This window comes from Seriola dumerili, unplaced genomic scaffold (assembly GCF_002260705.1).
Source record: "Seriola dumerili isolate Sdu_G_001 unplaced genomic scaffold, Sdu_1.0 BDQW01000122.1, whole genome shotgun sequence".
Taxonomy (NCBI): Eukaryota; Metazoa; Chordata; class Actinopteri; order Carangiformes; family Carangidae; genus Seriola; species Seriola dumerili.
In genome coordinates, this window is record NW_019174377.1 from 411,136 (window position 1) to 555,314 (window position 144,179).

The 144,179-nt window shown below is 40.9% G+C and overlaps 3 protein-coding genes across 7 annotated transcripts in view; all 3 read right to left on the reverse strand.

Moving 5' to 3' along the window:
- Positions 1–28,212: 28,212 nt before the first annotated feature.
- pid1 (phosphotyrosine interaction domain containing 1) lies at positions 28,213–57,417 on the reverse strand. 2 transcript variants are annotated; one of them, XM_022748557.1, is made up of 3 exons: positions 57,314–57,417; positions 45,468–45,614; positions 28,213–30,562 (listed from the first exon to the last, which is right to left on the reverse strand). In XM_022748557.1, the coding sequence occupies exons 1-3, from the start codon at positions 57,341–57,343 to the stop codon at positions 30,068–30,070; spliced, it is 672 nt and encodes a 223-aa protein (XP_022604278.1). In that variant the 5' UTR covers positions 57,344–57,417; the 3' UTR covers positions 28,213–30,067. The 2 variants fall into 2 exon arrangements, with proteins under 2 accessions (XP_022604278.1, XP_022604279.1); XM_022748558.1 differs by lacking the exons at positions 45,468–45,614; positions 57,314–57,417 and adding an exon at positions 44,452–44,549.
- A 2,458-nt stretch (positions 57,418–59,875) lies between these two features.
- Positions 59,876–113,748, reverse strand: dner (delta/notch like EGF repeat containing). The gene is made up of 13 exons (XM_022748456.1): positions 113,176–113,748; positions 83,888–84,232; positions 83,691–83,788; positions 78,619–78,782; positions 75,705–75,853; positions 74,664–74,817; positions 73,784–73,897; positions 68,400–68,633; positions 62,851–62,973; positions 62,530–62,643; positions 62,051–62,182; positions 61,645–61,891; positions 59,876–61,141 (listed from the first exon to the last, which is right to left on the reverse strand). Exons 1-13 carry the CDS (start codon positions 113,518–113,520, stop codon positions 61,030–61,032), a joined length of 2,331 nt encoding a protein of 776 aa, XP_022604177.1. The 5' UTR covers positions 113,521–113,748; the 3' UTR covers positions 59,876–61,029.
- Positions 113,749–118,723: 4,975 nt separating this feature from the next.
- trip12 (thyroid hormone receptor interactor 12) overlaps positions 118,724–144,179 on the reverse strand; it is a 26,861-nt gene continuing 1,405 nt past the window's right edge. Inside the window, exons 2-42 of one of the 4 annotated variants that reach the window (XM_022748567.1) lie at positions 142,187–142,333; positions 141,630–141,755; positions 140,627–141,414; positions 137,173–137,278; positions 135,502–135,638; positions 135,172–135,255; positions 134,973–135,068; positions 134,731–134,882; positions 134,460–134,495; positions 134,261–134,356; positions 134,070–134,162; positions 133,793–133,954; positions 132,660–132,728; positions 132,381–132,546; positions 131,844–131,961; positions 131,117–131,273; positions 130,803–130,956; positions 130,216–130,444; positions 129,994–130,112; positions 129,223–129,430; positions 127,060–127,160; positions 126,788–126,962; positions 126,477–126,618; positions 126,029–126,220; positions 125,645–125,796; positions 125,397–125,554; positions 125,163–125,236; positions 124,838–125,037; positions 124,258–124,385; positions 122,893–123,044; positions 122,453–122,595; positions 122,141–122,297; positions 121,853–121,951; positions 121,651–121,765; positions 121,286–121,440; positions 120,774–120,980; positions 120,359–120,523; positions 120,144–120,257; positions 119,939–120,033; positions 119,464–119,567; positions 118,724–119,316 (exon numbers count right to left, since the gene is read on the reverse strand). In XM_022748567.1, the coding sequence (XP_022604288.1) occupies positions 119,120–119,316; positions 119,464–119,567; positions 119,939–120,033; positions 120,144–120,257; positions 120,359–120,523; positions 120,774–120,980; positions 121,286–121,440; positions 121,651–121,765; positions 121,853–121,951; positions 122,141–122,297; positions 122,453–122,595; positions 122,893–123,044; positions 124,258–124,385; positions 124,838–125,037; positions 125,163–125,236; positions 125,397–125,554; positions 125,645–125,796; positions 126,029–126,220; positions 126,477–126,618; positions 126,788–126,962; positions 127,060–127,160; positions 129,223–129,430; positions 129,994–130,112; positions 130,216–130,444; positions 130,803–130,956; positions 131,117–131,273; positions 131,844–131,961; positions 132,381–132,546; positions 132,660–132,728; positions 133,793–133,954; positions 134,070–134,162; positions 134,261–134,356; positions 134,460–134,495; positions 134,731–134,882; positions 134,973–135,068; positions 135,172–135,255; positions 135,502–135,638; positions 137,173–137,278; positions 140,627–141,414; positions 141,630–141,755; positions 142,187–142,284 (6,219 nt within the window). In that variant the 5' untranslated portion in view covers positions 142,285–142,333 and the 3' untranslated portion in view covers positions 118,724–119,119. Of the gene's footprint in view, positions 119,317–119,463; positions 119,568–119,938; positions 120,034–120,143; positions 120,258–120,358; positions 120,524–120,773; positions 120,981–121,285; positions 121,441–121,650; positions 121,766–121,852; positions 121,952–122,140; positions 122,298–122,452; positions 122,596–122,892; positions 123,045–124,257; positions 124,386–124,837; positions 125,038–125,162; positions 125,237–125,396; positions 125,555–125,644; positions 125,797–126,028; positions 126,221–126,476; positions 126,619–126,787; positions 126,963–127,059; positions 127,161–129,222; positions 129,431–129,993; positions 130,113–130,215; positions 130,445–130,802; positions 130,957–131,116; positions 131,274–131,843; positions 131,962–132,380; positions 132,547–132,659; positions 132,729–133,792; positions 133,955–134,069; positions 134,163–134,260; positions 134,357–134,459; positions 134,496–134,730; positions 134,883–134,972; positions 135,069–135,171; positions 135,256–135,501; positions 135,639–137,172; positions 137,279–140,626; positions 141,415–141,629; positions 141,756–142,186; positions 142,334–144,179 lie in introns of those variants that run through there. The other 3 variants (XM_022748568.1, XM_022748569.1, XM_022748570.1) reach the window with 3 other exon arrangements.

Sequence of the window (144,179 nt, forward strand, 5' to 3'; positions counted from 1 at the left end):
GGGTGCTAGGCAGCAAATGTTCACTGGAGAGTTAGACTCCCAACAGGGGTTAAATTGGGATTTGTTATGTGCTTTTATTATGGTGGCTCCAAGTGTTCTCATTGCTCGTTAGCATTACAGAATCATTATGTTTTACATGTACAATTAAGTCATTTACTTGGTAAATCATGAAATACCCCAAGTCAGTAGCTGTATGGCCCACATGACATCACACTAATTTAAGGGACAAATACATGCCCACACTTGATCACATATACTGATCACATCCCTCTGTGCTACGCAGAGTGGGTGGTGAGTGCTCATGTCATTTCAAGATAAATGCTCATAAACGTATGAATCCATATTTGTGTTCAAAGTAAGTAATACTCCCTTGGCCCCAATAGACAAGTTGAGTTTACTTTGTTATTGCAAATATGTCAAGGCCTGCTTCTGCCTAATGACATTTTGGTTTGTGCCTATGTGGTGGAACTTAACCCCAGATAACCCCGGTCCAATTTAACTCTGCATGTTTATTCTGAGGACTCAAATGGATTTGTGCCAACTAGCAAATGTCAGACAGAAGTACTGACTTTATGGAATATATACCAAGAACATGGTTGGATGGTAGATTAGGCCACCATGAGGTAAAACACATGTTATGGTAATGAAGCCAAATGAATGGGAACGAAGCTGATTTAATGTTTCACTAACAATCAATCTGCTGACGACAGTCCATCAGTATCAGCCACTAAGGACGTCAACCTACAGGACTGTAAACAATAGTTTATCACACACACACACACACACACACACACAATGTTTAAGTAGATTAAGTAGATTAGTGGGCCGTATGATGAGCTCTTAACAGGACTAGTCCTTGACACAGAGGCCAGTGCAGCAGGACAACAAGCCCAAACTCTACTAATGCCTTTAGGGATGGTGATAACTTAAAGGGAACAGAGGTATGCTTCTGACTGGAAGGTTACCTGGCTGTAAAAACCCAGGGGAACGTGAACCAGTGCTGCCTTCTATGCTCTCAAGAGCCTTTAATCTGTCCTTGAATAAGGTCTTTGAGCTCCAAATGCTTCAGCAGCATTGGACAGCAAACTGCAGCAACACTGCTGTATGAATATATTAAACAATGCAGAAAAAGATGCATAAACATTTAAAATAAACAGAATCAACAGGTCAAAATATGAACTGTTTTCAAAAACCAAAAACAAAATTGCATTAATTGTTTTCCTTTTGCATATTCTGTTTGTCTGTTTTCCCTCTGTGGGTGGACATGTAGACCTGAAGTGTCAATCATATTTACAAAGAGAGTAAAGCCAGGAACTATTTAAACCCTTTCAACCAGGTCTGTTGACTAATGGCAAATTCATATCAACAGCAAAATACTGCAGGAGCATTTGCAGAGAGGAGCCTTTGCAGTGAGTGAAGGCGGGTTAAACACATACACAAATACCCAGAGGCTACCCACTACTATCACATATGTCTGGCCTATGTGCAGCTGGGTTTTCTGGGCATCAGAGAACTTCAGCTGCTGCCTAAAAGCCTGCCTTAATTTACTACATCTACAAATGTTTTTTGTAGATTGCACCAGAATAGGAGTCAGCAACTGGTATTGCTAACTGTCATTACAGGGTCAATCAAACAGAATGTGCTCTGCAATTTCAAACTCACCAAAAGTACAAAAATGCAGAATTTAAAATAGTCTTTTCATTCTGTATGTGCTGCTTGGAGTCTCTTCCCTAACATAAAATTATGCAGATAACAATCCTTCATATAGATAGTATTCTCTCACACACACAGACACACACACACACACACACACACAGACACACACACACACACACACACACAGAAGTAACAAGATAAATGTAGTTTATCTTGCCATTTAAAAAGGAACTACAGCATCCACCAGTCAAGCATGAATGCATGTTTGGGCCTAAAGTGTAAACACTGCACTTTGTCTATGTATTGAAGAAAACCAAAAGTACTGAAAACCGTCACTTCTTATGTATAGGCTACATACAAAAATTCCTCCTTCCATGGCTGAGTCAGACGATGCGCAGGGAGACTTCCAGCTGGCTTCCTTGCCGTGGAGGAGACATAAACAACCTGTTCTCCGTGTCTCAGTTCAGAGGCTAAATTCCCCCTGCATCCTCTAAAATACACAGATGTGGAGAGACTAATTGGGCGTAAATGCACCTTGTACATCTATGATGCACTTATGCCTTGTTTGACCAAAGGGACTGCTCTCTGCACTTCTTGGTTGACAATTAAACCATTTCCTGGGCCACTGGTTTGCTGCAGTGACTGTCACTATGACCAGTTCAGTCTAAGGTGTATTTAGGAGGCCTTCAAAAACTCCAACAATTGTTGACCCATTATGCCGCATTCAGAATATATACAAAACAAAATAGTTCCAGACCCTATGAAGGCACAGATAACAAATGATGGTGGATTTTTGTACAGTGTTCTGCAGGTTTAAAGTCCTCGCCTGCCAAGCTGAAGATGATTTAATCTCTAAACTCCAAAGATGTCAAATGTTGACAAGGACCTCAAATTTTGTCTACAAAAATACTCAGCAACTACTGAGATAATAAGTTAACTACCTTGGCTAATGTTTGGACATCAAATCTGTGTTTGGCTGCACAATTCTGCTTAAAGGGATTGCTTTCAATTTTGTTAAAGATTATCCTTAAAGGAACTGACACCTTCACAGTGGGGACAAGACATCTGAGAGGTAGTGTGCAGTTTCTATCTAAGATCAAACAAAACCCAGGTGAATCTGGATGGATTATTAACTGAATTCTCTATACTCACAGTGATGACTTCAGACAACAGATCATCTTTCTGAAATCTGGCCTTGCCTTTAACAGCAGAGTTGTTCAGTCAGAAACCATCTTTTTCCGAAAAAAAATATTGCTAAGGGCGTCCTTATCTGGCAATCCAAATACGAGCGTTTCAACACAAAGAACGTGTTGTTCTGTTTTCATTTTATTCAACCTTTATCTAACCAGACAGGACAATTAAGATTTTTTTGATATGTAATTGATCCATTCACAACAGAGCTATTCAAGTTCAAAGATGGGCTCTTTATCTTCTTTTTTCCTATACAATAAACATGACTTTTGTCAATCTGGGAAGAGGAAACTGTTGAAAACAGCCATACTCCAACCAAAACACTCCCTGACCCCATCATCTGCTGCAGCCCTCGCCTGCAGTTATTTTCTGTTGAGAAAACCTATCAGACATTTGTCTTCCTTTGCCAGGAGGGATAAAACACACATACACCCGGGAAGAAAAGTTAAGGGGGTGGCCATGGGGGAAATGAGGTGAGGAGAGACTGAGGGAGAAAGACAATTGAATAGAGTCCAACCAATTTATCGGTCAGCAGATTTTATCGGCCAATATTGGCCTATCACAGATATATCGGTATCGGCGCATATATTCTCCGATATGTGCTGATATGATTACTTTTATTTAGAAGCTATAATGCAGTGGAAATGCTCGGGTCAAGTCAAGTTATATAGGCAGCATTTTATGTATATTTGATCCTTTGTTTTCATTCTAGTTATACACACACACACACACACACACACACACACACACGTTAACTCGTGAGGCATTAGTTCAGTGATGTTGGGATCTGGGAACTAGGTTGAGGTTCATTCGTTTGTCATTTTCATACCTATCTTATTTCGGCACTACACCTACAGATTATTCGACTGTCTAGTTTAACACTAAGTATAGGCAGGTAGGTCTTTATTTCGTTCGTTTCAGCTGTTTTCGGCTGTAGTGAGTTAGTGGGGATCGGCTGGGTTAGGAAGAGTGGTTTGTTTTGTTGGGTTCATGATTTGGCACCAGCCGCAGCCCTTTCCCTTTGTTCGTCGCCCTAATTTGATTCATTTTCTGTTGATTATTTGGTATTCAAATTCTAAGTAATTTTGTCGAAGAGTTCCTCCATTCCTGATATTTTGTGTTTGTAACCTGTGTTTTTTGGTCACTAATCAATAAAAAGGCAGAACTAGCCTGACCACATCGGCAATATGTTGCTTCCCTTGTTCCTAGACATCTGCAGGTTGTAACAACGATTAACATTTGTGCTACATTTGGATTGAGGCCCGACTTGTGTCTCAGGCTCTCGCTGGAAAACAGAGTTTTCTATTGCAGTTGACCCCCACTGGTCGGCAACATGTTCCCCGCCATTGGCTTTGATATCCCTCCACTTCTTTGTAATTTATAGAATGTTTCGGCTCTCTAAACCAGTGGTTCTTAAAGTGCGGTCTGGGGACCCCCAGGCGTCCTTGAGGAGGTTCCTGAGAGTACCCAGCAAAAATAGTGAACGATCATTTTCACTTTAATTCACATCCACAAGTAACAATGACAGCATGTATGACTGTTTAGGTCATGGGTTTCAAACATCTAGAGGCAAAACTCTTATCAGATGGGCAACCACATGTCAAAATCTTATCAGATAGGGGTCCATGGTCTGGGGTCTTTGATGTGAAAAAGTTTGAGAACCACTGCTTTAAACTATCAGTGTGCACTGGCTGCTGTGACAGCATGTTTTCTGTTACCATTCAGGCCAGAACTATGACTGCCTAGTGACCAATATGGTCTTAATGTCCACAACAAATGGCTCCACCTCCAATTTACATTCAGCATCAGCAACTAGGAAATGAAAGCAGCATGTTACAGGTGAAGCTAATTGGATAGATAAATGGGATGGTGACTAGAGAATGGCTCCTGTGTGGGTAAGTGAGAAGAGTGGTATACCTTCAGACTTAATTGTCAGGATGAAGTGAAACAGAAAGGAGGTAATTCTCAACTTTAAAACTGTCAGGATAATTTAGGAGGGCATAGTGACAGGGGGAAACATATATGGATATATGGATGAGCATATGGATGAGTAGGAATGGTTTTTAAAACTGGGACTGTTTAGCATATCTTCTTCCCTTTTTAAAAAAAAAAAAAAAAAAAAAAAAGGAAAATGTTTGTTTATTTTGCCTTTTCTCCCCACATCCAAGCAACCAGTAGGAGTCACTAGTGCAGCAACAAGGACATGAACCCACATCAGCTTGCACTCTGCCAATTGTGTTGATGGAGCACCAAGCCAAGCCTGAAGCACTGCAGCCAAAGACTGCAACTGGATCTCTGCCGTGGTGGGCGGGTGCTTTTTTCCTCCTGCACCATCCAAGCGCCCCTTGTTTTATATGTTTTGGTGCATGGAAACTCTCATGCACACTCTACCTGGACTCTCGCGCCAATGTAAAAGGTCTGATAAATTGCTTCTTAACTGATTCGCAGTTAGGTTAGATGAGTCATGATATGTGGAAAATTTGGGATTTTTACTTAGACGTGCCAGTTTTTGCAAAACGGCATTCACAGGATGTGGCCTCACTGAGAAAGATACAGGCACAGAAAGAAACACCACCAAAGAAGAGAGACAAAGAGCAAGAAGACAGGGGGAAAAACAAAAGAGGCAAAAGTGAGTTACTCACAGCATCTCTGAAACCGGTGGTGACAGAAAGGTAAACAGACCAGCAGAAAGTCTATCAAAGGAATCGGGGAGAAAGAGTAAGTAACAAAGAGAAAGGTCATGCTCATAATTGGGGCCATTCATCACGGGACAGTTTTAGGAGTAGGTGTTATGTGCCATCCATCCATTGAGCCACTGGCTCTCTGAGTGGCTGTTGATAAGACTGTCTGGAGACAGGCCAGCCAGCTAACAGCTTCTGTCCATTTACTGTTGCATAAAGCCTCAAAAAGCTGCTCATACATTCTCACAGTGAGGACAGTTTTAGCATGGGCATTGTTAGGCCCCACTTACACTTGTCATTTCAAGTGTCTTGTATCCCGATAAAAGTTAAAAAAAAAAAATAAAAGTTGTAGTTTTAGTTTTAAGACATTTATGCTTAGCCACATATGTGCATCTCTGTTGAGCAGATCAGAAATCTGACTGTATTTGGTATGCAGGGTTATTATAAACTGATCATTTTCTATACTGTTACATACCACAGAAGTATTTGAAATGTGTAAGTTTGAGTAAAACAGAGACAGAATTATTAGGTGTAATGCTGCCAAAGCTGTCAATAATTCCCTGGAAAGCTGAGATTTGATTAGGTATAGTACATTCTTTTAATATCGGTAAAGCCAACAAATTGAGCCTGCAGCAGAAGGCTGGTGTAACTACAGCCAAAAAAAAGGGGGAGAAAAAAACAAAAAAAAAAAAAAACAAAAACAATTTAGGCCTATAATTAGAAAAGTGTGATCTGTCTTTCCCTTCCTTTGTAGAACCTGAAGGAACCTGAGATCAGTAGGGGGAGGAGCCACTGCTGTGTCCTGGAGGTGGTACAGGTTAATAGATGATGCTCTAAAATCAAAACGCTACATCAATCCTCCATCATCCCTGTTCAACTCTGATATATGGACAATGCAGTGAACTCTCCTCCACCGCAGCCTCATACAGGAAAATGGCAGCCTCTGAAGAACACAAGCCAAAAGGCGAAACGAGGCAGAGTATTGCTTTGGGGAGAGAAAAAGTGGATGAGAAGTGGAGGAAAAAAAAACTGGAAAGAGAAAAAGGGAAAGAGCAGGAGGCATTAGACAGAAGAAGGAAAGAGTGGAGAAAGAGGTGAAAAAAAGGGAGAGACTACAGACTGAGGAGCAGAGAGATGGGAGAGTGGGTACAAGGAAAGAGAAGCACAAAGAGACTGCAGCTAGAGAGAACAGATTTTGAAATGTTACCAGCCATTTTTTTCTGTAACAGAAATTTATATGTAGCAGTCATCTTTTGGAAGTTTTTTTTCCTATTGTACTTTAGTGACATAACAAATTAAGACAATACTTACTCAAGTGTTTGCAGCTGCACAATTTACTTTGGATGTGAGCTACTTAAATGTCACATATAATAACAGTATTTTGACAACATATTAGTATGAATAGAAGGATACAATTTTTCACAGTGTTTACTAAAAATAACACAAAGTCATGCAAACATGATTATCCTGTCTGAATAAAAGTACATAACCTTCTGAAAATATATCAAAAAGTGCAGACAAACAAAATCCTCTGTGGATAATCATTCACACGATAAGAAAAAAGCAAAAACATGAATGCCGGCTGAGCATACGGTGGTGTTTGACCTTGGCGATGGCCCTGAGTGAGTTCATGCATGTCTAGTTGAGGCTTCAACAGTGCAGTGTTGTGTCACACCCTTGAGGAAAGTGATGCTACATGGTAATGGGAGGGCTGTGGAGGTCATATTAGAAAACAATCCACGATAGATGAATATACAGAGTGTAGCCTTACATGTTATTCATGTAACTTCATCCACCCAAAAAACCCAAATATGTGTAATATTTGGGATGTTTTTACAGCTAATTTCTGGATGCCAGTTCGGTGTACTGTAACCATTCTGAGTTGTCCTTGGAGCTCGTAGGGTTCCTCTTAACCCTGCTGTCAATGCCAGAGGCCTTTTTACAGCAATCCCACACTGGTCTCAGTAGAGCCAACCCAATAAAGTTTTATAACATGAGCGCAGACAAACCACTGGTGTGCACGGAAGAGAGGACAGGACTGGTCCTGCTGTTTCTGTCCTTTTAGTTCCTTTTTATATTGAAATATTGAGTGGTATTGCTAAAAGTGACAAACCACAAGTAAAATGAATTCTGTCTGAATGGCAATCACAATATAATGCCTAACCCTAAGCATTAAATAAGTATTTTCGCTCTATACAGGCTGCCCAGACCTGGCAACACTTAACGCTACTTCTCCTCAGAAACCACACCAATACAAGTTAACACATTATTTATGTCCTGCAGTAGAAACTACAGCAGAAGTGTCCAGACAAATTCTTGAAGTGTGAAATGAGGAGTTTGGAAAGACAGAAAATCATTCCTTACACCTCTTACAGAGCATTTAAAGCAAACACAATATTGACAACATTTTCATCCTCCCCACAAAATTGGTAGATTCTTTATAAAATTGTAAACACAGTCAAACCCCCAAAGCAAAACTGTGACAGTTTTCTTCCTCTACATTTCAACTCTGCTGTACATCAAGTAAGTGCTTTGTAACTTGGTATTCAGGGGTTAAGTCCTTGTCAGAGCTCCTGACCTCGAATCCTCGGGTAAGAAATCTAACACACTGTAACTCAACTGGCTGCCTCTAATATAATAGAGTTGTGCTAGCTTGGACATGGCCTGGATTAACAAAATTCATTTCAGATACTAGAGAACCAAGGCAATTTGAGGTACTAAGCACAGACAACAGCAATAGCTGTTCACTTGTAAATTCAAGACAAAGCCAAATGTTATGCAATACTGTGTATGGGATGTCCTGTATATGCAGGAAAATATGCAGCAATGACATCAGGAACACATCGAGACCACAAAAATGTAAGCAGATGCAAGCAAAGACAGCCATGTGATAAACATTACAGCAACATCCAAATTCCTCTACAGACTAACTTAAATGTCAGCTTAATAAAAACAAAATCCCAGCATCACCACACACAGTCAATCATCAGACATCCAGCTGATAGAGTAAGCTGGCTAAGAGACCAAATGCAGGCTGTTGATATCAAGACTGTGGATCTCCTCACAATGCAAGCAGGATTTCATCACAAATCCAGCGCCAAGAGACTCTACGACAGCCAGGGGAAAAAAAAGGAGGATTGGAGCTTAGTGAGTGGGAAGGCTGCAGTCCTGAATGAAACATAAAGCATACATTGGTTAAATGGCTTGCTACTAATGCTATCTCCAACAAGGATGGTCTCTTGAGACCAAAATCTCTTGAGAAAGAGTTCTGGCAAAAATGGCAGCGCAATTATGTATCATGAACCAACACAGAGCTAACATCAAGGAAGAATTATGAAAGGAGAAAAGCATAAACAGCATTAAAACACATTTTCAGGGGAAAGGATGAAAACACCATTTCTTAACAAAAGCTAAAGCTAAGTATGTGTCACAGTGCAAAACTACCTGAAAAATATGATGTATTCAATATCATCCAAAAAATCCATTTTGACTGTAGCTGAGTAACATACACAACGAATAAGCCTTTCCTACTGAAGCCCTTTTATGGCAAGCTGTGAAAGAGTGAAGGAGAAAAATTACCCTCTAATCAAATCAGAACAAGGCCAGGACTCTTGGGTCTCTGCACCACCTAGACAGCATACACCACAACAAATCCACTAAGCTCTTTCAACTGTATCTATTTGATGTACATTAGAGGAGTTGTTGTGCATTAACATATACAGCCTATGGACAAATAAACTGCATGTAATTGGTTGTGTTCTTGTTTTTTTGTTTTTTTTTTAATATTGCTTATAAGAAGTAAAGGTAAATGAGAGAAGGGTTTCCAAGTGTGACAAACTCAACAATTCCTTTTATTTGTGAGTGAAAATATTTGAAAATTTCAGGTGGAATTTTGCATTTCTCTGTTGATAAAACACTGTTTCTGAAGTTTACTTTGTGCAGTGCACAGTTATAGCAACAAAGGAATAATCTTGATTCCACACTGAGGAACACCTTTTTGTTGCCTCAATTCATGCCCCAATATGCATGTTTGTTTCTGTCCCTTTCTTTTATCTAAAGCAATACAAGGCAAGCTATCTAAAAATGCATCTGGCTTGAAAGCCTGAACTACAAAGTGATGCAACTTAAAAAGAGTTTCCCTTCCCGCCTACTTGATGCTGTGGATTTGTCTTGTTTACCAAAAGTAAATTCTAGTGGATCTTTGTAGAAAGTGAATAGGCCTTTTTAGAAAGAAAGGCAATGATAGCAAGGGTAATTATTTATTTTTGCACAGAAAAAGCTGTCTACTTATTTCTAGAATTAACTTCAGCAAACAAAAACAACAATGACTTTATCCTAGAAACAGACCTAGTTGCTTATGACTTTGTATGTTGCCTAAAATGCATATGCTCTTTTGAAATTTCTAGCAACCTACAAAAGCAAAAACATATGCTCTAGAGATGCAACATTGTTGTTTGGGTGATAAAGTGGTGGAGGACACAAATCAACTTGTGTCAGCAAGAGCATTTTGTCAGCACTCAATAGCAATAATTTCAACAGCAAATAATCTTACTGTACATGTGAAGAGGATGACCTCTGCTAGGAGACCACACTGTACAAAGCAGTCAGCAGAATTTGTTCATAAACAAAATGTATCAGTTTCAAACATCTATTAGTAAAAGACATTGGTGTGTGTGCATGTTTGGAATATGTGTCTTTCACTTAGCTGTGCATTTCAGTGAACCAACTCATAGACTTATTATATGAATCTAGAATATGTGCAGAGATTTAATTTGGTGCCTTGGCTCTGACCTCACCAGCAAGCACCAAGCACAGCATGGTGGAGTTTGGGGAATGGCAGTAATTAACTTCCCTCTTCAAAATCACATTAGATACAGAGTGCGATGCCAACCATTTTGTAGAATATGCTATTGTCAGGGCCAGGCCCCTGCCACCATGTGGCCATTTCCAGATGCAGCACCTCCAACCATCGTGGGGAATATATTGTCTATAGTCAACTGAGATGAGAAATAAAACACAATACAATACAGCTGATCCACAGCAGCAGATTCAGACTCACTTTAGCTATTAAGCATATTAAAATCCCAAAAATTCTGGCTTGGAGCAGACAATCAAAATGTTATAAGGCAGATGACCATCAGCACAGGCTGTGATTTTAAGGTAAGGATCAACGCAGTGTAACTTTACAACATAAAAATAGAGCTCAGCAATTTGATATATAGGTACATAAAGTAAGCCTTCACAAAAACCCATTGATTTTGAATTAAATATTTCTCTACTGCTTGGCCATACATGAAATCTGTGGGGAAAATGGGAATATGACTATATGTCCTATGGGTGGCCAAAGCAATGTTGAGTCAGTTTTATAGGAGCAGACATCCTGACATGTCACAGCAAGAAAATGAATAGCACAAGTGTATTTAATTAACATTAATGTACTTCATAGGAAACCTAATGGCAATGAGGCATCGTTTGTAAAAATGAATCCCACCTGTGCTTTTCCTACTATAAGTCAAAATATCTGCTTGGTCTGTTATGTGAATGGGCTGAGTGTAGGACAATACTCATGCTTTATTACCCACTAGAGACCTGCTTGCAATGAGTAAATAAAATAGTGGAACAACCTAAAACCAATAAAACTCATAATACTAAGCATGAAAGTAGCTACATTATTGCACATGCCATCTATAAGTGCAAGAGTGCAAGACAGAAAAGAGCCAAGCACAACAATTAGCAGCCACGTACAACAGCTTGGCTTAATGTATAGCTGCTGGACTATCTTAAACACAGCACACAAACATGATTTAACAGAGCTAAGATACTCACTGACTATATGCATGTTAGCACAAGCAGCAGATACTCACTTTGTTGAAATGCAGCGGTGGTTCCCGGCATCTCACAGGTGAGTAAATCCTTTGGGAAACAGAAAACTCCAGCTTCCGGTTTGAAGAGCCCGATTAAAGCCCACAAAAAGAGGAGCAGGGGAGTCGCATGAAAACAAAATTATTTCCACCACACAGCCACCTGACGCTACACAATGTTGGGAGCAGGAGAGCTAGTTCATGAGATGCTGGGTGGGGAAACAGCAGGTAAGACACAAGGCAGCGCAGGTTTACTGAGAGTTTAAATAGCCCGCCCACTGTAAAGGGAGCGCTTGATATGTCATCTGTCGCCCCAGTCCTTAGCTCCATTTAGTGACAAAATTACTCACTATAAATGTCACCATTACAATTATTAGCAGAGTATTTAACATGAAATTTTAAATATTAAATGTAGATGTATTTGTTTTTGTCTCAGTGCTAACATATTTTTAACTGTGCTTCAAGACTGAGTTGGACTGAGACTGGGTTAGACACAATCAACTCAGTTTATAGGGTCTGCTTTACCTATAAAGGAACAAAAATCATAGCAGGCAAGATTAATCTTAGCAGAGTGATGGTAATACATCTTCCCACTAAAAGTTAATCTATAGCTGTTATACCTAAAGGAAATGTAGCCTTGAAAGACTTTGTCACGTTAAGCTTTTCTGTACATTCTCACCACAAATCTCAGTACTTTTTCTGAATCCTCACTGGCAGCATGAGTTTCCAGACTTTTCTTATGTATGTGGAGTTTGACAAAATGCAGAAAGACTGGGTACCTGGGGCTGTAAACTCGGAAACAGTAATCAGTTATGAATGGTGGTAGTGAGAGTCAACAGGAGAGGGGGGATGGTGATGGAGGGGTGGCGAGCAAGCTCGTTAAGAGATGAGTAATATGCCCTCAAGGATTGCTGGACTTCATTAACCCTTCAGCTGAGGTCTCTCCTCTTTTGCTCTCTCTCCACTCAGTTTTCTGTCTTTCTCCTGCTGGCTCTACACCTCTGTGTGCCTCTCTAGCTCTCAGCCTCTTTCTCTCTAACCATGTGGATGACTGGCCTGTCAGACGGCTAACTGCACCACTCAGCTGGAAAATGAATGGCTTTTCATGTGGTGTGTTCGCTATAGTCAGTGAGGCGCGTTGGCTCTTTCAACATCCCCAACAGAAAGAATCCTATAGGCACTGGAAAGTCCACCTATGTCTTTGTTGTATGGTAGAATATAAGTTTAGACCCTGACACATAGCCTTTCAATGGAGTAGGGGTAGTGTCAGGCTCAACAGTGTCTATATTTTTCTGTCCAAAGGTAATCAGAATATTAATTTATATCTTACCTTATGTAACAAATGATCTACCGTATTTGTTTTAGTTTCAGTAAATTATAAAACACAAAAACACAAATTCCTCAAAGGCACAGCAAACTGAGGCAAAGATGTGACGGCACGGGTTGCAAATGTTCAGCTTGAGTGAAAACTTGTGCATATCCCAGGGCTTTGTGAATCTGCTTCACAAATGCACGTAGACGAAGAGGAAAAAGGAGACAGACTAGAGGGTAATAACTGGAGTTTCTGGTGAGTCAGTCAGAGGTTGAGCTCAACAGAACCACACAGGAAAGATCCCACAGCCGAGGTCGGTGCGTCTGTTGCTAGCTAGCTTACAGCTAATATACACTAGCTGTTTGGGGTTAATAACCCGTGCAAATGATGCACTTTGCTTCCTGTTTGAACTGCATTTAAGAAAATCAAATTATTGAATCAGTACATCAGATTTACATCAATGAGTAGGGTGAGTTAATCTCCTTTTGTGCAGGATGAGAAGCGTCCAGCACAAACCTCAGACTTCATCACTTTCTCAGAGACCTGCTGCTCTCAGTGTATTGTTTTTAGTCACATCAGCAGCTCCAGTGGATATCTAGTGGATATATTACCATGGCAATTGGTACAGACATTCATGGTCATGGTCACTTCAAGATGAATAGTAATAACTGTGGGGACAGCTTAACTTTCCATGTAGTTTATCACGAAATACCTCGGGTAAAGTAAAGAATAAAGTTAGCAGGTAGATTAAACACCTGCCAAATATGACAGAGGTAAGTAAGTTGCAGAGACAAATCAGCTATATGCGTTTGTGTGTGCTTGATGTAACAATGACACAGACACACCTTAATATTGCTTCGGTGACATCATCATAAATGGCACCATATCATCTGATCTGACCTGTATTTCTTGGGCCAACTGTGTATTTCGTGTACTTCCAAATAGATGGTGTGCATTAAATCATCCGACTAGTCTCCTCACAGGAACACCTCTACATTTATTAAATTTTATGATGAATACTAACCTTATGCTCTTACGTAAAGTAGCTTTATGCTCTTGGCTCTTTCAGTATGTCTCCTCCTTATCACTAAGCCTACCAATCTTTTCATTATAAGCTGGCAGCTGTGCATGATTTCTCTCTGGTCTATCATAGAGGATGACTGAATGACCCTTGACACCAAGACACTGAAGACTGGAGGCAAATCAGGCACTTTAGAGTATGATGTTCGCAATATAGTATGCCCATGCTCAGATGTATGCATTTTGAATTTGTGTGTGTGTGTGTGTGTGTGAGAGAGAGAGAGAGAGAGAGAGAGAGAGAGAGAGAAGGATACAGAGATAGAGGGAAAGAGAGAGAGGATATGAGTGATTTTTGGAGCTCATGTTTTTCTCTGCAGACATGCTTCACATCCCATCAGTTCTTCCATTTCTTACTCTTATCAGCACCTCATAGGGCATAAAATATAAGCCAGGCTTCTAGTACAGTAGGTTTGGTAGCAAGTCTTTTGCACAACACCACAAAGCATGAGAAGTAAACAGGGGGATGTTTTTCTTTTCCACGGATCCAAAGTGCATGTGAAGTCAGTGACAGCCTGAGGACACTGTGAATAAAATACTTACCTTTTCATTTACATTTTTAGCTGCACATTTGAGTCCAATCATCAATTTGCTCTTATTTAAAAGTTGCAATTAATACCAAATTAATGTTTTGGTATTAAACAGATGTACAATTATGATTTCTGATACTGCCTACAGCATGACGAGAACATCCATAGACATCTTCCTAATGTTGCATGCTGTACTTCCACTCAGCAATTGTAGTATTCTGTTAAAATTTTACTCTGCTTTTTGTTTAATTTCCTTGTTAAGAAATATAATAGATCACAGATTATATCTTTATGCCAATGTGGTCAGATTTAATCGTGTGGCATCTTCACCTTTACTGAAGAATTTCTCACTTAAGATCACCAGTAAGGTCACATGGCCAAGTGATGTGTTAAGACGAGTCCTGCTATAGATAATATATACTATATATAAATATTTGGGGCTCTAAGGGCATATACACATGTATGGTTCTCTCTAAATTTAACAGAGAGCCTGGATCAGTACACTGGCTTTTAGAAGCGATCATAATCACAAGACAAGTGTGTCATCAAAAATACATTTGCAATTCAGCTGGAAAGCAGCCTGCCCTTCTTGTAACATATTAAAAAACCTATCATCTGGGTGTTATATCATTACCTCGTTCCCAGCACCACATCCTGATTCAAATTTTCAACATATTAATGTGATTTTTTGGATGGTATATGAGATTGACTTTGAGTGGAGTGGTGTTTCCTGTTCTGTAGTTCACAGATTCACTGCTGAAAACAACAGCTTACTGAAGGAGTTCCAGCACAACCGGTGTGGAGCCATTCCCAGATGAGTAATAAAAAAGATCCTACTCAAAAGGGCCCCACTTTCCTCTTTAGCAAACAGACCTCTTCTGCAGACACTAAATCATTTCAGGTAACCACCTGAAATCCATCAGTCACACTAGCTGAGTGTGAGTTAGGCAATGAATAAAATGCCTCCGGTGAAGATCAGAGATGTTGTAACATTAACAATTTTTCAAAGCCAGTATGCATATGTTTTTTAATTAAATTGTTAGTACATTCATCTGTGTGATACAGTGATGTAAAACACTCAAACTATCATTTCACTGTGGCTGGAAAACGTTGAACTCTGTTAATGAAAAAGATTAATTTGTCATGGCTTGTTGGGTTGAAACTGTCCTGTTTGTCAGCGCTAACACAGTCAGCTCCAAACTGAGCCAGTGCACTAGAAGAGACTCATTTCAAACTGAATCTGTATTTTCATGCACCTGAATCAACCAAAAACCCCGTAGTGGCACACATGGTGGATCTCCTATCCTGGATGCAGAAATGTATAGATTTATAAATAAACCTCTGTAAACCTTTATTATTGACCTGAATCACTTTGACACATCAACCTGACATCTGGACATGCTGTTTTCTAATACAATCTTTTTTCTCTGTCTTGCTGTCATCCTGTGTTGTCCCATCCACTGAGGACATGGACACCAGTAGAGTTTCTCAGACCCAGGCAGCCAAACGGACACTCCCCTTTCCTTCACCAATGCTGCCACCGTTTGAACACAGGCCAACCGCCTGCTTTGGCCTCTGAACTCCCCGTCCTTGTTGTTTGCTCCCGCAAGGCCTGTAATGAACACAGAGGGTAGGCAAGGAAATGTCAGACCACTGATGTAATCACAGGGAAAGGTCAGGAGGAAGGAGGAGGGAGGCAAGGAATCCAATATTATTAAGTGTAGTGAGACTGAGGAGTGGAGATTGGCTGTCAACCAATGTAAAACTAAGGAGGGAATCACACAGATATTCTACCTAAAGGTTACATGATTATATTTGGCTGGCGCTGCCTGTCCACATTTCAACCTGTGGAACATTTACATACACCATATCTTTGCATTGCATTGCATGTATCACTAATGTTTGGAATAGAATATATATTTATTCAGATTAGTTTCATTTGTGCAAGTCCATCTGATGGTAAAGTGAGTTTTCAGACGGACCCTAACACTGGATTAGCTTCCCCTGAAGCTGTTGAAACCCTTCATTACCACCAGAGGTGAAGAAGGTTTCCATGTTTGATGGGAGATTTGTCTTTGCCTGTATACCCTAAATTATCCACGAAGACATATTATTATTCATGAGAAAAGTCCATTTGGTTCAAGTGCTACCTCTATATTTTCCTGTCATTGTCTACTCCCCTGAAGCAGTTTCCATGCCTTATTTATTCATGTGTTGAAGCGAGCTGTGACACCTGGAGACGAGTCCAAGGACAATGGCTCGTTAAATAGTCGTATGTAATGTCAAGGGGACCGAATGCAACTCTTCAAGGACTCCTGCAGTTTTAGGGCAATAGTCTAACAACACAGTCTGTTGATCCATGGCAGAGGTGTAAGAGGTGTGAAATTGTGTATCTGAAGATACATGTGTTAGTAGTTATATGTGGACCTAACACAGTGTCCTGACCTCGTTTCAGGTATTTTTTGCTCTCACAGTGGGTGAAGGAACAGCAGCTACTGTTACTGTCCAACAAGAGGAGAACACTTTAAACCTCTGTGTTCAGCTTGTTGTTGCCGTGTAGACACAGCAACAGCATGGAGCTTTAGTGTAGGACATACTGTATGTTTCTAATTCTTAATTTGAATGTTATAGGCTGGGATTTGAATGTCAAATGTAATTTCTGACAAATGTAGATAATGAGATTGAGATTCCAGTATCACACACCAGACATAGACCACGACAACCAAACACAACAACCCCACACACACACACACACACACACACACACACACACACACACACACACACACACACACACACTCACCCCTGCCTCTCCAAGAACTGAGCTGTGGTGGGATGTGACATGTTGAGAGGCAAGACAAGATAACCCAGAGGGAGGCGGTCCACGAGCTACTTAGACACATGCAAGCAGAAATACACACACACACACACACACATACACACACACACACACACACAGACGTCCTTGAATAAAGGATAAAGACAACTGACAAGGTGTCTGGTTACAGACCAAGAGAATGTCCTTTCTGCTGACAGTTAATGGAAACAGTCTTACAAACTCTCCCACCCCCTTTAAACTGACTTTTACTTAAAAAAAAAAAAAAAAGAAAAACTCTCCTCCTTTGGGACTTATTCTTTAAAACATTCAGAGGCCTTTGGAAGTTCAAATTCACAAGCAATTAAATACTAGGACTATTTTTTACTTACAACATGGTATTTAGTGGTGCAAGGACTCATGCAAGCTCCTGGGCTCAACTGACCCCCTGAAAACCTTCCTTAGCAAACACTGATGACTGAGACTATTTCAGAAAAATTAAGGTTGGAGCAAATATAGAGTTGGTAGGCTTGCGATGAGCCACGAGTGTTGAGGTTGATTAAGTGATCCAGGGCTCCTTGGCTGGAGGCTGATGATGCTCAAGTATGGAAAGATTGACCAAAGAAATTTGGAGGTGTGCATGTGGACATGAAGAGAATACGAGTGGAAGTCGAATTGAGCATTGCGGGTTAACTAACTCAAGGACTAAAGTCTGAGAATTTGAGGTTAAATTTGCAGCACACTTATTTAAGTTCGTGTTATGAATTCAATTTTATAAAACATTTATTTTAATAGAGTAAAAATGGTAATTAGCCTACTGTACAGGGAAACAGCTTCAGAAAACACATCCCATGCAATTTTAAGGCTCCTTTGGGCGAAATACAGACTGCGCTAATGAAGAGAGTAAATCAATACACTGACCAGTAACAAATTAATGAAATTAATCAGTGTCATCACATTAATCTTATATGAGTGTTATATAGTACAAAATCATATAATTCAACACCATTAAAAGGATATATAGTTTAATGTGTAGTGCAAACAGTACAGTGTATAGCAGAGAGTACATCATTGTATCTGTGATATTAGTAAGAATAGGATTTAGATTTGCAGAGTTAAAAGGTATTTTACAAATGGATTTTGCTGTGTCTGTATACCAAAACCAATTGACTGAACCTTTCAAACCTTATCTCTCATTTCAAGGATCGGGCATTTGATTTTATCATTCAAAAATCTCATTATAGTAGATGAACTGAAACCAGCAGAGCAATGTAAAAAAAACAAAAACAAATAAAAGTCCCAGCGAAGCATTAGCAGTAAAATGTAGTTAAGTATTAAAGTAAAAGTACTGGTTTGGTCCCTCTTACTGATATATTATTATATATGACATCCTTAGATGATTAATACTTTAGCATCCATGTGTGAGTAGCATGTTACTGCAGCTGCTGGAGGTGGAGCTAGTTTGAACTACTACATGGACACTAGATCTGAGGGGTTGTGAGACGATTAATGGGAGAGGAGAACAGAAAAAAGAATATTCTGATACACAGGTTTAACTGTTTTCATCACTGATAGACTCGAGACCTTGTCCAAGCTAGTAGTGTCTCTCTGTCACTGGTAAATGTTCTTGAAAACTAAGTGCAGTTTGTAGTATAAAAATTACAGTTTGCTGCCAGAGAAGTGTCAGAGATCTTCACACTGAAGAGGTTAGTATTTGCTTTCAGGATTTTTATACAGCAGAGGTCTACGACACAGACCAACATCTGACTCACTAAACCATCATGAATGAGGTTGATTCTCTCTGTAATTCAACGTTAAATAGTTAAATTCTGTAATCGCTTCAGAGTAGGAGTATGAGTAGGTTGAAGGAGATAAATCAGACTGCAGATGATGCTTCTCACAGTGAGTATACACTTCTGTCTCATGTTTCACTGGTTCAAACCTGCAGCTCTGACTAAATACGCTCAGGTTGTCAAAACAGAGGGAAGGGTGTTTTATTTACTGAAGGTGGACAGCTATTGTTTCTTTGATGGGAGACATCCCTGGACATGGACATGTCTGAGTATACCAAAGCTGCCTGAACTGTGAGCTGCATCCTTCTGAGCCAGATGGATTGCAGTGATGTGAGCCTCAGTTCAGCTCCCAGGGTTTTCTGAGGATGCAGCTCTTCAGTTTTCACACAGCATCTCTCTGTGAGGCAATACTGTGCTTTGTATCATTGAAACTGTCATTGTTTACTGATGGGTGGAGCTTTAACCTGAGGAACTGGTACAGGAAAGACTGAACATGATATTTCAGGCTGCAGACCTGTTCTGTTGTGTGTGTTCATTAAGAGTTTTGCAGAGACCAGACAACTTAATTTCCTTAATTCAGAAGGTATTGCAGAAAAACAGGTTTATAAAAGCCCTCTCTGGTATAACATGCTAATATTCAAACCAGACAAAACAGGACTTACAGATGGGTGTCTAATGAATGTGCATTAGAGAGTGAAGAATTTCCTCCTTTGTCTGTTTTTTATTTTTCTTTCTTTGTTGAACTGCAAAGGACCTCACTGAAAATACCAGTTAGCATGAGACAGAAACATGACTGATACAGGGATCTCATGTTAGCATAGTTCCAGCTGTGAAATTAATGCTCACATGCACATGAGAATAAAATATCTTGTGTTAAAAGAAGAATTAAACTAAACTAAGAGGTGGATTATTAGCAACATCCAGATGTTTTGTTGCTATAGCCTACTATGACCAGTGGCTAACGTTTCATTACATACATTTCAGCAAACTACGGTATTTCAAAATTGACTTTGTGGCCCTACTGCTACTCCTATACTTTGTTTTAGCATTTTGCATTGTCCCATAATTGTAAGTTGCAGCCGCAGCAGCTGTTGTTCAGCAAAGCTTTCATAAGTGAATTTTAAGTAAAATATCTCAATGCTTTTCCCATCACTGTATATTATACAAAAACTGATTCAGTGCTTTCAGTGAAGTGTAACATACTGTAAGGTTTCACATTCATACCAAATCACATACTGCAAACCATCTTTAGTGTGTAACACTATAGTAGGCTTGATGTTATGTAACTTGCAATAACAGACAAGGCCTGACATCAGATAGTATCGTTCATTGAGAATGACAGGAGTGAGGGTCCTGAGGTTGTAAATCCAGGCTGCTCCTTATTTCACTAGCACTGAGTCTGAGTCTCCCCCCTCATCTAGAAAGAGTGACCTGTGACCTTTTCATTCCCCATGTAGCAAAGTGGAGAGATAGGGTGATTATCTTCCATAAAGTTTGCAGACTGACGATGGGTAACATTATTACATCTGACAGCACTTCGCTGCTCAGCCCCATGTTCTGACAGCAGACATCCTGTACCTGATTACAGAGGAGTCAGTACACATTTTGTTGCACTCCGGTTCACTCTGGACCAGATTGCTGTAAAATGAATGGCCGTGATGTTCCCACACAGGACCCTGTATGACCTGTGATGCCCACGAGAGCATGTCCGCTGCATTCAGGGTTGTCTTGAGTACACACTTGGAAACAAACTCACCGATCACTGCTTTCACTGCCAGTGGACCTTCCAGAAGATAATGAACAAGTCAAACAATCATCAGTCACAGTGAATGAGACCAGTAAAGAGTTTAGCTGGTCTGCTCAGTCACACAGAGCCTGCATCAATGTCACTTACTACGGTCACCATCATCTTGACAGCATCTTGTCACCTTGTTGCTTCTGAGACTTCTGAGTCAAAACCTATCTATCCACCACGGTCCTAATTGAAAACGACTTGATAGATCGTGTTGCTCAGATAGTAAGATTTCAACGGCACTGCCAACAGCAACATGAAGACGAAACCCTGAGTCCTGTCTTTGCAATCAAATGTATTGGAAATATGTTATTTTCTCAAGTGTCCAGTTAATGAGAAAAAAAGTTTACCACCACTAACCTATCCATATGCAGTCACTGATCAGAGCAAGGCTTTAAGTGTTACAATTTGGTATTAAATTCAGTTTGGACCCCAGGGCTGATTCAGATACAGACACAAATGGATGGACGTACTAAAAATGATTTATTGGCATAAGCCAAACTCAGAAAATGCAAAGGGAGAGTTTTAGTGGGGAGTGCAGGAGGGAAAGAGATACAGGTGGAGGCTGGTGGCGCCCGGAGTTGGAAAGCCGGCGCATGCAGGTGAATATTTGGCGTGGAGATGGCAGGTGGGTATAGTGGCAGGTAACGGCAGTGGATCTTCAGCAGGAGCAGGCACAGCACTGGCTCTGGCAGTAACTGAAGTGAGGAGAAACAACAAGACAAGTGATCAAATAAGGTTTCTTTCACTAGAGCAACCGGTGGCCTGGAGATTCACGACATCGAGTGCAGAACAATCGGGCAACGAGTGAGTGAAGAGCCGGGGTTCTTATACAGAGCTTGATGAGTGATGAGTAACAGGTGAGCCAGGTAGTCAGTGCTGTGCCACGCCCCTGCTGAGAAGCACACACATACACTCACACAAGACAGACAGGGAAAACAAACACAGGAAACACTGGGGAAATCTAGCAGTCACAGAGGGACTGTGACATTAAGACCACAGCCAGGTGCCGGCCAGGTGAAAGCACTATACACTCACTGAACACTTTATCAGGCACACCATACTAACACTGGGTAGAGCCTCCCTTTGCTCTCAAAACAGCCCCACTTCATCGTGGCATTGATTCCACAAGACATTGGAAACATTCCTTTGAGATTCTGCTCCATGTGACATAACATCCTTTCTGCAGAGCTGTCAGCTGCACATTCATGCTGCCAATCTCCCGTTCTACCACATCCCAAAGGTGTTCTACTGGATTCAGATGTGGTGACTGGGGAGGCCACTGAAGTACACTGAACTGTCATGTTCATGAAACCAGTTTGAGGCGACTTTTGCTCTGTGACTTGGTGCATTATCATGCTGGTAGTAGCCTTTAGAAAAGGGTAAATTGTGGCCATAAAGTCGAGCTCATGGTCAGCAACAATTCTCCGATCGGCTGTTGCATCCAAACGATGATTGATTGGTGTTAAGGTGCCAAAAGCGCTAAGAAAACCTCCCCCACATCATCACATCACCAGCAGCAGCCTGGACTGCTCACACAAGGCAAGTCACCGTCTTCTGTCATAGATACAAGGTTTCTTTTTCATCGGTTTATCAGAAAAGCAGAATCATGAACTTGTTCAGATTCACTGGTATCTGCTATTGTACTGAACAGTAATATCACAGCAACATTTCCTTTGAGAATCAGGATGAAAGAATTATTATTTTTTTGGCATGCAGCAACTAAAACAAATGTTGACTCCTTAAAACATTCTGTTTCATAATAACGACAGATTTGTAAAAATGCATAATCCAACATTCACAGCAACCAAAACAATTGGCAGCCTATACAGTACCAGAGTGCCAGTAATTTGTAATTTGCTTTTTCTTCTTGTCTGATTAGGATAATCAAACAGTTGTTCAGTTTTGTTCCAAAATTCTTCAAGCAAAATTTAGTTTACTTCTATCAGATATTAATTTGGTTTCAAAATGTCTGTATTTCATATTTAGCTGTAGGTTCGTTATTATTGTGAAAGCAGCAGACATTAGAAAGACATCATCTCAGGCACAAAACTCAAAGCATCAGTTATGTGACAGTATAAGACAACCTGGTTTCCAGTTGATTCAAGAATAATTTCTCACTGTGACATCGGGTCTTTGTTTTATTTAAGATATTCCAAAGGAAGAAATACTCAGCTACTCTAGGGGATACTTTGCTTCAGTTTGACTGAATGTCAACAAATAAAAGCTGATTTTTTTCCCCCTCTTATTTCAACTCATATACTATACAGAAAAATGATAAAGCCAACAACATTATCTCATTGTCAATATGGTTGGCTCTGCTCTAAGCCTTCTATTCTTTGAAATAGGAGTGCTTAATATCTACTGTATGCATTAAAGATGTCGATTCTATCACTGATGACAAACATGAAATCCATTTCCCATCTTGGATTAAGGTTATGAATCCCTCTCTCTCTCTCTCTCTCTCACACACACACACACACACACACACACACACACACACACACACACACACACACACACACACTCAGATGAACTGATAGCATGGTGCTGTGAGATCTGTCCTGTGTTCAGAGATATTTTAAAGATGTGCTATAAGCTCCTTCTCCCTCCTCCCCAACATCCCGCAGAGCTTCTGGGCTTCAGGATCAAACCAGCTGAGCCACACAGGTAGGCCGCTGCTTCAGAGGGCGAAGCTAAATGTCATTGCTGAAAAACTCTTTCTTCAGTTCAGGGGTGGCCACAGAGGCCCATTTCACTGCTTAGACATGAATCTGTTTTTTTTTACTTGACAATATGGCCTAAAAAACTGAAGTTTATTCACCTTGTTATAGGTAATTGACAGTGTTTACTCTCAAGCTCAGATCTGGCTGTATGCTGAATTGTGGGTTAAAACCAGATCATGTGTGGTATTCTGATCTGCTACCATGATATGCGTTGAATGCTCAGTGATCTTTGTGCTCCTCTCAAAGGCGCTGACATGTGTGAAGGGAAGCAAATGTGAAGGGGCATCCATCCAGAAATCATGACATTTTCGATAAAGCAACCCTGTAGTGACTGAGAAGAGACTGAAACATTTCAAATATCTTCTTGGCACCTCCTATCATTTAGAACAATTCAAAGGGATGCTCTTCAAACAGGCTGACTTTGTCTTAACATTTTTTACTAATGTCATTTTAAAATTCCCCAATTTGAGGAATCACAAAGAGGTCACACTGTACTGAGGGATGAGGGGGAAAAAGAGAAATGCTTCTGTTTTAGTCTAATTTCCCATTCTGTAGTTGAATTAAAGACCAGGTCACTGACTATATCTAATTCAGCAGTTCATACTTTTACAAACGCTGCTATCTGAAAAGGGTGTAATATTCGGCTCTTGTGCCGTTCCATTACTGCCATACCCTCTTCTTCAAACAGTGTGCAAGCCAGTCCATCTGTTTTCTAATTGCTGAGCTATGATGACACCAAGTGGACAAAGTAGGTAACATCAGCTGTGTGTCATCGGGTCTTGAGTTCTGTTTTTAGACCTTCTTCACACAGTCACAAAGGGAAAAAGTGCATTTTTTTCATTTTTTGTCATCCATCTATTCATGTCTGCAATGTAATTCACAACCAATGAGACGTTTTGGCCAGTTGTTTATTTTTCTGAGCTGTTTTTCTGGCCCAGTCTGCAGGATGTGACAGAGCTGGATTAAACAGCTCTTCCCTCAACATCTGGGTGCAAGATGCCCAACCAGATGAGACGTGTCTTCATTCCTGTCACCTAGTCATCCAATTTATTTTTTCTGCACATGCATTCCTTTCCACTTTCTACTACAATCCTCTACATTCTTCTCACTGCTTCTTTTCCAATGCTTCTGTCCTCCTTTGGCAGCAGCCTGTCCAAATTTGCTTTTATCTACATGCAGAATGCGGTCCTACAATGAAGCAGATAAAGTCAAATAAAGTATCTGCTGCTCACCATTACACAGGAGTGGCATGAACAGCATATAATCTAATCATTATTAAAAGGGGATATTTTTTAAATGTAAAATAAATGTAATTTACTTTCACAGAAATCCAATTAGTTTATTTTTTCAGCAATGTTAGTTGTTTTAAACACCGACAGCTGTTTAAATAACATCAAAACAGTGCACAGTAGGACTTTAAAGACCAAGCCACTGACATTCTTCCGGGATCTGTTTTAGTTTGTTGTTCTCTCAGACCTTTATCCCTTGTTCCTGACAAACCAGCTCCTCCTGGATCACAGTCCAGACATTTCCTGTCCCCCGGGGATTCAGGGCCGCATCTCATCTGTATGTGACTGTAGGTGTATTACAATAGTGATGTGCACTCAATCCTCAGGGATTAGGTTAACAGATGAATGAGAGAGTCTGGAGTCTGGAGTCCCCTCCCCTTCATTCCTGTCTACATTTCATTACGACAGGAATCTTAAATCATATGAAAGCTTCAGGGACCAGTCCAACAGGAGGGGATGAGAGGGGATCTGGACATGATCAGAGGAAATGCTTTGTATGTCAGAAAAAATGAATGTAACTGAGGCTGTCCTTGTCATCACTCATCCTCAGGTCTGGAAGATACATTACCCCCAGTACTTTAGATGTTAAACTAGTTCTCTTTTCCATCATGGTAACACTTCATATTTATGGATCCGTAATAATTTCCCAATACTTTCCTCAGAACTTTCCTGGAAAAATATTACAGAGAAAGCAGAGACAGACGCAAATATGAAATTTCTGTACAAGCAAACATCTATATCAACATTCAACATCTATAATGTTTTCAATTATCAAAAATAATGAATGAACAGTTTCTCGGATTTGCTGTTTCAAGGAAATTCCTAATTTCCTCATAACTAGTACAATACTACTAAGTCCTTTCCAGCAAATTATTGGGAAATTATTACAAAATAATGGTCCCATAAAACAAAGCGTTGCCCATATTATTTCTCAATTTTCTTAGAAATATGCTTTTGTCATGTTTTTTGTCAAGCTCAGTTTATAATGCATTTAATACAGTGGTATAAAGTTATCAAGAGTTTAACATGGTGATGACAGAGTACTCATGCCAGAGTAATTTTGCGCACAAAATTGAATGTAATGCCAGAACTGAATTAGCAGTGGTTATAATATGTATCTGTAACAATCACCACTAATAGAAAACTTATGCTTACTCTCTCTGAATGTTTGAAACCTAAACTATTGTTTCACCACACTGAACCATGTGGAACTATTTGCATCTTTTGCAATGTTAAGTGTTCTTTATCAGTCAAGCCAGGGGCAGAAAGAATGTGTACAGTTCCTGGTCCATTTCACACATATGTTGCACACACATGTTTACAGTACTCCACCACAGTCTCTCCAAGAGTCCTGGGCCCCTTGCTTGGGGAGCAGCAGCCCAGAGAAAAAAAAAGAGAGAAAGGCAGAGATAGTGAGCGAATACGAGGAGTCTGATCAGCAGCCAGTATTGGCACTAGCTGCTCCCCTCCCCAGCCGGACCTCAAGCATGTGGGCCCTTGGCGGGTGGATAGACAGGCGGTTCTGGGACTTCGAGGAGGAAGAGCGGCCAGCTGGAGCGGTAACAGAGTGGTATTGTGAGCTGACTGACTGACTGACTGACGCCTCAGTGAAGCAGAGATGCAGGCTGCCCGGGTGGCCTCTTTCTGGGCCCCACAGGGCCCCTCAGTGCTGATGCACTGCTGGAAGTGGGTCAGACAGACACAAGAGCACAGTGGAGAGCAATTGGAGAGTGTATGCTCAGTAGAGATCCAAGACAAAGAGGCATCTAAACAGTGAAGCTTGTGTGATCGTGGTTGACGAGAACAGAGAAAGGTTGCATCTGTTTAATGTAAACCGTTGCTTAAATTATAAACAAAAATGCCACTTTCTCTTTCAGGAGCAGTAGTTTCTGTAGAAAATGAATCAGAATGCACGAATTCAGGCTCTGTTACCTTTTATTTTTGAATCCTAGATGAGCAGCAGCAAAGGACAGCAAAACAATGTGTTTCGCACCTGCCATACACAAAGCAATGATTATCATCATGAGGATTTGGACTGTTTATGACAGGATGTAAAGGCCTCTTTGAAACAAAATGTTCAAAGCACAAGCTGTAGCCCGTCTTGCCAGAGGGAGGCAGTGTTCTCATTCAACGCACATTAACATTCTTCACAGCATCCATTTTGCCTCCAATTCTCTGCAGCTCTTAAGCTGCAAAATGATCGCCAGCCATAGAAGCAGAGAGCAGCAAGTTATCTTGTTATTGATGTGGGCACGTTGAAGAGAAAGGGGTTTGCCACATTCTGGCAGACAAGAGGCCGGAGCACAACACAATGAAAAAAAAGAGAAAGATCTGAGGAAGTCAGAGGAATGTGAGGAATGGTAAAAACCTCCTTCAGAGGATGGACAAAGCTGTGGCTGTGTCACACTTTAACCTGAAACATGCTTGGAAATGCCATAAAGTTATTTTTATGAGTGTTTCAGGGCATTGTGGCCACACACAGCAGAAGAGTGATTGTAGTAGAAGTGTTAAAATCCTCAAACCTGCTCACAATGCAGCATGAATGATGTTTCAAATACGTCAACCCCTCCTACACTTGGCAATTATGATCCCATGAAAAAAAGAGAATGAATAGCTTTTGTGTCAGATTGTGGCTTTAAGTCACATCCAAACATTTCTTAAAGCACACACGACATGTCAAAGCAGATTTTACACAGAGAATAGTTTCAGGAAAATCACATTCCAGAGTGCAGCAACATGTGTGTATCGAGGATAAACTGACTGCGTGGTTACACTTTACATCTGTCCTGGCGCCCTGTCGGAGCATCATCTGGTTACTTATTTTGCTTGCTCTGAAACTGAACATGCTTTGTATTTGTCCTCCCACACACAGCCGCAGCAGGGAATCCAGTAAGTTAAAATCAAGCAGAGCTTAAAGAATAAAAACTTCTTTCAGTCAGGAACTAATGACAGCGGGAAATGAATGAATGAATGAATGAATGAATGAATGAATGAATGAATGAATGAATGAATGAATGAAGGATGCAACATGAGATGTGGATTTGAGACAAAACAGACCACACCATCACACGCTTGGTGTTGGTAAATACTTTATATGCAATTGTTTCTTGATCTTTGCAAACACTGTATAGAAAACACTTATGTAACATTTTTTCGAACATTTAAAGCGCGTCTGAGCTTTCAGACAGACATGACACAGTAATCTACAGCTTTATAAACCCCCCCCCCCCCATCCTGTCCATACACACCCCTCACCACACTTCTCACCACATACAATCCCTTCCAAACACACACACACACACACACACACACACACACACACACACACACACACACACACACACACACACACACACACACACACACACACACACACACACACACACACACACTTACACACACATGCTCACACAGCCACGGCTATCAGGCTCTCCACTTATTATTCACAGTAGGCTTTATAACATAACACTGTTTCTGTATCATATGATGTTCTCAACTTTTTTTTTTTATTATTTAAAATAGCTATCAACATTTATGCTGTAATATTTGGAAAGTGATACATTTGTATTTACATAAGCTTATTGAGCGAGATTCAAATACAATGTGTGTGTACATATGTATAGTCGTATGTAGGTGCGTATATGTGAGAGTGTGTGCTGATCAGAGCCATCTGATCATTCTGTTTGAGTCACTGACCAAAGACCTTTTCCACTGACAGCGTCCAATCTGTTCAACACAGTCTAGTTAGAAAAGAAGAAAGTAACGTGGAGCTCTGGTGAGTTTTTTTACCCACAATGATGCCTCAGTCGCTCGGTGAGGCAATGCAGGGCAGCAGAGCTAACTCGTCACCGGCTCGCTCCCGTACAGCTGTCTGTGAGAGCATGAGGGGATTATCGGAGACTGAAGTGACTAGAGATGGTGTGAGATGCTCACAGCACGTCGGACTCATCGTACATTCAGCAGAGGCCAGGAGGTGCCAGTCGTTTTCTTGGACGGCTGTGATTTAAGGGTCCTACAACCTCAGTGACTGGCACATTCAGACTCTCATACTCATGCTTTCATTTCATACGAGATTAAAGTAAGAAAACGTGGCAAATGGTCACAGTACCATGTCTGATTTTAAAACACCTCCCTTAAGCATCAAAAATGGATGCTTCCGGGGCGATGAGAAGTATTCCCTCCCTCTAATCTTCCTTTTCTCTTTCACACACAGAGATGCAAGCACTCACGTGTACATTCATATATACAAAGTACAGAAGTAAGCAATTACACCTACACACACACACACACACAGGCACACACACACACACACACACACACACACACACACACACACACACACACACACACACACACTCTGGGACCTAGGTGAGAGACCAAACTAATGTGAGAGGAAAGTGAGGCACATAATCTGACAGGCAAAATCCAGCCTGAATTTTGGTATACTCAAAACAGAAGTCAGATGTGGATGATTAAGGTGTCTGAGACAGGCCCAGGCTTTCAGCCTAGAGAGAATTTCTAAAATGTAACATCATTTAGCACCTTTATTCTCCCAGGTGCCTTTAACATACTCAGGATCTTTAAGTACCTATTAAACAGAGACAGAGGTAGAAGCTCTAGCTCCATCGTCCACATGAGTAACAGCCATGCCGGCAAAGAATTTTGGGGTTGGACTAAGGTACTGTAGTGATGATATGAGTAGTGCTTAAAGGCTGGGCTTTTCTTTCACATCCTCATTTGCTATTATCAAGGTCGAAGGCATTGTAACAGAGATCCACATAATTAAACATTTAAAGAATTTATGTGCTCCAACAGTCTCATAAACTCTGGGCTGGAATCCAAAATAGGTCACAGGCCTATTTCTGCTGGGTCCCTACATGGCAAGAGTAGCAATAGATTTTCATAAGCTGGGGTCAGAAGAACAGGGACTAAACTTTGTTGTTTCTTAGATGAAAAAGCTTAAGAACCACAAACAGTGTTTCTGCTCGGTGCAGGAGTAACAGTGGTTGAAAATGGAAATGTTGAGTCAATCTCTTGAGGGTGTTTACAGAGGTGCTTAAAAGGCCCGTGTGGGTCTTTCAGGGCCATTTACTCAAAGTGGCAGCACTTTGCTATCCCTGTATATAAGTGTAGGTCTTTTCCATCTACCATCCCTTTACAGTATTTAAAAGTTACTTCATTATCCTGGGTGTGTTGGTTCACAGGGTCAGTTAATTTTGTTCCAAATTGATAACAGAAAAGAGAGATTGTAGGGGAGAATGAGAGAAAGCAGGTAATCTGTCCATCCTTCCAGCCATCCCTCGCTTTGTTAGGATGGGGATCAGGAGCTTAGGTGAGTGTCAGTTCAACCGTCATCTGGGGTTGAGTCTTCAGGGGTGGATGAGTCCTCTGCAAAGTCGTCCGATGAGCCACTCTTGTGGATGCGGCCGTCGCTGCGCATGCTGTGGAAAGTCTTGCGGAATGCCTCCATCATCGAGTGTGCCAGCTTCTTGGCTTCCAGCTTGCTCTCACACTCCACTGCGTGGCAGTCCATCTGGAAGGACAGGTCATCATTGATCTCCCTGTAGATCCAGGCAAATACGTTGGGTCTGATGCTATGGTCAGCTGTGCAGTAGGCGATCCGCGCCACCTGGTAGGTGTCCATGGTTACTGAGGCCTCGCCGTGCTCGTCCAGGTGGTGAAGGCGCACCTGGAAGGGCCGAATCTCTAGCAGAGAGTTGCCTGGAGGGTAGGTGCCCTGCTGCTGGGCACGACGTTCCACTAGACCTACCACTGCTGACTCTGTGCAACCAGACAGGAACTGGGTCCCAGAGATAGTCACCTTACCCAGGTAGGTCACCTGCAGGAAAGGAGACGCACACATATACTATTAGACTCATCTTCTCCACTGCTTGATGTGTAACAATTGTAAATATGCAGTTGGATAAAATACATCACAGCAGTTTGAAAAGCAGTTTTTCACCAGATGTGCAGAAGCTGCAAATAGAAAAACAACAGGGGTGCCATATATATATATATATACACACACATATACATATATATATATATATACACACACACACATATATATGATGTATCTGTTTAAAAATAGTACAAACAATAAATGCAATAATAAGACACAAGTACAATAACATGCTGTGAAAAAGTAGGTAGAAAACACAAAATGGAGAACATGAAGAGATAAAACCAAATGAAACATATTCACCCAGGCTTTCTTGGACAAGAGAGTATTAAGAAGTGATTTTAAAGATGTTACAGACGTAGCCTGTGTAATCTCAACAGGCAAAGTATTCCAAACTCTGGGGGCTTTAACTGCTAACCCCTGGTCAACTTCTGGCACTAGGCTAGACCTGGGAATAACCAGTAGACCCTATTGATCTAAGGGATGCACAGGCATGTAAGGGGTCAGCAAATCAATGACATATTTTGGTACAAGACCATTTAATGGCTTAGAAGTCAGGAGTAAAATTTAATGAATCAATGTAGAATCTATCAGAGTCAATGCAAGTTGTCCAGGACAGGGATGATACATTTAAATTTCTTGGTGCCAGTAAATATTCAGAGCTGCAGCATTCTGCACCTATTGGACCTGTTTGAGGGAAAGCTGACTGATACCACTATAAAGTACCGATTTATCATCATGAAATATGATGTCATTAAGACAGACAAGAAGATGGCTTGACTGCTAGACTTGTTGGATAGCAGTGGAATGAATAACTGCATGTCATCTGCATAGCAATGGAAGGAGACATCATGGTTTTGTATGATGATGGGAAGTAAATAAATTGAAAACAACAGTGGGACAAGAATAGACCCCTGGGGAACGCCACATTTAGGTAAAAATGTTAGGAGTGTGTTTAGTGATATTTAAGTGTACAGAAGGGACCAAAAGTCAGAGATCACTTTCCCAATGGGAAAAAGCGTTCACCCATTAACCTTGGACAGTTCTACAAAGAACTGATGTCTGCATGGTCAAGTTTAAAATCAGGATACCACAGGTCCCTTGTTTTCAGAGACCAACCTACTAATTAACTGTTCAGGAGTGGATGTTCAGTGTCAACTCATAAGATGGGGCAAAAACATTAACTGTGAAAAACAAGTGGACTGCATCCATTTCCATTTCATATCACCTCAGGCAGTTTTTAATATTAAAAACATTACTACATGACAAGTACTGGGAGCTAATCACTGTGGAGCAAATTAAAAAATAATGTTTGACTGAACTAATAAATTTGATGTTCAGTGTACATCTTTAGGCCAATTAACCTCAAAAACTGGGGTGCTTAAGTCGCTGTATAGAGAAAGATGTTTTAAGAATCAACAATGGTGATGAGAGGCTTTTCTAATTCACTGTGGTAACTTTGCTGACATGCTGAAGGCTGTGTATGTGTGTTATTTCCCAAAGAGAAGCTGTGGTTGCAACAAGGACCATAGAATACCATAGTAATGACACTGCATACCAGGAGCGCGATAGACTGAGGAGATGGAGAGGGATAAGGGGAGAGAGAGAGCTAAGAAGTGAACAAAGCTGGAGTTTTCTATGGGAATGTGGCCAATTCGAGAGCGTTCCAGGAATAATGGCTGACTTGTGCGCTTTCTCTACATGGTGTGCTTTATGGCTTTATAAAAATACACAGAGGAGGAGCCTGCTACGAGTCAAACACTCAAAGAGTTTTCACTCCTGTCTGTGTTTATACTGAGGCAGGGGAATACGCTACACTCTCAAGAGTTCATTACAGCTGGCTTACATACAGCACACATTTGACACACGGCTGCAGATAACATGAGTCAAATGATAAGTGTGAATATTAAAGAAAAGATGTGTATCATATAACAGTCTGCAACATTTACAGAAGATGTGGCCTACATTCATGGCTCAATGCACATCTGCCAAATATCAAGCCCGTCTGTGGTCTCGATAACACAATTCCCTTAAGAAATTTAAGTGAACTATTATCTGTAATTCTTTTCATTTCTTATGTTTTATTATGCTTATAACAGGAAAAAAGCCCACCCAGCACATCAACAGATACCAATGCATAAAGCATGACTGACTGACATAAAGCACCAGAAAGTGATACACAGCAGAGGCCTGGGTCCTGTTTTATTCATCACATGATGTGACTGTTTCTCTTCTTTCACAAATTTTGATTAGTGTGCAACCGTCAAGTCTACCCGCCCTCATTCTCTGCTATGATTTTGACTGAATAAGATCTTTGAGAGTAAGCATGTAGAACAGTCAACCAGTCGCCAGTCTCTCAGTTAGACAGACAATTAGTCTTATGTAGGACAGGTGTAGCATTTACCATAAAGGTACAAAAAGGAAACTAGAATTACGCCATGTGGTTGTATGCCTCTGCCAACCACTCCAGTTGCAGTTTACATGCATGTTTGTGTCTTTTTTTTGGCAAAATGGAACTCACTACTATATCACTATATAGATATGTATGATTCCACAGGATACCTGAAGCTCAATATGAGCAAAACCAATGAGCTTGTGAGAGGAAGTGAAGTCAAATCAATAACAAACTGAACTGGACTCACAACACTGACACCTTCAAAAGGAAGGGACGGATCAAGGCATTCCTGAGATACTGAGGCTGAAAACGTGTTTTGTGAGGTCACAGTGACCTTAACCTTTGACCACCAAAATCTAATCAGTTCATCCTTGAGTCCAAGCGAACATTTGTGCCAAATTTGAGAAAATTACCTGAAAGCCTTACTGAGGTATTGCATTCGCAAGAATGGGACAGACAGACCACCCGAAAACATAATGCCTCCAGACATGGCTGTTGTGAGGCATAAACACCCTTAATTATACACAAACACATATATGAAAGGATTGAAAGAATCTTTAAAAAGAAAAAGAAGGAAATGAAACAACAACTGCAATGCCAACATCAGAGATATGTCTCCACTCTGGGCAGACATTTCCTCTGACAGAATGCAGTGGTAAAATCAATTCTCAAAATTTTGTAAACTCAACCAACGGTAACAAAATATTTCGTGTGAAAATCAGTTGAATGAACATATGTAGCTTATTTTCCCCAACCGATGTCAAAACCACAACAAGAGTGATTTGTGGTGAACATTATCCACATATACACAAACAAGAGGATCCTACCACTCGGCTGGATTGGCCCCCGAAATACCCTGATTGCAGCGCAACACAACATTGATTTCACAGTTTCCTATAGGCAACCATAAGAGATCCAGGCAGTGAAAGCAGCTGCCTCCTCATGCATGGTTTTCATTAGCAGTGACCACAGGGTGGGACATGCAGCCTTTGCACTGGATCCATCATTCAGCTGACTACCACAGGTCTGCAGGGGCAGCCTGGAGGCTGGGCTGGGCGGTTTGCTAGTCAACCACACTGACACCCTCTTGCAGCCAAAAGGCGGTCAGTCACTCAGCCGGCCAACAAATCCAAAGACTGAGCCAAGATACATCAACCATCCAGTGTGCTGTTTGTATGTCAAACAGCAATAAAGAGTCATTATGGGCTGCTTTTCTCTGATGCTCCTATTTTGATATTGAGTTACTTGTTTAAACTGTGATCATTTCCACTGATTGCTTGCTTCCTAGCTGAATGAAGGCTGACTGCTTTGCCAGGTTTGATTGTCTTACAGAAACTGGGAGTAGGCCAGTGTTTACGCTCAATCTATACATCTCTGCTTTACTGTCTCTGTTCTGTGGAAGTAGGAAGTGATGTAGGTAATGTGCCTGGATAAATAATTTTTCTCAAGTAACTTGTACCAGGCATGCAGAGATGAATACAAATGAAATACACTAGTATAAGAGTGTGTTTGTGTGTGTGTGTGTTTGTGTGTGTGTGTGTGTGTGTGTGTGTGTGTGTGTGTGTGTGTGTGTGTGTGTGTGTGTGCGTGCGTGTGCGTGCGTGTGTGTGTATGGTTGAGAGAAAAGTAAGTGAGTGTGTGTGTATGTGTGAGGTGAGGAGGTCACTAGACAGAGCAAACATTAAACTTTGTGTTTTTGAATCCAAACATGCAGCAGCTGAAGAGGAAATTGTTACACTGCTTGAGCAGAAAGATGAGGGATAGATAGAAATGGAGAAAAAATACAGCTTATAAGGCCGTGTTCATAAAAAACAAATACACCACTAAAGCATTGGATACGCCTGATTTCTTTTTGGTTTTGCAGTGCATGAATCACCTATTTCACCCGTACAGACTTTTCCTTCAGGCCTAAGACGACACTGAGCCCATTTACACCTGGTATTAAAATGTGGTCTGTCGGTAAATTTAGCATCGTTAGAAGGATAGTTGAGTGTTTGTACATTCATGTGCACTAAATGTGAAACTCAATGTGGAGTTTATTAAGTTTGCCTTCCAATAAATAGTGATGGGTAGACAAAATTTTTTTTATTATTGGGTTAGAACTGAAACTACAATTACCACATTTATGCCTCCACCAACTGCATTGAATAACAGCCAGAAATGTTTTTGCAGAACATCATGATGTCACATTGAAGTTGACCTTTGACCTTTTGGGTATAAAATGTAGACACTTCATCATTTTATCCTTTTAGATTTTTTTTTTTTTTTTTTTTAAATTGTGTTATAATTAGCTTTTGAATTAGTGAGTTATGGCCAACAATATGTTTTGTGAGGTCACCGTGTACTTGACCTTTGACCACCAAAATCTAATCAGTTCATTCTTAAGTCCAAGTGACTGTACCAAATTTAAAGAAATTGCTTTGAATCAGACGTACAGACAGACAACCCGAAAACATAATGCTTCCAGCTGTGGATGTCGCTGGCGCAGAGGCGTAACAAAACATCATCACAGCCCCAGATGTAGAGTACATGGTCTGAGTCTTGTTTTGGTTTGTGGACAAACATTAATGAAAATTATGCTTTTGCATGCTGAAAGAAGCCAGGGAGAGATGTGAAAAATTAAGAACACAAATTTTTATCTAACACCTGACACCAGCTGAATTCCTGCATTAAATATGAGGCCTCAAAGCAACATCATATGGTGGTTCTGTGCACAATCTGTGTCTGGAAGCAAAGACCTGAGACAAGTTAGTTGGTGTCTTTTAACAGCTACAGTGTGTTTGTGAGCATCTTTGTGAGTGTGTGTGAACACACAAGGACGGTTTCCAAAGGTACAAATCATGGGTTATGACTGGAACAATGAAGAGACACACTGACTCAAATGATCATAAAATTCTGCAGACGGAGAAGAGACTGACTCACTGACAGCTCAGAAACAAGCTGCTTTCAAGAACTCCAAGCCAGGATGTAAACGCCTGCGTGAGGACTCTGTTAGTGTTTGTGCAGAGCATGAAGCAAATCATTCTAGCTCTATTTTTCTACCCATCAAGCTCGGGACAAAATTGATACGTCAATCTGTGCATCCAGGACAGAACACATCTGCTGTCCTGTGCTCTGGCGGCCTGCTCACCAGTCGTCTCAGTGCTGGCGAAGTCAGGCAGGCAGCTTAAATCATTCCAGAGATCTACTGAGTCCTCCCCTTTGTTTCAACTTTCCATGTGTTTCTCCTCATTCTACTCCACTCTGAAACTCTGTTGTCTCTTCCCTCTCCCACTCCCACTTCTCTCTTTCACCCGTTTCTTCCTTGAACTCCCATCATCTGCCCCCCCCCCCCCCCCCCCCCCCCCCCCCCCCCCAATCTCTATCCTCACATCCCCTCTATTGTTCTGACTCCCTTCTGCAGCTAATTGTTAGCAGTTCTATACAGTCAAACTGAAAATATTGATTCCATGTGAAGCAATACAGAGACAGAAATAATGATCAGTTACAGGAACGAAGGCCTTGAGGGCTGCAAAGAAGGAATGCTGCAAAGCAAACATTGACAGAAAAACGGACAGACAACCAGACAACAAACATACGGGCTGAGGGAAGAAGGAGAAAAAAAAAAATCAGGGTTTGAGAAACTAAACTTATGTCAAGTTGAAATTTAAAGTATCCGTTGGATTGGTGCTGCAGACGAGAAACTAAATGTGTTTGTATACCAGCTTCATAGGAGAGAGACAAAAACAATGAAATGGATCAAGTTTGTGAGTGTGACAGAGAGGAGGGAGGAGGAGTGTGGTTAAACATTTGCATGTGTGGTGAGACATGTGGCCACCATTACTCTTGGTTTATGGAGGTCATTGTCTTTTTCTATTCTTACTCTCTCCTACATTGGGAGACTCTTGATGGACTGCCTTGCTATACCTGCAAAGCAAAGGTCACATGACATGACAGAGACAGCTGATAATTCGTCAGTAGGCCACTTTTTGCTAGGATATATGATTATTCACTTTTTTGTCAGGGCAAGATGAGAAGATTATCACTGTCATATCTGTGTGCTAAATATGAAGCTATGGCCAGTAGCTGGTTAGCTTAGCTCAGCCTAAATACTTGCAAAGAAGGGGAAACAGCTGGCCTGGCTCAAAGGTAAAAAAAAATCTACCTACCAGAGCCTCTAAATCTCAGTAATTAAAACTTAATATCTTGTTCATACAAAAACCAAAGTATAGGAAAGACATGCTGCAGTTTTTTGAGGGAGTTATGAGTTTTGATTATGTACGAATTTAGAAAACAAAATATTAAGTGAGCTTTAATAGTACTAGCTAGGGGAGCTATGCTAGAAGTGTCCCCCCATCTTTTTGCTAAGCTAGGCTAACCGGCAGCTAGCTGGAGCTTCATATTTACTGTACAGCTATGAGAGTGGTATCAATCTTTTCATCTAACCCTTGTAATGAAAGGGAAAATCCATAATTCCCAAAATGTCAAACCTTTCCTTCAAGCTCTTTAATTGACCTACTCATTGGTTATCAGATTTTGAAAACTTTTCTGTACTACACATTACACATACGCAGACACACATTAATCAATGTGCACACACCCTCTATGTGGTGATAACAAGAGCATACAGTATATGCTTATATCTAGCCAAAGTTTGGAGTCATATTGCTGATCCCAAGGTCTTGGTCGACTCTGTGCTAAGAGACATTTATAGTAGGCATTGGAGAAGTTGTGCAAATGCTGCATATTATGCAAAAGACTGCAACTATTACTCATTAAAAACATTCTGTAGTACATGCATGCCAGCACAGTCACTCTGCCACCACTACATGCCAGCAACAATCCTGTCTGAGATTAATGATAAATGAGGCAAACAGATTTTAACATTTAACATTTTTTGATGAATCACTGGATGAAAAACCAACAATGCCTGACAAACCACAATTATGGAATGACAAAAGAGAACTAGACAGACACGCATAGAGAAACTTATTGATGTAAACGCATGGGGAGAAAAGACAGAAAAGCTGGTAGACAGTAATTGAATGCAAAGAAAGACAGAAGAAAGTGAGGGATACACAGAGGGAGACAGAAAAAACATCCGCAGCCCAGCAAGTGAGCCAGTGGGAAGAAAGACAGGAACATCCTGGTGCACTCACGCACAACACACACCGTCTGTGTGTCTGTCTCAGTCAGAGGGAGTCTGTATCTGCGTGTAAGCGCACAGGCATGCATGTGTGTGTATGAGAGGTGTAGAGCTAGGGCAGCTGCTGCTGCTGAGGCCACAGCTGGTTCAGCTATCAAGCACAAGAAAGGAGGTATGGGAAAAGGAGGAGGAGGAGAAGGAAGAGAGACTTAAGAGGAATCAATGAGGAGATACCTGTCCCTACGGAGAATCTTTGGGAACATGGAGAAAGGAGAAGAGAGGGGCTGAGATGACAGGAAGAGGGGCTTAGAGCAGAACAAGGAGGCAGTTGTTAAGGAAAGCAGTTTGGTCCTGTTGGATCAGGTCTGGGAACAGACTGATGTGAAGGTACAAACAGTCAGCAACCCTTCTGGAACTTGTCGTTTAAGCATTAGGCACTTTCCCAGACACTGGTCCAAGGACAAACAGGTGGTGCAGACAAAACACACAGTCTATCTCTCAGTGCTCTCTCTCTCTCTCTGTCTCCATCCAAATCTTTATCACTTCCAAACGGCATGAGGTGGGATGCCAATGTGAACTGTTTTGTTCATACCTCAAGCTGACTATTTGGAAACATATCAGATTTGTATCTGGCAGCGGTGATTTGATGTTGGCTGCTTGTCATAATCACTGTCTGAAAGGAAGCTTGTAACTTCCAAAGAATTAACCTTTCAGTTAATTTAGAAAAGATGGGGAGCACATATTGTATGTCTGCTGATAAGTAAGAAGAAACTGTAATGCCATAAAACATATATTTTTGGGTACAGTATAGTAGTAGTGAGAAAGTGAGTTTGACAAAAAAATCTTGGCACCAGGTCCACCTTGTATAAAAATTTGACATGTATCACTCAGCACATACTGTATCTGGGTCAGCATTTTCTCTTTTTCCACAATGTGTGTATTTGATATGTTTATGTGGGAAAAAAAGCAAATATTGACAACATATCATTGTAATATCTGTATTGGATTCTGGTATCAGTCAGGCTATAGTCAGCACCATGGCATTGGGATAAAGACAGTTACTGAGTCACATACAGAAATGATACAGCATCTGTAAAACTGTCTGACGCTAAGGTTATCCTGGCGTTCTCCCTCAGTAGGCCCCTGCGTCTGGATCCCTCAACATGACTGGAAATCCACTGCTTGGGAACGCAGCATTCCTGAGGAGGTTGTTAACATTCCTCTAAACTTATTGAATCAGCAGAGTACAGCTGGCTCCGCTTGCCACGGCATGCAAAGATGGATGAGGGTTTTTTTTTTTTTTACAAGTGCTGTGTGTATTTGCCTTGTTTGTGTTGTGCATTGAGAAGAAGAAGGGTGTGTGTGTGTGTGTGTGTGTGTGTGCGCGTGCGCAAAACAGAGTCTGAGTGTTTCAGTGTAAGTCAAGACAGGAGCACCTCAGTGTATATGAAAGAAGCTTTCACATTCACAGCCCCTTCCATACAGTCTACTATAGGGTAAAATTCTCCATATTCCAATAGTGGTCATAAAATGTGTCTAGGTTTTTCACTCTTGTGACACAGGAGCCAGCTACGTTTTCAATTTCTGGCCACAAAATATGGTCTCACCCACCCACACAAATTTGCAATGCAAATACAAAAGTGTATTAATGAAACTTTTATTTTCCCTTACAAACACATGCTATTAAGTCAGGGCTCGTAGAAATTTTGTAAGTGCTGTACATTCACACCGTACTGGGTGCATCAGGATCAGCCTACAGAACACGTTGAGGTTCATCTAGTCCAGATGCTGAAGCATATTCCTGCTGACATTTGGTGAAAGGCAGGGTACACCATATAGATATGATATGGATATGTAAAGCTCTATAAACTTTTTTTTTTTTTTTTAAATTGTTGACCCGCACCATGAAACAGTGAACGTGAGTGACACAAAGAAAGAGCTGATGACTAAACTTTTGGTCTGACTATCCAGTCTTTTAATCTGAGAAGAGCCAAACAGCCTGGGTCAATCAGTGAGAGAAGCCCTGAACTGCAGCCCAGTCTGTCTCCCTGCTGATGAGCAGCAGTGCCAGCAGAGACAACACACCAGTTAACCTGAGGCCAGTTTCTTACAAACAAACAATAAAACAAGCATTGCAATACTAATTATCCTTAAAACACATTAAAATGACCAACATAAACAGTGCACTTAGCTTTCCTGAAAACTACACGTAGCAATCTCCAAATACGGTCACTGCAACTAAACTGCAGGCACAGAACAACACCATACAAGTACTTTAGCTTTCATATTTCCTTGCAGTTCATCTGTCCATGTATCCATCTGCAACCCTAGACTGGTGCACACAAATATTCTGCAAACATAACCAAACAGTAAGAGGAAACTGACACTGAAATTTAAACACTTTGTGTGGAGCACCATCCTAATAACTGTGGTTGAAGGCAGAACCCACCTTCACACAGAAACATATCGGCTGCTCCCATTAGCTGTTAGGTCTGACAACAACATGATGGACACTGTTTAAGCTGGAAATACACAACCCAGGAATGTTTGTACATTATTACAGATGGCAAAGCAAGCTAATGTCCAAAACCACTGATACAAAGGCTCCACCAGACCAAAACAGAGACAGACAGACATTCATGCATGCAGCAGGGAACTGGGAGCACCAGGCAGCTCACCCTGGATGGTTGCTAATCATCTAAATGTCATCACTGTGCGTGCTGTTCTCGTTCACTGGAGGAGAAGTGACGGCACGTCCAGCACACTGACTGACATCAGCATACCAATTACAGAGGGACAAAAAGCCTCTCTGCCTGACAGATAAGATAAAGACATGGTAGGACCAGCCTGTCCTGGGCCGCCAGCGTGAATGACATCAGTGTAGGAGAATCACGCACTATCATTGGTTTGGTTCAACTACACATGAGGGAAATCATGCCCAGCAGAGGAATCAGAAACAGAGGTAACTTGGGCTGCAAATGACAACGGGCTCTATTTTACAGCAGACATTTTGACGTGTCATAGCAGTAAAAGCACACATGTTACTAATAACAGTTATGATGGCTCAGTTCTATTTAAGAGTCCCAAGCTAGTCATGACAGTGTAACAGTGAGCCAGCATGAGCAATATCAGGACCCTGAAACTGAAGCAGCTAAACGGAATTCAGCCATCATTAATTATTTCTATTTACACCTCTGCTTTTCTACTGTAACATCATTGACAATCATTGACATTGACAATCCTGACAAATCCCAGGTGACTGCAGTGTTTCTTTTTACCTTTTTCTTCCCCTCAGTGTCATGAAACAATGCCAAAACTGTTTTTTAAACCAAGTGTCTGAACAGAAAAGTGAATATAATATAGTTTAAGTTAAGAAATATGGGAGCAGTTTAGGCAAATGATATTTCTAAGGTCTGATAGCAAAACATCAGTCATTATTAAGACATATTTAGCTACAAATTCACAATTCTGAGCTTTCTATACCTTTGAAAGGAATAATTTCACATTTTAGGAAACAGACAAGAGCATTAAAGCATTAAACAAAAAGAAAGGCAATCTTTACAACTGAGAAGCTGGAACTAAAAAATGTTTGGCATTTTTGCTTAAAAGATGAAAAAGATTAATTAAGCATGAATGAATAATCAAAATATTGTCAATGAACAAATTGATTGATTGTTGATAACTTTAACACAAATATGATCTTTTAGCAGCATTTTGATGGAGGAGTTTCTACTCAACATCCATGGTAACACATCTACAGTCTACACACTGTCTCACTACACATGCATAGCCAAGGGGCAGCATGCAAAAGTACACTTTTATAAAACCTAATTTGACTAGTGAGGGTTCTAGCCTGACCCCCCTGAAAACATGACCCTGAAGAGACAAGAGCAGAGTGTTAAAAATGAACACTATCCCTGACCAAACTGTGTAGTCCTCAGTGTCAGTGTGTTGATAACATTCTCTCTGTTTATGCTCTTGGAAAGTAGGGAGCAAATTAAATTTAAAACACAACAAAGTCATGAGCAAGGAGCCGAGTTGTGTTTTGAGCGGTCTCCAAAGTAATTTCACCATTGTCACGGAGTACGACTGTGGGGCTGGCATGGCTGTTAAGTGCATTGAGCACGTTTTCTCAATGGACATGAAGTGGACCTCTTTTGACAGCAGCAGCCCGGGCAGGGCAATGAGAGGTGGCCTTTCATCCTTGCTAGCTGTTAGCTTTGGCAGGGGCACAGCAGCCCTTAGCCAGCATTCCTGCCTGCCTGTAAACTGGGAGTACACCTGGGGGCTGGGAGAGAGCGGAGAGAAGGAGAAAGGAGTGAGAAATGAAAGACAGGGAATATAAAGCAGTCCATGAGGATAATAAATTGTATCATATTGTATTGTAGGATATAAAAAAGCCAAGCAGTAATGAGGGCAAGAAGTGCAAAAAAAGACCATTGTTTCCTCAGTTTTCGCCCTTGAAAAGAAAATAATGTCTCTTTAAGGTCTAACAGTGGAAGCAGAGGTGCTGAAGCAGGTGGGCAGACAGATATGCAGACAGGCAGGTAGTGACTCAGACGGGAAGTTACACAAGCCAATACACAGGCCAACAGATGCGGGCGGCAAGACAGACAGACTTGCAAATAAGGAGGTCGCAGACAGATGAGGGAAATGAATTTATTTTTGTGTGTGGCTGGTATTCTGCTGAATAGCTGTAGTGGTATCCATGGCAACATGGCTTTGGCATTCTCAGCAACGCTGGAAAGAGCAGTGGGTACAGAAAGAGGAGCGGGCAGCGAGAGGATGCTGGGATTCACACTAGACAGAGAGGGATACCAAGTCCAGCTCTGTGCAGCGTTCACCTAGGCGATATATCAATATTTATCTTCCATCACGGCAGCGATTGCCAGTCGGATGATAAGAGAGGCTGCTGTGTGTCACTGCTACCATGATTCCCACTGAAAAACTGTGCATCATTACACTGCTGACGTTAGATTAAAAAAATAAAGATAAACTGCTGTTAGAGCTGAACACTTCTTATTTCTAGTTCTAGGTCCACAAAAAAAAAAGAAAAAAAGAAACACATTGCCAGTGCATGACAGGTGATTAAAAACAATTAATCAGTGGGAAATTGAGCATGACGCACTGAACACTGGGATGCTGATGAGTCAGTAAGTTGTGACGCAACATGTCACTTAGGTTATTATTGAGTGAAAAGTCTTAACGACACAGTCAAACAAAAACTACATTATCCATGATCTTGTGTTTGCTATTGTGTTTTATTATCAAGCATCTATAGGTCAAATCTTAAAGTCCTGATGCTAAAACGTTTGATAACGCTTCCTGCATTTGTGGGAATGTACATAAATGTATCCAATCAAATGTAATTTGTAGTGCCCAGCTAACCCCCTTATCATATAGAATCTAATCACTTAGCTTGCTAAAAAGAACCCATATCTGTTAGCACATGGGCTATGGTAGCTATAACAGCAATATCATGGGTTTGGAAGTGTGTATATTATTTGGAACAGCTTGTTGAGGTTTTATTACCTGCCGTGTAACGACACATGGAGCATGTTCAAGCTAAAGATGCTAAAATAATTTTACTGAGCGTTTAAGAACAATGAATGAATAAACTCTTCAAACTGTTACCCAACACTTAACATCTGTCAGTCCATTTCGGCCATTCATCTTCAACCTTTGTTTGTATAATGGAGAAAGACCTTAAAGAGGAAGGGTGTCGGCTTTATATCTAGTCAGGACATAACCGAGACACAGTCGTTTCCTTTGGGGTTCACCAAACATATTTAAATCACCAGACATGATGACGTTTGCATCAGTGTCGTATTCTATATGTGACATTGATGAGAACATGAAGGAGTTTGAGTGTTATCTTACTAGTCTGCCTGTGTAGTTTAAGTCAGTGAAAACATGCTTCAACAATACCACTGCCGCATTTACAAGAGGAGGAAGTCTTGCTGGATTTTATCATAACTAGCAGGATAACAGCTGTCTTTAAGAGACGTGAACACGAGCAAGAGCAGCATAACGGGTGAAAGGATTTGTAGTAAATAAATCATCAGCTAAAATCACATCAGGAATGTTTTTTTTCTTTAATTTTAAACAAAGTGGTCATCTGTCAGCTCTCATCACAGACCTCTCATCGTCTTAATTCACTGAATTAAAGATGAATTCTTGAATACATTCACAGCATTAGCTCCTATTTCATGAATCAAATTGTTATTTAAGATTTAATAATTCCTACAACAAAACTAAGAGACCACTTTTATTTGACCATGAGTCAATGAAAACCCTGCTACTTACCCTATTTATCGCCATGTCTGGGTGTGTAAGTATGTCTGCCTGTAAAGACTCTCAACTTTCACTTCATCTTCACATTTGAATTTCAGGAGTTTTTGGGAAGTTGCTTATGATGACTCAGCATTTTCAGCCTCTTAGCTGCCTTGGGATTTTTTTTTTTCAATGCATATAAATACATATACAGTGTGTGTTTCTGTTAGTTCTTCTGTACGGTGATCCAACAAACTCAAATATCAACATCAAGCATGGGGACTGTGTGTTCCATGTGTGTGTTTCTTGGCAATAATTTCAAGAGGGAATTACTTTTTCCTCAACATTTTAAGGCATCTGCCAGATATGAAATGTTTGTTTTAGTTAGGTAAAGTTGGAACAGCTTCAACTCCTTTCCTGACGTGCTTGTTAACCATACAGCACAAGTGACCAAAAACAACATTTTAAGAACTAAGAAAAAAAAAACCCTAAATCCTTGTACCCACACGGCCCCGTCAAGTTGTCTCACATGTGCCCACAATCATCTCACTTTATTTGTTATGCTTACAATGCTCTGGCACAAGGCAAGCAAACGCACAAAGACACACTCAGTTACTTGGTTGGAAGTATTATGTGTAATAACAGAGCGTGGCTGCTATTTTAATCTGTAGCCCTGTTTGTTTTTCTGTTTTGAGGACAATGAAAAAGAGAATAGGCTGCGAGTCCAACAGCTCATTGGTTGAAACCCTACATCTGACACTTAACAGAGCCAGGGAGAGGAGGAAAACAAACACACCCATGCCAGAGCGCACACACGCATACACGTGTGGCCACATACACACATTTAATATTAATTATTCAAAGATGTGATTCAGACACAAAAACTTTCAAAAAGTGTGCTGGGGGGAGTGCACAGAGGAATGAATATAACTTGTGTGTCCAGAAAGAAAGGGAAAAACAGTTGGATTATGATTCTATTAATGCTATTATAGATTTACTGTTCAGGAACAGGCCTGGATTTGGGGATTATTAGGCTCATGTGATCCTACCTTGTATCCAGCATGGGTCCTGCTCTTTGTAAGCGGTGTGGTGGAGCAAAGCTCAATGGCCTCAGGCTCGTGAAAGATCACCGTGGGCAACGGTTCCTTCCTCAGCGTCAGCACATTTAGCTTGGTCTTCAGCATGGTCTGAAAGTGCTGATGGAGAAAGAAAGAAAGAAACAAACCGTGCTTTAGGCAAATTTACAATGAGTATGAGACAAGTGCATGCCTATGGTTCAACATTTGTAGTTTCCTTGTCAACACTGTTGGAGGCTCAAAAAATTGCAAATTGCACAACACTGGCATTTTAGTGTTTTTGTCATTTTTAAGTGTGTAATACAGAATAACATAAGTCACCACTCACAACTCTGGAAATTTATATGATTTATACCACAGTATGAAAAGTGCAAGTAGAAAAAAATGCAACTTGTTGTTCCATAAAACCTTTATGAGGCTCAAAAGGGTCGAAATTTTAACAAAAGACATCAGGATATCATATTTTAAGCTATTATTTAACACATATCAAAAAGAAAGCAGTGTGAAATTTAAGACACATGTATTCCAGATTTACCATCTCGCACACAGAAAACACATTCTAGTGGTGAAAACTGGAGATGAAGACTGAAAGTGAGATGGTGCGAGAGGTTTATTCTGCAGAAAGTGGAATGTGAGGAGCAGGAGAAGGGAGCTGTGCCTTCGCTGCCTCCGTCAAAACAAGAGCACAGAGCTGCCTGCTCTCACACTACAGTCCACGGCTGGTGTTTCCTGAAGCGGAGCAGAACCACATGGCCAATCTGGCCCGGTGCGTTCCACCCTGTGGAATTTCTGGGCTTCCTCGAAACAGTCAAAGACAATACTGACAGCTAATGAGATCAGGATTTTCACAACTAAGGCAGAAATAGGCTGCCCTGTGGCACGTCTGCTGGGCTAGGTGTCTGCAGCCTGATCTCACTTATTTAGTGTCATCGAGCTCTTGCGGTTAGATCTTGAAAATAAATTATTCTTGTACAACATTTGAGTTGCCGACACAATTTAACAAGTTTTGTATAATAAGCCAGGGGAATAAATTTGGCTAGCTGTTCTTGCCTTGATTCTCACATTCATGATCATTGTATGTCATTCCCATTACTTCTCACCTATGTTATATGCTAGCAGCACTGTGAGGCTAACTACAAGTCATCATGGTAATATGATCAAAATGACAATGCTAATATACTAATGTTAAACAGTTAGAATGTTTATAGTATGGTCGCCATCTTAGTTTAGCATGTGAGCATGGTAACATTTGCTAATTAGCAGTAAAACAGTGCATCTGAGGCCAAGGGGAATGTTGGTATTTGGTCATGAACAAATGTGTTGGACATACTTTTTGAATTTTGATGGTAAATGAAAATTCAGAGGATTCTAATGTGCACTGCAAATTTTATGGCAATCCATCCAACAGTTGGAAACCACAAACATCAACCTCACAGTGGAGCTAGAGGGAAAGCCAGAGGATCACTTAAGCCCTTAGGATTCATAATCTCAACCTGTTTGTGCTGCTGAAGTTAAAGTCAGGGGTTCTGTCTGACAGATCGGCATTGTCATCCCTAGAGTTATGCTGCTAAAATTGCTAAAAACTAGAGAAAGGAGCCCTCCCCATGACTTTAATAAGCCAGACGATCACAGAGGTCTTGAACTGGGTCTGTGTCGCCTTCACCTGTTGGTCTTGTGGGCAACAAACTAGATGTATCCCAAAGTCCTGGCTTTGAGAAGATATTTGTTTTGCACTGTACACATAATCACTTGCAATAGTATAGGGTGAAAAAACAAATAACATTTTTGTGGATTTCCTCTTTAAGTAAAGATTACTTTTACAAATGCTCTCATTCATTTTTTTTCCCCTTTCCTTTTTGGCGCTTCAAAACTGTTTTCCATGTTGGACCTGCACAATGTCCATTTTTTTACACAACAGATGGTCAACATTTTCAGGCGATGAAAATAGTCAGTCTTGCCAATACAGGCCATGAACAGTCTTCTCTGATGTGTTGGTTTGGTAAAGCCAAGTAGACCATTCTCAGTCACCTTCAAGAAACAGGTTAGGTGTCCTCCTTCCACATTTAACACCACTACATCAAACGTTACATACACTATAGTATTTTATATTTCCATTATCTTGTTTAATAATACTGTCCTTTGTCCTCACCTATAGCAAAAACTATTCATGCATTGTGGTTATAACATGACATGTTATGTACCGTATAACTAAAAAAATATTTCACACTTAATGCTAATTTAGTGCCACCCAACTAACAGGCCTAACCCTATGACCCTATGCCCTACAGTACAACCTGTTGCAGCAGAAACAACACCGCTGGGACCCAAGGTAGGCACACTCACCATAGTGGACCTTCATGTTGAAAAGAATAATAAAGGGGGGGGGTGTCTCAGGAAAGATGAAGATAAGGCGAGAAAAAAAACAAGGAGCAGATGAAGGAGAAAAGGAGAAAAAGAAAAGATGGAGTTGTGAAAGTAAAGCCACATGTGTGTAAACGCTCGCTGACCTCCGCATCAGCACTTTACAGCTTCCTGACAGCGGCTCACATTCCTGCGGTTGGCCCCAGTACGGACAGGGGGGTGGGTGTGTTTTGGAATCGTGTGGGGGGGGGGGGGGATCTTCAGGGGCCTGTGGTGTGCTCCCCAACTCCTCCACCCCCCACCAGGAGCAAAAGGCCTGAGCATAGGGCCGCTTGTGGCGTAAAGCTGGAATTCTATTCATAATATTTTCACTTCATTTTAATGTTTTTTTTATTTCTCAATTCCCAACAGTCTCCTCATCAGGTTACTGCTGTTATTGATTCTATTTCTGACTGCAACTTGGATCCAGGCAGGTTTTCTGTCTCCATCGTCAGGCCACTGTGGGCTAGACTGGTTTTGAGCTGGTTACAAGACAATGGCCCTGTCTACACTTACGAAAACCTGTAATGGTCCTTTTAAGGATTATGAAAAACAATCTTGTTGTCTGGTAATGTCCGACCTAAGTTATAGCCTCTACTTGTTGAATATTTATGTGATTGTCACTCTCAAATGAATTTTAGCAGGTTCAAGACACAATGGACACTGATGGACTTGAGGGAGTCAAAAAAGACTTCTGATAACCTGGATCCCCAGAGTGTTCAAAATCATTACTGAGATGTGACACAGCCTATTTTAAAGTAGCTTATTTGATCATTTTAAAAAGAGAAACCCTGACAGACCATTCAGTTCTCATTCTACAGTCGTAGTGCTAAGATGTACTGTATTATGAAGAGGCTGAGCTACATGGTACAAAACATGCTACCAGTGTATTCATTAATTCCTAGCTGGTAGATTTCCTTCACTCACAAGAAAATATAAAATATTCCAGTGCATTAGCAGGTCTTTTGCACGTGCTTTAAAGCGCATGCACGTTTAAAAGTTGAATAATTTATTATGACCAGTGACCTAAAAAATTATTATACGAGTACGTCACTTCTTCACGTAGCAACACTTTTTAATTCTTCAGTTGCCATTTAAACAAAAGCATAGCTGGTTGTAAAGGTGATATAGTCCATGTGTTTTTAAATTCACATGTTCTTTAAATTAAATCTAATGTCATTATTTTAAGTTTGTGACTCCCACTCTTTACATATTTAGACTTGCTGTAAATCGAGTATTTGGTCATTCATAAGCCAGTTAGTACATTTACTGTTAAAACACCAAAGCTCTACATATTTAGCAGCATGACTATAACGCTAACAGCATCAACACTGACTCACTGCTGCCTGCGCCCATGTGATTAATTTGTATTTATAGTGCAAAGACGTTACAGTAAAAAGGAACCAGGCCCAATTCTGCCAAAACTCCAACAGTGTGACTTTTACAACATTTCAGTTACTTATATTTTATGGCTCTCAAGGCCCATATAATGTGTATTTGCCCAAAATCAGTACTTCCAATAAACTATATCCCACAATATATAACAAAGGGCTAACTTCTTTTTCTCTGGGAACAACTAATTGGGAGGACGACCAAGGTCAAATCTGAATCCTAGCGCCAAACACACCCAGGCCAGTGTTACCACCTAATTCTGAATGACTGCTCTCCAGGTATGTCACTGATTAATGCTGGTAATCACAAGTGTCATTAGAGCAAGTACCCATGTTAATTTCTCTAATGTCTCTACAAGTCAATAATTGTGAATTGTGCACTTAAAAACATGCAAATCCAGAAAAATACTTGAAGAATCACGTCCTCGAGAAATCAAGGCTTTGGAGAGTGTCTGCGCAGTTTGCCTCCTGCAGTGATGAGCTTAACAGGTCGCAGATGGTAAGTTAAACTTTTGGCCCCCTGAGGGAGCATTCTTACAGGAAAGAGGTTCCCAGGTCACTCTCATGGTAAGACACTGCAAAACAGGGTAAAAACAGACCTCTGCCACACCCACTGAGACACACGAAAATGGGGTTATAGGGATGTGCTCATGACAAAAATGTGGAAAACAGCTGGAAATGATGTTTAAAAGCCAGTGGAAGCTAAATGGGGAGATGTTCTGTGTCTGAACTGCATGATAATATGAAAAAATACATGCCTCGGACACACAAATGGCTACTGGTTCATGCCATAAACTGAAAACGTGGTCGGTGAGTATGGTTGGGATCTTAACACAGACCTTGAGACCAAAACGGTTTGTCAACAACATTAGCCTGTCTGCGACACATCTGCATACACCAAGCCAGACACACTTGATGAAAGAGTGTGTAAAGCTCTGTACCAGATGTTGTAGGTCTGTCGGGTGCTGGCAGAGAGCAAGACAGTGGGACATCACTGTTTGTTATCTGGGCATCTGTTCTGCATCTCATCTTTTCATTTCCACCAGCTCGACATTCAAACGTAGAGCCAGACTGAGTTTCGGATCAGAATCATCAGAATTCACTGTGCATTTCCATCAACAACAGAAAAGGTCTAGTATTGTGATATTTGGCACCATGAAAATGTTTAGAATAAATAAACAGTCACTAGACTAATACATACAACTAATTTGTGCCAGGTACAAATGTTTGGTACATACTAGGGGTGTTCCTTTTGAATTTTTTTCTGACAGATAGCAAACACTCGTTTACCGACCATTAACTGTTAACCGACATGATTAAAATGTACTATTTAGAATAAACGAGTGTCTGTGATCCATTAAAAAATACCAATACACTGTGGTTAAATTGGCCCCGAAATGATCTGCGCATCTAAACTGAGAGCGAGACAGACGAGCGCACTCATAGGTAGAATAGAAGCCCCTCCCAGCAGATCACACAGGGCGATGGCCCTTTTAATTTCATGTTGCAAAAGAAGCAACGCCCCGCTTGTCCAGGACCTCATAAAAAGCTCTATGTAATAGTTCATGAGGTTCTTATAAAGATCAGCTCTACTGTAATAAAAAAAAAGAGCAGAGGAGCAGAATCTTTTGTTGACCGGTGCAGAGAAATGTGCTTCTGGTGTGAACAGCCAGACTACTGCTCACAACACAGAGTTGGACACGCATTAAACATCACAATGAAATAAAATATCCCAGGCCTACCTTAGTCGTCAGCATAGCGGACAGCTTGTCTACTGGTTTTTATTCAGAAATAACAACATGTTGACATGCTGCTGGCATCAAGCACCACTCGTTGAGCAGCACATTGGTCCTCTTCTTCTAGCTGACAAAACTTACAAGGTGCCCTGTGGAGTTTTCTTGTAACCCAAGTTCTGTTTACATCTAGTATTACTCACCAAAATGAAGCGCGTGTATGCTGGAGGCCTAACAAACATGTTGAACACATTTCCGGCATTGTTCACACTGATCTTTGCTTGCTAGCAGTCTTCTTCTTCCCTGTCTTTTGGTGGTGTATTCTTATATTTCTTTGCCCGTTATAGCCACCTGTTGCCGAGCGGCATGGTGGGAAACCATTAGCATGGATGTGCATCATCTCGTGCATCTGTGAGCGTGCGCACAAGATGCCAACCAGATGGGGACAAACTCATAAAAAAAAACTCCACGGGGTGCTTTTATAGCAGGTGCAAAATATTTTTCTGTGAAAACAACAGACATTAAAGCAACATCACCACATCCCACATAGAAATATTTTGTAACAGGTGAGGGTAGGATCATTCCTTTCTTCATTTGCGCCATTTGCCAGTGAGTAAACAGCACAGGAGCTGGAATTACTCATCGAATGAACTGTTCATGAATTTGCTCCTGAAAACAGGCCTAGTTTAACCAACAAGTCTTTACAAACAGAGACTTAACTTAACAAACCTTGCGTCATCTTGTGCTGGCAACTAGCCGCATCCTACCCTTGTTTGTGCCTCAGACCCCAGTTCTACACACAAACACATCCTTCCTTTTGAAACCATCCTGAAGGAATACACTGTGGTCCACAGGTAGAGCAGGGGGAGGTTCACCTAGCATGTGGTGGCAATTACTTCCTGAAGCCAGGAGTAGGATGCACCCCTCCACTTCCCCGCATGGTAAAGGACTGGGCAGTGTAACTATCTAAGCTGTCCTTCCATGTGTTTACAGCCTCCCCCTCTGATCCTGGCACAGTTTACGAGAGGAAATATGTCTGAATAGGCTCAACCCTGAGAGGACTGTGGGAGGTCCCTATGCAGAAGAAAACCTGTTTTTCTCAATTGTGATTGGAGCGCTAGAGCACGTAGGAGGGAGAAGGTCAATAATGGATGTTATGACTGGTGGGTTACTTCTGCTGGAGGAAGTGGGTATTTAAGTACCCAAACCTCAGAGTCTGGGGGTGGCAATCTCTGTCTGGCAATAAAAACATCAACAACTCTTTGACGTAAACAATGAACCCACCGCAACATCTTAAATTGTCTACACGGTTTTAAGACATGTGAGAAAGACTCGCTGATGACATGATCCACGGCCAAAAACTGGGGGTGATGGGTGTTTTAGTTTCTGATTAAATTTGCTGTTGCAAATGTTTTCGAGGTTGTTCCTGGATGGCTAACTTTGGTCTTAAAAGGTATAAAAAAATCAGCAAGCTTTGCGTCTTCTACACTCATGGTTAAAAACTTCCACTCCGACGATGTGTTGTGTATGTGTGTGTGTAGCTGTGCTGTTGTGTGTGGGATGTGAACCGTCGTGTGGGGCATGAGTGTAAATTTGACCAGCACAGACTCGGATATCTGAGACTGATCGGCCGGTCACCGATCACTCCGAAAACTGGTCTTTTCTCATCAGCGGCCCACCGATCTCTAGTGAAAACTTTTTGAAAAAATTTGTAGAAATTGTAATATGTTTTTATGCCTCTTTAAGGTTGGACCTCTTAAGCGAATATATACAGGAGTCATTCTGAGATGTTCCCGTGGCTTTCTGAGCTAAACATTCAGATCCACATGATACGGTGCTGAAAGTTGGGAGATATGAGAGAACCTGTGCAACCTACGGTTAACCATAACACGCTTCTCCCCACAGACATGCAGAGACATTCGTGTGTGTCTTTGCAGTGCCATTATTCCAGCCGTAGGCCTTATGGATATCTGAACTTTGCTAAAAATCAAGACATAACAGGAAAAGGAAAGTAAGACCACAGTGTACAATCTCTGGTAGTATTCTGTACCAAAAACAAGTGAAAGAACAAAATACTAAATTACACAGCTGAGACAGCTCCATTTTGACCAATGGGAAAGATAAAACTTTCTGGCTAATGCAAATCTTGGAAAAAGCCTTGAAAAATTATAACTTCTGAAAACAGGAGATTACGCCCATTCATCAAATACAAAGACCCAACTAGTAAGCCAACAGCCATTTGTTCACAAGAGGCAAATGTGTGCTAGCTGAAAAAAAACAAACAAAAAAAAAAGAAACAGTTGAGGAACTGTAGGAATTTTGTGCCAGTCTGCTCGTGATTTCCTTCTTGCCACTGAGGCCACAGTCTCAACAACATAGCTGTGGCTACAAGGCAACCTCAGATAGACAAAGAGACAGACAGACACACAAAGAAATAAAGAAAGACCAAGATGGGCCACAGAAACAAATGAGGATGAACTGTGACTGGTTTTGACCATGCTTGACCTCAGTCGGCTATTTCTGCACCGTCAGGTCCACATCTTTTTCTCTGCTCAGCCCTGTTTGTCAGTGTCACACGCATTAAAACGTCAAAAGTGGAAACCATGGCTAAAGAAACAGCTGCTGACAAGGGGAAAAGAACATATTTGGCAGCCTTAGGGATATTCAAAAAGGAAGTTGTTGTGCGCGCGTGTGTGTGTTAGTGTGTGTGTGTGTGTGTGTGTGTGGGTGTGTGCATGCGTAACCTGCCTGCAAACTTGCATGAGTGTATATGTGTGTGTGTGTGTGTGTGTGTGTGTGCATTTGTGCCCAGACGACTGCATATTGTGCAATCCGTCGTTGAACTAACGTGGCCCCTGCCTGTGGAGGAAGGACCCCTGAAACTGACTGAGGGATGTGGTCAGCGAGAGATAGGAGGAGTGGGGAAATGGACAGAGAGAGAGAGAGGGAGAGAAAACAGTGAGACATAATGCAGCACCAACACACAGCCCTCGCAACACACACTTTGCCTACAAACACAAGCAGCTTGCCACTGGTACTGCGTACCTCCAACGCCATGACCTGTATCTCCTCCCCCCCATCGCCTCCATCTACCCCCCGCCCCCCTCCTCTTTCCGCCTGAGCGTGAAACAAAAATGCAGCAAGACATCAGGTGTTGCTATGGCAACAGAGGACAGCACAAGTGTGGACGGATGCCATAGTGAATGAAAACAACAAAACAGAAGATAATAAAAACAAGTATGTTCCAGATCAGCTACCTAACAGATTCTGCTCCAGAAAAGCCCACAATTCCTGATTCAAAAGAGGTGAAGGATACCAGCTGAAAGGATGGGTTGTCGCCATGGTTACAAAGCAGGGAAATGGCCAGGTACTGCTATCGTTCTATAACCACTTTTAAGGGTAAATTGTAACCTTTTATTAACTGATCCAAAAGGTCCTGGCAGCCCATGTGGACCATGACTGATTCATCATGGTGTCTGCTCTTTACCCCGAGAACAGAACAACCTGGGTACACTTGATCCAAATTCTCCTCCAAATCCATCAAGTTAAACACTGCCACTCAGTGTTTCATAGTTTTTAAGTGGACAGCAAAAACATGCCATAGGCCTACTCCTTATCAAATCTGGGCCACAGCTGTTCTCCAGGAGTCAAGTGCTGGTTATCAAAAGAAAGATTTCTTTAAAGATGCAAACCTACCTTTGCCTTACATCAATTTAGAACTGCACTACCATAAAGCTGGATCCTACATGTCCCATTACGCAACTCAATAGCATTTTTTCATTAGACCTCCCTGCCTGGTATTGCTGCATTCATGTCATACGGGATGGATAAGAGAGAAAGGGCAGATTCACATATTTTGGGAACGTTCACGTCAACTCAAGATGGCTGCATGATTACAGGTTTGGTCAAGAGAAGGCTACAGTGCACTGACAATTTTCATCAAATTGGGGGTTAATCACTTCGCACAACAGACTTGGGCTGAAATGAGGCATCCCTGTTTGCTTAATTTCCAAGCACTTCTATAGTAGGAAGCTCCAGGTCAAATATACATGCAGGAGTTTTCAAAAAAGTCGGAGTTTCCCAGTCATAGTTACAACTTGTTGTATCTTGATGTTGTCATCTCTGCTATTTGCATGTCAGAATCTTGAAATCATGATGACTCCTTGATGATGACTTGAATGCAGCATGATAACACAATTTTTTCAGACTTTAAAAAGCTCCCTTCAGAGGCCCTCCAAATGTTTACAGGCTGAGTTTCAATCCCAAAGATGAATAAACTGAACACCATGCCCCTTTAGAGAATACATCTACCTCCTGTTTTATATGTGCATAGCTTCCATAATCTAAATCCATCTAAAGTTTCACAGATGTTTCAATCTCACAGAGAGAATGCACAACCACCACAAGCGACTGAGAAACTGTTAAGAAATCAGTGTAGTGCTGATTAGGCTTGGGCGTTATCTAAAATTTAATATCTTGATACAGTCCAGCCCAAATATCGCGCGATATCCGATATTATCGGTGGGGTTCCTTTTTTTCCAGGAGGGGGTTTCCTTATATTGTTGTATTTTATGTTTCAGGTGTTTCAGCAGTAAAATGTGGGTTAAAAGTTTCAGGGAATTCATGAGAATGGCAACACACTAACTGACAATGACAGCGTCCCATAGATCAGGCTGACTTACTTTAACGTGCACTTTACTGCTTCTAGTTCTGTCACTCTGTTTTGAGCACTAAATGCGTGGAACTGGTGGGCTGAGAATGGCAATAGTATAAACACCAATGTCCACTGAAGAAATGCAGGATAACAGTGAAATTATTAGACTGGGACATTCAGTTTGAATCAAGTATGACTGTTACTGTTCAGCACATGAGATGGGTAGACTAAGACTTCTAAACGAATTTTTTTTTTTACCTCAGATTATTTCAACCTTACAGCACATTGCTGTCCATGTGGCTGTTTTCTTTTGGCAAAGTTGGCAAAGTGCGCGACTGGAATGATTCACTTACTCAAATGCACTACCCAAATTGACTTAAGCAACAAGCCACGGAAAATGTGAGATATATGGTGACTTTATAGCACTTGTTGAGCATGACACTGAAGCCCGGTGGCTCTAAACACTCTCAGTTTATCCAAAAATCACAGCGCAATGCTCCAAAACCGATAACCAATAACAGCTCATTCATAAGTTATAGAATGTTGTTAGCAGATGATAGTTCTGGAATGCGGTTGCTAGGCGACACATTAAGTATCACTGTCGGTCGTAACCACTTACAGCGTGGATGTATAAATTAGGGGAGAGGGGCGTGGGGTCTTGCAGATGTGTGTTTATGGGATAATTTACAGCGGCCCTTAACTCCACATGTGACTGGAGGACAAACACCGGAACTCTCGGTTTTAATAATAATTCGTGATTCCATCTTTTTGACGCCTGGGCAGAAGAGGGGATTGTGCAAGTTCACTTGGCAGGCAGTCCACAGGCCGACATCTGGAGAGCATTACGTCTGCAGGAGACGTGAAGCCAGGCTCGGTGCGCGGCTTGCCCCTGGATATCAAACTACGTGTCATTAACGGTGTGTGTGTGTGTGTGTGTGTGTGTGTGTGTGTGTGTGTGTGTGTGTGTGTGTGTGTGTTTTTCCATTCCTTAACAGGTCGCAGACAGCAGGTTACTGACCAGAGTCGGTTTCTCCTTCTTCTTCTTGTTTTGTCACAGGAATGAGGAGGAAAACTGAGTTTTAGCATCCTGATGTGGCATGAAGGGAAAATAAGAGTGACAACAGGAGGAGAAGGCCTCCAGTTGCACACAGGTTAGTCTGAAGGTAGAGTGTTAGATGAAACAGGCCTGTCGACCAAAATAACCATTTCACACATTTGGTGGAATATGCTCGTCACTGACATTTTAAGAAAATCTCCAGCGGAGGAGCACACGAATGAAGCGGAGGTACAAATTGTTGCACGGCACCCCCGGCTTGCGTAACGTGAATAGGTGCGTTTAAAGGCAGCACCAACAGGGAATCATACAGCGACAGAGAGATATGCAGAAAATGATTGTTTGAATGCCCAGGACTCATTCCTGCCATTTAAAAGACGAGGAGACTGTGCACACAAATCATCTGTAGCTGCTCACAAACCGTAGCAAGTCTCTCCAAGCTGGAGCCATGCACAGCTCGGCGGGTTTCGGTAACTGTTAGCACGGATCAGCCGTTTATTTACTGCTGCCCTCTTGACAATAAGCGTTTCACACACACACACACACACACACACACACACACACACACACACACACACGTACCCTACCTGCAATCGCTCCGACGCGGGTTGCCACATATTAGCAGAATCAGAGGTTCTCCGTCTGTACTACAGCTTGTTCTCTTTTCGTAGTCCGGTTCACATCTGTTCGCTTTCACGGCTTGACTCTCTGTCCTCCCTCAATCTGGACTGGTCGGTAATGAAGGATGTGTTTGCTCCGCCTGGCTGTACTTATGAAACTGGCCAGCAGGTGGCGGTGCATGCTCTCTGTGTCTGGCCGGCTCCTGGCGCTGCGTTCACGTGCTTTCGGAAATCAACCAGCCAGTGAGACGGTTGGTATACTGTCTATGTGTAGATTTGAAGTTCGGGAGGGAAGCTAGCTTACATTTGCAGTTTGAAGTTAAGCGTAATATCCCTTGAGGCAAACTTTCTTTCTTTCTTTTTTTTTAATTTTAGGAGCTTTCAGTGTATTCTATCTTTTTTTTTAACCAGACAATCACATTTCCAGTATTCAAGCTTTCTTATAATTATCTTTAAAAAATATATAAAGCTGCACTAATCAATATTTTTATGTTAACAATGGGCAAGTAACTATGATGTTAAAGAGCTACCCCACAGAAAGTTGCCACCCACAGAGTGATTTGGCACCTTTAAGCTAATTGTTTTGCTTTTATAGCTCACAATCTTACTGTTTTGGTTCATACTCACCACTCTTCATATTCATTTAATATAAAAATCAACATAAAAACCATAAAAACAAATTACTTTGCAGCTGGACACAGCTGGATTAGTCATCCAGACCGGGATAGCCAACAAGTGCAAGAATGCAGTTAAAATGGAAATGAAAAAAAACTAACACAAATGGCACGGCAGGCATTATGTCAGTGGCTGGTTGCAATAAAAACTTGGTTGATTTAAATGTTCAGATTTCATAATTCCCAAATTTCACAAAGGCAGCTAAAGACAACTTCTATGGAGAATTTCCACAGTTATGCCCACAGATTTTTTATCTTTATAAGCTCCTCAAAAACAAGTTGTAACAAAACCACTTCCCCCAGATAGTTTTGCCTTGTGACTGGTTTGGTATGACCATGTTATTCTCAAAGTGATGTCTGGGAATTCACTGAAGTATCATCCATTACTTTGTGGAAACTGTTGAATGAATTATTTTTACTCTTGCCAACATTTGGTACATATTTCAACTGTTGGGTTGAATTCTGTATTTTTTCTGACAAATGATAATTTTGTAACAAAACCACCACACAACTGCTAAGACAATCTCAGTTTATCAAGGTGGAGGCTTTGAAAGCCAACAGCAGTGTGTTATGGGACCTATGTAAAGCCAAACAGCATAAAGTTTGACCCTCCAGGCCATACAGAGGGCAAAGGCCAAGCACAAGGCCTTCAAAGCAGACCATAAGCAAAGGTGAGAGTCATCAATAACATCTGGTGCTCCTGCAATGTGTGTATGTTTGTGTACACATATAATATATGTAGGTGTGTTGAGGGACATGGCTCCACAGTCACAGTCTGTATTTAGAGATGTTTACATGAGGAACATCTGGATAAAGCCTGAGGTCACTGAGGGTGTTCACATTACAGACACTCCATAAAAGGTCTTTCCCACGGTTGACGGTTCAGTCTGGTGTGTATGACCTTGGGACATTGCAGAAAAACAGACACTCTGGAGAATTTGCTTTTTTTTTTTTTTTAACACATCCATGTTTCCAAAACAGTTTAACCATTTCAGCCCAAAAACCTATTGCAGCATGCTATTGTGACATGTCATCATGGCTGAGTTAAGGTAACTACTAACTAGTCATGTAACTGCTGTACCTTCTTCTTCATCATACTAAAATTTAAGAACCCGTCAACAGTACCACCCAATAAAGAAATCAATCAATCAATAGCAACTTAAATTTTATATTTTCTTCTCATTATCTGTTTAAATTGATGTTTTAACAAGTATGATTGAAGCTGGGTATCAAACCTAAATACTTTCTTCCTTAGCAACAGGTGCTGAAAATTGAAAGTAGCAAAAGTTGGCATCAAATATCTGGTCAGATTTCTATTCTTGCTAACTTATTATTTACCAGATAGCACTGGATTTTGAGCTGATTTTGGGTCATTTCAGGCCCTTTTTATTTGGCACTTTTATTCTACGGCTTCCAGTGTTTAGATAACATTAGACATTTGAGTCTGTATACTTTTATTAAGTAAAAATGTTCGTATATCTCAAAATAAAAAGTATAATTTTGGTATGAGTACTGGCACTAATATTGAAAACTTTAAAAAACACCCTGCCCCCAATATGATGCATGCAGTACAAAACAGTGTGGCACCATCCAAATGTGCCACAAGGACACTGAGGAGAAAAACAAAAGTCCCTGGAGCATTAGTTTGTTGATCCCGACTAAGGCCTATGTCAAGAAAATGCTACTTGCAGCTGTGATTGATTGATAGCTCTACATACATGGTTGTAAAAAACCTAAACACAGTTTTAGGATGATTTATAAAAAAGCAGGCACCATCACTTCCTGTTGTCACTGCAGGAAACACAGTTAAATTTTAGTCAGACTTCACACGAGACACCAGGGGAGTACTGTAGAGTATGTTCACTTGAATCTTTATTGTTTACATCATTCAACATAGATAATAGGTAATCATGTGGTTGCTGTGTTTAAAATGAGAGAGAAAAAAAAATTCAGAGGATTAGCTGAGCTTATTGGTAAAACATTGCTTGACCTTGAGGGGAACAACACAGCTGCACAGACAGAGAGGTTTCCATTGGCAGGACACAGAAGCACATATATTCTGGAGTAGATATCATCCCTCTTCCTCTTCCTCCACCTCCTGCTTCTCTTTCTTCTACACCCTAAAGCCAGCAAGAGGCCACTCCAGCAAAGAAACTCTCATCCAGAAACTATGCAACACTGTCAATACTAGAGGTGAATTTGTACACTGGGATAAACAGGTGCACTGAGTAAAACCAACTATGTTTCTGTGCATTGAGAAATATACCTACCTATTATCCTAAATATCACTGAAATACATACAGTGGGATGGTAGGGTCACAGTACTCCAGTAAACCCACTTTCTTTACTATTCGTACACTTGCATGTAAAGAACAGGACCATATGCATTTTAAAAAGAAAAATTTTGTGACTAGTATTTCATACATGTATTTGATCTACCAACCACAAATTACAAAAAGAAAAATATTTGGCACAATCTTGACAGAGAGAAATACAATGCAATGACAAAAATAACAACCAACAACCAAGTACAAAAGATTTTAAAATAATGCAGAGAGAACATCAAATCTAACCATGCACGAAGTAAGGCAACCTACTGCAGAATTTTTTAGATATAGAAAAAGATACAGTGTATGCACCATGAGGAGTGCACCTATTTCTACAACACCTGTAAGAACAGTTGTCAGCACTGTCAGAGCCCCACCTACAGACAGAGGTTACTGGTAGTGTTGCCCATCATTAATAACTTAAGTAATGCAAAGTATGCTCTTATGCTACAATAAAGCCTTATCGTGGACTTTGACAGGAAAATAGATGTATCAAATTCCAGATTTCTTCTTTTTAAACTACAGAGTATGTTTTGGATTTTTTTTCTCCACTTTACATTCAATTTTGTTTTACTGGTTTTTCTTTCTTAAGAAATACTTAAAGATTTATACTGACTTTCTCTATGCGTGTGTGTGTGTATACATGTGTAGTTGCATGTGTGCAGCTTGTGATGGTTGTGTTTTACAAATCCTTCGTCTTGATGAGGGTAACCAAAGGCTTGTCATCAGGACTGTAGTCTTCATAGGCGATGGGAGTGGCATCGTACATGGCAGGCCTGGACTTCTTGCCAAATCTAATAAGAAAGCATAAACAACAACTGTGCATCAATGGTGCATTACACACAATTAGTAGCCTATTCTTTGCTGGTAGTTCTATCACTCCAGTAATTCAGTGGGGAACTGTTATAAAGTTAAAGGGACTAACAAAAGACAGAATATAATACAGCAGAGATAAAAATAAAAATGTATGCAGCACAGGCCAAGATACCCTGGCTTTTAGCTTAACAACCACTGGATCCTTCACCTATGGTGCAACTCAGTAGCATCTTATTGTTAGACCCACCTTGTCAAACAGGTCTTAAGTTAAAAAACAAACAAGTGTACATTGAGTTGAGATTGTTTTGTTGCCCTTCTTCAGCAGTACAAGTACAAGTACCAACACAGAACTGCGTAAATGAAGCTTTCTAATGGAAAATAATACCAAACTGTAATATCTATAGTGTGCCACTTCATAAGTAAACTATTCCTTAACAACACTTTGGTTAAATAATGTTTAAACACTAATCCTCTCACTGACCTGGCGTGGCGGATGGAGGCGATGGCGTTGCTGAATTCGCTGTCGATGCTGCGGCAGTTGTAGAACTCCTGGTAGGCGTGGCGTGACGAGCCCTGGTACTCGATGCGGCTGATGCGGCAGATGCCCACGATGAGGATGATGAGCATGAGCACGAAGGCCACGCACAGCGCTCCGATGATGATGTACAGGGAGTGGCGTGGCATGTTGGTCAGAGTGTCCTCAGTGTGTGCCGGCTTCCACTGGAGGTCTGACACACACACACACACACACACACACACACACACACACACACACACACACACACACACACACAGAGAGAGACACACACAGAGAGAGACACACACAGAGAGGCATATCTCAGTTTAGATTAATAGCTGAGCAGATTTTTTCTGACAGGCTGACTTACGGATCTCACAGCTGGGCCCCACCCACCCAGGTTGACAGTGACAGGTGAAGCCATTTGATTGGTCAATGCAAGTGCCTCCATGGTGACAAGGATTGCTCTCACACTCATTGATGTCGACATCGCACTTCTCTCCTGATTGGACAGGTAAGATTGCATTCAGTAACAATAAGAGCAATGAAGCTAAGAGCAGAAACTGAGGCAGATGGGTTACAGTATTTTGACTCCTGACAGGTGTTTTCACTTTGGGGTTTACAAGGAAAATGCAGAATTGCAATGTGTCACTATTATTTCACAATCAGAAACAATCTCGTTGGGAACTCTAATCTTTCTATTTTTTTCTGTTCTTGGAATCCGTCATGGAAAACCTAAGCTTATCTAAATGCATAATTTTCCATTCTCCTTTATCATGAGCCATGCAAACCATATAAACAGGCAGCCAGTCTACTGGTTGTCAGGCTGATTATTGTCACAGTGCTCACCCAGGTATCCAGGTGGGCAGGCACAGGAAGCATTGAGTCCCGCGCTCTCACAGCGGCCTCCATTCTGGCAATGGATCTTCAGACATGGATCCTTGTAGATTTCACAGTGTCTGCCTGCACACACACACACACACACACACACACACACACACACACACACACACACACACACACACACACACAGAGTAAACTTGTAATTAGTTATCTTGATGCACGTTTAATGTGTACTGTGACGCTGTAACATGTAGAAGCAAGGATTATATACAGACATTTGCCTAAAACTAAAAATAATCACACTCACTCACATGCACACGCACGTACCTTCAAACTGTGGTGTGCAGACACACTCGTAGGCATTGATAAGATCCCTACAGGTGGCGTAGTTCTGGCAGGGGGCAGACAGACACTCATTGTACTCCTCCTCACAGTACAAGCCATGGTAGCCTTTATCAGACACACAGACACATACAGAATGTTAGAGTCTTCAAAGAATATAACATGTGATTTTGCTGCTTTGCTGATGCACCCAGTCAGAGGATGTTTCAACCTGTATTTACCAAGGAAATGTTTTGCTGGAAGTGCATATTTTTAGCTGCTATCAGCAGTTGTTAGCATTCGTTCTAATGGTCAACTGGACCCAAGAAGTTCAAATAAGTTTTCTGTAGATAGGGCAGTGCAGGATGAAGCTATAAAGACTGTGTAGTGTAGGTTTGTAATGACAGGAATTCAGCTCTCTGATTTTGAGATTTTTCATATTGACTTAAGCCTCAGTCTCAAATCGACATGTGGTGTAGCAAATACACTGAACACTCTCTCTGTATATGTGTGTGTAGCTCTGTGTTTCCTTATGTGCAAGAAAGAGAGGGACACTTTCCTTCTCTTTCTTGCACATAAACCTGCATGTGTAATGTGGCACATTATCACTATTGCAGCAGCAGCAGCAGCAGCAGGCAGTAAACTGGGTTTATTACAAATGACATACTTGTTTAATCAGAGCGTCTCCTCTAATTCACAATTCACACCACCAAGTCACAGCAGTGCAACCATAACATTCATCTGTCGGGCACTAAGGAGCAGAGAGTGTAGCGTCACAGTAAGTGCTTTCCTCATTCATTGTTCTTGCTCAGAGTGTGTCTTACGATTAAGAGAGTTTAATCAGAAACCTTTTAGTTGCACTTGTGTTATATGTACCTGATCTATTACTTCCTGTACACCTTGCATTCAAAGAGGAATTATATCCAGTAAGTGTATGAATATATTGTATTGTGTATTGGCCATAAAGTCAAATGACATGCAGTGCACTGTGTTTTCCATAGGATGGCAGCTGTGCACTGAGGCAGAATAAGCCTGCAACATCTGAAAACATCAGCCAGACAATCACGCCTCTTCTTCTGTTTCTCTTCAACAATCTTAAGCAGTTAAAAAGGAAAATACAAAGTGTAATGTACCATATGTAAAAGGTAATACTGCATAGCTGATTGCATCTCTTTAAGTTGCACTGCTACAGTTTGTGTACTAGTTATGCAGATACAGCTTTAAGAACACAGGTAAAGACAGGAAGATGAAGTGATTGGCAGTTTTTATAAGTCAGCGTATGATTTTCTGGGGGTGTTTTTTATACACTTCTAGAATAAATTAGGCCAGCAATTGTAATGCTTGTATATGCATTGATCTAACATTTGATGTACCCTCATACCTGCTCACACTCCCTGAATGTCTACACTTCATAGAAAATTTCCACCAACTACAACTAAGGAGCCCAAAATCACCAGAGGGCCAGTGTCTCTTGAGTCCTTCAACGACTAGTGTAGCAATCTGTTTTCATTAGCTCTGCTCCCATTTTGACTGACTGAATTTCTCAGTTGGGTCCCAGTCCCAGTCCAAGTTTCAACAAACCCTCACTGGGCCACAGCTAACGTGTATTTGGGGAAGGAGAGAGGGGGAATTAATGAGGAGCCCAGTTAGAGCCTCTAGGGTCCTCTCTGTGAAATGCCAGTGAAATGTCAAGTGCCTTTCCAAGACTCTGTCTGCTTTCTGTGGGCTGGCAGCCTCTCATGTGAGCTGGATTACAGGAAACTGGAGGACAGATCCTTCGACATATCAGCTCCCCAGCAGCTTTCTTTCAGACAGCCAGCAGGCATTTACACAACCCTTACACACATCCACTCACTTATACAAGGCAGACAAGCATGCAAACTAATGTAGTCACGTGCTCATGCGCACAGACACTGAGATGCAAATGTTCATACCCAGCGTATGGACACACACACACACACACACACATACACACACACACACACACACACACAGATTCATACCTCAGACACCAGCTGGCATTCTGATGAGGTGAGGAAAAGGTCAACTCTGGTCCAAAACATTGTGTGTATGTGTGCGTTCATGGTAATGTCTGGGATGCTAATTACAAATCACCAATTTCACCAGTCCCATTAGACAGGACTGTCTGAGTAGAGACATTTGATTGGATGGCAGCATCTGCCCAACCAGCATAGTCACAGACCCAGACAGTGGATTGGGAGCCATATGAACACACATATGCACACACACACATACTTGCAAGGTCTCACCATGGCAACCAGACAACAGAAGATGAGAGGGAAATGAAGTGAGGTAAACGGCAGGAAGATAAAGACGAGGAAGGACAAAAGGACAGGCGGAAGGGAAAAAAATGAAAGAAATGCAAAATAGAAAAACAAAGTAAGACTGAGGATGTGGTGAAGAAAATGTACGATATCTGAATAATTGGAAAGCAGTGGACGCCTGCTCTGCACCAGGACACAGTGAGAGTGAAAGCATTTGAATAAACATGAAGACCATGAAATATGGAGGGATTATCAACTCATGCAATAACTCTTCAGGGTTTTTTGTACCATAGAAAGGCTTAGGCGCTGCGTGTTTTTGTGGAGCGCCTTCAGCCAAATGAACGGCAAAAAGCATTAAAGAATGAATATGAAAATAACGATGAGAGTTTTTTGTGCTGACAAAAAAAAATCTGAAAAGGAAAGGTAAGCTGGCATCAGGAATGACCTGCCAATCAACAATCTGTGTTTGGACAATCACACAAACGTCGGATTGGTGTGTGACAGATGCTCTTTGCCAAGCTAATCAAACAGCTGACTAGATATTTCTCGAGTGGTAGTAACAACCATCGATTTGGATAAGCAAATTGCAAGCTATTGATAAGAAAAGCCTCAACAAAGAATAAATGAGGTATTAACTTTTCTTGTTTGGGAGTAATTCTTGTGGATGTTCAGAATAGAGAGATAGAGAGCAGATTATGTAGCCTATTTTACAACAAAAGAAATTGGTAACCTAGCTAACTTACATTGATATACATGTGCTGAATTAAGTTTTAGTAGCCAGCGGAGCTAGTTAGTTGACGTTACGTAAAGATTGAAAGATCTAATGTTGGTTGGTAGCGAAACAAAGTTAGGCTGTGTCATTTTCTGATGAAAACTGCAGGTCAATGCATTTCTTTCCTATTAAAAGAAACACTGTTCCAAAATGCAGTTCAGAGCGTCCTTTGTTCTAACCTATACTAACCAAGAGTTAACATTAACAGGCTAGATTTGCTAGCGACTGAAATAAATACAAACACCACCCAGAAACTGTTCTTGTCTAGTTTTTCTCCACAAATGAATATTGGTGCTACAATGTCAGGTCATATATTTCATTGTGTTCTAATTCAAATATAAGTTTCTCCATTGCTACCTTGTCAAAATTTTGACATTGCTTTGGGATGACAGGTCACGCCGCTCCTCTACTGAGCGTTCTTTTCCTGAGAAATTGAACTTCTTTCATCTACAAATAATTACATATGTATTTCAACATGTTTATTCTTCCTATGTGTACAAGTAAAGGGACTCCATATATGTTTGATTAAATCTCATGTTATAAACATCTTATTTGGTGAAATGAACAGATCTTTGGCTATAACTACATATAAGTGTTGCCGTCTTTCATAGACAAACATGGTAAGGATAATGGCAGAAAACAATAACAAAACTCAACATAACTTAAAATTGCCTTTGAATAATTTCAAACCTCCTAACCACCACCATCCCCCAGCACCTGAGTCATGTGAAAACCTGGGGAAAAACCTGCTCTTGTTAGTTCAAATATTTATTGAGACTGTTTTTTCCAGATTTGAAAAAACAAAATTTCAAGGTTCAAATATCATTCCAAATCCAAACCGATAAATGAAAGAACAGCTGTTTAGCAATTCATCTGTTTCCAAAACTATCAAGATCAATAACATAAGAAATTTCAATTCTGAATATTTTTCCAGTGAAAGACATATTATTGAAGAAGAAGCTGTAGAGTCTGCGAATGAATGAGAATGAATACAAACATCAAATAAGTCATCAAGATGGCGACTGGCTTACACATTCAGCTGGCTGATGGTATAAAGAGGCGCCAGGGGCGGAGAGTCAAATTATGTTTGTGGGCCACTGGGAAAGTCATCTGTCTCACCATCCCAGCAAGGTAATTGCAAGACAATGGATAAATGATAAGTCATCATTCCACTCAATTGATTTCACCACAGAGGCATCAGCACCAGTGCCATGATCATCCTCTCTAAAAATAACTCATCATTCAGCCAGAGCACATTTACTGCTACTCTGAGCCAGAGCCAGTGCTACACCATAGTTTTAGTTCTCACTAACTTTTATGTGCAGGTTGTTAAGTTAGATTTAGAGCGGTAATAGAGGCAATGTGACGATTCAGAAGGTTTCTAAAGGACATGGATGGATTTCTGAATGAGTGTACCGAGCACAGACCCAAGGTCCAAGGGTTATTAGCATTTCCTGTTAGAAAGTCTGATCATTTTTTGTTTTTATCCGTTTATTCTTGACCTTGTGAACATATACTGTAATAAAAATTCTAAGCTCAATGGGCTTCATTCACCAATATATTATTAAGTATTTTCTTAAATTCTTTCTTAAGTTGTTTTTAAGAAAGTAAGCAAACTCATCAGATTCATGAATGTGCTCTTAAACCAAAGAATTGTGTGCACCTGTGTTATTAGATTGATGAATGCCAATCTCCTCGGAAATTGAAAGCTTGAGCCAGTTGGCCCCAATTAGCAGAAGAAAACGCCCAAAAATGTCCTTAAAAGGACATGAGACTGAAGGGTCGTGTGCAGACACTGACATAGGTCACAAAGAGATACTGTAAAGGAAAGTTGAGAAAATGCCAAAATGAAAATCTAAAGATGGAGCACCGGAATCAAAACACAAAAGGAACTTTAGTAGTTTAGTCTTAATGTAGCGATTTAAAAGACCATAATGCTTTGTAAAATAACAAAAGTTATTTGTAAAAAAAAATATTATAAATGAAAATAATATTATATAACTGTAGAACCGAAGAAAATGCAAAAAACACTTATTTTGCTCAAACGTGTCAGCACTCAAATGTGCGTAAGAGTACTCGAGTGTGTGTAGATTCTGTCTTACCTAGGAACAAATCCCAAATAAGAAAACACTGGTGAATGTCAGAATCTTAGTGTGTAAGTGGGTTTTAAGAAGAAATTTCTTCTTAAGAATGGTTGGTGAATAAGGCCCAATGTTCACACACTTAACTATTCCTGAAATTTCAGCCATAGCTAAGTGAACTTTTTCATTCATTCCTTATTTGTTTGTGGATCAGTGGGGGTCAGCTGTTGCAGGAGGCTTTGGAAAAAGACTTTAACAATCTCTAATTTCCAGAATGAACAAAATAGGATCTGTTGTAAAAGTGCTTACATGTTTTACCTGAAAGATACAACACAAAATATTACTCAATGACTGCAAGGGGCACAGGGAGGGTGAAAAGTGGCTGGAGTCACCGAGGTGTCTGACGCCGTAGCTCACCTGGGACACACAGACACCTGTAGCTGTTGCCTACGCTGCGGCAGACCCCATGGGCGCAGGGGTTCAGGGCGCAGAAGTCCACCAGCTGGGCACAGGTAGGGCCGGTGAAGCCTGCTGTGCAGCTACAGCCGAACCCCAGGGGGCCGGGGCCCTGGGCGTAGCATGTCCCGTTATTGTGACAGGGGCTGGAGGCACACGGGTCCACCTTCTGCTCACATGTAGCACCCTGATAGCCTATAAAAGGGGCGAAGGCAGAGATGAGGGCGGGATGTGGAAGGACAGAGAGGGAAAGACAAAAGGAAATGATGAGAAACCAACACAAAAATGGTTTCTGTGCTAGTTCCCATATGTCTGGGAGAAAACAGAAGTTTTGGATGGATGGAAATGCTGCCAATACCCCGGATTTCAACAGTTTCTTAAAATCTCATATTGAACATGTGTCGTTATCTACAAGACCACACTAAGCACAAAGCTGAGGTGCAGGAGGATCACCAGTTTTGCAGGCAAAAAAGGCAAAAGTCAGATGAAACTCTTCTCCAGTTTGGTCTTTTCGAGGATTCGAATGAACCTACAGGCGAGGAGGTGGGCAGCGCGGCACAGCAGGGGTTGGGTTTATGCAAATCAGGTGGTGCAGTGTGCTATGTGACATCCATTATGGCATGAAATTGCACCCACTCTTCAGCCCGCTAAGACCACGTCTTAATGCAAATAAGCTCACAAAGATTTTTTTGTGGGTTTAGTTGCACACAGAGACCTGTACCCAATATAGCCTACGGTGAGTTTTGAAAGCAAATGAGCCTCTTTCCCAAAATGTGGAACTGTTACCTCACGACAGCTCAGTTTTGTAGATGCAGATTTTGGGAGAATAACACCAGTGATTAAATAGTGAAAGACAGCGAGTGGTTTAATTCTCTCATCATCTACCACCCGAAATCACCACCTCGAGCAATTTCAATGTTCTTTCTTTTATCCTTTCCTCATCGTTGTTAGAGACAAACAGAGCGAAAGCATCTTAACATAAATGACTTCATGCTGTTGACAGGAATGTCGAACTATTGTGTCACACCAGTGTCTGTGGCAGAAGGGGGATGTGTTTTTGTCGTGCTTTCTATGCAACAATGCCCATGCACTCCATCTGCCTTTGTGGATGACTGGTTGTGTGCTGAAGCCACTGATTTCTTCTTCACCTCCTCTCATTATCTTGTGAGCCTCTGCTACTCTCACCTTCCCCTCCCCTCTAAAAATAAACTCTGCTTTTTCACCCCTTCTCCTCCCCTGCCTTCACCTCCCATGAGAACTGCCACTGTGCTGCTGCAGCGCGGAGAAAGACTCTGCTGTGTGCATGCACATACCTTGCTGTGATACAGTGTGTGTGGGTGCTGTGATCTACAGTAGCAGTAGTAGTAAATCCCTGTGCTGACTGCACTGAACTGCACCCTCCATTGAGCGAATGAAGAGATCCCTCTCAAGCATCCATTGATCTGCAAGACTTTATTTCACCGTGTGAGGAGGACATTCATCATTCAGCGGCAGAGACAGGAGTAATCTGCAGCAGACAGGGGAATATCTCACCCAAAGCTCTCTCTTCTTCTCTCCCTGTGTCCACTGCCTCGCTCTGCTTCATCCTTTCCCTTTTCACTCCTCTGCCTCCTTCCAAGCTCCCTTCATCTCTTCCCCCTTCTTCCCCTTCCTCTCCATCGCTTGCAAACACACAGATGCTAGCCCACGCATACACACTAAAGCAAGATCTTGCATGAATTTAATTTTATGATGTGTATTTGTTCTGTCATGGTTTAATCCCTTGCTTTCCTCTTTATTTAGCTTCTTTGCTCTGCGTAAGAACTGTTTTTAAAAGTACCTCCACGTCTTGAGATAAATTTCTCTCTCTGTCTTTGTCTACACATCTATCTATGTAAAGATGCACAAACACACACGCACACACACGCGCACACACAAACACACAGGCACATGAGACCTGGCTGACGTAGAGGAGTCTGTTCATTCCTGCTGCTGGCATTCAAACCTGCCAACATTAAAAACAGTTAGCAGTTTAAAATTAGCTTGCCTGCTCATTCCCCCCCCGCCCTGCGAGTTCTGACTGGAGGCAGTGACAGTACTGACACTCACACTTTCTCTCCTCTGTCAGTGTGTATGAATGTGTGTGTGTGTGTGAAAGAAAGAGAGAAAGAGGATGATAAAGTAAACTTCATATTAGTGTGGTAGTCTCTGTTGAGGAGTCAGAGCACATCCATAGAATTCATGCTATGAATGGTTTCCATGCAGGTGTGACTCCTTAATCAGAGATTAAAAACTGGACGTTAGAAGACAACCTGAGATCATTGTGATCAACTTCTGAATATTTATGTTTTATTTTGAAGGGGAGGTGTTTATTCGTAGAGTCCTTACTGTTTGTAAGGAACACGCATCTTATGGCCACTGAGGGTCAATGATCAAACCCTTTCATGGCTTCAGTACCAATTATGTTGGTTTGTTTGTTGTGGTTGACCACATGGGCCAAGTTGATGGCAGTATGAGTACACTGTTACAACTTAAAGCCCCTGTCTCAGTCACCTTCATGATTGTGGGTTAAAAACAGTAACAACCTGTGAAAAGATCTGACAAACACCACATTAGTCCATTTAGTTGTTACTTAGATCAAGTTCTTTCTCTTGTGATCTGTAGGTTTTTGAGGAATGCTGCTAACAGGGAAACAGGAGTGCAAATAATATTACCTTGTCTACCTATCCCTGCAGGGTGAAATATCCCTGCCTCCCTAAGGATGTAGCAAATAAATATTCAGCTTTTGCTGTCGTTGTTGGCCAAGTGATCGCACAGTTGATATCTCTCTGATGATAGATGGTACAGTTTTTTTGCCATCATTCATTTTATTTATTGCTTGTGTCTATACAGGAAAACTACAAGAAAACTTGGTGGTGATTTATGGGGGTGGGAGGGTAGACTGTAAGCACTAACCAGCATGCAAAAATGGGGCCGCCTCTGTGCAAGATAATTTGGAATAGAAAAGAAATGAGGAGCGCTTCTCCTGCATAATGCATTAGAGTTAAAAACAATTAACAAGAGATAGCTTCATACACATTAACACAATCCTAATATAAATAGATAAATAGATAAACATAAAGTGTAGATGTAATTCTTCACAGTGGAAAATTGCACAGGAATGATGAAAGTACTGTTTTTCATTTTGCATGATTGTGTTGATTAAGAAAGCAAATGGCTTTAAGAAAGTGTTCCTGAGTCTGGTGGTCTGAGTTTTGAATGACCTGTATCGCCCGCCAGAGGGCAACAGGTCAAACAGGTGGGAACAGGGTGTGAACAGTCCTTTACAATGTTTCTGGCTCTGGAAAGGTAGCGGGTGTTGGCAATGTCTTCCCAAAGAGGGAGGAGGGCAGCCAGTGATTTTTTGCGCAGTGTTTTTTGGTTGGTCCTTTGAGAACACTGCTGTGCAGACAAGAGTCTTAATTACCATCTATTGTAAAGCATTTCTACTGTTTTCTGTCCCTAACAAACATGAGCAGAAAGGCTGAAAAGAACTTGTGACTTCTGCTCCAAACATCTTGGTCTCAGCCCTGAGGGAAATGAATGCTTGAACAAAAGAGAACAGCAGATCTAATTTTTTACAGACTTTTTAGTCTCCTTTCTCTTCCCTCTCCTCTTGTTGTCTCCCCCTGTTCTACACACTGAAAGGTTTTACACAAAGGATACATAAAGCATTCTTGGACCTGGAGTGTTTTCAATAACGATCAAACGTTTTCTTGCACTTGGAAACTTTACATTACTATAAAGGATTTCATGTCCTGTATCCATGTTAAAAAACCATTCTGGATGAGAAACATCTCTTCTATTTCTGATTGTTTTCCCAGAGGCTGTGTATTCAAATAGACACTGAAATCATCCTCCTCTGATATGTTCATCAGTATGGATGCACATTTCTCTTCATATCGCTGATCCTCTGAGTGTGTGTTGGAGGATCATGTTTTTGTCACTTAGGAGGACTTTTCAATGACTTACATGTCTCACACTAACATTAACCACAAACAGTACGATTTATTTCTGATATTCGTCAGACAATAAGACAGAGTGGTGTCGTTTAGCAGTCCCTTAAACACTAACCACAACCTCAGCCTATAACTGCAGTATTGTTCTGCATGCTGATTCAGGTATTGATTGATAACTTGTTAAAACAGTGCGTTCTGTACAAAGACATCCTTGTCTATGGATTTCCCATTTTGAGTTTGTATGGGTGGAGTGCTACTGATTTTCACTGCTGAGTATTTCTGTATTTTGCCAAACAAAGAAACTGCTGTCTTGCTGCAATGTGAAATGCATCATGTTCTCTGCACCAACTTTATCTACTGACAACTGCTTTTATAGTATTTGTATAGAAAAATTCAGAATATTTTCTCATGTTTTGTTGTTTGGAATCATTTCATAAACCACTGACTTGCACAGTTGTTGAATGGGATATGCAATGTTGTAGTCCTTTTTCACAGTAGCATCAACAATGGCTCTGTTCTATTCAAGTGTCCCAACAACTAAGCAGAAAAACTGACCCAGTGCAGTGTTATAGATTTATTTAACCTGCTGCTACCTGTAAATAAAAATTTCTCCAAAAGTCAAAGTTACCTCACATATAGTATATAATAAACCTACGAAATTCTGCAGGTCCTCTCTAAACAAAACCTCCACATTCTAATCAAGAGGTGCTGGCACGGTTCTCACTTCTGCTTTGTTTCTCTCATTTTATGAAAATAAACACACAAGGGGTGGATTATGAATTCCTTTCCACATTGGAAACCATGGTTTTTTTTTTTTGCAGCTTCAGATTAACAACACAGTCAGGTGTTGCAGTGTGAATGAGGCCTCCTCTAGATCGAGAATGAACTGACCGCTGGGTGCTGTACCTAGAACAATGAAACAACCTTTCCCGCCAGCTTTTACATCCATCTACCAATTCCAAGGTCCATTGTTACCTAATCTTTTCCCTGTATTCTGTGTGTATGTTTCTGCTGTTGTCGGCACACGGTGTGTGTTAATCTCAAACTAGAGAAATACTGTTTCGGCAGAAGTTTTGCGGCCACATATTTCCCCTGGGAGGTTGATGCAGGTCACCGAGGCTATAAGACTAATTAGAAAAGAGGAGGAAGGTTTGAATTAATCTTGGTGGCACAGATACTGTGAAACACGCAGCAGACAAAATGCTTGTATAACCCAGACAGAAAAAAAACTGACGTTATATTGCTCTGCAGTCACTTCTCTTATAGGCACACAAACCATGTATTTCTGGCAGCTTAACTCATGTACATCGAACACACACCAACAAACATACAGACATTGGTTCCAGCATGCACTGATGAGGCTCCTACCTTCGGGACAGTAGCATCTGGGCCCCGCCAGGCTGCTGAAACAAGTGGCTCCATTTTTGCACGGCTGAGAGAGACAGTGGTCAACCAGCAACTGGCAGCGTTCCCCTTCATAACCTGAGAAAAACATTCAAATCTCAGGCCACATGATTCATTACATTTGATCAAGTAAGTTAAAAGTTGAGACAAGCATCAGCCAACCCTTGTGTTAGTTTATAGCTATATTACTATATTACAGCCTGCTATCAAATACACAATAGGTTGTTGTGAAACATACAAGTTATCTTATAACGCAGGTTACTAAATCATGTATTTTAACCTTGCAACCCAGAGTACAAGTTTATAAATTCAACACCAGATAATTTTTGTGAACCCCAGCAGCTAATAGGGATCCCAATAAAGAAATACAGAAATATTCAAACAAATCATCAAAATGCGCTGATTTAAGTCACATAGGTTAACTACATTTGACAGTGCTGTCTATTGTCTGTTTACACTATTTCATTTTTTTCTCATTAGCCGCTCCCTGGGGGGAAGTGACGGGCCATCACTGGTCACCTGCGACATTTAACTTCCTACCGGAGGCCCTCGCTTCAAGTCCCTGTCCTAGAATAAATCTGACAAGATCAAAGGTTCAACACACGCACTCTTTTCTTTTGTTCTTATTTAGAGATTTTCTCAAACAAAGAGAGAACGGCTTTTATTCTTCATGTCTGCACAGCTCTAATCAAATCGACAGAGACCTCATAGTCAGGCTGACACTCTTCATGAAGCCACACGTGTGAAACAGTATTTTCTCAAACAGCCCTGAAATCAACACATCTAAGGGCCTGAGGCCACGTGAAATGGTATAATGTACACATGGACACACACACACACACACCTGGAGGGCAGCTGCATGTGAAGTTGCGTCCTTCACCCCCCTGTCTAACGTCAGCGCAGGTGCCATTGTTGTGGCAAGGTCGGTGGTGGCAGGCATCAAATTCCTCGCAGAAGATTCCAGTGTAGCCGTCTTCACATTCACAGAAGAAAGTGCTCTGCAAAACGCAAACACACACTAATTTCACACGTCAAATCAATGAGCCTTGTTAAATAATTCAGTAACATAACAATGCAATAACAAGCAGCAGTGACACAGTTTGATTTTCTCATAAAGTGAGAGTAATGGTAATGAGAAACTGAGCTAGAGACAAACAAAGGTCTCTGCAACACCTCTATACTTTTGTTAATTCTTTAACACACCCAGTGAGAGTCGCTACTGCTGCATCTCTTTTAGTTGGAGGTACGTATAGATTTAGGGGGTTGGACGTACGGTAAGTATGGATGTAGCGTTTTCATCTGCTGCAGCATTTTTTTTCTCTGTCTTCAAAGTCGCTGATATAGTATAACCACCAGCTTATTTTCAAGCAGACCCATATGCATTTTAGACCATCAGCAGCAGATAATGATGAAAACTCCCCACAGTTTTAATAATAAAAAAAAAACAGTGCACGTTGTAATCACGTTGCACTGCTGTAATTTGTGGCATTGCGTTGTGTTGGTCTGCGCTAACGTGGCTTTTGTTCTTTTGTTTTCTGCTCTGCGCTGGTCTCTGCTATTAAGTGAAACCCAGGGAGAGTGTTTTTTTTCTGCTATACACTCGTGAATAATGATCAAAAGGCTCTTGCATCACTGAACCCAATGATTCAGTGCAGTAACAATGTTGGGTTACAACAATATGGAAACTTTGCTTCGCTTTGCCTGTTTTGCAGTTGCACTATTGTTATAAGGTGTGAAGTGAATGGTTGCCGAGACCAAAAATAAAATAATGCTGCAAGGTTTTTCTCCTGTGTCTCTCAGCTTCATTCACACTAGAGCTCAAATGTTAGTCTTTATAAGAAGAAACATCCGGAGTTTTGAGGATTTTGTTTCTTTGATTTCTCACCTCAGATGGCTGTGTGATACATTTGCCTTTCCCGGAGCACTGAGGGTCACTGAAGCTGCTGCCGGGCTCCACACAGCTGCTGGCCTTCACTGTCAGGTTCAGACGCAGGGTGACCTCCGGGGCTGTGGGGGTGCCAACACGCAACACACCTACCACAGAAGAGTTGAGGGCTTTATTTAACTATTTATGTAGCACAGAGTTATTTTTTAATGACAGGTACCGCATGGGCAGATATTACTGAATACATGATCCACAAGTCTTCAGAGAGAAGATTTGACTTAATGCTGGAGCGGTTTCTTTGACTCATTTGCAACCAGACGGAGCAGATATAATGGCATGAAATTCATGAGCAGACTCATGTGCAGACATTTATAGTCCTTAGAGGATGTATCCTACTGACTTTGATGATCCCCTGACTTTTGCTGTAATGCCACCATGAGGTTGACATTTGTGGTTTTGAGTGAAATGTCTAGACAACTATTGAAAGAAAAGCCATGAAATGGGTCATTCATATTCGTCTCATGATAAATTGTCAGAACTTTGGTGATCCCCTGACTTTTTATCTAACACCATGATCAGGTTTCAGTTTCTCCAACATTTTGCTTTATGACTAAATACCTGCAAAACCTATGACCTTCCCTAGCATTGCTGTAGATTTGTGTTGTGTGTTGCAGAACACATTTTTAATGACTCCTCTCATGAAAAGTACTTTGCTGTTAAAAAACAAAAACAAAACAAAATAAGAAACAATACACTCCCATGTGAACTGATACAGGCCACTCTTCATTGTGACCAAAATAGAGTGTGTGACTCTCCGTCTCGTCTCTCTCTGGGTCTGTAAGTTCGGAACATCTCATTATATCTTCAATCAAAGCTGACAGCTACACGAGCCCCTGGATAAAAATAGCCTCGTAGTGAATATTAACTGCCATTTTTTAGAGCCTGATCTGAGCCCAATGAGCTGCGAGTCCACCAATGACGAGACGCCGATGATGTCAGCTCCTCAGCCAATCGGAGAGCTGACAAATACAACGCAGGCTCTTCTGTCATCCCTGACCAAATGATCGTCAGCCCAATGACATCGAATGTTGGACCTGCAGAGTCATTGCTCCTTTCGAGACGTGAAAGCAGATCGTCGACATTCAGGCACAGTGACGTGTGAAGAAGGAAATGCAATGTCACTGCACTGCTCTTCCCTACTTACTGATGCCTTGCACAGATTTTCCCAGCTCGCATGCGCGTACGCAAGGTCACACACCTTCACGCCTACATGCCACCCACTTTTTAAATTGGGTGTAAATGAGAGTTTGCTCTTGTGAACATTACTCATTTATTATCCAGCCTGACTGCTGCAGCAGAAAGAACAGAAACAGCAGGAAAACCACCATGTCTTCATTCATCTGCAGTTTGACCTTCATTCTTCCTTCTGCATCCTCTGTCCCTCTGTCCTTTACTCTAATCCCTTTCTGTTTGCCATCTCTTCTTTCTTGTCTTTCTCTCCCTTTATCTGACTCTTCCTCTCTCCCACCCTCCATTATCCTCTCTCCCCTTAGATTTAACTCCCCAATGTCATCTACCTCTCTCTCTCTCTCTCTCTCTCTCTCTCTCTCTCTCTCTCTCTGGTGAAGCAGAAGCTGAGTTGCCACAGACATGTGAAGGTCAGCAGACAGGCAGCGTAGTGAAACAGCATCAGGTATGTATAGCACAGACAGAGGTCGGCCAGCCCGTCAGTCAATGAGCTCTCTCTCTCTCTCTCTCTCTCTCTCTCTCTCTCTCTCTCTCTGGTGAAGCAGAAGCTGAGTTGCCACAGACATGTGAAGGTCAGCAGACAGGCAGCGTAGTGAAACAGCATCAGGTATGTATAGCACAGACAGAGGTCGGCCAGCCCGTCAGTCAATGAGTGAGCCTCCAATTACCCCCACCCCCCACCCCCCCAGCACCCACTGCAGCACATTACACTGTTTTTTTGTCACACTTGTGTGAGACTCTTTCACAAAATAATACAGATGGTTTATCAGAATAAAAACTATTTTAAATATGCAAATATAATATTCTGACTAACAACTGCAAATATTGTGTGGTTCTCCCCAATGATGTGTCAGGTATAAACACTGTAAATACAGTTTATTTAAATTCATTAATCCTCTGATGTGTTTGGCTCAGTTGTAAATGAGCTATTTTAAGATATTTCAGAATGTTTCCTATTCAGCTTCTTAACAGTTATTGGATAACTATCAGACAAATTAAAGGATACGAATGGAGATAATTCATAGTATCAAATTAAAAGGATAAATTTTCTCTTCTCTGTAAATTTGATCTGGTCTAAATGGGGATCTGACTGACGATGAAATAAACATTCACCTATCACCTATTCGACTATTTTTGAATATTTCTACCTCTGTGAGTATTTATTGTTACTGGTATTACTGATCAATGTGTCAATTATAGTTACCCATTAATACATTTTCCATACACTACCTAGCATTTTTGGCAGGCTCAGTTGCTGCTTTGTCTTTCAGTTTCACCAGTTACATGATGATGCAAATGAGCAAAAACCTACATTTATCCATTAAAAGTTTCCTTCTGCAGACACTGTTTCAAAAACTGGCTCATTGACAAGTCAAACTGAGAGATCTTTATCCCATCAAGATTGCTTTCATCAAATAATCTGATCTTCAATTCAAAGGAAAATTTCCCAAAAAAGTTAAACCGCAATCAATTACTTTACTCACTTAATTTTGGTGCGCTGCATCGTATGTGATTCATTAACATCAGTAATGTGTTAAAACCTTAAAGCATGTGGGGGTTTCTGTGGCTACAGGTCTACAGCAGTTTGATAAAGTAGAACTGATAAGAAAATATTTGTTGGAAACGGTTGTGTATGCCAGAATACTTTAGGAGAATGGAGTCTTACTGAGGAAGTAGTTCTGTCCCAGGGGCAGCAAGTGGTCTGGCACCACCAGTCCATCAGGGGCCTGCAGGAACCACATCGTAGTGCCGTTCAAAATGGACGAACGGAGGAAACCCTCTTCATTCAAACGCCAAAGCACTGGAGCTCCACTGGCATTCACCACCACCCTGGTGGGAGACGCAAAGTAGGGGATGGTAGGATGGAGGATGAGGAGAGGAAGAGGGAAGGACAATCAGAAAGAGAATCTAATAATTGTGGGTTTGGTTTGCAGCAGTCTGGCCCTAAACACAAGTTTATACCGAATGCAATCATCTGATTTCAACTGGTGACGAGCCTCAGCCACTTTTCCAGTTTTACTACAGCACGTTTACGGTATTCACAGTGTAAATAATTAATAGCACCAGACTTTGGTAAGAAATACATTGAATATTAGACACATGATCCACATTCTTCACCCGTACTCTGTAGTGAGCACTTGATTCATCATGACATCTTAAACAGTATTAAAATGTCAACAAAATCAGCTTCAGCAAGATAAATAACCTAATCCTCGATGTCAGCTTCTAATCCTGATTTTAGACTAAATAAGAAGCTTAATAAAATATCATCTATTCTCCACACATGGTCATCAGCGAAAGCTAAGCAGCCATGACGCTGACAGTCGGTGTCGCTCTGATGGACACTTTGCCCCGTGTTTGAACTCAGAACTGTTGCTTACAGTTTTCCTGTTTGTTGCTCCACTTTGGCATCATGCTAAGGTCTGGGGAGTAATAGTTGCCAGTGGTCTGACTCAGTGGGGGTTGCTTCCTGTGGAAAGACCGTGACCCTCATAAATTGTGAAATACAGCCTGTGTGGTCGGGGGGGGGGGGGGGGGGGGGGGGTATATCATTCATCAGGACCACAGACAATTTGTCCAAAAGAGAGAGAGACTGAGATGGACCAGAAAAACTGCAGGGAAGTGCAGGGAAGTATGGATGGGCACTTGAGCACTACACTGTGTTACTCAAACATGAATTATTTCACTTGACTTGCTTTCATTATTTTGTTGGAAGGTTCACACAGACATAAAATGCACTTAACTTTGTGCCAATGAATGCATCCTGGTGACACAGTGGTCTCTGAAGACCACATCGTCCATACACTGCCATGAGGAATCAACCAGACGCATTAAAATCCTGTCACATTGCCAGTAAGTACGTTTTTTGAGGCTACTGTTAAACCGGGGAAGAATTATAGTTAGAGTTTATTGATCCCTGCAAGAATCAATTACTTAAAAAACATGAGTGATTGGGGCAAATGTGTATGATGATAACAACTATTAAGAGGACAAATCATTTGGACTTGTATTCCAGTCAACACTCATACACTTAATGGAATAGTTTTCTCTCTCTATCTGGGTCCTCTCTGTGATACAGGATCGTGGAGCCAAAAGGAGCATCTTGAGGAGGCTCATAACTTTATCTGCAAACATCTGAGCAGAGCTGCCAGGGAGCTGCGTCCTGCTCGGCAGAGTGAGAACAGCGACGCGGACCGTGTTTCCTTCCAGAGACAATGGGCTCCAACAGTGGCCAGACTGCTGAGGAGAGAGCAAACACCAGAGCCGAGCTGCATTGCCTCGCTGAGTCCCTGTGGCAGACAGACAGTAGAGCAGAATGAAACCTGTAGGCCAGGGCAGTGAGAGCGACGCTAAACAGCTTGAATGAGGCTCCTCAACAATTAAATGTTTCTAAGCACATCTCTAACCTCACTCCCACACCTGAAATAATCATTTTCATATAAATGAAAACAATTTTAAAAAATCATCAATTATCCTCTCAGCCCTTGCCCCTGTGCATTTATTCTAATGACTACTTGCATAACTAACAATAATTATCCTTACCTCCACAGTGCTTAAGAACTGCAGCTGAAAGCTCTTTACGGGGAAAAGGAAGATTAAAAATAGCAGATGCATGATGTGTTGACAGCTGACATCACACAAGTAGCAAGACACTGATTTCTTATTAGAAGATAAAAGACACGCCTGATAGGCTCCACACGCCTATGTGAAAGAAACAAAATGATAATCAAAGAATCCAAAATCTTAAATAAAAGCCAACATTTAACATGTTTTTTTTTCTTAAAGTGATCATTCTAAAGTTTAGAGCCATAGGATAAAAAAAATTCCTCCTTACTTCAGCCGCTTTCAAATCTTCAGGCCTGCCAGGCACAGATTGGGATATATGAGGATATATTTTAGGTCATGTTCATGAGTGAGGGCAAGTCACAGTGTCACAAGTGGATTGACATGATGGCTGTCCTAAAACGCTGAGGTGAAGAGGGAGCTGAGCCTGAGGGTGAATCTATGAGCAGGGACTGAAATAATAAGATGGTGGACAGTCTGCTCGCAGCTGAAATGAATTTTCCTTCGCAGGGTGTCTGGGCTCAGCCAGAGGGACATTATGAGGAGCTGAGATATCTGGGGACCTACTGCTATTTTAAGTTGAAATGATCTATTTGGTATTTGATATGGATAGTTCTGTAAAAAGATGGCCTTTATTGGTGAAAGGCTTAATTTTTCAAATACATTTATTAAAGTCAATATAGTGGCCATTCAGTCATTATGAACACAATTAATTATTATTTCAAATAAATTACTATCATCAAGTGATGATAAACATGTTAATATTATAAGTAATACTCATCAGTGGTGTTGATATTGTTATCTAAAATGCTGCTTGTGTCTGTTAGTTTAGCAGCTGCATGACAACCACTCTCTCCAGCCTCTTTGGGATACAAGAGCCGTATTACATTATTATCAGGCAGCCTCTCCAAATCGATGTCACGTTTGGATCATTGCTTCATTTCCAAGTGGTGCATCTGTATTTGTATGTGCGTGTCCTTCACCGCCTGTGTCTCGGCGAGCGTTCAGGTGTCGTGTATAATTATACAGTAGAAAAAACAAAGCAGCAACAGTTGATTAACTTTCAGCTCATAGCTCCCAATCTGCGATCGTGATCAGGGCCCTGAGTTGTGCCGACCATCTGTAATGAGGGGCAACATCAAGGGCATTCAATATTTACCTTGACCATTGCTTCTGCATAATTCATTGACCCTGATTTACCAAGCCATTGTAATACTGTTTATGAGCAAACACGCTCTGAAAAAGATGGAATACACAGAGTGGTCTAATACAGCGTGTGTCTTCTGTGCCAGGAGTGGGTTATGAGGAGATTCAAATGGAAGGTCATTAGTTACAAAAGCTACAAGCTGTGCTACGTTGTCAACAAAAGTTGCTGCGTGGTAAGTATGCGGATAAGATGCCGTGCAAAGTAGGTTCTATTTTAAGCGCTTCTTTATGATTATGCAGACTGTACAACATGCTTTGTTGTTATTCCCATTGATTAGGCTAACAAGCAGGGCCAATCTGGTTAATTAAGGCAGTTTGTAGGTTAGGTGCAGGGAGTTTGTGTCCTTACTTAAGACCAAGCTGAAAAACACTATTTCACTAACCACGTCTCGGTGAAACTTTCATATCTGCCATATCTGTAACCACGCCTATGACCTGTGACCACACCTGTGTAAATTTTCATATCATTGTAGTAATGCTGAGTTCACATGACAATGTTCTGCATGTAATTATGAAATTATTTAAAAAGTAAAAGAATTTAAAATGTTATTTATTAAACAAACTGCTCCAAATAAATTATTCTGAGCAGCAAAAATAGCTAATGTAGGCAGGGGTGACCATCTTGGAATAATGCATGAACTCTGCCTCGCAATTTTGGGAGGTTTTCTCCCCATTCTACTGACATTGAGGTAAAAACTACATCCACTGGAGGTCAACAAAAACTGCACTGCATTACTTTTTACAAGAATACTTTCCAAGGCACTGCACTCACAGGTGTTTTCACTTATTCAGTCTGTTTTCACCTCTGCACAGGTTAAAGATGAGCAGAGCTATGCTGAGAATAGGCAGTTTAAATGTAATTCAGTTTGACATGTCACAGTAGGAAAAGCACAGGTGTGAATAATAAAATGAGTGTTGGCTGAATTCCTGGGTCCTGGTGCTGTGTATGTTGCTTCTCAGTCATGACTTACTGGGAAACTTGAATAGAATGGAGCCATCGTTAATGTTATTATTTACACCTGTGTGACGAGCCGAATGTGAGTTATTATATGAGTTAAAATGAGTTATCAGGAATATCTGATGGATACCAATATCTCCACCTTGGTGAAAAGAATTACAGAAGTGTGACAACACAACACGGTAAGAACTTCATCTGGAGGTCAACAAAAACAAGATTTTTATGTGACTTTTTATAACAATATTAAAGACCCTGCACACCCACTTTCCACTTTTAACCATTTTCACTTATTCTGGATGGCTACACCTCTGTACAGGTTGGAAGTGGGCAGAGCAAAATCCATGATGAAATGGTAAAAACTGTATAATTGTGTAATTTGTGCCACCACAACAGGTGCAAGAAAACTACCAGGACAAGTCACAGAGATGTCCATCAAGGACATACTGCATGTTCACACCCACACAGTAATCAGGCACAAGTGAAAACACCTGTGTGAGTGAAACCAAGAGACGTTAAGAGACAGTAAGGATCAAATATTCACTTCAAAGGCTGTTGATACTGGTTGCTATTGGAATCTACTTATGTTGTAAATACTGTTTATCCCCACAAGTATTTAATACTCAGAACACAGATTTTTGGTGGACAGCTCCTTTAACAGGTCCTTTACTAACAGGACCTGTGTAAAATGCTATTTTTAATACCTGTATTATTTCAGTAGATAGTATGTTTAATCAACACGACCACAAACTTACGGTCACACAGCAAACATGTAGCAGGAGAGTATTCTAAAATAGTAGCACTGGTTAGTTTCTGGATCCCTGGACAGAATAAGTTAAGTTAAGTTATACTGTAGGCAACAGAATCTTGTACAAGGCAAAGGTAGTTGGAGAAACTGGGCATAAATAGGGGCCCAGAACTACATTTTGCCCAGGGCCCCCAAGCTAGTTAATCCAGCCCTGCACTTAGAGGGATACTAGTCAGTCATAAAAGGTACATAATGGTACTCTTACTTTACAGCCGTCTCTTCAGGCACCTCCAGAGACAGAGTCAGAGTTCCTGATGTCAGCTCACACAACTCAGGACTCACACAGTGCAAACCCTCCGTCACCTGAAACACATACACACACCAACACACAACATATGTTATATTTGCACATTTTAAAGTTAAACCCACAGGATCTTAAATTTAGCTTGGAGGTTATCTCACCCTGTCGGCCTCCCACGGCACCACCAGCAGCCTCTGCCCAGGTTTGGGTTGCCATGGCTGCAGGGTGGGAGGTGCCGGCGTTGTGGTGGAGGGCACAGTGGTTGGCTGTTGCGGCTGAGTGGCGGCTGCGGTGGTGGAGGCGACGGGGGTAGCCAGTTCAGGAGCGGAGGGGGTAGCAGGGTCCCAGTCAGCAGCCGGCAGGTCCAATAGGATTTGATCACACCTCTCCCCCTCGTAGCCTTCAGTGCATTCACAGGTGTAGGCCGGCTCCCCCTCCTCCCCACTGTCGCTCCGGCTGCAGTTTCCATGGAGACAGGGGCTGCTGGCACACGGGTCTGTGAGAAACTGAAATAACGGAGAAAATAAATAAAAACAGAGGGAGGGAGACAGAACAAAAACATTATTATCTAACTGTGTACTGCGGTCCTCTGCACTATTTTTTTTTTTGTACTTTTGTCCATTTTCCCGGTGAAAACCCAGAGTGTAGAGCTGGAATTCATTTACGAGACCTTGTGAAGAGCAAGAAAATGTATGAGTAATTCAAAGTGTCACTGATCATTTTCCTCTCTCATGTTAGTCATATTATTCCTTTAGCGGCCTCTGAATCAGTTTCCTCGTTTACACTCTGCGCTCTGCTCTTTTCTTTTATAACATTTTGACTCTGTGTCCCTAATCAGTTTTTGCAGGACTGCTTTTCTGCCTCACTTGCTCCATCTTTCCAGTCTTACACACACACACACACACACATGCACGCACACACGCGCACACACACACACACACACGCATGCATGCACACACACACACACACACACACACACACACACACACACACACACACACACACACACACACACACACACACACACACAACAGTATACACATGCCTGCAGATACACAGACTTGCATTTCGTCCCCAAACATGGTTTCCCGCATCATGTGACATTGTGAAAAATGTACCCTGACAGCTTCCTTCATGCTGTTTTCCTGCATCAATAATTGATCAAATTTTGAAGGAAAACATTTCAGTATGGATGTTGAAGGTGAAAGAGGACAAAGCCAAGCTTGTGTAGCTCACTGCCTGACACCATGCTGCCTCTTGCTTGGCTTTCAGAGCCTTCTTAGGCTTAAGAACGTCTATAATCCTGCTGCCTCTTATTTATGAGGCAAATTTACTGAAACAACCTCAGGTAGGCTATCTGCAGCTCCAGCTGTCCGATTTAAATGTGCTCAGATAACAGTTTTAATAAAACCAGCAGAAAAACAAAAACCTAGGCTGTAGAGACGTTGAGCAGAGGGATGGAAGTGATGCTCATAGCAAATCCCTTGGTGCATATCGATGTGCCTGTGAGCATGTGAATGTAGATGTGCGTGTGTGTGTGTGTGTCTGTGAGTGAGTGAGTGAGTGAGTGAGTGAGTGAGTGAGTGAGTGAGTGAGTGAGTGAGTGAGAGAGAAAGAAAAACAGTGAGAAGCAAAACAACAGGGCGTCATTAACAGTCCACTCTCTCCACGACCGAGTCACAGCTCATTAGTGTTAATCTCTCTCAGGTTTGTACTCGCAGAGCCTCTATCAAACTCTGTCTCTCTGCTCTGGAGCACAGCAATCTCAACAGCCACAGCAGGCCACACTTCGGTTCTTACGCAGTCTGCTGAGTTTATCTCTAGTCAAATGGCAACAGGGATCGAGTTTATCAACCTTTAGAGAACAGCAATGTTGGCTTGTCTGGGTTAAAGGAAGCATTGGAGTCCAGCTCGTGACCTTTTTCAACTGTCGCACCAGATTTCTCTTCCATCCTAAGAATGTCCATGCAGACTGCACAGAATGTGCTCCGACACAAAGAGGAACACAACAGGACTCACTAACACGGCTCAGTATATCATCTAAAATCTGTATCGCAACAACGGCATATTCATCCTGATGACAATCGTTGTAACAATTTTAGGTAAACCTATGTAATTCAATCTCATACAACAGCTCTGCAACATATTCTCAGTTTGGGAAGCTTACTTATATGCTTACTGAGTCGTAGTCAGTTGTGCTGTTGTAATGGACTACATTATGCTGGAATGTGTTTCTCACAGAGCTATATACATGTCTGGTTAGATGCCATTGATTGTTGTGGCAATTCATTAAGAGATTCAGTCTCACTAATCTTCATGTGTTTGCCTAATTAGACTTCTTCTCAGGTCACTGGAGGTGTACACAAAACCTGACTGACAGTTCCTTTTCTCTCTAATTGCACCTGTTAAGGTGGGATAACCTACACTTTTATCATTCTTATTGGTTCAGTATGTTGAGATCGAGCAGCCTGTGTCACTGCTTCACAAGTGCAGATCCTAACCTATATTTTAGTGGCATTTCTATGAAGTCTATATGGTATTTGTTAGTTTGGTGCTTGGTGATATTAGGAAATCCATATATTATGCCTCCATCATGTTGCTTGTTAATCTCCAGCACCAAACAGCTCATATGCCCTCGGCTCTGACAATCAATTTCCTCTAACAGCTGATAATAACACACATTAGTCCCTTTATCTATATTCCCACATTGACCAACAAACAGAACAAAGAGATTCTCTGAGGCCAAATTAATTGCTTCACAAGGTGCTGTGATCTATTTGCTAATTTGGGATGGCCGCCCTGAGGAGGAAGGATCAATGCAGGCAGACGGAGGGAAACAGCAACGCTACTTAAGCCATTGGCATCATCACTTTAACCTGGTGGAGAAGATGGATGAGTCTGTTTCTGGAGAATTGACACACACACACACACACACACACACACACACACACACACACACACACACACACACACACACACACACACACACACACACAGGTTCTAGATGCACATATTACCATGTTTTTCTGCATGTTCTGTTTTAATTGGATTGAAGGAATGAAACAAGCGTCAGTGTAAAAGCCTAAAATCAGTAAAGGAAGCAAGAGAGTGTGAAAATTTGAGAACTTCAGCTTTAAGTTTGTCCATTTGGAACATCATAACTTAAAAATGAAACTCAGCAAATGGATAATTTAATTTAGCAGTTTAAACTAAGCACATGACCACTACATTACATCTCAGTCTCCACACAGGCAACACATCAATAATGTAAGTTAAAGATGAACTCAAATGGCTGACTATGCCTGGTGAGAATGGACTTACATGCAGGAGAGCATGAAATGCCCTTTTTTCATAAATGCAGCTGAAAGTCTTTTGTTGAGTTCATCGACACCTTAAATGCTGAGCGTGAGAGATCGAGTAGCAAAGCGAACAATGCTTTTTAAATAAGCTGTTTATGTACGCACCTGACAACATGATATCCTCTGACAATCAACTAAAATGTGATGGTGTGGCAGTGTCAGATTTTTATTGAGGATTTTAGTGACACCTTGACAGAAAGGAAATGTTTATGCTCTGATGATGCAGCTAATAGATATGATGTGCTGTGTCAATGGACTGTAGCTTGAGAAATGAAAACAAGAAAATACATGTTTGAGTTAAAGCTGGTTTTCACCCAGTAGCAGCCACTTATAAATACTAAAAAAGACCTTTAGTTCGACCACAGAAACTGGGTTGAAATTCTGTTCCTTAGTTCCTTCAAATGGTGTGTAAAACATTCAACAACAGCTTACAATAACTTGGTTATTTGTTTAAGGGGAAATTAAGACTGTTCAGTTGATACATTTCCAATTGGATGAGAGATGGTATAGTTTAGTCAGTTTTCAGCCGGTGCACAGCATGGAGAGATAAAAAAGACAAAATAGGAAATTCATCTATAGGGAAGCAAACAAATCAACATGTATGAAGAATAAAGTTTACAATAGTACATTCACAATGATTTATATTTCTTTGGGTTTTAATTAAGCTTTTCTTTAAAAAAAAAAAAAAAAATCTCTTGCGGATTTCTTTTCAGGAAATTATTAGTAAATTATGGACCTATAAAATATATAATTTGTAAGATGACTACATGGTTTTTGCAATGGCTGTGCAATAGTGTTCAAAGAATTAAAAATCATTCAGTTAAGCTCCAAAGTTAGTAATTAATGGGACAAATGCACTCAGACAGAAAGCCTGACAGGTGAGTCCTTGAGCGAGTCATTACAGTAAGTTCCAACCAGCCCAACACATCTGAAGCTGACCTCTGACCTCTGAGAGAGTAAAGAGAATTTCTCCACATAGATTAATAATGTTATTAAGAAACTGCCGCCTAGCTTCATTATATCACTCCATCCGGGGACTAAAGTGAGTTGTATTGCAGCCTGCTGAAGTTTTAAGAGGTAAACGCAGGTGGATATTGCAGAGTAAGTAGGTGTTGATAATAAACAGAGGGAAATTATTAGAAAAGGTAATGTGCTGAGGAAAAACGAAGCAGCAGTGTGATGATTTATCTTCTATGAACTGCTGTTGCTGGATAAAGACGTGCTGCAAGCGTTACAAGAACTTTACGAGAAAAATAGTCTTGTTTTTGGCCTGAGCATGACTGAGCAGTATGTAATCCTTCAAGTAAGGCTACAAAAAGCTCAATAGTTGAAGTTATGAGATTATTTTCAGTGTGCATTGCCTGAATCTGCACAGGAAAAAACAAAAATGATTCATGTGCAAGAACAGCAACAAAAGTGTGTTATGGTGGTCAGTTATTTGGAGAAGGCTGCATTGTGAATGTTAAATTGTCAATGAATCCAATATGTGGTCAAAAGTATACTGACAACAATGTCCACATACTTTAGTAAGATTTTTTTGGGGTCTGTTTTCATGGTTTTGCGAATATTTCAATACTGCAATGCTACAGCTTACAATACATACAAGACTTGTGGCTGAACGGAAGCAAATCCCTGCAAAGGAGGTGGAGAGTGTGCACATTTAACTCCAGCTGGGGACAGGTGCAATAGAAGACCGTGAAGGCGAAGGTGATAAATTCAACGCATGTAGGGCATTTCCTTTCCAGATCTCTTTAGTCACAATCCAAAGTGTTGTGGAAAGCCTTCTCAGTTCAGAAGAGGTTTTGGAAAGAGACGTCTCTCTTCATTTCAATCACTGCTTTTAGGAATTTAAGTTTAAGAACTTATTTTTAAGAACTATTGTACAGAAGAGGGTTCGGTCTGAACAGTCAGATCAGCTGCTGTGAACTTCCAACCCTGGTGGAGCTCAAGCTGTCAGCTGTTTCATAACAGCAGTTAACTGAGCACTCAATTTTACCAGTTTATCAGCCACTTACTGTTTATGGAGTGACTCTTTTGAGCGGTAGGTGATAATACTGCAGGGGTAGACTTTAATAGCCTGATCGTTCAGCTAATCACACACACACACACACACACACACACACACACACACACACACACACGCACACACAATACTAGTTGGAAAGGCAGGGCTGACTCAAACCCCACACCAAAACTCAACTGAAGCATACAATTGAAGAAACATGTCAACAAAATTTTAAATTAAGGGACTGAAAAGAGTAGCAAAATCTTCACAGCTTTATCTGGACTTTGAAGGCCACACAATACTTTTCTACGACGGTCTCAGCAAACTCCACTTCACACCTGCGGTCAATCATCACATCAAGCTCTCAGTGCAAGAACCTCGGCTTTCTCTCCATTCGTTGCCATACTGTTCAGTCTACAATGTTGTAGACATACTCTTGGCCACTTTCTCTTCTTGAGTAAATCTCTAGTGCTAAGTTGTTGTTTTCCTCAAGCCTGTTTGTTCTCCTGTGCTCAGTAATCCAGGGCCTGCCTTCAGCCAGTCTTCACCTGCCACACCATCTCAGCTGCAAATGTCCCCACCGTCATTCAAGATGCACCTCTAGCCGGACTCCACCATTCCCTGCTTTCCCCTCAGCCAGTCTCCAGCCCATGCCTGCTGCCAACTTCCACACTCCTCATCCTTTTTACATTAAACCACTTAAAACCAGCTCACCTTAGTCTGTGTCTGCTTTGGGGTCCACACACAATTACACAAACTGTCACACTTTTCAGTATTTTGAACCTAATACATATGAGGTAGCATAATAGAGGAGGACACACATTCCCAGATATCTGCGCGCACACACACACACACATACACACACACACACACACACACACACACACACACACACACACACACTCCATGTATAGTACTGTGAGCTAATTGCTCTCACGTTCCCTAGCTACTATAGCTATGGCAATGCATCTTGATCGTTATAAAAGGAGCTTTAAAACGATATCAGGCAACCTGCAGAGTGATCGTATCAGCTTCTCATGCTGTCTCACACACACTTTTCCTGTAATTGTGTGCTTGTGTATGTGTTGTCTTGCCTCCACTGCACCTGTTCCCTGTACAAACACACACACACACACACTCTCTAAATATTTGTCCCATCATGCTGCAGAGAGACGATCTGTTTTATAATCCACTTACTTCCTAATCTGGGCTGTTTATCACCATTTTGCCTCCCTCAGTCAGGAGGACAACACCCCTTGCTGTGGAGGGAGAATACATACGGACGGCATTTGCTTAATCACTCTCTCATGAAAACACTTGCTCACAAATATGGAAAATATCTCTGCCGGATGTCAAAGAGGATAAATGTCTCTCATAAAGGTTCCTCCTAAGCTACATGTGAACGGACACAGTTTGTATCTGGACCACTGCAGTCACTGTGATGCAGTGATGTCACAGTGCATCTGCAGTGTTGGTTGGTGAAGGTTGAACCTTGGCTGAACAATATCTGCAGACACTTCTCTTTTCTTTCTTTCTCTTTTTGGATCCGAGCTGCAGCTTGTAAATGAGCAAACACTTAACAAGATTTATTTCTAAGAATAGTCTCTATTGTTCAAAGTGAAGTATTGTAGTTTGGTTGAGTATTAGGCCCATAACTCTGCTTCATAAAGATTTTTTTAGTGTTCAACCCTAGATTTTCTGTCTTTCCCTTGATAAGAACTGCTGTTTTAAATACCTGCAGATCATATACATATATATATATATATATATATTTTTTTTATTTCTTTTTATTTGGACTACATCCAACAACAAAACTGAATGAATACATCACACAACCGCTTTTTGGAGCACTGCTTGCACTAACACCACATATAACAATATGTTTCCTACAACACATTACTCATTTGCTGCTGCACTTTAGTTGTATAGAAACGTGGATATATTTAAATTCGGACCTTGGTAGTGAACCAACCAGCTGACTAACACTGCCATGCATAGAGTCGAGCGTTGCTTCTTTGACTGATTTGTTATGCTGCTGCAATATAGGTAGCCAATCACAGCCTGTCCAAAAGTGGCTATTTTTTAAATTTTTCACCTGAAGTCGTTTTCATTGCCATTCTGAAGTAATAAGTTGGATTGCCTATGCTAGAAAACATCCAGCCATCAAATCGCTTATGATGAAGTTTCATCATGAAACTATACAAACACTTCAGCTGAAATTTTTTGTCAGTTATTCCAGATACAATTTCATATAAATGGGTTACTGAATCAACTGAAAATCTATCAGGCAAAGAAACCTGGTGCTTTAAAGTACCAGTGTGTCAGGTTATGATAATGTGCTGCTGGAGTCTGAATATCAGCACAAACTTCATGTGACGTGTCTACAAGGGTCTTATATTTCATGTTTTACTAATGAGAGATGTAGTTAAAAATTGATGCGCCTGATCTAGATCCATCTTCTTTTTAAGACTGAGTGTGTATTTGTCAAGCATTCGCTTCTTGCTGAAGTCAAGGCTAAAGAGAGAAACTGGAGCATTTCTGCATTGCATAATCTCACAGGAGCAGTACAAATATCAGGAAATATAAGGCTGGAGAGAAAACACAACCCTGCAACACACATGCCATGTACCTCCCAACACACATCTATAACTACATTAGTCTCCACAGATCGATAGCTGTGAAACACACTGCATTACCACGGTGAGGGAATGACAACCAGAACTATGTGACTTTAACAGCTAGGGAACAAATACTAATTATATAATCAATCACACGGCAATTAGCTAGATGAACCAAATTAAACTTTCATATAGCCAGCAGTAATTTTTATCTCAAATGTGCAGTGCATAATGAGAACCCGCAATCCAGCTAAAACAAAATATTTAATTCATGATAGTGACAAAATAATACTTGAAAATCATCCCTCAATAGAGTAATTTTCCCCCGCAGTATTCTCTCCAGTCTCCTCTCATGAGGTTTGAGCCCTGCGATGTGATCTGATTATATAAAGAGAAACAAAAAAAAAAGGATCCAGAAATGAAGTAAATACATTCAGAAAACCATGATAATTGCCGCTGGTACATAATTAACCATACTAATCAAGTCAAAAATGTGCTATTGCGGAAGTATCAGCTTTCATATAGCCACAGGAATGTGTGTACGATACACAACTCTTTTGAGTTTGTATATTTGTGTCCAGACAAACAGGAAGATGCACTTTCCCCTGGGGTATCCCTGCTTTCTAAGTAGAATGACTCAGGGATTCAAATGCAGCTGAGCAGGCGAAGTGGACCGAATGAAGCATTAAAAAAAACAAATAAACCGAAAAGTAAAGAACCAACAGAGCAAAGAAGTGGTTCAGACAGTGGGTGATGAAGACACAAGAGCTTTCAAGATATAAATCCAGAGTGAATACAATTCTGGAGACCATACAGTCTGTCCCCAAGAAAGAAGCTGAGGGTCAAAATGTCTCACACTGTAAAGTGACGAAAATTCTGTCACAAGTACAAACTGAGTTTCATGTGTTTTTATATAAAGCTCCCATCATGATGCAAGGCTGTGTCAGACATTTCTATCCTTCCCAGCAAAGTGGGTTTTTTTTTCACAGGCCATGGCGGCAAGCAAGTCAAATTTGTCCTTCATTCATAATACAATAGACTGACTGAAAGAACTGCTGAGGAACCAGCCAAAGTGTCTAATAAAACTGAAAGACTTGATGAATCATGACCACTCTGAATATTTTAGGATGTGGCTGATGACTAGTGTTAATTTTAAGGCCTGTGAATAACACTTTTGCTTAGTTTTGAACTCTGTGCTGTGGATAAAATATGAACAAATGCACTGATGGTGTCAAAATATGAACTATAGATATAGATATACTGCATGTCTTGTATCTTAATATACTGATAATGTTTTAATTGTCATTTTCTACTTTAGCTACAAAACCTCATTTCACTATAACTCAAATAATATTTGATGTTATGAGCGTCCTGTGTGTCCAGAAATGTCACAGAACAAGCACAGTGTCTTAAAGATGAGTTAAACACATATTTTACCATCATGTCATTTCCAAGACGAGATAAACACACATAAATTAAAAAACTAAATTATGGCATTAGAAGGCAGACTAATAATTCTTAGTAATCCTCATAAATGACAAAAGTCTGAAATGGGAAAAGAACAGGATTTACATATAAAAGGGGAATATTGGGCTAAAGGATGCCTAAAGGAGAGCTTACTGTATTGTTTGTATGGAGTCACAGTCCATCAACCTGCTCAGGTATAAACACCAACATTGCTGAGTGTCAACTACAGTACATCTCTGCTGATGTGAGGCTACTTCTGTGCTAACTCGTTAGCCACAACTACTCTCAGCTGAGGAGAAGCGGTGGCTGAGTTTCTGTCAGATGTTTTTCTGTCGTCTAATGGTCAAAAATCTGGTCATGTACATTTGGCATTATATCAGTCAAATCATGCAAGCTGCATTATAGTCTAGTAAATGTTGAAAGTTTACAATTTCACAAAATGAAATATGAGCATATGTCTTTGTAATGGGATTAAATGAAGGCAGTTTGAGTGTGAGATTTCTCTGTTTGTGTTGATTGATTATTTGGTATGACAGCTCAGCATTAAGCATGGTCACCTCAGGGCAAAAACATCCATATGTATTTTGTCTTCTTCCAAATGCCCTGGTTTCATCCCACAATCCAAAGCCATGCAGATGAATTGGAAACTAATTATCCTGTAGGTGTGAATGTGAGTGTTAAATAAGTTTGCCTCTCTACATACTAAAGTTGTGATGGACAGGCAACGAGTGAAAGATGTATTTTTGCTCAGTTCATGCTGGGATAGGCTCGGGTACACACCGCAGCACAGAAGAAGTGGATAGAAGTAGAAATAATTAAATGTCCTGACAGATTTTTAATGTTTTGGGAACACTTTCAGAAAAAAGCTAATAACCTGCCTGACCTTTGTCATGTCACCTGCCAACAATATCAACTCAGTAATATTCAGAGACAGGTTAATGTGGTGTTTTGAGCTTCTGCTTTAGCATTTAAGCAATATCCTGTCAGTATTCCAGGCAGACATTATTGTTGTTATGATTTATTACACCCGTCAGTCAGAAAACCATTCAGCATGAAACCCCTCATGAGCCAGCCTCATCCCTTCTGCTGTCTGCACAGAAACAGCTTAAAGACACCATTTCAGATACTCAGATGGACACTTTTTCTCATTTCTTGTCATGGTCATTCATGGAGGAGCAGATGACTGGTTGTATGTAGAAAACTTTCACTAGTCAGCTAAAAACTAAATACTTTTTTGGCACCTTTTTGTCACTTTCCTTTTCCTTTAGGTCTTTTTCTGTCACAGTTGTTGAACCTAAGACTTTATTTCTGGACAATGAAAAAGAGCACAGATATCCTCATCTTCCTGTATCATGAAAACAAAACAACATTTTAATCTTTTCAGCCTGTGAATAAAACTGAATAATTGCATTATTGTTATGGAGTCTGACTCATTAACATATATTAATGGAGACCCAGCAGAAACAGATCAGTAATAGTGCTTTAGTTTAAGAAGAACGACAGTGTAAAAAAAACAAAACAAAAAAAACAGTCCTGAGGCCTTTGGCTGTTTAGTGCAAAGCAGACAGACATGAATCAAATCATCAACTGGGAAGAGAGTGACAGCTGTCGAGAGATATAAGAGCTGAGGTGCAAACAAGGCTGAGCAGATAAAAAAAAACAAAAAAACTTTGAGAGAAACCAAACTACTTACATAAATAAATACGGTTAAAAGAAAAGGAACACAAAACAGAGTGACCCGCTTTGTAACAAATGAGATCATTTTAATGATTCCCTTTGGGAAACTGGGAATGGAAAAAGAAATTTTAAAGCTATTTTTGCATTTTTTGTTGTTTTGTCAGCACAATTTGTACTATTGTAAAAAATAAAAAAGGTAGAAGAGTAAATGATTGACATGTCACATTCAGATATCCTATGGTGCTTCTTTCAGAGTTTGGACACAGTCAGTGGAAAGAGTACTCAATGTTTTGGCCCAGTTTCGTCAGCACACCAGCAGGAGCAACAGCAGCAGTTCCCATGAAAATCCAGCTCTTTAGCCTCAACACCATGAACTGTCAATACAATCACTGTGCTGCATTGATCTCCTTAGGTAAACACTCTATGTTTTCCTCTCTTCATTAATAAAGTCAGTTTCTACTCAATATCTTCACTTGTACAGTATGTAGTTCCAAGAGACTGCACTCTTCAACATTTATTTGAACACGTTTTAGCTTGTAAGCCATTTTGGGTGTAAACATAGAGACGAATGAATGAGCATCAGCTGCCAGTCGTGCTATAGCGTATGTGGGATGATTGACAAGTCTCAGACATAGGAAAAGCCTCGTGAGGCGGTGATGTCACTGACACCATAAACAACTAGTATGAGAGAATGTTTCTGGAAGTTAAAGCTAAACTTAAAGCTGCACTAATCTAATGTTTTCATATTAACAATGGATTTCATATGAGAGTCATTCATAGTGACAAACCCACCAAGTATTATCACCCGACTGCAGCTCTATGTAGCATCTTTTAGCTTATGATTTTTAGCCCAAATTGTGCAACACAACTCCAAATGAATACTAATGTTTCTCCATGTCTGCTGGATGTGTAAAGCAACTGTTTGCTAAAACGGCCATCATACCAACTTAATAAGAGATAATATGTCATGGTTGTGTTTTCAGCTTATTCTAATGGCCAAATAAATCAGATAATGCAACTTTAAATCCGCATCAACTTTTCACCTTGAAGTTGAAATGGCAAACTCGTTGCCTATTTACACATAGGAGCAACATTTACATTCATTTGGAGGCACCTGGCCACTTGATAAATGTAAGTCAAAATATTCTCTCTCTTTTTGCACTGTTTTGGTCTCCACCAACTCCTGAGGAAAATGTCTGACTTCAAGGCTGCTAAATGCTCCACTATGTTCAACTGCTTCATGATAACTTTTTTCTTCTGTCTGGGTTTTCAGATCCTTTTCACTGAAAGCAGACTCATAAAAACACATTATTATTCACAGACCAGCCTTGGGGGCATGCAGCAGGAGAAAGATGGATTACATTCATTCACTCACTCCTAACACCTGTCTAGTGAAACAACTAAACAGCTTTGCTCAAGGGTACTTAATGCAAACATTAACTGCTTCTAGAGGAAGACCTTACGTCCCCAAAAATAGATTTTCCAGTTAACATTTGTAATGTCAAAGCCAAGACTAATCCAGTAAAGCACCATGTGAAGCATCTCAATGTATATACTACACCACTGCTACAACAGAAAACATAGAAAGACACAATACATATTCATAATCATCATTTCAATTGGAAAAAATACACAAAAAATTGTACTGGCTCCCAGTGCACACAGTAGGCCTACATTTTCCAAAATCATATCCCAAATCATTCTGGGATAAAGACAATCTGCAGCCATCTGCTCCATATTCATCCAAGTTGTTGTACCATCCAGTAACACAGGACGATGCTTGTGTTGTGGCCAGAAAGCGTGTTTTGTGTCAGCGAGCCTTTAATGTTATCTATTTCTGCACATCAAAGCGTCTACCATCCCTCCCTCTCTCTCAAACTTCCCCATCACTTCCTGGCCCAGTGGCTTCAAAGAGGAACTCCTCTTTCAAAATTTGGATCCATGAAACCTACACAAACATGGCTGGGCACCTTGATAAATTTCAATCATGCCTCGATGCATAAAGAGATGTAAATAGAGGAGCAGAGGGAAGATAGTGAGGGAAAAACATGCTAATGAGATGAAAATGTCCCTTCATGCTCGTAATTTGCCGTCCAAATGATATATTTTACATCACAACATACCTTTTTTTTTAAAAGTTTTTTTGTCTATTCTGCTCTTCTGTTTATACATATCTTTACTTTTTGTTGTCACATAGGAGTTTCATATTTTTTTCACAAAATCTGTCACCCGAAAGTGAACACACATGAGGAGGACACTAACTTTGCTTTCATCAAACAAATGACATTAAATAACCTGCCATGACTGCCCGACATCATCACTCAAAAGACAATTACCTCTCAACTCTGGCAAATGCCAAAATAGACAGAGAGATAGAGGGGGGCTGATGCAAGAAATGAGACCAAGCAGAGGAGGAGGAGGAGGAGAGGAGTAAGGAGAATACTAAGTGAGAGGAGAATGATTTAAGAGAGGAGGTGCTGCAAGGCTCTATTTATACCTATCCAAGAAGAGCTGGGGCTGCAGGGGACATGGGCGTCTCTTCTTGAGGGCTGGGACACAGTTGTCTATCTTCTCATTTTGCCAGACAGGGACTAAAATGGATCAGGAGCTCTCAGGCTCTTTGTGAATTTATCAGAAGCTGCTTCTGCAGCAGATGCACTGACAGATAGAGGGTTTTTTGTTTGGTATTGCATCTCCCATATGCAGCTCTTCCACATCACAATGACAGCTAGTCTGTCTGCTTGATAGATAATTACTCTAGTGAGGACACTTCACAACACAACCGTTATTCTTGATTAGCTCTGACTTTAACATCAGTTCTGTGTCAGCGCTAGGACTACAGTATTTTAGCTGTCACAACTAGAACAGCCAACGACACTTGACATATAGGCGCTTTTGTGCAGAGTGGAAAAATTTAATCTATTTTATTCCTCCTCACATTTTCAGCTAGCTGCACACATGACATCCACAACATTCACATGAAAAAATTGTCATTTGCAGTCAATCACAGCCCCTGACAAAGACTTACAGCTGCTCTTGCTGGCTGCTGACTTTTCTTCTACATTGTAGTTCATGATTTAAACATATGAGTGAGTTAACTGAATCCAAAAATTAGACTTTGGACCAGTGACCGAAAAGATTAAAGTCTTGTTATTGCTGTAAAAAAGTATGCGGCGTTATCTTCCTGTGCAACTATAGCAGAAAGAAATTGGAGAAACAGACAAGAAGACCTTTAAATAGGATTTAAAAGAGCAAAATAAAATAGAAGATAAAAAATAAGCTAAAATAGAATAAGACAGATTAAACAGGATAATAAAAATTACAGTACAGTTAAAGGATTACAAGATATGAGTAAATTGTCCCATGTTTAATTTAATGAAAGGCAGTGGCAAAGAGACAAATCTTAATCCCTGATTTAAAAGCTGAGAGTTGGAGCAGACCTCAACATTTCTGGGAGTTTGTTCTAGCTATGTGGTGCATAAAAACTGAATGCTGCTTCTCGATGTCTAGCTCTGACTCTGGCAATGGCAATCAGATCTGTCGGAAACAACTTGAGAGGTCTGGATGCTTCATAACAGAGCAGCAGATCAGAAATGTATTGAGGCCCTAAACCTTTCAATGCTTATATAAGAAATACAATTTCAAAATCAGTTCGTTTGACAAACAAGACACCAGTGTAAAGATTTGAGAGCTGAACTGTGTGTTCAGAATGTGTCCAGTTTCTTGGTCTTTGTGAGGACTCTAGTGGTGTTCTGAATGAGCTGCAGCTGTCTAGTCTACTTTTCAGAGAGACCCATAAAGACAGCGTTCCAGTAATCGAGGCTAGTGAAGATAAACACATGGACAAGTTTTTCATAAATCTTGCTGAGGCATAAGTCCTATTTTTTAGGCCTCTATAACACTCCAAGACCTCACAGTTTGACACAATGCCTCGCTTTAGCTTCTATTATGCCTGACAGTGTCTAGATGGAGCTATCTCTGTTCTCTGTAGCTAGGGTAACCAAGGTCTTATAGATAGGAATGTATGGGGAAGCATAACTTAGACATTACAATAGTTAGATAAGGACATGTGTCATCTGGGTTATATATGCTGCTGGACAAGACATCTTCAGAAATTGGGGTTGGCACAGATGGTGAACTAATTTCCTTGTCGCATGACCAGGAGGCACATACAGGAAAGTAAAATGCTCATTTTTAAGTCACGTGCACAAAGCAGCCAGAAATCATTTTGGCAGGTGACAATCGTGGTCACATGTTGCACAGCACATCTACACCAAGATTTCTGGCCTGGTTTGTGGTGTTAAACATTAGTGACTGAAACTGAGTGCAGATTTTTAATCGTTATTCTTTGGGTGCGAAAAAACATACACAGTCACCTGGTGGTATTGTTATCTGTGTCTCCTCAGTATATCTATGGTAAGATATCTAGTTGTCTTCTATAATCTGAGTCAGTGGAAACATGTAGTTGTTTAACAGAAGAGGCTCAAGAATGGAGTCTTGGGGAACACCATGTTATTTTTGTACGTTCAGATGTGTAATTGCTGATCATTACAAACTAGTCCTTGTCCTTGAAATAGGATTCAAACCATCACTAAATGCACGGCTGCAAAACATTAAAACAGATTGTGGATGGTTGCTTGAGGACGTCTATTGTAAAAAAAAACAAAAAAAGCATTTAATCTTTGGAAAAACATTTTGTTTCTTTTTGTGAAGTTCCATTGTCACATTCAGAAGTCACAGCACATATTGCATAACTTCCTGTTAGTACAGAACAGCCCAGTATATAATGTTTGTACATATATTTGACAGAGTCATGGTCATGGTCATGGCGATGGTTTATCACCCGTAGGAGTGTATGAGACATACAGGGTAGGATTAAATCTTTTTTCACAGTTACAGACAGTTATAGTCTGACAGTGGACGGACTGTATGTGTGCATACTGTTTATCACTCATACATTCATTTCAAGGACGTATAGCAATAACAGCACTCGGTCAGCAACAGGTCAACACAGAAGACTTAATGATTTGGATGGAAGCCCTCCCTCTGGCTTTTAAGTTGCCTCTCTGTGTGACATGCTGTTTCATCATTACTTTCTGCATAAAACGTTACTACCCACTGTGATACCACTTGCTGAGGAAAAGGAACAACAGTTATTATAGGTTATAGTAAATGTAGTGTAACAGGTTTCACATAGACAAAAGAATAACAGCATGAACAAATGTCTTTCTACAGGAGAAAAACACTACAATCATATATAAGTCTAAGGGCTCAGCTGGTAGAGATGGATGTCATTCTGTGCTTTCATCTACAAGCTCACTGTTCAGTCTGACCTACATACACAGAGGGGTCTTTGCAAAACAAGATATCTCCTCTCTTAAAAAAGGTGACACCTACTGCTGACATGATTAAACGGGGTCTGGCACAAAAGCCAAAGAGTTCCTGGAACTAACTCAAAGACATGAAGTGTCTTGAGGCTTTTGTCGCTTTTGAAAACTAAGCGCATGATTTTCAGGTCACATTGTATTGTTTTAAATAGGTATGTAGCAGATGTTAAAATAGTGAAAATCCCTCTTTGCTTCATGTCAAGCTAAAAATGGGTCTGGAGCTGGTCCTGCTGCCACAGGGAATTAGTCACTGAAAAGCTGGAAGTGTAACATCCTGTTCCCATTATCACCAAAAGATCTGATGTAAATTATCACCACTCATTTCACCTGCCTCTCATGAAGTCGGGTAACAGCAGGGAGGCTATTGTGCACAGGAATAAAGGATCATACAAAGGAGCAACACTGAAAACATGTCTTACCTCCTACAGACTACTCTGCGTGCCAAATGTGGGCCACATGATTTGTTCTGTTCCCTTTCTGAATAACAAAAAAACCAAAGTCCTCAACAACGAGCACAGGAAGTAGCACTGACATTTTCTGATGTGCGCTTTCCACCTGTTGATTTTTTGGCTCCCCTCGTCATTGCTCTGTTGCCATGGTGACCCTACAAAAGGAATGGGGGCATAGCACTGAAAACTGGGCCTCATAGTACGAGATGACACTGGACATGCATCATCGCTCTCCTCCCACGGGCTTTGTCCCCGAAGAAGAAGAAAATGTTCTTCGAAGCCACGACAGTGAAGACGCAGCTTTTTATTTTGTTTGAGGAGCTCCGGACCATCTGACTGTGATTTGCAACACCGCCTACAGAACATGTTCAAAAGATGACAGAGGGAGTGATGACAGGAAGGATGATCTCAACCGACAATATCAAATATGATTCAGGATTTTTTTCCTGAATAGAGTCAGGTTTGGTTTGGTGTTCATATTTTTGACTGGACTGCAATCGCAGGGCCAGACTGACAGACTGACTGACTATGTGATAAGGTTACACCATTGGTCGGTCAGCTGAGCTTGTCCATTTGGTTCCTACTCAAGATGTAAATCTTTAAGTTCAGGTCACAAATATACTCTTTCTATACTGGTCTTTTTTTCACAAAAAAAAGGTTAAATAATTTCCTAAAACAGCTGGGCACTGTAGATTTTAGCAAACGTTATTCAACCAGTAATGTTTGTTGGGAACCAACCAACGTTCATTGAGAACTGTCCTCAGCCGTAGATGATTCACACTAGGTGCTCTTGTGTTATTTCCAGCAACAATGATTTACTACAAATATTTTTGGTATTTTCTGATGAACTACTGAACTTACTTGAATAGAACAGGCTACATTTATCCCTTAACCGTTGCTGTGCGCATGTTGATGCAGATCCAGATACAGTTCTAAAGTTTCAGAATATTTTCTATTATTCAAATAATAAATTCTATGTAATTGAGCAGCAGTTTTCTTTAATTGTTGAATGTGTAGGTGTATATTAATGTCTCCCATAAATCTGCTTTACAAGCTATTCTTTACTAATTTATTCTAAGATGGCAAAGCTAGCTGTTTAAGGCACAGTGTGTTTTAAACCAGACTGAGTATGCCTGGTTATGCCTACATAAGTAGTATTGTATTGCAGCTTGTTCTGGAAAAGTTTAATCACTTTTATGAAATGTTGTGAACATGTACTCAAAAGGCAAAAGAAGGCAATCTCATAAATGTGTAACACCCCCACTGATAAGCAGCAATAGACTGGTGATCAGTGAGGTTTGATGTGATCAGAGCGGAGCTCTTGGAGGTGGAAGAATCAGCAAGAGACGAAGCTCCAGACAGGATCGATTCCTCCCAGCAGAGAGATCAACTCTTCCCCTCCACAGCTCGAACTCAAGTGTGACACACATCACTGCCCACTGGTTACCCAACACTGAATAGGTTTAAAAGACCCGTGTCTACAGAAACTGCTGGGTTCATATATAATATAAACCATAATGTCTCCATTTACAACATGGGGAACATTTGAGGAATCTCCACTTTTAGTGCTTGAGTTATATTACATAACTTATTGCAAAATGACATAATGCCATAAATACGTTATATACTGTGCATTTAGTAAAGGTTTGGTAAAGTTTTATTTACCATCAGACCTGTTCTGCCCTAAAGTCCCAACAGGGAACTTCAAAGTACTGCACAGCTTTTGCTACATTTTAAGTAGATTAGCAAATTGTAGTATGTAAACAGGGTATTGTATGTTCATTAAATGTAATTAATTAATACCAGTGTGTTATAATAATTTCATTTTATTTCAACATCTTGAGTTTGATGTTTGTGTTAGAGTCCTCCTCCCACTACAATCAAAAACTCTTTTAACAAAACCCAATTTTAGGTGAACTTATTCATTATTTAAGGCTGTGTATTGACTTTTGGATGAATACATTTCCAGCACAATCCCCAACAGACAGCCAAATTTTCCACCGCGTCTCTCCTATCAAGTGGTAGACAGGCCCAGCTGTTAATACGAGCTAATCTCTGTGTCTAACGCCAAAGGCTGGTGACTGCGCATCGCTCCTTTCCCTGTCGGAGGTGCTCTACTGGTCCTGAAGGGATTTTTTGGGATTAAGCTGGCATTTATTGTCTGCAGCTAAGAGAAGACGTTCACGACGCACACCAGTACAGTACCCACACACACACACACACACACACACACACACACACACACACACACACACACACACACACACACACACACACACATGCTGGCTTGTCTCCCAGTTGGCTTCATTAAATAACATATTGTCAGATCAACTTAACTGACAAGTTGCGTGTGTCTGAAGAGGAGACAGCAAGAGTCAGTTCTGCATCTGTTGGTCCGGAGTTGGTCTCTTGCAGGAAAGAAGGGCAACAGAGCAGAGGACGATACACACTCTAACTCAGCCATCAGTCCTCTTCTACACACTAAAACACTCTTGTACAGGATAAAGTCAATGTGTCGAAGTCTGTTTCCCCATAAACTTGTGCTTCCTGTTTCCTTGAGCCTGAACCCTAACCAGTTATTTCTTCAATGCCTAAACATAATCTAAAGGGGGAATAGACTTCGACAAAAGATTCTTGTTCAATTGCTCATTCATTTGTGATTCTGATGAGGCATCCATATTCAAGTCTGAAGAGGAGGTCATGAATGTATCACGAGAAGTCCATTTTATGTTCAAAGATTGTGCCCCATTCATTCATTAACAGAGAATGCACCGTAGCATCTTGCTTTGACTGAACCAGCTAACCAGCCATCTGTTTTACAGAGATGTTGATTTTAATACAGCTGAATTCCAATTGAATCTGTTCTCATTTACAGTTTTTCTCTCTCTGTTGTCAGACAATGTTAGTGTGAAATCGTGACTGAAACATGGCCCATTGAGACGATATGTTAATATCCAAGCCATTTCCAAGCTGCTGCTCTGCATAGCTGAAATCCTGAATTTATAACCACGATGTCATCTGACAAAATGACCCAACATATAAGTTCACGACAAAGACTGTGCTGCGATTTTGGCAATATTCACTTGTAAAATGATCACTCAGAGAGAAAGAGAGCAAGAGCAACGGCCAATGAGGAAACTCCAACAGTTGGCCGGCTGACCAATGGTGCAATATCGTCACTCAGTCAGCAAGATATTTGCATTTATAGGGCAGGCTCCGCTTTTGTGGTCCAGCCAAAACAAGCACAGGGTGTCACACTTTACCAAACACACACACACACCTCCCTCCTGTCAATACCCTCATTTATTTGACAGCAACAACAACTAATCATTAGAAGTGACAGTACATTGACGATGTCAGTGCAGAGTCAGAGGGTTATTAGACGAGGTGAATTACTGCTGAGTAAGAGCTGCTTTGCCCTTTTTTACATTATACAGTGGATGGTGACACGACTCGCTGTTCCATTAAAGATAAAAATAGCAACAAGGGCAGACAAAAAGCAATAAAAAAATACCTACACTAAACCACTGGGAGAGATGTAATGAGTTTTTTCTCTATCCAGGACAGGGTGGGAAGTTTCGCTGCCAGACACAAGGAAAATTAAAGAGCCAATGACACGGAGATAAGAGCTCTGTTCATGATGAGTGGTGGCGATAAAAAAAGAAATGTGGGCTGCAGATATGTGAGCAGTCAGGAGTGCTTGAGAAATGTAGTGACTCATTAGATTGTATTTAAGGAAACAAGAAAAAAAAAAGAAAAAACACAAGAAAGAAGCAGAGATGAAACATGACTACTCAAACTAATTTCATTATCTTTTAATTATTGCTGGTGGAGTGAGTTCTGTGCTGTTCTGTGGATAATATTTTTCAACTGCCTGTTTAACAATACACATGACATTTTCATTTTATGAAGGGCTAACACAGTGACAATGCTACAGGATGATGTTGAGCAGGTTTATCGTTCAACATGTTCACCAGTTTAATATGTCAGCATGCTAACATTTGCTCATTCGCACTAAACACAAAGTCATTCATTTTTTGAGGTATTAAACTCGCCTAAAGAATTGGACAGACTGGACGGCAAACAGATTGAAAGGTTGTAATGTTTTCATTTTATGTCTTTGCTGGCTGATTATTTAAGCCAAAAAAGTTCTCATAAAACCCACACAATACCTAAAAAACGCTTTTAGATAATCTTCACATGATGATCAGAGAAATAGTCGTGTCTACAGACATGTTTTTGCTCCCAGTTTTCTTATCCATTTCATGTCTTTTTTCTTTTTTTTTTTTTTACAAAACTTAATTTTAGTTTATTATTATTTACAGTCCATAGCTTCCATCTGTTTGAGTACTATTAATATTCATACAAAAATGAATTGAATACATTAATTTACATTTTAATACATAGATAAATTACTTTAGCTGAGTTGTCTTTCTATGACAGAGTGCAGTATGTAAGGAGACGAGTCCTACAGCGCACTACTGAACAACCTAACCTAGTCAAATACATCAAGTGATACTAAATTAAATGTGACTTTCAGCCGTCACTGTGGACCAACACACGACTGTAGCAATCAATATGTAGAACATAAGTGCTTGGTGTTGAGCTGCTCATATCCACTGTTGGCAGTATCATCCATATGTATCAGGCCTCACTAAACTATCTCACTACCACCTCCTCATCCACTGATCAAAAGGCCAGGTGATGTGTGATATGGAAATGACCAAAGTGATTGGCCACGAGCCCTCCTGTTTAATAAAGGCAGCATGGCCTGCCTCGTAACATCTAAGGACATCAACATGAATAGCAGTGATAGCTCAGTGATAATAGCTCAAAGGAGTCTCTTTGATTTTGCTGATAGATAGCTACTGTATCAAAGATATCGGCAGGGTTATAAGCATCCTGTCACCAAAGTAACGTCTCCTGCTTTCATTAAACCATCTGTAACTGATTACATGAGGATGCATGTTTCCCTTTGCAAACGATGCAACAGTTTGCAGCAGTTTACCATGTTTTTCAAGTTGACTGTGAAAACTGGAACATACAGAAAAAATCTTTTAAGAAGTTGAACTCTCTCTACTTTGGATACTTGATGAGCTTTCTCTTATACCAACCAAAGGGCCAAAATGTAAACTCTGCACACAAGATATCTTATAATCTAAAAGGCAAATGTGCATCATGCTTTAGAGCCGATGAACTGTTTTCATTTTTAATGATACTACACCCTCAAAGAATCGGTTTTCTGTTTCGTGTTTAGCCCTGCTAACAAATTGATGCTGTGTTGTTTAATTACAGCCTCTAGGGGGTGGTAGTGTAGCTTAATTTAGTTTTCAATATCCTTAACCATGACTATTACAGTAGTGATCTGAAAAAAGCATAGAAATGCCTCTTTATTTAGTAATAGAACAGAATCAGAATCAGCTTTACTGGCCAAATATGTGTGTGCATACAAGTAATTTGACTCCTGTATCCAGTGGCTCTCAGTGTACTTACACACAGTACTAAGTCAGTCAGTAGGAAACAGGTGGTGCAAGTTGTGGGAGAGTGTAAGGTGTGCTGAAATAAATACTAAGTGGGTAGTGTAATAAGTTATTCATTTATATAAATACAGCAGGTGGTTATGTGCAGTATGTGCGTCTATGTACACTACAGTAGGCTACATACAGCGTACTTGTATTTACAATATATTTGACAAGTTCAGTGCTGTGCATGAACATGTTAAGTGAGTGCCGTTTATTGAACGCCCTCATTTTTTGGTGAACTGTGAGCTGAATGTATCCATTTGGAACTAATAAACAGTTAACAGTTAACAATGCTCACGCATGCAGTAAGGCATCAAAAAGATGTTTGCCAAAAAACATCAGAGGAAGAAGAACTGTGTTTTACTGTGGCACCCAAGGATTTATGGCTCCCGGTATGCATCCAGTTGAGAAAAGCAGTGGGGAGAACACAAATCCCAGGTGAGCGCCAGCGCTGACTGTCTGGGACCTGGATGCGATTTTCCCCAGCCTCACCTGCAGCTTCCTGTCTGTCAGGAAGTTGGACACAGTGAGCAGGATGAGTCTGGAGAGGATAATTTCTGGAATGATGCTGTTGAACGCCAAGTTGAAGTTCACAGAGCTCCAGAGATGAAGATCTGAGTAAAGATTGGCGCCAGCTGGTCAGCGCAGACTTTCAGACAGGGGGGTGACACACAGTCTGGACCTGGTGCCTTCCTGATCTTCTGTCTCTGAGAGAGCTGATAAACACATCCTCTCCACAGATCCTGAGTGCGGGTGGGGAGTCAGTGTGGAGGTGCGTAGGCTGTGTGATATGTGAGATGGAGCACGTGAGGGGTGTCAAAATGGGTTTATCAAACCAACAGTAATTCTGCGCTCCATTTACCTCGGAAGTTGGATGTCAGAGCTGGGAATGACGTCACATCTGAGTTGGCCTTGTTTCAGTACAAGTCGGAAAATTGTTATTGTTGTTGCTTGCTTGTTGTTGTTATTGTTAGAAATAGTAGTTGATAACAAGACATTACGTGGTATTTTGTGCATACAAACAGCATAGCAACAGATAGAAGTTGGACAGTACTGTACGTATGACTGATTTAATGAGACACAAAGTCACAAGTGCTAATAAACAGTATATTACTACAGCTTTCACTTCTGTTGATGCGCAGACCAGCCATCTTTGATTTTGAGGCCGGGGTTGGTGAGGTTGTTCCGACATCCTGAGTCAGAAATCGGACTTCTGGGGGTGTTCCAGTTTAAATTTCCAACAGGGAGCTTGGAATTCCGACTTCCCAGTTCAAATGGAACCATAGAATGCATTCAGGTCGTCAGCCGGTTGCTGATTCTCCACAGTACTGGGGAATGGTTTCCTGTAGCTGGTGATGTCCTGCAAGCCTCTGCACACTGACGCGGAACGTGTTTTCCAGCTTTTCGGTATAGCCTCTCTTTGCTTCTCTGATTTCCTTGGTCAGTGCGTTTCTGGCCTGGTTCTACAGGATCCTGTCCCCACTTTTATAGGCCTCCTCCTCGGCCTCCTCCTCGGCCTGTTGGAGCTGCCTGAGTTTAGCTGTAAACCGGGGCTTGTTGTTGCTGGAAGTGGAGAAAATCTTACACAAAACCTGATGTATGCTGTCATAGAGTCAGTGAGTTCATCCAAGTCAATAGTTAGAGCTTCAAAAACGCTCCAATCAGTGCAGTCAAAGCATGCCTATAGTTTCAGCTTTGCCTCGCTGGTCCATCTCCTCACAGTCTTGACCACAGACTTCTGCAGATTTTAGTTTCTGCTTTTAAGTCAGGAGAAGATGAAACAGACAGTGATGAGAGAGTCCCCAAAATGCATAAGGAACAGAGCGACAGGCATCTTTTAATATGGTGTCTTGATTTTAGAGCTAAAACAATTGATCAATTGATTGAGTTGTTGCTGATTAATTTTCTGATAATGAATTAATTGTCATTTATCCAGCAAAAATTTCAAACATTCTTTGGTTCCAGTGTTTCAAATGTGATGATTTGATACTTTTCTCTGTTTTATGTTATTTTAAATTAAATATTTTTGAATAAGATTAATCAATAATGGCAATACTCAATAGCTGCAGCCCTACTTGATTTCATAATTACTTCGTAACACACCAGAAAAGGCCATATGGAGGATCTTCTGAACAAATGACACAATTCACTGACTGCTGTGTTCCAACAGGCTTGTTTCAGTAAATAGAGCAATAAAAAGAAGTGCCTCTTCAGCAAGAGGACAAGAGAGTCCATGGACACACCTACACGCGCACACACACACACACACACACACACACATCATATATATATATATATATATATATGTATATATACATACACCCTGTATATAGAAGTATATTCTGCGTGGCTTCTATCTTTCCTCTGACTAACAAGCCAGGGTATCAAAGAGACCAAAGGCTGGTGATGAGCTTTGAGCTCTGCTTAATTGGATGCAGCTCAGGCTGAATCTGTAGCAGCAAAGTGAATGGCCCTGGGAGACAAGAGCTGACCGCCACACACACACACACACACACACATACAGAGACTCCTCTTCCTCACAATTAAGATAAAACCGCATCAGGACTTGGCTTTGTTTACTTTCACTGAGTTCTGTCAGGAAGATAATTTTTATTGCAACAACTTCTGTGCGGGAGAGTTGCCAGCTCAAGTGGAAAAAAAAAATCTGTCATTAACAAATGAATGTCACTTTGTGCTCAGCACTTTTTTAAATTGGCAGGATTGCAGGTGAAAGGATCTAGGGTGTAAATAGCAAGTTTTTCACTGCGCTCCCATCTTAACATCTAATTAACATCTTTAGTCTGTTACTGAGTCATGTGAAAATAAAACATCTGCCATGTATGAGATCATTTAAGTTGTTTCCAATGTAAATCAAGTTATTTCAAGAATTAAGTGCTTCTGGTTCTTTGATACTGGGAGTGGTACATCATATCAACATACTACTGTTTCATCCAGATTTATTAAACCTAAAGATTCACCGTCTATCTTCTTATAGAGACATTAATACATATAAACACAAATACATGTCACAAATAACGCACAGAGGTTAAAGAAATGTGTCGATGTTTTGGGAAAAACGCTTATCCATTTTCTTGCCAAGAGTTACATGAGAAGATTGATACCACTCTCATGTCTGTACAGGTAATATAAAGCTACCGCCAGCAGGGAGTTAGCTTAGCATAGTATAAAGACTTGAAACAGGTGGCAAAACCTACCTTGGCTATTACCAAAGGTAACAAAGTCTGCCTAACCGTACCTCTGAAGCTCACTAAACTGTTAGTGAGCTTTAGATGTGCTGGTAGGCTGATTTTTTAAACTTTGAACAGATTTTATTTAAACTTTGGTCAGAGACAGGCTAGCTGTTTCCACCCATTTCAAGTCTTTATGTGATGCTACGCTAACCGGCTTATACTGTATGAGAGTGGGATCGATCTTCTCAACTAACTCTTGGCAAGAACATGAATGAAATGAGCATATTTCCAAAAATATCAAACTACTCCTTTAATATGCTCTTGCACAGAGTAAAAAAAGGGAACAGTAACAAGCCTGAGGTCTTAAAACAATGCTTATAAAACAGTGAGACTGAGGAACTGAGAGGAGTGAGAAAGCAGCTGTAGGTGTTGAGAGAAGGAACAGTGATGAGCAAAAGTCTCAGCTGAGATTTTGTTAAAAAAATCATCATAGCAAGGATCATCAAATGTTCATTGCATCTCAGCTCTGACGTGCCCTGTGTGAGCTTATACAAGTAGGGCAGCTAAACTACTTCCGTGTTACCTCAGATATATCACCTCTTTCATCACCCTCAGTCCTACATCCCTTCTCTGAATAACAGTAAAATAAAAAATACATTCTGTGTTCATAATGCCAGGGCTGTAAAGTTCAGACTGCAAATTCTGCTATGATCCACTGCTTTCATATAACTGAATGGCTGCGCAACCCAGCAAGAGCTCCCTGGACTTGCCTCATGCCGGATGGCTGATTTGCACTGCTACAGCCCTATTGTGTCGTAGAGCAAGTTACCAAATCCATCAGGGCGCACAACAGGCCTTTCAATAATGAATAAGCTGGAGCATGAGAAGCCAATAACTCACAGAAAGGCCAGTGGCACTGAATTCCAGCAGGACAGCTTACAAGCTGCGGTCCAGAAAAGGTGCAGGCTGTTATTAAAACGCCGCTAGTTTAACAAGTAGAGTGCATTTGTTCTCCCCTGGTGCCTGCTGCTGTGGTTTGCATTAGGCTGCTTTGATTCCTGCAGTTTTTAAAAAACAGTGAGGGGAGAAAAGCCACAAAGTAGGATTAGCAATTTAGCCAGATTATTTTTGAAATGTTGCAAAACATCCAGAAATCAACAGGTATGACCAAGTTTTAATCCTAAACCTAGTAGTTTTACAGATTCAGCTCAGTTTTTGCTCTAATCCCCCTTTGTGAAACGCACCCCAGGTTTGACAAAGAATGTGAGATAAAAGGAGTGAGCATAAGAGAGAAAGAGAGAGAGAGGATGGTGAGTATATGACACTCGTTTATGAAAGCATTTCCTCACTAAGCTCCAAAACCAAGGCTTTACTCTCCTTAAGAAATGATTCATAGTTTTCTTCTGCTTGCTCTCCTCCTGCCTTTTTGTCATCGACTCTCTCCTGTTTAATTCCTCCTTCTCTCTTCCCCTAAGTCTTTTCTCCTCTTGCTTTTCTTTTCCCTCCATCTCTTTCTTCAATCTCTCCTCCTCTCCTCTCACTGGACCATCTGCGTTGTGACGCATGCACAGGACAGGGGATGGAAACCAGCACCGTGCTCAGCCAATCAGGTCATTTACCAAATCTCAATTGACTGCTGCTCCAGTTTCCATGGAGAAGAAACATCCAGCGAGAGAGAGGCGAGGCAAAAATCAATGATCCCCCTCAGGCCCGGCCCAGAGCCCGTGCCAGACCTGAGCTTTGGCGCATAAGAGGGATAAAGCTGAAGTGGATGTTGATGTCTCAGGATTTTACAGCACAAGAGAACTGTGGGCTCTGTGCTCAAGGAGTAGTGTTTTTTTCCTGTTCTTAGCGTGAAAAAAATGAGTGAAAATTCTCCCCCTGTGCACGTGTTGTCCAGCCTCAATTCAGGCTGTGTGACAACATTGTCCTCTGTGGTTTGTGTGGAGCTGAGCGCAGTGAAGCAGGCTGCAGAGGTAACAAACTGCAGCTGCTTTCTATTCTGAGAGATGAAACCAGGACAGCCAAGGAGACAGTGATCAGGCCCCTGGCTAAATGCTCCACTAAATAGCTTCAATCCTGACTGCACACCACCAGCATGTTCACCTGTATATACTTCCCACATGCATTCACAAGATAAACAAATGTACACTGCATGCATATGCACATGTAAACAAAAGGAGGGGGTGTATGGCTGCCACCTGTTGGTGATCCTGCCAAAGTTTACCCAGTCACCTTGCCGTTTCCCTGCGTGATGCTGCAGCAGACTCATTTATCCTCTGCTGCTGCGTGCGGATGCTCTCTCTCACCTCAGCATGACTCACAGGCCTAGCTGCCTATTGAGCCTATTGCTACTAAAGCGCAGCCACAGTCTATTTATTGTAAAGCTCAAATGGTTTATGTGGAGATCAATAAAGTGCTAAATCAAAACAAAAGAGGGCTCTTTCAGGATGTTAAATGTCCTTGAATTGGCATTAGTGTAAAAACAGGAAGCAGCAGAGAGAACAAAGCTGTGTAGGTCAACTTCAGGGACACGTAATACAACGTGACAGTGGTTTATCTCTACTAGAAATTATCCTTGTTGTCCTCTCCTTAACACAAACAAGACAAATCATTTTAATATCAGCCATAATACTCATGTATTTTTCCAGGGACTCTGCTGGAAATTTGGCATCTACATGATACTGGTACAGACGCACATGAAGGAGCAGAATAAAGAGGGTGAAAAAGAAAAATCAGCAGGGAATTTTACATCTTGCAAACTTCCATCAAACAAAAATGTTCATTGCTAAAGAACTAGCTTTATGCACATGGTCATATGAGATGCTGTGGAACCTGCTATCTAGATGTTCCAGTTAATGAATGGAAAAGTGGAGATTATCTTATTTTAACCTGATAATCAGGGGCCCAGATGTTAGTAGATTCAACATTACCACAGGATCCTCTGTGACTGCACTACTTTTGGTTTGCAGAGAGAATATGTTCAAAATACTCAACAACTCACACCTGACACACAAACATATAGCACATATAGCCTACACATACTGTCTCACACAAACACACACACATCTACTGTTTCCACAAGCATCTCACTCCTTTCCTCCTGTTGCCACAGCAACGCAGCACTCGTCTCTGTGTCTCAGTGAAAGCACATGCTCCCATTAAAAAACCATCCGCGAACAGCAGAGAGCGAGAGCGCACTCTCACATACCGTCATCTAGCTACTGTACGGCACGCATGCAAATCAAAACACTCTTATGATGCGGGTTTATCTCACACATCGTCAAGGCGAACGCTCTGTGGTTTCAGCAGAGAGATGACAGGTAGTAGTGGTAATGTTTAAAACAAGACAATAATGATAATGGCTCCAAAAGACTTTAAAATGCAAAATACAAAACAAGAAACACCACACACAAAACAAAACAATTCCATCAAAATAAAAATAGATCATTTGCTTTATAAGGTAATTAACACATGGACCAGAAGCCTGTTTTCTCTGCATTATGTAATTTCTGTCTAAAGAAGTCATTTCTGTTCAAAGAAGCCTAAAATATAAACTGATCTCTCTCTCTCTCTCTCTCTCTCTCACACACACTCTCACACACACACACACACACACACACACACACAAAACCCTTACATCTATTAACTCTTAGTATCTGTGCAATACCTCCCAAAAGCTACGCAATAAGATCAGACACATACACAGATGAGCTGAGTATTAACCCTGTGTTCATACAGGTAGATACCATTAAAAACTAAATGTGTTCATACCTCACAGTTCCGTCCCGTGAAGCCCTGGCTGCACGTACAGGTGTACTCCCAGGTGTCCTCTGGCCTGCCAGCGGAGGGGAGAGCCAGGCAGAAGCCCCCGTTGAGGCAGGGTCTGCCTTCGCATGGGTCTGGGCGAGGTGTGGCCTGGGTCGGGGTGGGCTCAGCCGGGGCCGGGGTGTCCGGGGCCAGCTGGAACGGGGAAGGGACAGCCCCGATGCTGCTGCTGCTGCAGCTGCTCAGGAGCAGGAGGAGGAGGAGGAGAAGCATAGGGGATGTGAAGCACCGTACAGTCTGTGTGGGACGGCAGCAGGGAACTGCCGGCACACTGCACATACTCGTCCTCATCCTGATCCTCTTAAGTCTGCTTTTTTCCCTTTCTTTTTTTGTTGTGTGTATCTTTCTCCTTTCCTCAGAGCTGGTGCTCGTGCTGACTGGGCTCAGCAGTAACTGAGAGGTGTGTGAGCAACTGTGTGTGTGTGTGTGTGTGTGTGTGTGTGTGTGTGTGTGTGTGTGTGTGTGAGAGAGAGAGAGAGAGAGAGAGAGAGAGGAGGAGGAGGCTCTTGGGATGTTGAGCCTCAGCTGTGCGGAGGGAGAATGACTGGCTGATGGTGAGGAGACTGAGGGAGAGAGAAGGGGAGAAGGGGAGGGCTCTCTGCTCTTTTTTGTATCTGAGTCACAGTGACGACGATAGCTGACGACACTCGCACACACACAGACACTCCAACCCTCCAACACCACCTCCACCTTCATACACACACTTCCTCTCTCTGTTTCCTGGCTTCTCTTACACACACACACACACACACACACACACACACACACACACACACACACACACACACACAGTGCAGTGGAGCAGAGGAGCTCTGCACCCTCCTCATTTAGAGTCTCATCATCTAAAACCTCTCCTTGGAGCCAGACTTCCAAGAAGAGAGAAAGGGAGGAGGCTGTGCTTGGGGGAAGACAGAGGAGAAAGAGCAGGAGGAGGGAGTGGTGGTGGTGGTGGTGGTGGTGCTGGTGGAGAAAATCCTCATCAGCTTTGCCATGAGATTAGCTGTGTTCCAGTGATAACAGGCAGTTTTACCACAAGGGAGATGTTCAGTCCGAAAAACAGCAGAATCATGCTGATGGAGTCTGAATGGTGAAGGTTGGTTTGAGCACTGAAGGTCAGTCAAGTACTCAGAGCCTTCACTCAACTGAAAGTAACAATACAACAGTGTAAAATACTCCAATACTCCATTTCAAGTAAAAGTCCTGCATTTAAAATTCCACGTCAAGTAAAAGCAAAGAAGCATTATCAGCTAAATGTATTTGTATCAAAAGTATTCAAAGTAAAATTATTAATCTTACATATTGCGATAAAGTATCATTATTATTAATATTAATACTAATGCATCAAGTCTCACAAGTGCCACAAGATAAATCTGAGGGGTAGTGAGATGATTAATAAGCGAGGAAAAAGTTTTGACACATGTAAATCTGTTTTCAGTTTTTCGACTTTTCTCTCAAGTCTTAGATTTTTTTTGTCTTGGGGAAATATTGGAAAGCTTGAACAGAGTTTTGACAGGAAACTTATTTTTGGTGCAACTACTCATAGACCATTGAAACGTGACAGGAAGCACCAATGACACACTGGTTCATTATAAGGAATTGCAAGCTAAAAAGACTGGAAACCACTGGTTTAATTTCCAGAAATATATTTTATAAGCTCATCAAATGGTTTAATGTCAGATTTAAAAAGGTACAGTATTTTTATTTTGAGACTAACTCAAAAAAATCTGAATAAATTTGATTTGAATAAATTAACTTTTTGAGTGAATTGCTGAGAGTTCACATAAAGGTTCTGTAAAAAAGATCATCACTGCCACTAGATGTAGCACTAGACCACAAGCATCTCAGACCAAAACAAATGCTTGGTGACCGGCCTCCCTTCGGCCAGAACTCCCCCTTCACGTCCTCAGTTAGCAAGGTGCTACAAAGACAGTGAAAGCAGCCACTAAACACATAACAAAAAGCACAACTAAATAAAGTTACAACATGTACCATGTACACAAAGGCCAACAATAAACAATCCAAGTAAACAATTAGCCCAAGCTAGCATTGCCGTGATATGCTACAGCAATGCTGGCAGTAAGCCAGCTAGCTATAGCAACATTTGTTAAGTAAATTCATAATAATGTTAACAGCAAATTAGCTAATGTCACAACCCCTTCTGTAGCCTTCATTAATGAAAACAGACATGTAACATTATGTAGCCATGAAGTTACTTACATGTCCACGAGAAGAAAAGCCAGTTCAGGGTCGAGTTGGAGCTCTTTAGCAGCTTGTAGGGTTCTCCTCTTGGTAAAGCCTGGCTCCATGGTCAGATTGGAAAAGAAATTCAGTCTTGGACTTATCCGGTGGGATGGGGCACACTCATGACACTGACAGAGCCGGTAAAAACTTTTTGGATGTTCTGGGGTCCACCAAATGACTGTGATGTAAACCAGTAGTCCCCATGGTCAGCCAGCCTGCCTGTGCTCTGGTCTTATCTCAATCTTTGTAAGAGGCCTTTTTAGCTCAAAAAATAGTTTCTTCAGTCGTGGAGGAAATTCTGGGAGGTTGCTTTCGCCTGAACCCTGAGTACTGCACTGTGCTATCTCACCTGTGGGCGGTGCCTGGGTGTTCATAGACATGGGTAAGACCAACAGTTTAACAGGTAAGACTCGTGTACAAACACTAACATGCAGATGCTACCAGTCACCAAAAATAATGAATAGAGAAACTCAAATTACAACACACACAGAGGGGGTGTGACTTCATTCTCTGCTCAGGACGCCATTACTCCACTATACATAGAAAATAGCTGCTGTATTGTTCAAAATCTTGTTTATAGAACCAGTAAATGAGTTGATTTTTCATTTTCTAAACTCACAGGAGGATTTTGACCTACTGATTAAACCTAAGTTTATTTAACTCAAATTTTTAAAGGCAGCAGAGGAACTTGTGTTAAGTTGAACCATTTTTAAATGCTCTACAGTGGCTGTAGGATGCAGTCCCAAAGGTCAGAGATCATCATTCATCATGTGATTATCTTGTTACAGTTGTGAGTGATCTGAGTAAATAACTTGAGGTGAAAATTGAAATTAGAATTCAAGTTTTTATTTCCATGGTCAAGTCTCATTAATCACAAAAGCAAGAGTTAGCTCACTTTTTATGAGCATGAACCCACGGATAACAGAAATGTTTTGTTTATTGGAAAAGAGGAAAACAAGCACTCGTTTTCAGCTTTTACAGGGCCACACACAACTACAATGTTTTATAGTAGTTTCTGACATACTGCAGTTGGTGTTCAAAAGCATTTTTTGGGGGGTGGATTTTGTTTGTGTACAAAGTCCCTGATCTTAAGTAATGCTTCTTCGTTAAAATCCTGCAGTGGGTGGTCACAGAGGTTTTTTCATTTGACTAAATAACCGATTACAGATCAGTATTTTGTCAAGGACACTGAACATTAAAGGGGCAGTCCACCAAATTAACATGTCAAAGCCAATATACTAGTCATGGAGAGTACAACACAGCCTGAGATGAGGGCATTTACCAGACAGATGCTTTTGAGCTGCATTATGGGAAGTATACCATCCAGCATTTTTGGAGCCCATTTTTTTTAAACCATACTAGGGACTAAAAGTCAGGCCATTTGTCTCTCGCATGTCCAATGGGAATTTGCTGGAATGAGCCTTTAATTTGTATGAATGTGTGTAATTTACTAATCACATATCCTAACTTTTTCAGGCTGAGAATTTTAAAAAGAATTAACTCTGTCAAACTGCACTACTTAAGAAATATATTACATTAACTTCTTGACCTTGTCTCCCTCATCTCTCTATTACAGTCTAAAAGGCTGGTGTGTGAGATTCACAACCTGTTTTCTAGATTAAGTAGTTGGATGCCTCAGTGGGAGGGGTGCTGTTGTAGCATGCTCAGTATGATCAATATAAAAACCCTGTGGTTGATAATGAGATGTTGGTTTTACCCTCTGGCCTCAACTTTTCCATTTTCATAATGAATTTTCCCACAGTGCAGTAAATCTGTCACCTTACACCACTCACTGAACACAGGTACTGCAGCAGACAGAAAACTCATGGTGCCTGGAGTTTTTTTCTGCTTAAAGAAAAAAAAAAAAAAAAAGAACAGAATCAGTCAGCCCGTCTGAGAGAGAAAAGCCATAGGGGTCATAGCAGAACATTTTCAGTACAGTTGATAAAAGTATTCCAGTAAAAATGGGTTGAACCACTTCGGTCATGGTTATTTCATCACCCACACACATCTTGTGTAATGTCAAATCCACTGCTAAGCTTTTTCTTGTTTTTAAGAGACCCAGCTTAAGAACCAATGCTGCTGGTAAACTGTGCTGAGATCTAAAGGGCAACATTCCAGGTAAGTCAAATAATTCAGCTTTGACACAGTGTCCATGGCAACTGACCTAAACTTGTGCACAGTAGAGTCCAATGGAGGACCCGAGTGTGTCAAGATTTGTTCTGAAAAAGATCTCTAACTGATTAGTTATAATCTTTAAGAAGACCCACTGAAAACTGTTCTACTGCATGCATCTCAAAGGACCAACCTGCTGTAAAAGTAATGTGGTAAAGCGATGGAGGGATGGATAAATAAAACTAACAATGAACAAAGATGAGTCAAACAGTTACTTTATTTATGTTCAGGTAAAAACATGAACCTGATGCAGTAAATTATTGCAGATCTTAGAAACCAGCACATGAACGATTGGGCCAGGAGAGCATACAGTGGCGCCCTCCCCTGGCCACAGACTGCAGGTGCACACCACGGTTTGTTCCAAGCCAGCAGTGCAAAGAAAAAAATTATAATAATCAACTACAGCAAGAAATAAAGACAATATAGAAAATTAAAAAAAAAAGGTAAAGCAGATATTCCCACCTCAAACAGGGTGTGAAACTGCATATAAACTTTATTCCATAAATGAACTTGAAATGCTATCTGGCCATGAAACGATAAAATGAGACCAGCCAAATTTTGTGCCCAGCTACATTATGTGTTGAGGGTTGCTCAGAGCTTGGTCTACCAACCCTACACATCAGGTAGGGCCCAACAGAAAGACACTAAACTCTATCAAAATAGGAGCAAAACAAATTTACCTGATCAACACACTGGTTACAACTCTTCATTTGAGCTGAAGCTCTCTATAATAAGGAGGCCAGAACACAATCTCAACTTGGGTAGGGGAAAGAAAAAAAGATAATATGCGCTCATCACTACCCGCATTCAACCAACTGCAACTCTCGTTTCCACAACTTGAAGCAAAGACACACAGGGGGGGAAAGCCGAACCAAAACGCAACACACAAACTGGGGCCAATATAATACAGAACAAAATGCGAATGGACGAACTGAGGGGAAGAGACATGAGAACAAAGAGCTATTCTATCAAATGTGTAGAATGAGCAAAGTCTGCAAATTTGTCTGTACAAATGATCTTTGGAGCTAAAGTAAACCTAGCTTGCTCAATGGACACCCCCCGCCCACCCCCACCCCCCTTCATCCCCGACACCCAGTGACATTGTCCACCACTCTGGAGAGGAGACATCCCTTTTTTTAAATATCACATAGCAATGCAATTTAAAATGTCACCCAGATGTTTTCATCTTTTTTAACATTACTCAACTACTGATATAAGTTTTACTCTCTTTTTTTAATATTTTAAGTTCTGTGAGTCATGGAACACCTTTCCATTTTTTTATTTTTTATATTTTTTTTTTGAGAGACAGGGGCAGCAAATATATATTTAAAGTCTTAATTTTTCTGCAAGCTGCTTTCTCTAACAAGAAGGCTGTACACGTAGCCTTAATGTATGTGATTACAAAAAAACTAAGAAGGAAGTCATGATTTCATCAATCGCTGTAGAAGGCATTTGAATGTGAGATGTGGAGAGATCAGGAAAGGTGGAAAGACTGCTGGCCCTCGCGAGCTGCAATCAACAGTTTCTCTCGCATGATCTCTATGCTGGAGTAGTCAGGCAGCTTCAGGTAGTTGACGCAGGTCATGACTGAGGGGAGGAAGTCATCCGGGTTCTCTGTCGACTCGAACGTCTTCCTCACAATCGTCAGAGGGGGATTCAGGCTCCGGAAACCTGAGAGAAAGAGAAATACCAGGGTCAGCGCAACATGCCATCACAATACTTTTGTAAGCTCTAAAAGAAATCTAATATTGGCCAGTGCTTTGTTTTTTAATTCAGTGATTCCTATAAATAAGAATATAAGTGTGTATCAGGACTCACCTCCGACAGGCAGTCTGGGGCTTCCTGTGACGAACTGCAGGAAGAGTCTCTGCTGCTCGGCATCGAAGCTGCTCAACACCTCAAACAGGAACCGAACTGCACGGCTGCAGAACAATGAGATGAAATATGCATCAGCAATGGGTCTTGAGACTATGGTTTACCTATACCTATAATGTGTCATGTAGGAAGTAAGACAGAAGCTAGAACCCATATTTTATGGTGCTCCACACTGCACTGAATAAATTATCAGGTATAGGTTTCCAGTTTTTGATGGTGGTAAACTTGTACAACCAACCACTGTTGACTCAGGAGCTAACAAAATGGTCAGTGTTGGTCATAAATGCAAATTGGATATGGTGTTTCTGACGTGGGTCTGCTATGGCTGCCTCAGATGGTATACTGTATGAGATTCACAATAAATTAAACACAAATTGAGACTCATTATATTTTAGTGTTATTGGTTTGACGGTCTCACCTGTCATGTGTGTAGCCGTGGTCCGGTCGACAGCACTCCATCAGCGTCTTGACGTCCCACGTCTCTGATTTACTGCCACACAGCAACTGGTCAAGCTACGGCAGGAGAGGAGAGACAATGAGCAATTAAAGAACATGGGTAGCGTTTTTGTTTTACCAGTATAAATGATTGATGAAGAAGGAGAAAAAACTACAAAAATTCTTACCTCCTCTGGATAGAAATACTGCAGGTGATGCAAAGGGAAGACTGACTCAAACCCTTCCCTAAATGACTCAAATTGCCTGGACACTCCTTCATTTAAAGTCCAGTACACCACCAACTAGAGGAAGAGAAATGGCAAAGTGGTACAAAAGATTAATGTTAAGAGGAACAATAGCAAGTGGCAAAAAGTTGGAACCAGAAAGAGATAGAGTCACATACCCTGAGGTACTCCTCCAGGTTGTAGATTGTGACTGGGACGTCTTTGCCGCCCTTTTTCAGCTCAATGTTCGGGAATCCTGGGAGGGTGAAATCCAAACCCAGTTCCTCCACTGAGCAGCCGTTCATGTTCAGGCTCTCCAGTGCCTGCTGCAGGGTCTCCCTTGTCTGACACGCACAAACATAGAAAAACACAGGTGCTAAGAGACAGGTGGAGAAACAGTGATGCAGACTTGCATGTGAACGTATTGCTGGAACGCTACAGGTATTTTTTATTTTTTGAGCTGCTGCCAAAAACATGTGGTAGCTGTTATCAGCTTTGATAATCAATGTCAATTTTGTCAATGGAGACTGATAACTTTACAAGGCAGATGCTTTCATGCAACCGACCAAAATGTGTTAGAAGAAAGGTCCTCACTTTTGATCTTTCGGAGCAGAGTCCAGGTGGTTCTGCTTTTACCTGTGATCGGTCCTGCTCCAGCCTCTTCTTCTGGCGGATAATATCCTCCAGGTGCTGGATGGACTTGGCCACACTGGGATCAATGTTCACCAGGTCATGGGAGCTTATAGACATCTCGTGCCGCAGCATCCACTTGTAAAACGGCAGCCCCAGGGGCAGGTCCAGCTGGGAAAAAGAGCAGGAGAAAAAGTGTTTCATTAAGTCAGGTAACAACACAAACATATTTTACAGATGACACATGTACAGAAAAAAGTAAGTGATCACTTCAATTCTACAACAGTATTGTCTGGACATAGAGTGAACTACATAAGGTGCAAAAATGGACACATCTCATCCACAATGAAAGAAACCAAAGACTTGAAACTACTGCATGTCTAAATAAATTTCATTTAGAGTTGGCAGAAGGGCATTCCTGAATGCTTATGCTCAGTTAAAAATATGAGCCTATTAGCTAAGACAGAAGTCATTACCAGTCTGAAATCCATAATGGCTTTGGCCATTAGCTTTCCTAAGAAACGGAACTTCATTTTGATTTTGGCTATGTGTGCTGGTTTGGTTGTCCTGCCAAAGGGAACAGCAAACAGTCCTCTGGAGCTGAACATGTACTTAGTTCCCTCTTGGCTTCCTGTTGGGCAGAGAAAAAAGGTATGGTCAGAGTCAAGTCAGGTAAAAATACTACAGTGTACTGGGTACCATCACATTTACATATAAAAATACAAGCTTTTACATTTACATTCAGTGCAGATGTATTACAAGTGAAAATAAGTAAAAGCAAGCCTGACATGCTGTTCATCATTTCTTATGTGTGTCTTAGGTTGAATGCATAAGGTGATACCTTTAGGATTGGCCAGAGTGACCTCTTCGCCCCTCCACAGGCCAAGGTCGGCCCGCTGGAGCTCTTGAGATACCAGAGCATAGAACTCCAGAGTCGGGCCAAGGCCTGTGCCAACCTGACAGAAGATAAAAATTAGATTCCAAAAATGCTTCCATCAAAGTGCGTGTCTTGGAACAATTCAGGTATTAAAAAACTGAAGTACCTCATTCTCATACTGAATCTCCAACATTGCCCTGGAGCTGCCAAGGTCCTGCATCACAGACTCAGCTTGTTTGAGAAGCTCATCTCGGTTTATCGTCCTCTGAAAATGCAAGACAAGAGAGGAAAGAGGGTTAAATTCAGGTCTCCTTAAAAACAATTATACAAATAGGTACCGAAATTTCACAAAGTAAATTAAAAAAATTAAATTATTGGAAACACACAAATTATTAAAGAATACATTTCATTAAATGTTACAAGTGCAGCACTTCTATGTGGCAACACACAGCACCTTTTTCCTGTCAAGACGTGGTGCAACTCTGCTGTCCTGAGAATCTGATTGGTTGATCTCAGGGTTTGTGTCCAGTAGGCGTTGCATGGCTCTGTCGCGATCAAAGGCAGTTACGTAGAATAACATCTGCCGGGTGTCAAAGGGAAAGAAGAAAGGACTACGGAGAGAGAGAGACAGACAGAGATAGAGAAATATTTAACTACTAACTAACATGAGCCAAATATATCAACATCTGTTTTGAAGTCAAACTGTATAATACAGGTGAAAGAACAGTTTCTTATTCCTCACAGGTCAACAGTATGAAACACTTACCAGGTCTTTCCAAGCTCGATGAGCCAAGTAGGGATGTTCCCCGTCATGATGACCAGCGGGTCTTGTAGCTGACGGTTGGCTTTGGCTGTCAGCTTACTGTTAATGAATTCACTGGTAGGGATGATTTCCTTACACACAGCATTCTGCAAAACAACCAAAAATATTCATTTTATTTTATGTCATGAAACTATAACTGATACTAATTGCATGTAGGCCTGGGACAATATATAAAGAGAAAGCCATACATTTGGACAAGATTCTTAATTTATTATCAAAACAATGTTAAAATAAGTCTGTTTATGTGTATATTTTGAGAACTATATGTAATTTTTTACAGCTTAAGGAGCATCATTTTAATTATTCATTCACCCAACATTTAGGAGTCTGGTACAATTTAAGTCACTGCTTTACATTTGTAATTCTTTGAGAAGGAGACTTACATCATATAAGTAGAACCAGTATCTACTGATGGAGTGCAGGACCCTCAGCAGCAGGTTGACCTCTAAAGAGGGGTCATCAAAGGTTATGGTCTCTGGTGGCTCCGAAGTGAGGTATGTCTCTAAGGGATTGATGACGCTGGGACACACACCATCTGGAAGTGATTGGAATTAACAATAGTAGTTAAAAGGTTCTGTAAATTTCAAACAATAATATATAGCAGGAAATTACGATTTTCTATATAAAGATGTAGTGTAGTAATGGTGTCCTGAGTAAAGAACGAAGTCACATCCCCTCTGCATGTGTTGTAATCTGAGCTTCTCTGTTCTTTGTTTTGGTATCTGGGAGGGCGGCACGCGCATGTGCCCACGTGTGAGATGGCACAGTGCAGTACGCAGCCTTCAGGTGAAAACGATCTTCAAGAATTTCTTCCATTGAAGAAAAGGCCTCCAACAAAGAAAGTGATAAGACCAGAGCACAGGCGGTCTGACCAAAGCTCAAATTCCAGTCAGCCGGTGGACCGTTAAAAAGTCCATTTAACTTTTTAAAGTTTTTACCGGCTCTGTCAGTGTCATTCCTGTGGCCCTGCCCAGGTGTATAACTCCAAGGCTGAATCACTTTCCTGGTCTCCTGGTCTGTGGAGCCAATTCTGGTCTGCCTTTACCAAGGACAACCCTATGAGCTGCTAAAGGGCTCCAGTATGACTCCGAGCTGGCTTTTCTCTCCTTGATGTGCAAGTAACTTGATGACTACATAATGCTACATGTCTGTTTACATTAGTGACCAGCTAAAGAAGCATGATAACATTAACTAAATTGCTGTTACTAATATTTTGAATTTATTTGGCAAATGTCGCTAGCTGGCTTACTGTCAGCATTACTGTGAAGCATATCATGGCAGTGCTAGCTTGGGCTAATGATTGTGGCTTTTTTTTTTTGGCTCTGGTGTACTCAGGGTAACTTTATTCAACTTCTTGTTGTCAGCTGAGTGGCTGTTTTCACTGAGCTCTGACTCAGAACGAGAAGGAGGATGTTGTGGCCAAAGGGAAGCCAGAGGTGTGGCTGAACAAAACATTTGTTTTTGGACCGAGATGCTCATGGTCTAGTGCGACATCTAGTGTCAGTGACGATCGTTTCACAGACCCTTTAAGTAAGAATTTCCAAGTAAAAATGAGCCCATGCCGTGACAATGTAGAAGCTGAGTTAAACAGTACAACGGTTCATATATGACCAAGTAAAGAAAGAAATAGATGCAGCATGTTTTTCCTAAATCTGCACTGGATCAGGAGCTATAATTTTCCAGCGTTAGACAACAATACTTAAACTAGCATGAGAAGCTCTTCACTATGGGATATATCGAATTCTCACCATGCCACAGCTCATCCTGCTTCTTGGCGTTGCGAGGTGAGGTTTTGGTGGGAGCAGTCTGGGCTCGACCCCTCTTTCCACCCACAGCATCTTTGCTACCATCCTCATCCTCTCTCACAGGCTTATACCTGCCGGGAAACAAGAAAGGGCATTTTGTCTCTGGATGCTCTTATTGGCATGTACACTACAGCGTAACAAGTCAGTGTGAAACAAAGTATGTACAATATTTTTGTATTCAACATGTAGACACGTGTTTTGGACACTGATCATTTCAGCTCTTTACCTTTGTGACAGGACTTTGGGTATGTGAACATTTTAAGGAGAAACTGCACTAAAGCCAATAAGCTTTTGCAATTCCAACTAGTGGTAAGTACATGAGCTCATCATACTGTGTAATACAGCACTTCACAGTGCACTGTAGAGTATATCTCAATTATTTATTATTTACACCACTAGGGTAAATGAGATAACATTTTCATTCAACTGACCAAAGACTGGCCAATGAGATTCAAACAACCAAATCCCCAAAAAGTTGCTCTTGTGTTTCAAATGTTAAATTTTGTCAAAAAAGCATTTTTACCATATTGTGTGCGTTTTGGTCCAGATGCCAGCTCGCCCAAGTGGGTTTGCTTCATCGTCCGTTGACTCCCTTTCTTCTTCTGCTTGAAGACTGTACTGCCGTACAGCCTGGTACACTGTCATGTTGTATGGTAGCAGGTGGTCACCAATGTAGAACTGTAGTCTGTGACGCACGCTGCCAGAATTCAGGAACTGTGCCGCCTGGGTATTAAATTATATAGTGTATTAATAATATTAAACTTATATTTCAATACACATATTCACAGAGGATTGTCTGCTTACAAATGAAAAGATAAGCCTTATCTGGCGTAAATGGCCTCACATACCAGTGACTCATCTATTTCATCATCTGAACCGTCATCATCACTGTCTTCGTCCTCTTCTCTGATTCGGCCGTACCCTATACAAACAAGATTTTAAGTTAGCAACCAAACTGTAACCCCAGTGTCCTTCTGGTCTAAGTTTTCTCTGTTTGAGGGGGGCCTCCAGTAATCCCATCTGCATTAAAAAGAGACTTGGCAGTCTATAAATTCTCCAAAACTATGCATGCAGTCCTTCACCTCTGACAACGAGATATCTCTCAATGGCTTGCACCAAGGCCAGGGGGTCTATCTTCACAGGGCCACCTTTCCACTGTTTAACATTAGTGCAATCTGGGTGTCTCTGCAGCTGACACTTGAGCTGATGTGTGTTGAAGAACTTCAGTGCCTGAGAGCCCCTGGAGAGAAAAATTCATCAAATTATACAAATGTATAACAAACAGTATAACTCATAGTGATTAGATATACACTTATGTAAAGCCACAGACCTGCTGCCATTTCCATTGCCACTGGGGAAGTCGTGCACTTTGACAGGGAACTGCTCCATTTGGCTCAGACAGCTGTTCATCTTGTGCACCAGTGCCAGGTAGGGCCCATTCTCCGTTGGGTCTAGACGACCTACAGGCTCCATTCCTGGAACCTACAGGAGGTCAGATTAGAAAGAGGTTAAATTCAACAGGGACAGCAAGACACAGTAAACATAGAGTAGGTCACCAATCCTCCAATGTGTGTGCACAGCAAAACACCCTCCAAGACTGAGCAAAATACAAAATGTGAGAAAGAAAACTGGTCACTGTGTACCATATACCTAACTTTAACAGTTAGGCAGTCTAAATATTTTAAGAAAAATATATATTGTTCTAGTCTCTCACCGGACAGCCAGCAAACACATGGAGGAACCTTTTGAGCCGCACGTCACGACTCAGCAAGTCCCTGTCCGTGTTGGAGGTCAGGTAGACCAAAAGCTGCTTCACCAGCCCACTGTGCTGGATCTCAAAAGACGACACATCCGATTCTGATACAATACTGGAGATCTCCAGCAGGCACTCCATACCACCATCCACCTGGGAAACAGGAACATAGAAGAAAAATGTCTCAGTACTGGAATGTATTTTATACAGACAATCTTTGCTAAATGAATATCCTTTCAATATCAATATCTTTTCTTTCTTTGCCCTGCTTGCATTAACAGGACCTACTAAAGGTTTGTTACATACTAGTTTTATCAATAGAGAGGTCAGCAATCCATGGCCTTAAATTTGTTGAGAATTTTGTTATTTTATGCTTGCTGTTCAATAAATGGATTAATGTATATTTTACCTGCAGGTTGAGCTGCTCAGTGGCTGTGCAAAGTCTCTGGAGTACATTCAGTGCTGGGTTGCTGCCATCCACATTTTCAGAGTTGAAGTAGCGCTCAACAAACTTACTCGCCTGTTCTTTGATCCAGGCCTTTATTTTGTCTCTGCAAAACAATACATAATGATTACATACAGTGATCCACACATTATTCCCACAACCAGTGTCTGATCATTCTGCATTCATATTATACAGATAATCAAGTGCAAGAAAGAGTGTGATTTGGATAATATAGTGGAAAAACAGTAACTTTCTCCAATAATTCATCATCCCACCTGTTATTTGAAATTGAGTCCTTGGGAGGTGCCCTTGCTAGGCCACTGACCCCTGCTGTGCGTGAGGGCTCTGAGTTGGCATTGTTGGTCTGGGCACCCAGCTTGCCCCAGGTCTTGGGATTGAGACTCGCCAAGAAGGATGATTTGGGTGACTGAGTACTTGTAGGGCTCTTGGCTGTAAAGATCCCAAATGTAGATTAGGAGAGTAATCTATGGGAATTTGTAAGAATCTAACCATGACCACAAAATGCCATTTCAACACTTTAACTTACCCTGATTGTCTACTTTATCATCATCTCTTGGAGGGGAGTATTTGGGCCTTCTAGGCCCTCTTTTAGGTAGTCGTTTCCTCTTTAGGACATCACTCAAGCGCCTTGATGGAGGAGAAAATAATTAATATAATGCCCTTGGGGTAAAGAAAAGATCTCTTTGCCCATTCATTACAATAACAACTGACAAACATACATATTAAAATAAATTGATAAAGAGTAGCATACACGATTTGCTGAATAAACACACCAATACTGTCTAATATGCTTAGATTTACATCATCTGGGGATACAGTCTTATTCACATTCCCTGGTCCATGTCTTTTCCACAATCCCATGCCCCATCTGTAGACAGTGTGTCTAATCACTGTCTGATATCCCCTTTATACATTTTGATTTTGGGGCGGTTTACATTCAGTGTAGGATGGTTAAAATAGTTTTTCGGGATAGTTTTGGGACGGTGGAGAAAAAAGTTAGTGTGGAGCCCTGCTTGTATACCTGAATCTGTCCCTGCGGCATCTCTGAGCTCCATTCCAGTTGTTATTCCCTGTAATTATGTTCCTTCTCAGATTCATTGCCCACCTGAGTCTACTCAATTCTTAATTACAGATACCTTTAAGACCAGAAAGGTTTTTGGGCTGATTTATTTAAAAATTAGAAGCCAGACGCCAGCATCAGAAACTTGAATATTTTAGTTCCTCAAGCAGATCCAGATATTTTGGCTCTCAGAAACATGGCTCAAGAAAGACAGTGATTCTGAGGTGGCCATAAATAGTTATGAGTTTTACAATCAACAGAAATGGAAGGGACGGTGTTGCCACTTATGTCAAATTCTTTTCATGCTTATATTCTACATGCTATCACCGTACCCGAATATTTTGAATTTACTGCCATAAAGATAAATTATGGGTCTCTCTAGTTTTAGTTAGTTTAGTTGTCATGGGGATTTATAGACCACCTTCTGCTGATGCTTGATCTATTGATTATTTGGCAGAGTTATTCTCTTGATGTACTAACACAGAAATGATAGATCTGGGAGATTTTAACACTGATTGGTTGTATGCTAATGCTTCTGATTATTTAAAGGAGATCTCCTCCAGCCTCGATTTATCTCAACTGATTAACGAACCCACTATGTCTAATCTAAAGATCCCTTTAAAGATCCACTTTAATTGATTTAATTTTTTCCTAATGGGATGACAAATCACTGCAAGTGGTGCTTTCCATTTAGGAACAAAGCTGAAGAACTTCATCACAAATCATAGTTAAGAGAAATGTAAGAAATTTGAATGAGCAAGCTTTTCTAAACAATCTCTGACAAAAACATTCCTTTCCTTTGTTAACAAGGACCCAACCTTTAAAAAGATCAGGGTGATAATAGAAAATAGATCCAATCCGTGGTCATCCCCTTAACTACCATCATTATTTCTGTCTACAAACAAAGCTTGGTCCCTCACTAGACACACTGAAGAGGAATCCCACTGTGCCTCATTTTGAAAATTTTGAAATAAATGTATGTCCTCTGTGAGAAAAACCTGAATATTACTTTAACTTGCTCTCCAGCTCGTATTCAAACCCAGCAGAATTCTGGAGTGTGGTACAATGTACTAACAAAAATCCCGCTGCCTCCCTACCTTCTCATATCAAATGTAATGATGGATTTTACATGATTGTAATGAGATCTGTTCTGTTCTCACATATTGCACATTTTTTGAGGGTGAGAACAGTGTTGTGGCTTCTTCTAATCATGTCCCTCAGTTCACTCTTGATACTGTCTCTCTCAATGTAGTAATCAAAGTTCTGGACCTCTTTTCCTTCCTCTCTCTGCTCTACTAATTGCCGAGCAAATAACTTGTTTTTTGCCCCTCTTAAACCCTTGGATGCTGTTTATCATTTCGCCTTAAGATTTATCACTTACAGTACTTATCATTGAATCCTGTCTGGAAAAGCTTGGTGGATTTCTGTCTAATAGACATGATGGGCATTTGTATGTTTTTTTTCTTTACAAAGCTCTTATTGGGAAGCTAGTTTCCACACAGGCTCAAGCGCAATCTGCATTTGAGATTAATTCCAGTGTGACACTGAATTTGGGCCTGTGCTAGAGTAGTATTTTTGAAACACTTCCGTAAACAGCCAAACCAAAGCCACATTTGGCCACAGACTCACCCCTGTGGGCTGAGGTCCAGTGAGTCGTCCATGCTGTGCTGGAAGCTGGGTGAGCCCAGGTCTGGAGTTGCATTATTAGTAGATGTGGTGGATGCAGTGCTGATGGTGGTTGTGCACAGACTAGCAGTACCACTAGGGCAAGCCTTAGGGGGACTAGTGACTAGAAAGCTCTCAGACTCTGCCAGGTTCTTCACCTGGTGCATTACACCTGGAATGGAAAGAGAGGCATTACAAACTGTCTAAGGTCTTACACATAATAAACAGCAACTTCTTCCCAATTTGACAGGAGTCACTTGCATCTGTCTGAGGACTGTAGATTAATGTGAAACGCAGGCAAGGAATAATGCACTGGAAAGGAAATGCAAAGGAAAACACTGGCAGCAGTGCATTTTACTGCCAAGATAAAATATTTACAAACTGCATGAAACCATTTGCCTCATGGACTGTTAAGCTTTAGATGGTGGGAAAATATTTTTTGTCTATATGTCGAATGGGATCTCTAGTTGAACAAAACATATTTTTTTAATTTTTGGGTGGATCTCAACCCCTCAAGCTTCCACAGTTTCCATGTGGATAGATGCAGTTTTCAGCTATGAAATTTCCTGACAAAGATTGCCTCATACAAAACATAACAGGGATATAACAAATGTACGACATGTTTGTCATGCAGTTTAGAAGTAGCTCAGGCCAACATTTTTAAATCACTGTAGGCCATCTACTGTGGTGAGCAGACAAGGTGGGACATGGGTTTTCCATGGGATAACACACTACCTTCTCTTCTGAAATAGACGCTGAAGACATCAGGCAGCTTCTGCATGAGGATCTCAGCCATTTGCAGAGAACCTACTACAATCTTCAGGTCCTGACTGGACAGCATGGAGGCAATGTGACTGCAAAGATAAAACACACAAACACAAGTCAATTTACTTTCACTCAAAGAATACATTTGGTCATCATGATCTTAAAAGTAGCCCACAGCCCGGGCAGTGTTACCTGGACACAGCATGGTTCCTCAGCACATCCTTCAGCAGCTCTGCATCAGCAAAGTAGATGATCCTGAGGATGGCTCTAAGGCACTTGTGTCTGACAGCAGGGCCAGCTGATGAGCTGTACACCTCATATAAGACCCCAAACAGGGTTTTGATAAAGCACTTTGCCAGTTCAGGATCCTCCTTCATCAACTGGGCTCGTGCATCTTCTCGACGAACCTCCTGGTGACTCCCTAGAGAGAGAGAGTGAACAAGTTCCCCCTTCATACACAACTGGACAAGATTCAGCAACTGACTGGAGCATGCTGCTGACTGCTCTGTCTCACATAAAGCACTTGTAATCTCTAGTAGAAAGAATCTGTGTGAAAGTCCACTTATTACATGCATGCAGTTTGTAAAATAAAATGACGTAATTAAGCATTCTATCCATTACTTTTTTTTTTTTTGCCATGGTCAGTGTTAGAATTGTAAATGTTGAAAATGTCCATCCTCCACAGTCTGATGTTCATGACTATTCCTCTACAACTGTGATGAACTGGTCAAGCCACCTTCACATAACAAATATCTGTAATTTGCCAAGACCTGCATTACCTGTATTGGGGTTGGCAAGAGGATTTGGTTTCCTCTGGATACCGCGTGCTGTTCCTGTGTCTTCATTTATCTGCTGCATAGAGTTGAAGTCAATCGTGTACACACGGCCCAAAGTTGACAAGCTGATCTCATCCTCTCCGTTCTGGTGGGCTGTCTGTGGGACCAGATAATCAAAAAATACATCTAACGTCAGTATCGCGTATGAATCAGTACCACGTAATTGAATGTGTAAATGCTTACACAATGTAATTGAATGCATTTGTCACAAATTTTGAGATCTTCATAGATACAGTTTGTATCTGATGCATTTATACCTCTATGATGCGGCTGTCAATGCGGTTGTAAGGATGCCACAGCCCCCGGTCATCCCTCCACTGCCAGATTGCACCCTCAGTCGTCTGGGCACTACCTTTCTTCAGCATTACATCAACAGCAAAGATGCCCTCTCTAGGTAAGCAGGGCATCAGCTCACTGTCAGAAGAACAGAGGTGTTAGAAAGCTACAACACTGAGTTTTACTGAGATGACTCAGACATGACATGCTGTTTTATTAACAGACTATTCTGTGGTATGACTTAGTAGGTGTCCCTACAGTAGTGGCTATCACATAAAAGTGACAACTTGTTCTGCGGATTCATTTGAAAAACAACCCTTGCATGTCACTGTGTCTTCAATGCAAAATGTTCAAAACAATGTTGGCTGCTGTTGGACACTATTACAACTGTGCTTTAAACATATATCTTAGGTTAGATGATAACGGAGCACTGCAAAATATAGTAAGAGGAAATGTAAATTTAGGACATTTATACTAATGACCACTGCCATGGATTTATTACTATAAACTGACTACTGTGGCAAAGCAATTGCATCTGCTGTTCAAGGTGAGGGAAGCAGCAGTAACACTGGTGGCACTGTTGTAGGCCCCATGTCAGTGTGAGTATATTTAATAGTTTCTGTAAATTGTGCAGAGGACAATACAAGAACATTTGACAGGCATTTTACAGCATCAAACTTAACCCATACAATATTGAACAGATGTTACCATATGAGGGAGGTCAGTTCATAGAGCTCCTGGGGGCTCCGGGGTACCAGTTCAATCTGTTCCTGGCAGCTGCCATTTGATGCACCACACAAGAGGAAACGCAGAGTTTCGGCTATGTCTGTTTAGAGAAGGTAACACAAAGATATTTCTGTTGTCAGTTGGCCTGTTGCATCTTCAGCACAGAACATTCCTACACTAAAGCTACAGTCTGTTTAAACTGAATGCAAAGTGGATTTTATAGACATGCAAGTCAATGTGAACAGACATGAATTCAGTCTAGATGGAGACAATTAAGGAAAAGATTTGTATAATTAAGTTGACAATGTTTTGAGGTGAACTACAGCATATCTAACCTATTGCATGTGTACACCTGTACACACAAATACACAAGGTTGATAGTTGTTGTGAGCAAGCTAACAAGGTAAAAATAGGGACCACATATGCTATATTATATATTCAAGTAAGATATCTTAAGATCGTGTGTGTGTGTGTGTGTGTGTGTGTGTGTGTGTGTGTGTGTGTTTGAGGGTTACTCACTTTGTTTCATAAGCTGGACTGCCAGGCAGGGGCAGTTAGAGCACATGAGGGAAAACATGCGCACAACCATGATGAACATCCCCGAGCTCAGTACAGGAGGGGTCACTACCAGCAGCTGCTGAATATTGGTCAACAGATCCCGTGACGCCACCTCCTGCAGCAGGTTCTGTTGATTTAAATACAGACACATATGCACATTAGGGGGAGGGATGGTTAATGGAAAGGATAATATAGAAACAGTAAACATGGTGTTAAGTCTTAAAAAACAGAGGTACAAACCTCTTCATGTTGAAAGTTGTCCACCAGTCTGGCGAAACAGAGACAAGTGCTTTCGACGGATTTTTTATCCTGAAAGAGTTGAATGAATATAGTCATTAGTGAATATTTTCTATAGGGTTAGACTGAAATAAAATACTTAAATAAATACTAATTGGAGCATCAATATATGGAGGTTATGATACGGAGGGAGATGATACACTGAAAAATCCAAGTGAGCTCAAAGTACTCATTTGTATGTGTGCTGGAAAAAGTATATTTTTATGCCTACAAAAATCAGACTGTGTGACTGACAGTCTGTTTCTGCATCAATAACCTGCTGCAGCCAGTGCTGCTATGCAAATGTGGCATTAGGTACTCCTTAGACAACCTCTACAAACTCATCCAAATTAATAATAATGCAGACGAGCAACATTTACTGGATACCATTGTTGATTCTTGTTAACTCCTGACAAAATGAACTATGCAGAATTAAATCTTGACTCATTTTTCAATGAATGACCAGCAAAACAAAAGATGTGCTGCAATGTCTTTAAAAAGCTAGAGTTCAACAGAAAATATGAAGGTGATTACTGACTAATAAGCACCTTGACTAGCATGCTCATGCAGCTGTCTAATAACACAACAATGTCAATGATCTACAATATATTATCAGCTACATTAATGCACAAATATATCTGAATTTGTAGAATACACTATGAAAACACCAAGTACAGATGGTTTATTAATCTGCATTTAAATGGACAACACTGCTAGACACCCTCACCAAGCAGGAATTCTTTAGTTTGCCACATTGTTTCTCTTACTTGTGCTAAATGCATTTAAGATGCTGGCTGCTTGAAAAATGGAAAGAAGTATGATTGAGTGTGAAAATTGTGCTTTGAGCAAGCTAGTATGACTACTATACATTTTTTTTTTCCTTATCAAGGCGCATCAAACACAGGTCTTTCTCATCATTGATGGCATTTTAAGAAAATTAACCTTATTTTTTACCCATGTGATTACTATCAATTTAACTTCTCAATTGTGAAAATTCTTCCAAGAGGAAAAGCCCCAAGTACCACCTAAGCCAAAACCCCACTGTGATGGTGTTGTATTTTGTAGTTCGTTGTTCTCTGACATGGGGAGAAACGTACCTGGTGTGTGAGTCTCTGAGTCAACAGTGGCAGAGAATCAGCAACAAAGTGGAACTCATCTGGAGTGATGCTCTGGCAGCAGTTGGCTGCAATGGCCAAAGCATTCCTCTGAGCATTGATGCTAAAGAACTCCAGGTAGAGGAGGCAGTCGGCGAGCCCACCCTGTGAGGGATAAAATTATAACGTTATTGTGGTCTATAATCGTGGCTAAAAGAGTGGTCTATAATCAGGGCTAAAAGATTTAAGGTTATGACAAAAAGAGAGTTGAAACACTTACAGCCTGCAAAATGGCTTTACTGTGTCGCCTTGACAACATCTCCAAGGCAGTCAGGGCCTGCTCTGCTACGTCAATGAATTGGATCACCTGAAGCTGCATACAAGAACGTGGAACAAGTTATTAGCATATCAAAAAGCCACCACTGCGAATTAACAAGCGATTAGAGACAGACAGAGAACGCAATGTCTTACCTTCTCCAGGAAGACAGGAATAGCATCGACCACCACAGCAGAGGATCGAGGCAGTGCCTCCATCATATATGTGAGTGCACGAGAGGCATGATTCATCTATGTACACAGATCAAAGGCAAACACAAACCCAGTAGCATTACAAAAATGAATCAAACAAAAGACAACTACATGTGCAACCATAGAAGTTTATCATACTCACAATATCAAAGTTATGCTCCATTTGTAACAGTGTAATCTGTGAAAGAAAGTTGAATATTAATATGGAATCAGATCAGAGGTAAATCAAATATTACACATACAATGTTTGACAAAATAATTTTCATTTTCTAGGAATTGCAGATTGTCCTATTGCAAAAAGCAAAGCAACATGGAAGCTATTTTACTTAGCTAAATAAAGTCTAGATGAGGTACAGCTGCAATACATACAGGAGACAATGAAAAGGTGAATGGCAGAACGGAATAAGACTGACCAGAGCGGGCACCACACTCTTGACGGGGAATCCACCAAGTGTCTCCTCATTGCCCATCACCAGCAGCTGGCACATCTCAATAGCAGCTTGGAGCTGCTGAGACTCGTCGCCTGTGGCCTGCAGGCCCTGCAGCAGTTGCTGAGCCTTGGAGCCTGAAAATAGGGGGCAGAATTTCTCAACAGTTATCTAGAGCTTACCAAACATGAAGAACACTGATGTAGGGGTAAGAAGATTGCACTCACTGGCTCCACTGCCTATGGTCCTGTGAAATAGCTGCGACATGCGGGGTCCCAGAGGCCCGAAAAGATGTGGGGGGAGACCCCTGGCCTCCAGTAGGGCTACAAGGACAAAAACAGCAATGTTTAGAAATCAACTATACTAAAGGTATAACAGAGTTGTGTCTGTGTGTGTGTGTGTGTGTGGGTGGTGGGTTTAACATACCTTGAAGCCTTCCCATTTCAGAGTCATCAGACTCACTCTCTCCAGACGTGGTCATGCCAACTGCTCCAGCAACTGAACTTGAAGCTGGAGAAACAAACAGTATGAAAATAAAACTCACAGTCAAACTTAAATAGTAAAGAAAGAGAACAGTCTTTCAAGTTGATGGCTTTTGATGTTACTTAGAAAAAGCCTAAAACTGTAGGCTTGAAGAGGTTTAATTATCGAGCAAATTGATGGAAAATTCTTGATCATCCAAAGGTTCCACTTCCCATAGCAAAAAAAGAAATTTTACTAGCAAAAAAGAATTGAAAAATTGATGATGATAGGTACCTGAAGCTCCTTGTGATGCCTCATCAGTGCGAGCAGCTGATGAGTTGGCCCCATCCTGGTTGTTGTCGGAGTCGGCCATTTTCTCCTGTCGGCGAGCGTCGGCTGCCCCGCGCTTGCCTAGGCCTGAACCCCGCCGACTATGGTATGAGCAAAAACAGATTGACAATGAGTGACAGAACAGTAATCACAAAGCATAGCACATTCTGTGTTACCACTCCCAGTCAAATAAATACACAGCAGTGGTTCCCCTGGATATTTTTTCATGCTTTATATTAATGATTATGCTCATGTAAACATCCAGATTTGTCCACATTCTGATAGATACTGTGCAGTCCAAAATGCCAATTTAAAGTCTTAAACATCTTCCTGTGTGTGTGTATTCGAGGTCACTGTTCATAGAGCCAATATATTCAGTGAAGTATTCTGCTTTATAGACAATAGTCATGATACCTAGGTCAACCCAAGGCTCTCCCCTTCAGTTTTTTAATGTGGTAAGGGAAGTAAACGTGAGTAATGGTCAAAACAATACCCTCCAGTTATTTTTCTTTTGTGAAACAGCTTCATCAACTGAGACAGTACTGTCCTTTATCGTCCTCTGCATCGGGCTGATTTTCGTATTCTGTTTTGCCATCTTGCTTTGAAATCTAGCTATTATCCTGCAATGGTGCCTGGGTTTATGTGGAGTGGGACTTTACACAGAAAACAAAAGGTGAATTGCTGGCATTATATAAAAATAAATAAGGGCAGCACAGAGCTTTCACTGTGTCCTCAACTTCAATAAAGGATACAGTCACTGGGCCAAACAAAGCTTAAGTTAGCTCATTTCAATGCTCACTTGATTTGGAAAAGATAATATTAAAGCAGCTTTGTTAAACATGAAAATTTCAAATAGCAGCAATTGAAAACATCTCTATTCAACAATCATAAATAAATATCAGATCACACCCAGTATATATATAAACCAACATTAAAAAGACTGATTGGAAGAAATAACAAAAAAAAAAAATGCAAACTAAAAATCAGGAAACCACAAGGTAACATAAATCATTTGGGTAAATTTATGATTCTAATGGTTACAACAATACTTTGTTTTGTACAAGAGACAGATCACTTATTAAAAATGTATCTTACAAAATAAAATACCAATTTCATTAGTGCCTTATTAGTACTGTAAATTGTTGTTGTTTAAAGTCTTCAAAACATACACTCTGGTGCCACTTGGGTACAACTGGCTAAAACCAATGCAGTCTCAAACGGCAGCCCTGCAATTAATTCTACCATGATGAAGGTTATAGTTCTGGTCAAAACTATTGGCACCCCTGAATTTCAAGTACATGATTCAGAATATCCTCAGAAATAAATTCAGATGACCCAATTTTCAAACAACAGTGACAATTATTGGCACCTATTGATCAATTGAAATTAGTTCCTCAAACAAAATAAAACTCACCTGTGCTTAATTTTCAGTGGTCACATGACCCACATTAACCAATGAATGATGGATTTACTGCATAAAAGGGGGACGATTGTTTACAGTTTCTTTTTCACAATGGCAAATGGCACAAAAGAGCTGTCTGAGAGCATCAGAAATGCTACAAGGCAAATTTCATGTACTTTTTTATGCAGCAATATTTATACTATAGCCTACACTGTCATCACTGTGATTTATACCTGGTGCTGGCACAGGAGCCCGTGGTCTTCTGGCGTGTGCTCCGCCGAAAGCTGGGGAGCTCTGCTGGAGGAGACTCGCTGCGCTTCTTAGTGGATTTCCTCAAACCTAAGGTGTGAAAAGCATAAACACTGGTATTTTTGATGGAAATACATTCTCAAAGCAAAATAAATCAAACCAGTTTGATATTTGTGTTGATTCACACGCCAGATATGAAACATTTGTCACCTAGCTATCAAAGGCATTCACAACAAGTTTCACCTTGTATTAGGGTTGAATAATTAAACACAATACCCTTCTTTTATGTATCACTTAACCATGGCACCACAATGGAAAACATATCCCCATAGCATAATTATTGGTCATAGGGCTGTGAAAAATGTTGGCCAATCAAAGCACAGATTGATGCTGAGTGTTACTTTTCAATATTGTAAAGGCTCTGGTGTTGCCTGTTTGGAGCCCTGTACCACTGACTAGAAGGGTATTAATAGTAACCCAGCTATGGCGCTATGACAGGACAACCTTCATGCTGGATCCATGACTCATAATTCAGCAGTATAAAAATAAACATTTCAAAAATTAAGACCAAATGAATTGAAGAGATAAGAACTATTATTTCTTTTTTTGTACTTCATTTGACCATAGTTTTGTGTCCCACTTATAGCTGGCCAATTATAACTGGTCAAATAGTAATATATCTTCACACACATTTCCCCATAAGTTTCACAAAGATTCCAAATTAAGATTCAATTATCTACAGCCAATGCAATAATAAACCTTTCCCTATTGTTGAGGCTGCAGTAACATTTCTAATTCAACATGAATGCAAAATGACATTGTGCAATGGAAAGCCATACAGTATCACTGGAACACATGTCAACAGCATTGTATATGCTTACTCACCATTATAGCTGAAAGTAACAGAATCTGTGTGTAAAAAAGTTATTAAAGGCCGACAAATGAAGATATTCCAAGAGAGATGAAGTTTTTCCCTCTTGACAGAAACAGCTTATGAGCCCTTCCCTGCCCTCAAACATACCCCTGGTCAGCTGGTGGGCCAACACGCCAAAGCCAACTTAGGAGGGGTCTCTCCATTTTGGCCCAGGGCCCATGGCACAGAGCCCACCTCAGTTTCTATCCTTTCACCTGCCTAGAACAGCCTGACCTCACACTGACCCGACAGCTTAAACTCACTTAACCATAGACACCAAATATCTACTGCAATATCTCTGTGTATCTGGCCTATTGTTCCTGCAATTTCTCCCCTCTTCACACTATGGGTACCAAACTTCAATACTTCTTTAGCATGGACCAAATGGTGGCTGTTGCATTGCTTATTGGCAATTGTCAGATACCAAAAGTTAGTTTTGCTTCCTCTGATCAGATATTGTCTTATTCAAAACAATGTTTAGTTGACTGTCTTCTGTACTTTATTTAGGTTTCTTTAGAATGCTTGTAAGACCAACATTTAATACAGTTGATGCATTTCATAAGTTTGACCTATTTTGTTAAATAGGTTAAATATTTTGTTAAATAGGTCAAACATGTTTTTACTGAGCAAAGTATGGTATGGTATCTGGCCAAATATTTTAGTATCGGTACAAGAGCCCAACCAATAAATCAGCCTGGCAGATATTTCCAAACAATTTTAGATTATGATAGATATATCAGTGTATATGACGGCCAATATGTAACAAGAAATTGCAGTCCACAACTGTCAATAATACATTAATATGGTAATTTAGAAACATTTGCCATTGCATGGTTTGTCTGCCAGAGAGCACTGACAAAATGTAAGTTCTCCTTATCACAAACGATTACGATATGTATTTATGTTGAAAAAAAAAAAAAAATCAGACAATATATCATCATACGATTCAAACTCTCAATTAATTAATAATTAGTACCAAATCTCTGCCCAAATTCATGGTTACAAAAAAAACTGATTGCCAACCTGACAACACAGCTACCAGCACAATCCCAAAAGACCAGAATCAAGTCACTATAATACACAACTAGTCAAAACAGCTACATTTTTCCAGTTTTTACTGAAATTTAAATAGTGTAATGTTTGAGTGTTTTTGAAAATAAGACATACAACAAATAAATAATAAAGATTAAAAAAATGAATCATGTAATCTTAAATTCTAAATTTAATCAATCATTTAATAATTTTTGACTAATTCAGCAGCCAAACATACTTTTGCAGTTCTTTCTACTGGAAATTAAACACTGTTTGGAAGTTCCCACAAATGTGTTGCACTTGTAGGAACTGTTTGCATTAACTTTCAAGGCTTCATTTATTTCCATTGCTACAGGAAAGCTGTGAATTAGAAAATTCTTAATCCATGAAAAAGATCTGTTTTCTTTTAAATGTACATGATTTTTCAGTTTTTGGTGACCTTAACATTTTTTGTACCTTGGGCAGTTTACCACTTCCCTTCATATCATGTAATGTTATTCACTGGACTTGAACTGCTGAAATTTCAATGGAAACTGGAAAATTAGGATATTTCTCAAACTTTTGACTGATAGTGTAAATGCCACAATAAAGACCATTTTACTAGAAAAGTCCTTCTGAATTTGACTCTTTAAGTGTCTACCATACGTGTGAAATCATACATTTTCTCCACACCGCTAACTGAGTGACCAGCAGTTTTTATGTATTTAGCTGCTCTCCAGTTTCAGGCTTCAGGTACTTAAGCCTGAAATCTGAGCCAGTTCACCAGCTCAGTGAAGTCCACACTCAGCACATGTCAACGAGACATGCTAGTCAAGACACACACACGTATGCTTTATTGTATGCACGTCAGAGTGTCACCATCTGCATTCATGCAAGATGTGTACATCATGAGTTATATAGATACCTGGATAAAGGCTTTGTGAAATGTTATCCCTATGTGTAAACAATGTATACTAATTTTTATCGAAGGTTATTCATTTATCTGTATGGTTACCGCTTTGGTGTATGTATGTTGTAATGTGTCTCAACTGGGCGACACTTAAACCAAATGTATTTGCTCCAAGCAAGTTAAGAGTGAGTTTTTGTAACTGATGCTGAGACACTACTCGGATCACAGGTCCTGTGATATTTAATCCCAGAGGTGTAACCTCGAACCAAGCACACAAGAATAATGTGCTGACCCTCAACAAGCCAACCATTAGCCTGTTTAAACCACTCTATCTTTTCATGCAATAACAAACCCATTAAAGCAAACCCTCACATACTTCCCTTCACCATACTCAACCGCTCCCATGGCTAATAGAAGGCTGAATGAATTTAAATATGTAACGGTATGAAAACAACATCAAATATTTCTGAAATGGTATTAAATAGCACTGAAATACTCTCTTAACAAAAAGCTGTTAAAAAGAGATGCTACAGCTAAGAGAGTAGATAAAATTAGTGTTTCTACAATGATTAGAAGGGTTCCACACACAGGCAATGTGACTCACTTGCTAGTTTAGCTTGTAATCCTGATGGCCCAGGTTTGGAAGTCTCAGTTTTGGAGGATCCGGGCAAGGACAGTTTGGGTTTTGGCAGGTTGACTTTGGGGTTAAAGCGTGCTGCCCACTCAAATTTTGAAGAGCTGGCAGATTTGGCCTGCTCCTTGTCACGGGTACTACGGCGTGGGGAAGGGCTTGAGGCCGAGCGAGAGCGACGCGCCTTGGTCTGATCTTTTCCCTGTTTGACTCGAGCGCCCTGCGTGGTGGCGCTGTTGGTGCCTGTGGTGGAGGAGGAGGAAGAGGTGGAGGCAGAGGAAGAGGAGTCCGTCACGTTGCTACACCCAGCTTTGGCTGAGGCGGCCGATTTAGACGCCAGCTTGGTGGGTTTTGCAGTTCTGCCCTCAGTACGATTGGGGAGGGACCCAGCGGTACTACTTAGACCGGGGAGAGAGTCCGCTTTCTTCCGTTTCTGGATTGGTGAGGCCCCAGCGGACCCACTCTTCTTGCTCTGACCTCGACCTGACGATGCAGGTGGTTCTGAAGCAAGTGATCTCTTCTTGGACTTAGCTTGGCCTTTCTTGGTCTCTGAGGTATTGTCTCGGGGTGGTGGGACCGATTTGGGCTTCTTGGCAGGGGTCGGTCCAAAAGTACTGATTTGGTCAGGAGCTTCGCTTCGCTTTAGCCCTCGGGTGCCTTCACTCTTTGACTGGCGGCCTGGTCGTTCTTGTTCAGATGTCCCTGCAGCCTCTGGGTCGTCTTGCAACACAAATGAAGCCACGGACAGAGTAAGACCGCTTCTGCCAGGGAGCAAGAGGGACAACAAAACACCATCTTAAGAAATTTCTGAAACCATAAGAAGTGATGAATTACAATGCCACATTCATTGTACTCATTCAGATTTAGCACAAAACCCAAAGGTGTACAATAAGTATGACGTTATTATATACAGTACAAATCCTACATACACAATCACACACGCACACATTAAGCACCAAGAAGAGAGGAGGGGTACCTTCTTGAGCTGTGCCCTCTGGACTGGCCAGTGGCTGTGCTGGCTGTGGCTTTGGAAGCCTTAGAATTAGGTCTTCTACTTTCAGGTGGGGAATTTGCTTTATGTTTTACCTGCTCTGACTGCAACCTGTAAGGTTGGAAATTAAAGAGCAAGTGATAGTGTAGGTTTCTGTAATTAAGCCACATAAAAGAGAGACTTGATCAATCCCCAAATCAATTTGCCTGACTGCATCTGCATATCCTCTGAAGTTTAACACCTTTGGAGTAGCATGAAAAAAAGCTAAAAAAGAGTTAATCACCATTTGACTATGATAAACAAACACAAGATAAGCTTGAACTTTGATCAAAGAGGCCAATATAACCATTCTGCATTACATTTCAATTCACAACACACCACCTATGAACTAAGAACAAATCCCTCTACTAAAACAGCCCTCTTATTTCTCCCTTCAAGAAAAACCCATGTGATGTTCCCACAAACTACAATTACTGCCTCTAACTTTGAACTGAGATTTTAACAAAAATTGGATGATAAGTTTGAGGACTTTGTAGGCTCACCTTCCTGCGACTGTGTGGTCTTGTGGCTGGGCCGCAGCAGTGTTCCTCTGTGAACGGCGCAGTGACCCCCCTGGATTGGAATTAGGCCGGTTGGACATTGGCACCTCTCTCCTGAAGGGACATACCCTTTCTAGACACTACCATTCACTGCAATCATAGAGAGAAAGAAACCACATAAGAATACTGACAAAATGCAATGGTGAGCCTTGTATCTCGCTCTCTTACAACAACTGGTCGTGGTTTCAAACAGATTGCTGTGCTGTAGGTGACAGCTATTACAGCTGTTGCACCTTTAATATCAGACCAACCCATCTAGCCCATTTGAGATGATTAGGTCCACAATCGTCTCAAGATACAATCTCCCACCAGAAAACAACTGGAACCATGCTACTACCGACACTGCCATTTGTGTAGGGGCAGATACCTGGCATAAAAAAATCAAATGCAAGGAACCACGTAAATCACAGTTGATACAATTATTAAAAAAACAACTGGGCTGAGACTTCAAATGATTTTATGAACTTGGTTCAAACAGATTTCATAGCCATTAATATGCTGTCTTCTAAAGAAAAAAAAAAGATGGCAAAATACACACAGGTCAGTTTATGTTCTCAGCACCCTCACACTTTCCCCAGTTTTTAAGTCTCCCAATAATGGTTACAACAAAGTGCATACTTCTGTGAACCACTCAAAGTAATCCACTGACATTTAAACATTAAAATAAATCTTAGTCTGTATCAAATTATAAAATATTGGCTTTAAGAGACAGCACTACAAACAGTTTTGTCACCATGTATTATGAGTACAGATTGGCCATAAAGCTATAGTCAAGTATCCTACTAACCTTATGATTTTTAAATACATTTGTACATTTACTTTTAACCCCTTGGCATTCATTCATCCAATAATCACAATCATCATGATCACCTTCATCACCAGAATATCACTTTACAATATTAACAAAACAACCTGAGAATCTAATTTAGTAATGATGAGCAAGGTCACAGACAAATATAAATAAACCTACCATGGGGAAGGCTGCAAATCAAACAAACCATACAAAAAGAGAATTATCTTTCAAAGCTCTTTTTTCAAAGAATATTAACAGTAGCTGATATTCTTTAAATGGCCATATCATTCCATAACATTTGGTTGTTGGGGACATTGTAGTTTTCATTTTAGACAGGATATGAAAGAAAACGTGTTTCACATATTAAGTATGATTCATATGTGCTTCTAATAAGTCAGTGACATGAGGGTACTGAGAACAGGAGTGATTGATATGTTTTGAACACACAAACACACAGCTGGATGGTTTTATCAATTGATACACAGAGACTACTGAATCACAACCTTAATAGTTTTTGCCATCTTGAAAAGCAAGATTATTACTTAACCCATTTAGTTAGGGTTTAAATCATGATATCATTGATCATAAAAATACGCCACACTTGGCAAGCTCACAGGGCCATTTTAGGCCTGCACTGACAGTGCATCCGAGTCTTTGTTTATTCGTCCATTCTGACAACTGGTGCACCACATTCGCGCATAACGTGACCAGTTAAGCACACCAAATAATCGGCAGTTTCAAACGCTGGCAGGTTCAAAGTTTCTTCTACTACACCACTAAACAAGCACGACAGTGTCCAATTTTTATACTCATGATTTACAGAGGCCTGTATTTCTGACGTAGTTGTCTACCACCACCGACTAGCATGTTTAGCTACTCATATCCTAGCTAGTCCCATACATTTTGACAGTAACTCAGTCTAATCCATATCTTTCCAAAAAACTACCACATCACAAAAGCGAAGCTTGTAACCGCTTTATACTGAATATAATGGCAAGACAACGCTACAAAGCTAGTAATTACATACCAGGGACCCGTTAAAGTTACGTTGGCTAACGTAGCAGTGGCTCCATGGAAATGCGTAGTTGGCGTACCGGTGTATCAACCTATTTAGCTCCCTAACGAAACGCACAACCAAAATCG

Coding starts and splice junctions, on each gene's coding strand:
- pid1 (XM_022748557.1), bottom strand. CDS start 57,343: ATGTGGCAACCCGCGTCGGAGCGATTGCAG. Junction 45,615..57,313: donor CCGCGTCGGAGCGATTGCAG/GTAGGGTACGTG, acceptor TTTCTCCATCAG/CACTTTCAGACCATGCTGAA. Junction 30,563..45,467: donor GGACCCATGCTGGATACAAG/GTAGGATCACAT, acceptor CCTTTCCTGCAG/GTGACCTACCTGGGTAAGGT.
- dner (XM_022748456.1), bottom strand. CDS start 113,520: ATGAGGACGAGTATGTGCAGTGTGCCGGCAGTTCCCTGCTGCCGTCCC. Junction 83,789..83,887: donor TGCCGTGGGAGGCCGACAGG/GTGAGATAACCT, acceptor TATGTGTTTCAG/GTGACGGAGGGTTTGCACTG. Junction 73,898..74,663: donor CACATGCAGCTGCCCTCCAG/GTGTGTGTGTGT, acceptor TGTTTTTCTCAG/GTTATGAAGGGGAACGCTGC.